Raw genomic sequence first — 144,179 nt, forward strand, 5'->3', positions numbered from 1 at the left:
TGAATTAATCTACTACAGCTTCTATAATAAAATGCCACACACTGAGTAGCTTAAGCAACAGAAATGTATTTTCTTATAGCTTTGGAGGTGAGGAGTCCAAGATAAGGTGTCAGATGCTTGGTTTCTTCTGAACATCATCTCTTGGGCTCAGGGCTCCACCTTTTCCCTGCTTCCTCACATGGCCATTCTGCTGTGCACAGGAACCTCTGGCATCTCTTTTGTCTATCATAATCTCCTTTTCTTATAAAGACACCAGAAAGACTGGGTTAGATGTTAGGCTCAGGCTTAGTGGCCTAATTTTAACTTATCGTGTTAAGGCTCCATATCTAAAAATAGTCACATTCTGAGGTACTGGGGGTTAGACTTCACATCTGAATTTTAAGGGGATACAATTCAGCCCATAATAATCCCCTTATCTGAAATATGATCATCACCCAAACATCTTATGAACTCTATATTCCAAAAAGTAGAAAATTTCTCTTTTCCTGAACAAGCCAGAATTTTATTGCTTTCTCACTCCTGTAAAATATATTCTTTCTCTATTTTCCTGCCATGATTTTACTTATCCTTTAAAACTCTATTACTTCTTCTGGGGACATTTTTAATTAACCTGTTTAGAAGTGATCTCTGCCCTTTGGTTCTGTTAGTCTTTTGTTTGTTGAGCTTTTATCAGATGAATCTTTTATCAAAGTTGATGTGTACCTTATTTCCTCTTTTACACTATTTTATAGAAGTTTTATTTATTTGTAAATCCCTATAGTACATGGTACAATGCCTTGAGAACAGTGAATACTAAATAGATTACTGATTGGGTAAGACTGAATGAGATAAGAGATTGGTTATATTTTCTTTAGTCTGTTAGCATTTCTTCTAATGTTTCAGCTTTATCCATGCAGGGTTTGCCATAAAAATTCCCCATAACTCACACTGCACTTTTAAAGATTGCCTTGTTTAGCATGCTTTGTGCATATCTGAGCATAATTCTCTCAGTATTTGATGGATCAAAAGAGCACAGATAGAGAAGATTTAAAGAATCAACTAATAAGACTGGTCTAATTAGTTTATATAGAACAAATAATTACTTACTGCAAATAAGTGTTTTGATGGCATTCTTAGAGTGGGAAGAGAATACCATAGAGTAAATCTATAGGGAAAAGGAATATTTAATAAATATTAATTAAAATTAAATAAATATTAAAATAAATAATTAAATATTAAATATTTAATAAATCCAGTTCAGGAGGGTTAAAAGTGATGCATGAAATACTCCAAGGTTTCCATTTTCTGTTTTAGAGAAAGGAAGAAGTTATTAGGCCGAAACCATGTAAAATGTGTAGCATTTATATTTAATCTCCTATTCCTCTCTAAAGCTTTGTAGCAAAATCATTATAAAAGTATGTCTCTGTGTTTGGGAATAGCAATAAAGGAGCTAGAGTGTGATGGTGAGTATTTTGGAAAGTACAACAATTTCCCCAGGCAGGTTTTGGGGGAAACGAATGATCTTACTTCTCAAGAAGTAAAAAGAAGATGGTTTGGGGGGTTCATTCTGAGATACAAAGAAGATAAAAGGAGTTTCTGGAGTGCTATCATATTTTATAATGCCACATGTGGGGTTCCCACAAATGGGTCTTTTTGTTCTGTTACTTTTTTTTCTCCTTATTGTGTATAAGAGAAGGAGGTTTTCTATATTTCCTAGTTTTTGACAATTCCTCCAGGAGGCCAGTCTTTGAACCCTTACACATCCATTCCCACAGACACTAAATTTATCTGGAGCACACTTTGGCTCTAAATTCAGAACAGACGGAGAAGGATGTTGTCTAAGAAAAGCAGAAATGACAGAATTACATTTGGCTTGAATGCTCTTCATTAAGGTAATTTACTGAGTGAATGGTGTGACTGCATCATCCTACTCCAAGGGTGAGAGACTGCTGGCCTAAGCCTGGCCAGGATAGAATACTGTTATTGCCCCCCCCCCTTTTTTTTTTCCTGTTCAGCAATAAAGTAAAAGATAAAAATGGAAAGAAGAGAAAAGGCAGAGGAAAGAAAGAGAGATCTTGGTCTGGAGAGTAAGTGAGGCAAAAGGTCTGGGGAGTACATTTAGGAATCCATTTAGGAATCTGTGTATTTAAATTCAGGCAGGCCTTATGAACAGGCAATTGGGAAGAACATTGCCAAAATTCTCTTATCTTCTCTTTGAGGTCATAGTGATTAAAATACAAAAATATACCAAAAACATAGGGGTAGGTGTAGAAATGATAAATTTACCTATACTGAATTAAAAAAAAAAGATAGGAATGTTATAAGGAAATACTCACATGTGTCCCATGAAATTCCTCTTTGTATTTATGGACATACTATGCTGAGTTAGTAAAATCTAAGGGCACATTTTTTATTTACATTATAGTAAATACAGTGGAATTCTGCTTTCCTGTGTTTTCTACCATGCATGAAACATTTGCGTCGTATGATGAAACTGGACACAGCCACTCCAGTTTTGATCTTAGGTCAGGGACTGCTTCTCAAACTTCAGTGTGATACTCATCACCTAGGGAATACTGACAAAATCTGGATTCTGACTCACTAACTCTGGGATGAAATTCTCAATTTCTAACAAGCTTCCTGATGGTATTATAACTGATTTAAAAAAACAAAACTAAACTAAACACACTTCAAAGATAAAGGCCTTAGGTGACAAAAGATGCACCTCCATGTATCAAATGCTTTATTAATGAATTTCTAAATAGTTAAAAATTTTAATTTATTTTTGAAGAAGATTTGAAAAATGTGAAGTCCTTAAGTTGGGGGAGAGACAACAGGTACAAAATGATATTTTACTTTATATTTGTATAAATTTTGCCATGGAACATCAGAGAAGAAAAACCATATATTCACCAAGTATATGTATAAATAAAATTGAATTCTATATTTAAAGCATATAATTTAATGTTAATGATTTAGGTCAGTCTTGGCACTCTTATCACATATCAATTTGAGTATTTGAGTATATAGCAGAGTTTCTGCCGTTTTGGCATTTAATAACTATATTCTATATTAATGAATGAGACAGTAAGGAATATGCTTTGTTTTATTCTTGATGGCAATTATATATAATAAATAATTCTTATAAATATCTAGAACTTATATGCTTATCCCTGGGAAGAGGACATATCAACTCCTGGTTCTTTGCCCAGGATTCATTTTATACTTACATACATTTATACATTTTATACATTATTATGATTTGAGTAAAGGTATTCTTTCTTATTCTTTGTCCCCAGTACTGCTTTATAACCCATTATATAGAGATTAATTGAGACTAAAAAGTCAGAAATGTTTTAGGAGAAGCTGATATCTCTATGGCTAAAATATGCTGTGTTGATTTTATGTGGAAGTGGGGACAACTCTGAAAAGTGTAAGACATAATAAGGAGGGACAGGGAGATATTAAAAGATGGTAGCAAATGTGTTAATGAGAGATCACAGGATATGAGAACAAGAGATGTGAGATAAGAAATGATTTTAAGAGGTGAATTATACTTATTTTTAAACATTGCCTAGAGCCAGTCCTACGTTTTTCCTTTTTCAGAATGTGGACACTTAGACATGACTCTTCTATCTCAAAGTTTAATGTCTCTTGCCCTCAGGATTCCAGAGAACACTCAGATTTTGTCTACTTCCTGAAACCATGTGACCATAGTGAGCTGGTTAATTTTAGTTCTAGCGTTATGATTTGGACTATATTTACCACATTGCATATAAGTTGTCTCATCAGTAAAATTCATCAGTGAATTATACTTATTTTTAAACATTGCCTAGAGCCAGTCCTACGTTTTTCCTTTTTCAGAATGTGGACACTTAGACATGACTCTTCTATCTCAAAGTTTAATGTCTCTTGCCCTCAGGATTCCAGAGAACACTCAGATTTTGTCTACTTCCTGAAACCATGTGACCATAGTGAGCTGGTTAATTTTAGTTCTAGCGTTATGATTTGGACTATATTTACCACATTGCATATAAGTTGTCTCATCAGTAAAATGTATGGGTTAATAAGATAATTTATGTGTTAAAAAGGACAGCTGATTGTAAGCCTGAAAACTCCAATTCTGTTCTTGGCATTTCTATCTTTTCTCTATGTGACCTTGAGAAAACCACTTAATGTTTTTTAGTTTCAGAACGACAGTGGGCGGGCTTCATCAATTGGTCTAATTCCGAACTTCTAAATTTCAATCCCATGAAACAATTTTGATGAAGTTATCTCATTTAAAGTAACCAAAATTACTGCAGAATGCAAATCACAAACATTTGGCATCTCTGATTTCTGTTAAAAAAAATCTTTATAGAACCTTTCATTAGGTGATGTGAATATATACTTGACTTAATTACAAACTATGTTTAAATATTCTGTTCTTGGAAACAGTGGAAGTTTCTAATGAAATGGAAACTATCATGTTTTAATATAAGCATTTTTTAAAAAAGAACCATGAAATTATATGAATGATATGTTTTCATTAAATTCTTGAGCTTTTGAAGTACTATTAAATCAGAGGTTAATTTTATAGACAGATGTCAACATTTTCTGCAATGGAAATATCTTAGACATAATTTTAAAACTCCATAAGGAATAAATTCCATATATATATGTATATATATGTCATTTGTTTCACTATAAATACTTAAGCCATAAGAGAAGATTCAAACTCAGATGATTTAGTTATATGATTTTTCAATATTTGACTGCCAATTGGTTGAATGAGGGCTAATTTCTAGTTCACATGTATGCTATAGAATTATCTCTCTGAATAAAAAAGCCAAAACAAGTTCCATGAAATTTAAAATAGTGCCAAAAAGACCGTATTTTTTCCCACTTAGGAAATGTTACCCTACAAACTCTAAAAAAAAAGTCCTACTATCAAGTACAATGAGATAAGAGAGACATAAACTCACCCTTACTAGAATTGCCTTGAACTATCCTCAGTTCTGCATTTATCTGAAAAATTCAGATGAATGTTTATAAATGTTTAAAATAGGGGTTATAATCTTCTTTAAAAAGGTTGATTGATTGATTGATTGATTGATTGATGAGAGAGAGACATAGGCAGAGAGAGAAGCAGGCTCCCTGCAGGGAACCTGATGTGGGAATGGATCCCAGGACCCTGGACAAGCCCTGAGCCGAAGGCAGACTCTCAACTGCTGAGCCACCCAGGCATCCCTAAAATAGAGATTATAAAAGTTTTTTGTAAATGTCAATTGAAGGAATCATCTTATTTAATAAACTGAATCACAGGATGCTTTATTTATTTTTATTATTTTTTTAAAGATATATATTTTTTTAATGAGAAACAGAGAGAGAGAGAGAGAGAAAGCGGCAGAGAGAGAAGCAGGCTCCATGCAGGGAGCCTGACGTGGGACTAGATCCTGAGTCTCCAGGATCAGGCCCTGGGGTGAAGGCGGCACTAAACCGCTGAGCCACAGGATGCTTTAATGCAATAATTGTAATTAAATTCTAGATAGGTCTTAGAAATAAAAGAAATCTTAGGTAATATTAAATATGAGTGATCACGTGTGTTTATATATTCAATATAAGTGTACATAAATAATATTTCAAGTGTCTCAACAGAAATTAAAGAAGTTGGTTAGATAAAAGCACATGTTGTTTTGTCAAGGGTATTTTAAAGACATGATACAATATGTAATTTCTATTGATAAATGGTTATTTTCTTAAACATGAAGAATAACTTTTATTAAAATTGACTACCAACCTAAAATGTTAGTACATTTATAATATATTATCAGTGTAATATTTTAATATTTCACATTACATTATTCCTCAGCAGCCAAACTCCATAATTGTGGAAACTCATTGTAACTTATATTTATGGTAGCTTATTCCAAGTTCTACAATTTGAATACATTTCTCTCTAGTTCCCAATCATCTTTAAATTCCAGAAGTGCTTTTATTTTGTTCACTAATCTTCTATCCAGTTCTGCTTTGGCTCTTTCTCTAAAGAAGTTCCCCAGAGTCCTAGAAATTTAGTGATTTGTCGTTTAATTTAGTTGACTATTTCCGATGTCCAGTGTTTAGCAGAAATTTAATAACAATGCACTCACAGAATTAGGTATAAAAGTGTGCCTAGTGGTTCTCATAATAGACAATTAAAAATCTTCAGAAAATCAAGATTAATAAGGTTTGCAGGAACATAAGGTGGATTATCTTAAACATTTCAAGAATAAATAAGAATTTTAGGTGTTGTTCATAAATACTTTCACCATCTGTTTAACTAAGTCATTCTGTTCCTAATTTCATTTTTGCTGTGTTACACCTTGAGGATAATGCAATTTTAGTAATGGGATTTTACTTATCAAAATATGAGTTCAAAATTCCTTTGGGACTTAATCTACAGATAGAAAATGGAAGAATTATTTATGGTGCTTAATGGCTAAATATTCATTTTCTTGTGTACATTGGGAGCATGAATATTTGGATTATGAAAATTAAATAATGTTTTTTATTTTTCTATTTCTAAATCAGAGAAAATCATTGTAAACTTAAAGTCTTTTACAATGAACTTCTAGGTCATTCATTTATTAAATACTCCTCTGTCTCTAAGAGAATTGTTAATTTATATTCTTCTCTTCTGGAAGGAAGGAATTTCCCAAGGGGAGAAAAGACAGGGAGCTGAACTTCCCTTTCAAAACAATGAGGATCACAAAAACTTTAGTCATTGAGAAATGAAGGTGAGAGTGAAATGGGGGTTTGAATTCCAAAATTCTAGCACAACTAGCCTTGTTGGGAGGTCAGAGCATGAAGGATATTAGAAGGTTGCAGGATGACTGGTGTCCATACTGAAAATCTACTCTCAGTCAATGCAGATCGCCTCTTGGTGATGGGTCTAGTAAACTTCACATGCGGTTCTCAGTTCCAGGAGCTTACTGCAAGTCCAAACCCCTCCTTCCAAATAGCATCAATTGTTTATCTTCTTATCATCAAAATACTGAAAGAATATGTTGAATTAGTACCAGTTTGATAATTAGTTGTAATATTTTTTAATAGAATAGATAAGCTTTACTGATTTCTGATTCGAAGTAGGTGATTTTGTCCAAAGAGTTGCCTATCATTGATACTTGGAATCATGTCAACTAGGTAGGAGTACATTTTTTATTTTATGATTCAAGTAACATTTTAAGTGACACTATGTAAAAGAGATCACACTATATTTAATTAAAATGTAGTTGACTAATAGATTCATTCTTTAGAGCAGCTTTGACAGAAAGAGGAGGAAGAGAGAAAGACTGTTTTGTGTAAGGGAATAGGAGGAGCAGGGAAGCATCATTCAAGTGTTTTGCTGAGCAGAACTATTGTCCCTGTGTATAATGTGGCAGGTCTCTCGCTGATATTCTCTTCTTCACTCCAAACCACCTGGATACTCTAATCAGCACCCTAATAATAGGCTCAAATTGTGATGCATTAGCAAGTGATGATATTTTAATGAGATTTCACATAGAAACAGAATAGTGAGAACTCACCCCGTATCCAACAGCAAAACTTAATATGCTCTCTCGGAATAATGGATCTCTGTTCTTTGTTCTAAGTTTACTGGCCACCTCATCTCTCCTTTATTTACTTTGCACAGAGTCTAAGAAAAATAATTTCCCTGGTCCTGAGTCATTCTGTTCTGCCCTCACTTTATATTATTCATTCAGCAAGTCATAGGCCATTAGAATCCTTGCCTCACTCAAGAATCAATCATCAAAAAAAAAAAAATCAGTCATCAATTATCACTTCACTAGGGAGCATTAATTATCATTAAGAATGCCTTTTGGATCTCTGATATCCTATTTTATGTTGCTTATCAAAATTTGTGTTACAGAAAAGGCTTCTTCCTCCACAGAGGGTGGAGGTTGGGTTGAGTGAGAGAAGACAATAGCTAAAAATAAAAAAAAATAAAAAAGTTTTATATGCCTACATTTATTCTTATTGTTAAGCCTTCCCATCACTCTTTTCTAGTCTCGTGAGAGGGATTGGATGAGGAAAGAAATTCCAAAGGATCCCTTTGTCTCAACCATTGGGCATAGGCTAAATACTTGCTAGTCTGCTTCTTTATGTTGCACCTCCCCCCACCACATGAAAAGAATTGCCCGAATTCAAAGTCTCATCATAGAATGTCCCCAATACCACGTCCTTTTGGCTTTTTATAATTTTTATTTCCTTTTCCTCAGGGTTTCATCCCTGGTCTAAAAATGACTGCTTCTGTGCTCCTACATCACCAGAATGGAAAGGCATTCCACAGTCTCCGAATCTTTGTGCTCAGTGTTCAAATACATAGTACTTTGTGGTAGTAGTTCTCTTCATGACCTAGAATGCTGAGATTTTGGTTTTGTTTTTATTTTCAGTCATGTAAAAAAATGTGATGCTATACTGTTTCTGGGGGAAAAAAAACAAAGGTCCGAAAAGATTTCAGAATTCTTTTCTTCCCCCCGCTTTGGGTCTTCAGAATGTGAGGGTGGGGGACACATTTTAATAGACGTATGGCAAATTTTTACCCAGAGTCCTTCTTTCATTGTAACACTTAAACCAATAATCAAATGAAAGAAAATGCTATTTAACACCTAACTCCCTACAGCCAGTTCTGCTTCTGAGGTAATAGCATAATTTCATGGTCTACTAAATTTCTTGGGGTTACAAAACTGTTTCTCTGAGATGTTTTAATATTACATAAGGTCATTAGGCATTATAACACAGGGAAATATAAGGACAAGATCCCCAGCCAAGACTATATTTGCCTACATTTATTATTGATCAACTGCTCTTCTGAGTAAACTTCCGTAAAACAAATAGTGCATATCAGTGAAGGCCATGTCTCCATGTGCCACTTCACTCTGCAACTCTGACACTAACTGGAAAAACTTGAGTAAGTCACACTTCTAGGTGAAGTAGCATGTCAGCAACAGCCACTTCATCACTAAGTAGCTCCTTCAACATTTGTTCATCACACTGTTCAGCTAATAACTCCATCACACAAAATTTAATCTATCCTTTATCCTTTACCTTCTTACCTTCATTTCTTTTTCTTGAAATTGGTATTGTTGAAGTAATAGATAGTTTAAATGATACAAAAGCATTTAACATGAAGAATAAAGGTAAATGTTCCAGTTCCCCTCAACCAAGTTTCACTGCCACAGATACATACCCTCAGCAGTTTCCTATAGATCTTCCCAGAAATGTAACATAAACAGATCTACAACTTATGTATATTGTTCCATACCTAGGTTTTTATTTTATGTGATTTTCATTACAGCTCTACTTTGTTCTTCTATGCCTATAGTAATCTATCCTCTGGAGGAGCTATGCTACAAAGAAGATTCCCTCTTTGTAATAGTTCTAGTGTGAGTAGAGTTTCCAAGTAATGTTACTTCAAACACTGTATTCCTTATATAGATATCCTGTATCTTAACACAATTGTTCAGTAAAAAATTTGACTTTTAAATTTATACACACACACACCATTTAAAAGGAAAATTTGGGGGTCATTGGGTCCGAGCAATAAAGGAAATATTTTGGTTGATATTTCCCTCCAAAAACGTGGCACTAAAATTCCAAAATAATGTACAAGGCTGTTAAGAATTGTATATCCTTAGCACACTGAATTCTGTCAAATATTTCTACTAATCTTTGCCAACTTAAGAGTGAAAAATTACCTTTTCCTTGCATTCTTGAATTTGTGATTTTTAATTTGAGGTTAAGCTTATTTGAAAATATGTGTTAGTCACTAAGTTGTAGTTTTTCTTGTGGACTCCACTTGTTTGTCATATTATTATATGTGCTGGTACTGCTTCTCCAATTTTGTTTTAAAAATTTTTTTGTGGAATCTTTATGCAAAACATTTTAATCTTTGTGCAATTAACTTATTTTTTTCCTTTGTGGGTATTTCATTTTGTATTGTATAGTAGTCTGCCTAATTTAAAAATTGAATGGTTCACCAATGATTTATCAGTTTTTCCTATAAGAACAAGATTTTAGATTTATTTACTGTTTCTGTAAATTATTTCTAATTTTGTCAGTTTCTTCCAACTTCTTCAATATTATAATTACTTTTCTGTATTCGAAATTCTTGATTGTTTTCATTAATTCCCATTTTTGAATTTTCTTCTATAAATCTAGTCATATCTATAAAAGTACTTATATCCTATGAACTTTTTAATTTCATTGATTTTATTTTCAATGCATTCATGCTTCGAATGCTTTTCTCCCTTTTCCAAAGAATCGAGAAGTTTCTTAGAAAAATGATTATTGAAGTTTTTTTTTTTTACTATTTGATTTCTAGATTTAATGTATTGTAATAGAAATGTGGTTAATGTTTTTAAATAAGCACTGATTCTTTTCATTTGGCTTAATGTGTATGGCTAAAGTTTAATTAGCTTAATTATGTAATAAGTATTTTTTATGTTATGAAGTTGAATTTTTTCTCCACTGTCTGATTTACAAAGGATTAATTTTTATCTTTAAATGAAAATAGGTTTATAATAGTATATGATGTTAAATATTCCTTCCAAAGCATGTTTTATATCTCCTAGATTTGTCTAGATGTTATGGCTTCAATACAATACAGGCTCTTTGCATTTCTTTTTAAGTTTTACATTTTTAACTAATGTGATGAAAATGATTATTTATGCGTGTAATTATAATATACATTTATTTACTTATGCTTGCCCACAAATTTATCTTTCTACTCATCTTTATTCTTTCTTGTATTCTGATTTTCTATTTGAGATAATTTTTCTTTGTCCATAATAACTCCTTTTAGTATTTTTGTGAAGATCTGATGATAATGAATTCTCTCAAGTTTTTATCTAAAAAGATCTTTATTTTGAAGGATATTTTCTCTTCAACATATTTAGAGAGTTCAGATATTTTCTGTTGATCTGTAGCTCAGCTTACTAATCCTGTCTTCTACAGTAAAGGTTCTATAAATTTTCAATTTGAAATGCATTTTTAAATTTGTATTTGGAATTCTATTTCGTTTTTTAAAAATCGTAATTCACTAGTGATAATCTACTCATTTCATCTATTTCACACAATTTACTTAGCTATTTTAAAGTTTTTGTCTACTAATTTCAATGTGTAGATCATCTGATGCCACATTTTTCTTTTATTCCTTCTAATTCTTTACTCATACAGCACTCTCTCAACATGTCTAATGAATTTTGAATGCAAGATATAGTGTCAAATTACAGCAGGTCCAGACGGTGTTATTTTCTTCTAGAAAATGTTTTACCTTTTTTTATCCTAGACAGAATGGAGGCTGAGTAACTCAAATCTATAGGTGATCTGAATTGGTGGTGAGTTGCAATTTTGACAAGGCTCAGTCAAATTCTGGTTGGCCTTTGTTTCTGAGATACAAACTACTTCTTCAAGTTTTCAGTGGAAAGCTTGTGTGTTCTTTAGGGCTTCTTCCCATGGAAGATCCTATTTATCTTTATCTCCTTAGCAGAAAACTCTGTTCTGATTTCCAGAGGTTATGGTAGGCATAATAATGTTTGTTAAAAGATGTCTACATTCTAATAACCAGAATTCAGGAATCTGGTATGTTATATGGGAAGGAGGAAGTCAAATTGCAGATGGCATTAAGATTATAATTATTATTATTTTAAGATTTTATTCATTTTTTCATGAGCGACACAGAGAGAGGTGCAGACATAGGCAGAGAGAGAGCCCAATGCAAGACTGGATCCCAGGACCCCAGGGTCAGGCCCTGAGCTGAAGGCAGACACTCAACCGCTGAGCCACTTAGGTGTCCTAGCATTAAGTTTATTAATCAGCTGAATTTAAGATCGGAAAATTTTCCTGGGTTATCTAAGTGAACCCAATCTAATCACAAGGGTTTTTAATTGGGGAAGAGGGAAGCAAAAGAACCAAAGTGATAACATCCTGAGAAAGATTCAACTGGACATTGCTGGGTTTGAAGATGGAAAGAGGCTATGAGCCATGGAATACAGACAGCCTGTAGAAGCACAGAAATGGGTTCCCACCTACAACTTTTCAGAAGTGTCAGCCCTACCTTGATTTTTAGTTCAGTGAGATCCACTGCAGATTTCTGACCTCCGGAATTGTCAAATAATGAATTTGTGTTGTTTCAAGCTACTAGATTTGTGATGTCTTATTAAAGCAGCAAAAGAAAACAAAGATTTTGGTTATTTCTTTAGCCTCCTGTCCATATAGCTTCAGAATTAGAAAGTGTAGTGAGGAAAATGCCATGAGTATGAGGCCCCTGATGTCCAACTTCAACAATTTATTTCCAAAAGTCTCTACACTTTTGCTTGTTTCTCTCTCCCTTATGAGGAACCTTCTGTCTATTAAAAGCCCACATTCTTAGTGCCTTGGTAGCCTCCCAAATTAGAAGATGTCCCCAGGAAAAGCAGATACAAAAAGTCATCCTCCTTCTGGAATCAGCCCTGTTTTCAATGCTCATCAGCTGTCTAGTACCATATGTAGATAGTATTTGTATTGTACTGGCTTCAAAGTTGTTTAGAGTTCAGCTGGTGTCTGTGACAATTGCTGCTCCGTTTACTGTCAGGGGCAGATGTACTTTCCTGAGCCTCTTTTTTGTCTTAGATCTCGTTTTGCCTTAAATGTGTTATCTTATATCTTTGAATATACTTCTATTTATTATAGTTGTTTCCTCAAGAACATTTATTTAAGATATTCTTATCATTTGCATTCATAATACCGTATTTCCTCTTTTTTTTAATGCTGGAAGAATTCTCTAAGTTGTTCCTTCACAACAGTAATGCTATTTTCTTCTAACATATTTACTCTTGTTTCAAGTACAAACTTTAAATCCTTTATTGTGTTAGTAAATTTTTCTATAAAAGTATGAAATTCAAATTAAAGTACAGATCCCTCGGTGTGAGGCTGGGAATTAGAAGATTGCTAGATTATGAACATGACTAGAGTCACTCCCATGTATAGGTACGAATTTAGATTGGATGTACATATCTACATATATTTCATATATTTTAATTTTATCTCACTATTTTATTTCCAAGGCTCCATCTTTACTTTGCATGATGAAATTCTTTTAAGAATTTATCAGTGTTTAGCATCAGTTTATTTAAGTACTGATTATTGTAAAATCATAAACTAATATTTTAAAATCTTATGAATTTACTTACCAAATATTTCTTAAAAAGCTAGAAACAAGCAAACAATTCCCAACTCATTTGTCAGATCCAGTTGAACATAATATCCCACATGACCCCACTCTGTAATTTACTTTTCCAGGATTTATTTAGAATTTTAGGTAGAGAGACATGTCCCAGGAGGTATTTCAGCAAGCACAAACATTTTGAGAAAATCAGAGTGCAAGTAACATTCTTTTAAGAGATTGTATAATATATCTTAGGCAAACTTTTAGGTCTTTACATTAAATAAGACATAACCTATGTGAGTAAATATGCTTCGAGGGGTACCACATACTTACGTTAATTGAAAATGATTAAAGGAATTACATGAAGAAATAACACCAAATAGCAAAGTAGCTAAAATTTCCATTAGAAGTCTTCTAATTTAGCTACAACAGCTTTTAAACCAACCTTGGCAAGTACCTTTTTTTCTTTTTCTCTCTCTCTTTCTTCCTTCCTTCCTTCCTTCCTTCCTTCCTTCCTTCCTTCCTTCCCTCCTTCCTTCCTTTTTCTTTCTTTCTTTCTTTCTTTCTTTCTTTCTTTCTTTCTTTCTTTCTTTCTTTCTTCTTTCTTTTTCTTATTATTTTTTGTAGTTCAGAATCCTTCTTTATAAGCTTTTGGTGTTTGCTTTTATAAGCCTTTAGTGTGATTTGTAAAGTTTAATTATTCCTCACAACAGGGGATCAGTGTTACCACCAATCTGTAGCAGGATTTAGTGTTCCTTGCCACGTTATATGAGTCAGGAGAGAGGATTATACATTTTTTCATTTAAGGTGAACACAGCACAAGTTGATTTAATTATTGTGACCATCACTTTATGGAATTTCATTGCCTATAATATCTTGTTTTTTTTTCTGAAATTATAAAATTTCTTTGTGTGATTAAATTATCTGATTTACTTAGTTTGTAAGTACATACCACTCTTCTGGCACTAAATTATGAAGAAAACATCATGGTCACTTAGCTGCACCATAGATTTTATATTGGAGAAGATAAAAGATCAATAGAATCCAGCTGAGACCTGTTGCCTTTTACCATTCTACTTGTGACAAACTCTCTGCCCTATGGAGATGTAACCCCAGTGTCTCCCTATCTCTCCCAAAGATACCTTTGGTTCTAGAAATTTCCATTCAAACTTGTCTTTAATAATGCTTTACATTTTTTGCAGTCAGTTCAGAGGTGGCTAATATCAAAAAGCTACCAGCTATAATATATTTTTTCTAAATATTACAGTATTAAAACTCATAACAAATTTTTAAAGTTATAGATATTCAGTTCTTGCAATAATGGTATTATAATAATATATACATTATTGTTATTACATATAATAATAAGAGTTTATAAACTCTTTAAGTAAAAACATTATTTCTTGAGACTTCATTAAAAACATGCATTTTTTTAATTTGCAAGGTTTTATGATAACTTTTCAAAACTTGTTTTCTTTCTTATCCTCCTCTGGTGAATGACTTAAACTTTCAGCTATGTTAAGATTTAATAACACATTTTATTCCTTCAAGTTATTTTGATCAATTCTGTTATTTGTATATTTTACTTCAACTTCATAGAGCTATTTAAATTCCAAAGTGAAAAAGAAAAGCCTAGAGAATTAAAATTCCTTCAACAGAGGAAGAAATAATGATGGGCAGATTTGAGTCTAAATATTTCTATCTCCATTACAAGTACAGTAGGGGCAGCCAGTACACACTGGACCAGGTAGTGACTAATCACAGCATTTTAGGGTAATGAAGGAAAGAAAGTCTTCAAGGGTGGTCAGAACCAAATTTATCTCCTCTACTTCAAAAACATATTTCTAATTACTTACAAAGCAAGAAGATTCCAAAAGAACATCAGTTTAACATGCGCAAGATCAAGATTATTATTTCCATCACCCTTACATTTTCTCATCCTTTAAAGAGTCTTTAATCCTTCTATTTATTTCAGTACCACTACCAACCAAGAAATCTGGGTGTCCTTTCTTCATGACGCCTCTCTCTCATACTTTCTATATAATCAACCACACCTGCATAGTTTAGTTTCTAAATTTCTTTGCAATACATTCCTTCCTTTCCTCATGCAAATAGCCTCTTGTTGAGTCTTATTAAATTTTCCCAACATTTTAAAATCATAGGTTTTATAAGATATGGACTCTCAATTTAGATTCTGCTAATGCTTGCTCTTAGTAAAATCAGTGACAATCTGTAACTTATAATAATTACTTCTTGGGAAAGGAGAGTCCTTTGCTGGGGAGGGCACATTCTCTGGGATTGATTCCAAGAGATGCTTGCTCCCAGGTTTCTAAAAAACAAAGAAAAAACAAAAACAGAATTTGATGTATGATTTCTTCATTCAACTGAATACAGATGTTATAAATCAGTCTTTACAGAGTAATAAGAACTGATTCTCTTTAAAAGTGTTTTCCAATGTCAGGGGATACTTCTATCCCTACAGTTCATTTAAGTATAAGTATGGGCTCCCTAAATCCCTCACTCTAGGCACTACTCACCAGTAACTCTGAACAAACTACTTCCCTGGGGCAGGTTTGGTTAACTCAGTCTGATGTCCTTCAGGTTGTACCATACCGCATAAATAGACAAAGCCATAGAAAATTAAATGGAAGGATAGAGACTTTTCCTAACTTTTTGTAAAGGCATGACATAGTAGAGGAAGCAGCGACCTTCTTGACTAAAAAATAATTATCATTAACCATGGATAACTCACTTTGATATCATTGTGCCCTTTTGTCTAATCTCATTAAATATATATATTTTTAAAGAAAGTTGAGCGGTTTTCCTTTTCAGAATTCCTAAGGTGAGAATTGGAACTACTTGCTTTAGTGGAAAGGGTTGAAACCCCAGTCCTCAGCAAACATAAGCAGGGGTAGAGGAGCTTGTGATCACTCAGATTTACTGTCTTGGCCATAACTAAGAGGTTGGAGTCCATAATTCACATTGAGTAGTTATGGAATGGCCAGCCCTGTGCCTCCTTGAGAAAGACCTCTGAGGTGCTTTAGGGCTAAATTGGTCTCCCTCAAGTTAGGACTTACTTATTTTCTTTTAGAATTATGGTAGAATACCACGCTTCTATCTAGCAGGGACCTCAGAGCAGAGCCATGTTGAATATTTCCAGCACAGACACTACTATTAGAATCTGCTCTGTAGGGGTCACAAAGGGTCTCCTCCATCTAGTAGGAATACTATAAGTGTGGTGTCCTGTGCACAAATGACAGCAAACAAGTACTGACAAGTCTTCTATAGAAGCCCACAGTAACCATCTTATCTACAGACCTATTATTCATAAAATTGGTGCTCCTCTTGGCATCTGCTTGACAGAACTGAAGTGAAGATTATATGGAACTTGAGAAACTTAAGAAATCATTTAGTGCTAGGCAGCTAGTAACTGAAGACAAAATCTTCTGAGTCTGGTGCTTCCTATGTAATAAATGTTTATAAACTATTATGTGGCAGTTGGTGGTATTTTCTTGTACACAAGTTGTGGAAATATATTCTCCATTTCCCTAGGATAGCTTCCTTCCCAGAATCTTCATTGATTTTTTTTTAATGGAAATAGATGACTGGATATTCCATTCACTAGATACCTGAATTTTGGTATGAAATGAACTTACTTTCTCAAACTGAAATACCTGCTAGCTTAGCCAGCTTCTCAGTGCCTCCATTTCCTCTTTGAAAAATGGGAATTAAAAATCATTACCTTTTTGCAGAATGTTGGACCAGAAAAATCACTTGTTTTTCCATTTATTCTTTTGTATGAATTCAATATACATTTTCTGAATGAATATAATGTGCCATATTATTGGCTGGGTGATGAGAATAACAAGAACTAGATTCAGTGCTTGTCCTCAAATGGACAACAGACATGAAAACAACCTGAAATTCATAATACTCTGCAAATGTGAGGGAAAGTAATGTTATAGTAAGATGGGTAATTTAATAGTGATAACCTCAAATATCTTGAATATGGTGGTTAATTTTAATTAAAAAATGGGTTAATAGGTTATGTAGAATTATCTGAATTGAACAATTGTTCATGTCTATGAACATTTATCACTTTAAGCATATGGAAAGGGTTTTACCCTTAAAATTAAGTGAATTTCCCACACATTTCTTCTCCCTTCCCTTATATTCCCTTTCACTATTATTTATATTCCCCAAATGAATGAGAACATATAATGTTTGTCCTCCGATTGACTTACTTCACTCAGCATAATACCCTCCAGTTCCATCCACGTTGAAGCAAATGGTGGGTATTTGTCGTTTCTAATGGCTGAGGAATATTCCATTGTATACATAAACCACATCTTCTTTATCCATTCATCTTTCGATGGACACCGAGGCTCCTTCCAGGAAATATCAGAAAGGGAGACAGAACATAAAGACTCCTAACTCTGGGAAACGAACTAGGGGTGGTGGAAGGGGAGGAGGGCGGGGGGATGGGATGACTGGGTGATGGGCACTGAGGGGGGCACTTGACGGGATGAGCACTGGGTGTTATTCTGTATGTTGGTAAATTGAACACCAATAAAAACTAAATTTATTTAAAAAATTAAGTGAATTTGTATAATTTATATATTTTAATAAAATAAAATTCATGTCACAAAATAATTTAAATTCGGTATAATGTGTATTTAAGTAAGCTATTGTTATGGATATTTTAAATTTTTTAGTAACATATTGACTAATTGGTATTTTCTTCATGAGAAAGCATGGTCATTTAAAGATACCAAGTTATCACTAAAATTTAGTTAGGATTCCATACTTGCTGTCAGTCTTCTTTAGAATGAATCACAAACTAAATATTTAGAATTCCTAATGCCATACAAATCTTCTACTGAAGAAAAGTATAGGATGTTATGCTTAATTATACAGCCCTGTTAGTTAACGCCCATAACATACATTTTGCTAATCTACAAAACAGGTGCTTTTTTTTAATTTACAAAGTAAATCTAAAAATCAAGAAAGCTACTTAATTCTTTAACATGTTTAGGGGGCATATTTCTGGGCTACCTGACCTGACATCATTATCATGCAGTTACATAGCAGCCTAGACAAAATGCCTCTCAATAAAATTATGAACTTTAAAGCCTACTATTTTAAGATTAGTATTACAATGATCTCTAACATAACCTATAAGCAAAAATTGAATCAATTATCACAAGCTCTATTATCCATTGCCATTAATATAAAGAAGTGTATGACATCCCTTGAAATTGTCACACCCTCCTTCCTATAAGCAATAACTGCTTAAAGAACCCAGTCAAGACACTCTTGTTTGTGCATCTTCGAATGTTATATAAAGAGGAAAGAAGAATCTGTGTTCAGACTGAGTGGTTTTAAAGATAGTGTTTTGGAAAGGATATTAAGAACACAGGCTATATAAACATTAATAAATAATCATCAACTTCAATTTTGAGTAATAATAATTTGGTGACTTGATTTACTTTTAAATTCTAAGGTGGATAATGTTGATCTGGAGTAGTTGATGTTACTACTTCTGCTAAGATGTAAAGCATAATACCATACACCTAAAATGTGACAGAAGGAAGAGTCAAGAATGGTTTCCAACATTAGCAACCATCAACTCAATATAGACTACTAAATGCATAAAGATATTATACCAATGGTAATGGTAACCACAAACCAAAAACCAGTAATAGACATGCAAAAAATAAAGAGAAAGGAATCCAAGTACATCCCTAAAGAAAGCCAGTAACCCATGAGAGAAAAGAGCAAGAGAAGAAACAATCAAAGAACCACAAAAACAACCACAAAACAAGTAACAAATAGCAATAAATACATACCTATCAATAATTAATGTAAATGGACTAAACACTCCAATCAAATGACATAGGGTGATGGAAAAGATTTAAAAAAATGGCCCATCTTTATGCTGTCTCAAGAATCTCATTTCAGACCTAAAGACACATGCAGACTGAAAGTGAGGGGAGGAAGAAATATTTATCATGCAAATGGAAGTGAAAAGAAAGCCAGGGTAATGATACTTTTACTGGATAAAATAGACTATAAATAAAAAACTAACAGGAAACAAAGGACAGTATATAATAATAAAAAGAACAATCCAACAAGAAGATATAACAATAGTAAATATTTATGCACGCAACATAGGAACACTCAAGTAAAGCTAGTAACAATGATAAAAATCAATAGTAATACAATAATAGGGAACTTTAACACCTACTTACCTCACTAGATAGACCGTCCAAACAGAAAATCAACAAGGAAACGGTGACATGAATGATACACTGGACCAGATGGACTTAAACATATTTAGAACATTTCATTGAAAACCAGCAGAATATACATTCTTTTCAAATGCACATGAAACATTCTCTAGAAGAGATCAAATATTAGGCCACCAAAAAACCTCAACGAATTCAAAAAATCAAAATCATATAATGAAACTTTTCTGACCACAACACTATGAAACTAGAAATCAACTACAACAAAAAATCTAAAAAGACCACAAGTATATGGAGGTTAAATAACATGCTACTGAACAATGAGTGAGTCAACCAAGAAATCAAAGAAAAAATTAAAAATTACATGAAAAGAAATAAAAATGAAAACACAACAGTTCAAAACTTCGGAATGCAGTAAAAGCTGTTCTAGCAGGGTAGGTACAGGCCTACCTCAAGAAAACAAAAGTCAAATAAACTCTCAGCAAAGTAGGCTTAAAGGGAACATATTTCAACATAATAAAAGCCGTATATAAAAAATCTACACCTAACATCATACTCAATGGAGGAAGAGTGAGAGCTTTCCCTTTAAGTTAAGGAACAAGACATGAGGATCTTCTCTCACCACTTTCATTCAACAGAGTACTGGAAATCCTGGCCACAGCAAAAAGAACAAAACAAATAAAAGGCATCCAAACTAGTATGGAAGAAGTAAAACTTTAATCAATTTCAGATGACATGATACTTTATATAAAAAAACCCTAAGGACTCCAAAAAAAAGCACTAGAATTGATGAATACAGTAAGGTCATAGGATACAAAATCTATGTACAGAAACCTATTACATTTCTATACTCCAATAACGAAGCAGCAGCAGAAAGAGAAATTAAGAAAACAATCCCATTTACAATTGCCCCCAAATGATAAAATACCTAACATAACTAAATAATAAATACCTAACATAACTAAAGAGGTGAAAGATCTGTACTCAAAAATCATAAAACATTGATGAAAAAAACTGAGGAGGACACAAACAAATGAAAAGACTTTCCATGCTCAACGAGGGCTAGAAGAACAAATATTGTTAAAATGTCTGTACTACTGGGAACCTTGGATGGCTCAGTGGTTGAGTATCTACCTTTGGCTCAGGTTGTGATCCCAGAGTCCTGGGATCGAGTCCCATATCAGGGTCTTCACAGGGAGGCTGCTTCTCCCTCTGCCTGCCTATGTCTCTGCCTCTCTGTCTCTCATGAATAAATAAATAAGATCTTTAAAAAAAATGTCTATAGTACCCAAAGCAATCCACACATTTAAGGCAATCCCTATCAAAACACCAACAGCATTTTTCACAGAACTAGAACAAACAATCCTAAAATTTGTATGGAACCACAAAAGACGCCATATAGTCAAATAAATCTTGAAAAAGAAAAACGAAACAGAAGAATCACAATTCCAGACTTCATGTTAGGATTCAAAACAGCATGATACAAAAATAGACACATAGGTCAATGGAACAGAATAGAAAGCTCAGAAATAAACCCATAATTATATGGCCAATTAATCTTTGACAAAACAGTAAAGTATATGCAATGGGGAAAAGATAGTCTCTTCAACAAATGGTACTGGGATAACTGGACAGCAACATGCAAAAAAAAAAAAAAAAGAGAGAGAGAGAGAGAGAGAGAGAAGAAAAAAGGAAAGAAACTAGAAAACTTTCTTCCACCATACAAAAAAAATACACTTAAAATGTACTAAAGACCTAAATGTGAGAACCTGAAATCATAAAAACCCTAGAAGAGAACATAGGCAGTAACTTCTTTGACATTGGCTATAGCAACTTCATTCTAGACATGTCTCCTGAGGCAAGGGAAACAAAAGCAAAAATAGACTATTGGGACTATATTAAAATAAAAGGCTTCTGCAGAGCAAAGAAGACAATCAATAAAACAAAAAGACAACCTACAGAATGGGAGAAGATATTTGCAAATGACCTATCTGATAAAGCTTAGGTTCAAATATATAAAGAACTTCTACAACTGACACCAAAACCACAAATAATACAATTAAAAAATGAGCAGAAGATATGAACATACATTTCTCCAAAGACATCTCCCAGATGGCCAACAGGCATGTGAAAACATGCTCTACATCGCTTGTCAGCAGACAAATGCAAATCAAAACTACAATATCACCTCACACTTGTCAAAATTGCTAAACTCAAAAACATAAGCAAGTGTTGATAAGGATGTGGAGAAAAAAGAGCCCTGTTGCACCATTGGTGGAAGTGCAAACTGATGAAACCACTGTGGAAAAAACTGTATGGAGGTTCCTCAAAAAGTTAAAAACAGAATTGCCCTACAATCGGTAATCATGCTAGGGTATTTACTCAAAGAATATGAAAACAGAATTCAAAGGAATATATGCACTTCTATGTTTATTACAGCATTATTTACAATAGCCAAATTATGGAAGCAACCCAGGTGTCCATCAACAGGTGAATGGATAAAGAAGAAGTGATAAATATCATACATATATGCATATATATACATACATATATATGATGGAATATTATTCAGCCATAAAAAAGAATGGGATCTTGTCATTTGTAACACTGATGGAGCTAGAGAGGATAATGCTAAGCAAAATAAACTAGTCAGAGAAAGACAATTACCATATGATTTCACTCATGTGGAATTTAATAAATAAATGAACAAAGAAAAGAGAGAGAGAAAGAGCAAGACAAACAAACAAACAAACAAACAAACAAAAAACCCAGACTCTTAACTATAGAGAACTGATGGTTACCAGAGTGGAATTGGGTGGAGGGATGAGTGAAATAAGTGAAGGGGATTAAGAATACACTTTTCTTTTTTTTTTTTTTAAAGAAAAATATTTTATTTATTCATTCGACAGAGAGAGAGAGAGCACGAGCTGGGTGAGGGGAAGAAGGAGAAGCAGGCTCCCTGCTGAGCAGGGAGCTCTATGTGGGTTTCAATCCCAGAACTCTGGGATCATGACCTGAGCCAAAATGCTTAGCCGACTGAGCCACCCAGATGCCCCAAGAGTACACTTATCTTGATGAGCACTGAGTAATATATGGAACAGATGAAACAGTTATATTGTATACCTGCATAATATAACACTGTATGTTAATTACACTGGAATTGAAATTTTAAAAATAAATTAATTTATATTTAAAATAAAACAAAAATAAAATTGTGTGAGTATCATAAGCATGTAAATGTAGAAATTAAAATCCTAACTTAATTACTACATTTTTCCACATTGTGGGAATGCAGTACAATAAACATCTTCACTAAAATCTTGCCATACTTAGGAATTCATATACACAAAATTAGAGAGCTAATTATTGGTAAGTAATTATTCTAAAGCAGAATAGTATATTCTTTAAATCATTATATGTAATATGTATATATATATATGTCAATATCTTTATTTCTTTTCGAAAGAAAGGGAGAGCACGCATCACAGGAGAGGGACGATGAGAAAGAGAGACAGAGAAAATCTTAAATATGCTTCACCCCCAGCATGGAGCCCAATGTAGGGCTTGATCTCATGATCAAGCTGAAATCAAGAGTCAGATGATTAACTGACCGAGCCACCCAAGCACCCCTGTCAAAATCTTTATAAAGTAAAAATGAAGATTTCCCTTAAAAATACTGAAATGGCAGAGTGCCTGGGTGGCTCAGTTCATTGAGCATCTGCCTTCAGTTTAGATCATGATTCTGGGATCCTAGAATCAAGTCCCACATGGGCTTTCTGTTCAGCAGGAAGCCTGCTTCTTCCTCTGCCTCCTCCAGCTGTCCTCCCTACTTGTGATCTCTCTCTCTGTCAAATAAATAAATAAAATATTTTTTAAAGATACTGAAATGGCTAATTGGATTGCTAAATAAATGTAAAATATATTATCAATAAATGTGTGGTTATATTTTAATATAGTATTTTTTTGCACCGTGACAAAGCCAATAGATTATTTTGTAGATGCATTCACAAAATCCTTAATAAAGTGTTCAAAAATAAAATAGAAAACAAAATGTGATCAAAATAAGAGTTAAAACCATAAACCTGTTGTCTTACTTAAGAAATGACCAAAAGTAACAATTTAAATTGTAACAGTATCTTACTAACAGATATCTGTCTCCCTGAGTAATATTCTAAAACAAGCATTTTAGGGCTAAGTCAGCTCTGCTCCCTCAGTCTCCTTCCAGTTCAAGCTTCCCCAACCATAGGTGTGGCCCTAGTTTCTGTGACCCAAGATGGTAGTTTCTGAATTCTTCCAAGCAAGATAGAATAAGGGAACAAAAAATTGTCATGGTTATATCTAGCTTCCTTTTATTTTTTATTTTTTAAAAGATTTTATTTATTTATTCATGAGATACACAGAGAGAGAGGCAGAGACACAGGCAGAGGGAGAAGCAGGCTCCATGCAGGGAGCCTGATGTGGGACTCAATCCTGGGTCTTCAGCATCATGCTCTGGGCTGAAGGCAACGCTAAACCGCTGAGCCACCCAGGCTGCCTTCTAGCTTCTTTTTAAAAAAAGGTTTCTTAAAGCTACCACATGAAAGTTTTCTTTGATCCCATTTGCTAGAAATTAGTTACTTGACTTGATGTAGAGGCAAAGGTAGTTAGAAATGTTATTTAAACTGAATGTCCACGAGCTTGGCTATAAGCCTGAGTGTCTAGTATGAGCGAAAAATAAAAGGACACTGCACACAACTTTTAAATTCATACTTATAGAATCTACCATCATACAATATTTAATATTTCATGTTTCAGAAGTTATGAAGCTAATAATACATTTTATCAAAATAATTAAGCAATTTTTTACTATGAATTTTTTGAATACATAATTATTTCTGGCGGGGCAAATACCATGTTGTTCATTATTTGGTGAATTTATTGCCTTATATGTATTATGAAGTAAACTAATGGATAATCAACTTGAATGTTAATTAATGTTGCTATCATCATTACAACATCTTGGGAGAGACGCCTTTGGGGAAACATGAGAATTACATCAGATTGTGCCCTACTTTTATGATGTTAAGTAAAGTTGCTAAAGGAGAATAAATTCTTTATGTTCCATAGGGCTTTGTGGAGTGGGATCAGTAAGAGATTGTCTCATAATCATTGGAGGATACCGCAGCTTTATTTACTGTGAGTTCCGTGCAATGTGAATTTTACTGTGTTCATTTTTATGCTTCCTGAGACAGTTTTGCTCAAGAGAAAAATGAGGATTTTCATCGATTTCACAATAATACTGCCCCTCATTTTTTCATGATTAAATTTGTTGTGCCCTAACAGCCCCTATTCAGGAACTATATTCATTTTACAGAGAGGAATCTGAGACTCAGATCTGTTAAATCATCTAAGTAATAAATTGTGAAACCTAACTTGATGTTTTTACCAGATTGTTGCTTTCAGAAGACATGAGGTTCTTCCACACTTTCTAAAATCTCATTCACATTAAAGCCAGTATAAATTTTAACTCCAAGTAATATTTTAACAGTCTTACCTAACTCAGTGCTTGTGTAATGAGGATGTTGAAATATCCTTACATTACATACACATTTCAAAGATTTTCTCATTCACATTTCTGACAATTTATTGAGGTATAATTGGCAGGCAAATAATTACACAAATTAATGTGTACAATTTGATGAGCTTGGATATATGCAAACCCCTGCAATACATCACCACATTTAAGGTATAGATGTGTTCAACACCTCCCAAGGTTTCCTTCTGTACCTCTGAGTTTTGCTTTGTTTTGTTTTTTTGTGGCCAAGATATTTAACCTAAGATCTATTCTCTTAAATTTTGAAGTTCATGATATCATTTTGTTAGCAGTAAGCACTACATTGTATTGATCTCTAGAACTTACCTAGCATAACTGAAACTTTATATTCACAGAACAACAAATCATCATTCTCACTCCCACAGCTGGTCTCTGGCAACCACTATTGTATTCTCTGCCTCTATAAATTTGACTATTTTAGATATCTCATATAAATGGATCATGCAGTGTTCTTCTGTGACTGGCTTATTTCACTTAGCATAACGTTCTCCAGGTTCATTCATGTTTTTACATATGGCAGGATTCCATCTTTTTAAAGGCTGGATAATATTCCATTATTTGTAAGTGACACATTTTCTTTATCCATTCATTTACCAATGGACATTTGGTTTGTTTCCATATCTTTATGCACCAACAAATTGGACAAACTAGAAGAAATGGATAAATTCCTAGATAAATACAACCTACTAAGATTGAATCATGAGGAAACAGAAAATCTGACAAATTACTAGTAAGGATATTGAATCAGTAATAAAAAAAAAAAATCCCCAAAAATAAAAGTCCAGGACCAGATCACTTCACTATAGAATTCTACCAAAATTTAAAGGATTAATGTCAATCCTTCTCAAATTCTTCCAAAAAATTGAAAAGGAGGGAACATTCCCAACTTATTTCATGAGGCCAGCATTATACTGAAATCAAAGCCAAAGAAAATAATATTATAGGCCAATATTCTTGCTGAGAATAGATATAAACACTCCCAAGAAAATACTAGCAAACTGAATTCAACAGCAAATTTAGAAGATTATACACCATGTCCATGTGAGATTTATCCCTCAATGCAAGGATGGTTCAACATATACAAGTCAAGAAAGATGACACATCACAATAACAAAATGAAGGATAAAAGTTACATGATCATCTCAATATTTGCAGATAAAGCATTTGACAAAATCCAAAACCCTTTCATGATAAAAGCACTCAACAAATTAGGTATAGAAGTAATGTTTGTGGCTTTCAGTGATGAGTGCTAATCTAGAAAGATGGCCCTGACTGAATATCCCTCCCACATGTGCTCCTATAGGGTTCCAGAAATTCTTTAATGCCCTGGTGCAGTATTATATAGAACAAACAAATGAGCTGATGGGCAAAAGTCCTAGGGAAGATTGCCAAGGGCAGAGGTTTCAAGATCGAAAACAATGGCTGTGTCCATTAGCCAGGTCAGAGCAGCAAATGTAGCCTCACAGTTCAAAGGCCACAATGAGACTTACATCACCACTAAATTCAGCAAGTACAGAGGCTGATTGCAGAGATAAACAGGCAGAGCCCACTGGAGGCCAGCATGGATCCTGTATGTCTAGATGTAAGCTCTTTATCCATGAGATACATCAGCTAACTCATTAACTAAAGGTAATGATACTATTCTGGTTTGGTCAAGATCCTCAAAGCAACTATTTTTAAATTCATGTACATATATAGAATTCAAACGTTAATGTCTCTTCCAAGAGAAATAACCTCCATTTTATTTTAATTTATAACTTTTAATGTGTACTTTTTACTTGAATTATATCAATTTCTTTGATACCTAGATTTTTAAGAAAAATCAGAATAGCAATTTCAGAGTTTTAGTATAATTTCTCTTTTAAGTGACACTTTATTGTACTGACATCTAGTCATAAATTTCCAAGATTAGACCTTGTATTGTCCACTGACTTATAAATTGTGATAAACTCCATGATCACTAAATTTATGTTAAAATTCTTGTTTAAAATTTTATTCTCTAGTATACTGGAAATACTATTTAATTATATGAGAATGATTATATTAATGAAATAGTATAATACTTGCAGTCAAATTTCAAGTATTGATTTGTATTTTGATGATTCCCACAAACAAGTTAATCATTTTATTACTAGAAAGATCTTTAAGATAGTGATATTTTCCATACCACACAAATTTCTAATTTGTATCTGTACATTTTTTAAAGATCATATGATAAAGTGATTTGGGGCAATTAACAGGCATTACATAAGATAAAATAGAGTTGTAGTCTGATATCTACTAAAGAATATAATCTCTAAGTGTTGTTTTTGAACAATGATATCATTGTTTTACAAATATATTGAAAAAGTCTAAAAAATAAAAATTAAATATATTTTAATTACTACCAATTTTGTCTTTATGTAAATTTTATTTATTTATTTATTGGTGCAAAAAGGTGGTTTTATTAAAGCACAGGGACAGGACCCCTGGGCACAAGGAGCTCTGCCCTAGAATTGTGCAGAGCAACTAATTATATACTACAGAGTTGTGGGAGGTAAAGACATGGGAAGTTTACAAAAGAACTTTCATATGCCAAAAAAGACCCACAGGATACTAGGGGTTGTTTTTCCTTCTAGGGAAGCATCAACACTAAGACAGCTGGGAGTTTCCTGGAGAAGTTCATACTCTGACTGCCTCAAATATTTGTCAACGGGCTGCAGGTTATAAGGAAATTTTATTTTATCTACATTTCCTTGTCTTTGTTCCCTACATCACAATGAATTCAGTTTATCATCCAAGCAAACTTTAGTTTCAGGTTACCAAAGACTTTGAAAACTATCTTAATCTCTCATGACAGGGATGCGGGTGGCTCAGGGGTTGTGCGTCTGCCTTTTGCTCAGGGTGTGATCCTGGGGTTTGGGATCGAGTCCCACATTGGGGTTCTTGCAAGCAGCCTACTTCTCCCTCTGCCTATGTCTCTGCCTCTCTCTCTGTGTCTCTTATGAATAAATAAGTACAATCTTTAAAAGAAAAATTGCTCATGAGAAATTTGTGAGACAGACAAAATCAGCCATCATTTTAAGCCATTTTTTTTTTCCTTTGGTGACAAATTGCAACAGAGATCATAATGATGTAGTTTTGGAATATAGGTGAGGTTTGATGGGATGAGGTCTGGCGCCGATGATCAAGAAAGAATTCTTGACGGCAGCCTGGGTGGCTCAGCGGTTTAGCACCTGCTTTCAGCCCAGGGCGTGATCCTGGAGACCTGGGATCGAGTCCTACATGGGGCTCCTTGCATGGAGCCTACTTCTCCCTCTGCCTGTGCCTGTGCCTGTGCCTCTCTCTGTGTCTCATGAATAAATAAATAAAATTAAAAAAAAAAGAAAGAATTCTTGAGATGTCTTTGATGCAAAATGGTGGTTTTATTAAAGCATGGAGACAGGACCCATGTGTAGAAACAGCTGCACTGGAGTTGTGAGCAGGAATTGATTATATACTTTTAAGTTAGGAGGGCAGAGAGAAAGGAAGTTTCCAAAAGGATTTTCATATGTGAAAGACATACAGGATCCTAGAGGTCTGGCTATTGTCAGGCTAAGGTTGCTTTTTGCCTCTAGGAAGGCATTAACCTTAACGCAGTTTTGAGTTCCTGGAAGAGTGTCATACTCTGCCTTTTGCAAGTATTTGTTAATTGGCTGCAAATTGTAAGGAAATTTAATTTTACTTGCATTTCTTTTTACCTTTGTTCTCATCATGTCTACTCGTGGAATGTATTCTTCACCATTGTGGTGAAGAGTCCAGTCTCTGCAGGTAGACACACTTGGCTTTAGGAATAAGGCACCTTACCTCACTGTACCACTCTTCCTCAACTGTAAAATGGACACACCAACTACATAGAGTAGTTGCCAAAATAAATATTGCTAAATTATTTTTTAAAACAGACAATTGTGATCCAGCCACTTTTGAAGGTAGTTCGGCAGTTTTGTTTCAAAACTGAATGTGGTCTTTTTTTGTTTCTTTTTGTTTGTTTGTTTTGTTTTTCAAAACTGAATGTGGTCTTAAGATTCAATCCAATAATGACACTTTGGGTAACTTATGTGAATACTAAATATATACACAAAACCTGCTGTGAATATTTAGAGCAACTTTATTCATAATTGCTAAAATTTAAAAGGAACCAAGATAATCTTCAATAGGTGAATGGATAAACACACTATCCATAAAGAAATGAGTTATCAAGCCATGAAAAGAGTGGATAAATCTTAAATGCACATTGCTAAGTGAAAGAAGCTAGTCAGCAAAACCTACATATTTTAAAATTTCAATTTTAATGCATTCTGGAAAAGGAAAACTACAGACAATTAAAAGACCAGTTAGACAGTTAAAAAAAAATTGATGGTTGATAGAAGTTCAGTGGTGGGGGGAGAGAGGGTTGACTAGATGAAGCACATGGAGTTTTTTAGGGTGGTGAAACTATGCTGTGTGATACTGTACTGGAGGGGTATGTCACCATGCATTTGTCAAAACCCACAGTATGGTAGAACACAAAGAGTGAATCTTAATGTGTGCAAATTAACACAAAAAGAATTACTTAGGAGGTCAGTGGAATCCCAGGATGGAATGCAGATTGTGATAAAACAATCTTAACAGTTCAATAAATGTATGAAACAGCCTTGCTGAAGAGGATGGGAGGTAAAGATGATGAGAGAAGTAACATGTCAAAAAATCAATTGACCATATGTGCGAGGGTTTACTTTTGGTCTCTTGGTTCTAGTTCATTGGTCTGTATGTATATCCTAGTGCCAAACTGATGAGGAAGCAGAGAGAGTTGAGGACAAAGCCCAAACTGACCCCCCAACCCCCTACTAGGATATAGGATTCAGGATTGGTGTGACTCCCTCAGGCACTCCTGGCTGCCCTAAAACTAAAAGAAGGGAAAACAATTAGTTAATAGAGATCACAGTCCTGCAAGACAAGATTCTCCATCAGTTTGCAAATGACTTAGTGATTTACAAGGGAAAAGCATTCTTATTAATAAATAACCTAACTTCCAGAAGGAAACTCCCAGCTATCCTAAGTTAATGCTTTACTAGAGGGAAAAACAACAGCAACTTGACTAAGGCAAAACCTCCAGTATCCTGTAGATCCTTCTTAGCACATAAAAATTCTTTTGAGGGACACTAGGGAGGCTCAGTCTGTTAAGAGTCTGCTTTCGGTTCAGGTCATGATTCTGGGATCCTAGGATTAAGCCCCATATTGGGCTCCCTGCTCAATGGGGTGCCTGCTTCTCCCTCTCTCTCTGTCTCTCTGCCCACTTGAGCTTTTTCTCTCTCAAGTTAATAAATAAAATCTTAAAAAGAAAAAGAAAAAGAAAACAGAGAAGTTAGTGGAATAAATTACAACCCCCATTGCTTCAGCTGTTTTCTGGCTGCAACTGGTACTCCTCCTGTCCCTCTTCTATGTAAATTTTAAATGAGTCTAAAGATATAAACTAAAATAATTCAGAAAGCTCTGGGTAAAAGTTCATACAATTGATAAAACAAGTGCCAAAGATATGAATAATATGAATTATTATTCAGGAGATAGTGATTTTGTTTTGCTTAAAGTTTCAGGGGGAAAATGAGAGTCTGAACTGAATCAAAGTCATTTCCTGGTAGATTATTTTGGCATGTGTTCATGCAAATGTATTCTGCATTGTTTTGGCATGGAATAAAATTTCTTAATGCCTTAGGCAAGGGATTATATTACTTGTTATTCCCTATATCTCTTCCATTGAACTCCTAGTAGAACATTTAAGATAAATTTTGTATGATCATGGGAGTAGCACTTGTTTAAACCTTGAAAACTGCATAAAGACTCTGAAATCAATAATGAAGCTTCCCAGAACTGAAGTTCTATAAAAATAAAAATTTTATGATAGCAAAAATAACTTCTGTTGTAGTTGATTAAAATATTGTTTTTAGTGAATAAGTGGGATTGTCAAAGTACTGTCACAGGAATTGTTCTAAGCGCTAAAAAGAGTGAGTGTTGTCATATTTTCAGTCCTCAAATCCTAAACTTTGAGAGCAAAAGCAAGGACTTAACTTTTCAGCTTTAGAAGCTATGACTACATGAATATCATTTAAATTAATTTTAAAGTACTCTATTCTGGGATCCCTGGGTGGCACAGCGGTTTGGCGCCTGCCTTTGGCCCAGGGCGCGATTCTGGAGACCCGGGATCGAATCCCACGTCGGGCTCCCGGTGCATGGAGCCTGCTTCTCCCTCTGCCTATGTCTCTGCCTCTCTCTCTCTCTGTGACTATCATAAATAAAAAAAATAAAAATAAAGTACTCTATTCTTACTATCCACCAACAAAGGAACATTTGAAATAGTTTCAGGAAAGTTTTTCTATCCCAATATATGTTGATATAAAGTAAATAAACTTTGGAAAAACAGCACATTAAATTATTCCAAACAAAAAATTGTACAGTAGACAGAATCCAGCATATGGCTTCAAAAAACAAAGTTTTGAGTTTTTTAAATTGAGAGATAATTGACATGTAACATTGTATAAGTGTAAGGCATACAACATTATGCTTTCATACATTTGTATATCACAATATAATTATCACTGTAGCTTAGTTAACCCCTCTATTGTTTCACATAACTATTACCTCTTTTTTTGTGTGGTGGGAACAATTAAGATCTAGTCTTTTAGCAACTCTAAAGTATATAATATAGTAGTGTTGTCCATAATCATTATTCCGTGCATTAGATCTCCAGAACTTATTTATCTACTAGTTGCAAGTTTGTACCTTGAGAGCTTTTTGAAATGTGTGATGATCTTGGGCATTTGCTGAACTTCTCTAAACCTAGATTCCTTCTGTGTGAAATTAAAGCAACAGTTCCTACCCAACCTGCTTCAATTTGTTGTGAAATACAAATAAGGAAGTAAATGGACAATTTTGCAAATTGCATATTGAACTAATGTTTGGTCATCATTGAATGATGAACTTATACTGCTCTCACAAGTTGTCACTCTAACCGGGATCTCTCAAAGAATCTCTGGAGGACTAAAAACAGACATTGCATTGGCCTAGACCATGGTATATATCAGTATATTTTTCCTTTTTCTCTTTCCTGCACTTCTCTTGCCTCTCACTTTTCAGAGAGGACACAGATCATGAGCAAAATCAACAGCAGAAGGGGTTTTCCTATATTGAAGCCATAACCTGAAGAAATAAAGATTATAAAAAGAAATTAAATAGAAGGTTGAATATTTAGGAAAGGTACAGATGAAGAAATAAATATGAGATTCAGTTCAAGAGGAGGAAATAAATTTCATATAGAAAAAGGACTGGGGCAGCCCAAGAGGCTCAATGGTTTGGCGCCGCCTTCTGTCCAGGGCCTGATCCTGGAGACACTCTGCTCAACATACCCATCACAATGCCATGGGTTGGTTTTTCTTTAACATATTTGAATAGAGCTTGTACTGCCTTATGCTTGGATTATACTGTACCTTGATGCTAACTACATTCCACATCCTCATTTTTCATTTCTCCAAATTCCTGACCACCATTACCAAATTATTATACACAAATCAGTTTTTTACCCCACTCTCTCACTTGAGGAACTTCACAATCTTATTTCCCATAAGATGGAACTTCAGCTCCATAACTCCATCCTTTACAATTATGATAATGATAGAACTTTCTCCTTTCCATCAAGATTCCAGTACACATTTTTCCATTTCCATCCATTGTGGGTTTTTTTAATAATAAATTTATTTTTTATTCGTGTTCAATTTGCCAACATACAGAATAACACCCAGCGCTCATCCCGTCAAGTGTTTTCTTTACAATAGTACTACAAACTCATCTGGCACTTTTCTATTTCCATCTTTTTAATTTTGCCTAGTCCTCTGCCTTTTCTTACCCCTTTCCTTTTCTTCATTTACTTAAACAATACCTGTTAGTCAATGTGTGCCATTAAGAGCACTGGCCCCAGAGTCAATGCTCTTTGTTTATATTAATCTATGAATTGGATTCTCCTATATGAACTTTTCCTTGAATACTGCAGAATCGATGCTATCCTTACCAAATTAAAATTTGAAAATCACATTTAAATTCTCATCATACTGCTCTAGGTCCCTGTTCTATCTACTTATTTAATGCTTATCCTTTATTTCCTTGAATAACTATGCCTTAAGTTTGCTGAGAACTGGCATAATGACTACTAATGGCATATTTAAACCACATACAACCTAGAACTATACTCTGTGTGGAACTGACATACAAAAACATATTTTTCTTTTCTAGTATAAGTATTGGAGAAAAGGGGGCCACTGATACTTTTCAAAATTATTTCTATAGTATTTAGGACAGCCAAGAGGTCAAGAGGTCAGTGACAGTGTTGAAAATCATTTTATAGGGTTTAAAGAAGCATTGGAAAAGCTAGGCTGGCCTGCACTACAACTTCACTTTCTTGATCTATGTCTTAGCATCCTATTAATACAGAAAAGCCAAGATTGGTACACGGGAATTTGTATGGGAAATAGTGATGCCTTTTTCTAAACTCAGAGAGGCCACGTGGAAAACTTTGGTATATATGTTGCATTGTATTAACCTCTGTGAATTTTAGGGCTCGCCTTGCAAGGTTGCCATCAAGAGTAGCAACATAAAATAAATGATATTGGGCAGCCTGGGTGGCTCAGCGGTTTAGTGCCGCCTTCAGCCCAGGGCATGATCCTGGAGACCCGGGATCATGTCCCGCGTCGGGCTCCCTGCATGGAGCCTGCTTCTCCTTCTGCCTGTGTCTCTCTCTCTCTCTCTCTGTGTCTCTAATGAATAAAAGCATTTTGAAAAGAAAGAATAAATGATATTACCCAAGCAGCAGGTGATCAATGATTTGTAAATATAAAGTTAAAAATTAGCTGGGAAGAGGTTCATGGTTAATGAACATTTTAAATTTCTGTTTTACTTTTCAACTTATAATGTTGGTATATTTAATATGTTAACATTCATTCTGTATTACTCTACTATGAGTGAAAAATATCTCAAATGTACAAAAAAAGTAACTTAATTATTTGTCATCAACAATTAAGATTTCACAATTTAATTTTGTTAGATAACTTGCTCACTTTATCGGAGCTCATTTTCTAGAAAGTAAAGTATTGGAGAGGCTATAATACACATATGAGAAACCATTTTTAACATTAATAAATGTTGATACAGTTTCATTTTTACAAGCCATAGTGTCTAAAAAGAATTAATAACAATAGCTACTCTGCAGGGTGCCTGGGTGTCTCACTTGGTTAAGTGTCCAACTTTTTTTGTTTGTTTTTTTTTTTAAAGATTTTGTTTATTTATTCGTGAGAGACACAGAGTGAGAGAGGCAGAGACACAGGCAGAGGGAGAAGCAGGCTCCATGCAAGGAGCTCTATGTGGGAATCGATCCCTGGTCTCCAGGATCACGCCCTGGGCTGAAGGCAGTGATAAACCCAGGCTGCCCCCATGAGAGACACACAGAGAGACAGAGACAGAGACAGGCAGAAGGAGAAGCAGGCTCCACACAGGGAGCCCGACGTGGGATCGATTCTGGGTCTCTAGGATCAGGCCCTGGGCCAAAGGCGGCGCTAAACCGTGGAGCCCCTCGGGCTGCCCAGTGTCCAACTTTTGATTTCAGCTCAGGTCTTGATCTCAGCATTTGAGTTCAAGCCTTGCATTGGGCTCCATGCTGGGTGTGGAGCTTTAAAAAAGAAAAAGAAAAAAATAATAACAGCCTTTCTGCATCCTATGTTTTTTAATTTTAGGAATATTCATATCCATTGAGGTCAATTTCAAACTGAGGCAGAAGAAAATCCAAATGCATGATTGCTAGATGGAACTTATTTCAATGATTACATTTTGAAACTTTTAGTTGCAGTTCTTTAAAACAAATATTTAATTTAGTATTTCCTGATTCTTTTCCTTTGTGATTTGAAAAAAGATCATATGATTCATAAAGAAAAGTGATTTAGTAATATTTTCATTTTTTCTTTTCAGTAGTGTAAGCACAAAATGCAAAGTATACATTATACTTTGGGGAATTTTTGTTATTATGAAACTCTATCTAAAAGTCTAACCCATCAAAAGTGATAGGAGAATAGGCTTTCTTCTATATATTTTTGAAATAATATGTTTCTCCTCTTTCCAAATTAGCCTGGTTTTAAAAGTAAAATATCTATTAAACAAAGTAGGAGAAACAAAATATATAAGATCATCAGGACCTACAAATATGAAGTCAATACCAGTGATTCCAGTAATGACTATCGGATTGAAGGCTGAGAGGAAGATTGAGTCACTTAATGAGATAGTTCAAGGCCAAAAGAGAGAGTGGTTCAAAACTATCTACTAGTGTGGAAATTGCAAGGATATAAAGGAGTGATTGTTCCCTGTTATTACAGCCTTATTTCATACAACATTTTGCCCTTACAACAGCCAATGCAGTACTAAGAATAAAGCATATTCTCAACAAATACCTACTGAGTTGGATTTAACAAGAAACAAGCATTAAAAACATCAAGTAAAATTTTTCAGAGGAATGAAATCCTCAGGGAAAAAAAATAAGTTGGTAGTTTTCAAATGATTTAAAATTATGGGTAATTATTGCTTAGTTTTCTCTCAACACAAACTCAACTTATCCTGCACTGAAAGGATCTGAGGTTGAAGAAACATTCAACAATGGAACTTGAACAAGATGACTATTCAAATACCTAAAAATGCTTTATGAACATACCTGAGAAAAATCATTGATTTACATCCTTTTATTTTGTGAGTCTCTTGATTGATTTTCACAGATACACTTTTTTTTTTTAACTGATTTTGTGTTTCTTGCTTTTCTCACTCTTACTTACAATCTTTGCTTTCCATCAAAGAGTGCCCTTTCAGCTGATTGAATGGTCCTGAACTTTAGCTTTTGCTCCTCTAGGAAACTCTTTCTTTTCTGAATGGTAGCCCTACTGGATAGAGTGTTCTTGGCTTCATATATTTTTTCTTTTCAGCACTTTGATTATATTCTTCCACTCCCTTCTGGCCTGCAAAGTTTTTGCTGAAAAGTTCCACTGATAGCCTTATAGGGTTTCCCGTGTATGTAATTGTCTTCTTTTCTTTTGCTGTTTTTAGAATTCTTTATCACTACTTTTTGCCATTTTAATTACCATGTGTCTTGGTGTGGATATATTTGGGTTGATTTCGTTGGGGGATCTCTGTGTTGCCTGGCTCTGGATCTCTGTTTCCTTTCCCAGATTTGGGAAGTTTTCTGATATTATTTCTTCAAATAAATTTCCTGTCCCCCTCTCTCTGTCTCTCTCTCTTCTTCTGGAATCTATATAAATGTAAATGTTACTATGCTTGATGGAGTTGCTGAGTTGCCTAGGGTATTCTCATTTTGTGGATTTTTTTTTTTCTTTCACCTGCTCAGCTTCTTACTTTCCATGACTCTGTCCTCCGGGTCACTATATTGTTCTTCTGTTTCCTCTAACCTGGTATTTATTCCATCTAGTGCAATTTTAATTTCATTTCCTGTGTTCTTCGTCTCTGATTATTTTTTTTTTTACCTCTTTGTTAAGAGTCGCACTGATGTCTTCCACTCTTTTCTGAAGTCCAGTGGTTATCTTTGTGATCATTACTTTAAATTCTTGATCAGGCATATTACTTATATTCATTTTGCTTAGGTCTCTTGATGTGGTTTGCTCTATTTTATTTGGGACATATTACTCTGTCTTTTCATTTTGACTAACTCTATGTTTTTGTGTTAGGAAAGTCCGCTTCATCTCCTGCTTTTAAAAATAATGGCCTTATGAAAAATAAATCCAATAGTGCTCTGCAGTGTAGTGTCTCCTGTTCCCTAGAACCTGGCACTTCACGGGTTTCCTATGTGTGTCGTGTGCACCCTCCTATTGTGTCTTGGCCGCTTTTCCCTTCAGCCTTGTCATCTGCTCTCTTTGCCTGTTGTGGGCAGTATTTGATCCCCTTGGTGTTAGTGGATCAGTCTGGGCCCTCCTTGGGTTTCAGCTTAATCAGACCAGGCATTTTGCCAGAGATACACTAGCACCAAGCCACTGGGTGCTTTCTCTGTGTTGGCCCCTGAGAGATTTTTGTTGGCAGGCAGAGCCTGCAACCGGACCAACTGTCTGCATCCAGACCACTGCTGGGGCCATCCTTGGACTGATGTATGTGATTATCTTCTCCTCTCCCCGGGGCAGGGATTACTTTGGAGTGGTGCTGGCCCCTGTTGGGGCTGCTGGCACATTGCCAGGCTTGTACTCCTGGTTTGAATTGGTTCTAGCCAAGACCTTATTGGAGGTGGCAGAGGATGCAGTGCTGGCAAGGTCTGCACACTGACAAAGGGGATATACCACAACTGCCAGTCCAGCTGGCCAGGGTGGAGCTGCAGTTTTAACAAGATTCTTGCCAGTTTTCTTGTGAAATGAGACCTGCCGCCACTGCCACTGGCCAGGGCAGAACCCACAAAGTGTGAATGGGTGGGGTGTGCAATTTTAACAAGGTACATGCTGGTCTTCCAAGGGAGGGGGCCTCCTGCTGCCAGGACCAGGGCCCTGCAAAGCAGACAGGTGGGGAGATGCAGTGCTGGCAAGGTTGGCCCTGCACTGGCTGTCGGGGGGAGAGGCCTTGCTGCAATGGGACTGAGGGTGGCCTGCCTGGAAGGGGTGGGTCTGTAGAAGCCCTGTGGGATGTGGGGCCAGGTAGGGCTTGGTGTAAGTAAGGTAGTCATGAGTTTATGCTGGGGGATGGGAAAGGGACATGGTGCCTGCCAGCTCCTTTGTTCCTGGATAGGTCCCACAGCACACCCTGCACCTTTGGACAAGCTCTGTATGCCATAGGCATTTTTCAGACTGTTCCTTCTATGTTGTGTCTTTGCAGGCTGTCCTGTTGTCTCTTTAAGGGCATGAGCTTGGCTTCCTTTCATCCTCTGGGCTCTCCCAGAACTGAGCCCACTGATTTTTAACTTCCAAGCTTGAAGTCTCACTGATTTTAACAACAAAATTCGGCCTCTCTGGTTTTCAAAGACAAATATTCTGGGGATTTGTCTTCCCCTTTTCCTCTCCCCTCTCCATGCCCATGGCTCCCTCCCTCCTAGTAGTCTTGGAGGTCTATTTAACTACCTATTACATTTCTGTCTTTTTTACCCTTCTTGATGTGGCCTTCTCTACCTTTAGTTGTGGAGTTTTTTTCTGCCAGTCTTGCAGTCATTTTCTGTGTCATTTACACGGATGTGTTATCTTGTACCTGTGGGAGGGCGTGAGCTTAGTATACTCCTACTTTGCCCTCTTCCCACCTCTCCAGACAAATACTTTTAATTAATTAAAAAAATTGAAACAATTAAAGAATAACCACTTACATCAAGTCAAAAGAAAAACAGGCTCTTCTTATTTAGATCATTAATTAATCATTGTTGGAGTGAAAACAGGAGAAAGTCTGCAAGGAAGATATTTAGGAAATGTTTAATCTCAGGCCTGCGCAGGTAACATTTTTAAATGGGGATAATGAAAGTCAAAGAAGAGAGAGAGCAACACAATGATTCCAGTGGTTTGGTAAATGGGGCTTGAAGAACTTAACATTTTTGAGTTGCTTTTTTTTTTCACTTTGACATTTTATAACTACCACTGAGTGGGAGTATAGAAAGGCATCTTTCCAGACTACATTTTCTGGCTACCTTGTAAAATTATGAAATACTCTGTTAGGACAGAGTGGCAGCTCCATCTGTTAGCTCCCCTCATAAAATAAAACCTGAACACACAGTACTGTGTTGTCTGAGTAGTGCTAATATTATTTGAGTATGCTATCTAGAAGAAACTTGTATAGAACATTTCTTAATATTATTCTTAGATTTTCATGAGAAAGATGTCATCTTATAAATATTTCATCTTATAAATATTACTCTCAAAATACTCTTTTTTCTAAGAAAATATTTCTCTTCTTTGTCAAAGAAATATGCTGTCCCGTGCTTTGGATAGGTTTTGAATGTGTAGAAGGTATAAATTCTCATAACTACAGAGAAGATAGCAATTGCCTGAATGTATTTATCAATATGCTGTAAATAAAATCATTGTCTGAAGAATTTATTATCCAATCTTACACTCTTTGCTAAACAAATATTTAGATGTGTAGTTCACTGTAGCTGGCTTACAAAAGAAGTAATAATATTAACCTAGTATTGGGATGGAGGGCTCAGATGAGTTATGGATATAATTGCCATTGAAATATAAATTACTAAATAAGAGACCTACAAAGAAAATAGGACTCTTTAATCACTGTTTTAAAAGAAAGGAAGAGCTACTAATAGTTACCAGAGTGAAAATAGATAGACAAAGCATAGACACAGGGCCAAGAGGAATGAAAGTACCTGAAACAAACAACAACAACAAAAAATGTGTCCTTTTCTTCTTGCACTCTATCTCATATTTTTTGAGGTCCTTGTACAGAAAAATGAAAACTGGCAATTGTTAATAGTCATGAAAAGACCTATAAAATGTTCCTGAACTTCTCCAGAAACAAAGGCACTGGTTGGCATGGGGGCAGAATTTTCAAAATGTTTTTTAATCTTTGGAAGAGAGTAAAATTTGGTAGCTAGAAAAAGAAATCTACCATCAAAGTAAATGCATGTGTGGTGAAATACTTTATAAAATTAAAGACTATAGACTTGGACCCCTCTGCCATTAATGAGAACAGATTTCATTCTAATTTCTTCATTACCTCTATACCTACTGTTCCCTTCACCTGCTGCCTCATTGTTACCTATAGGCTAACTGAAGTTAATGGAATGGGAGGCATGGCTACCACCAGATAAATTTCTGGCTTCAGTGGAGTTCTAGTGCATTTTTTCCCCTTAAAACACACATGAAAAATTGTTAATAAAGTTCCTCAGAGGAAGGAATTAGAATTCCTAAAGATGTATGTGTAAGGAGGCAGTGAGGTGAAGCAGAAATAGGTGAGCTGTCAATGACAAGATGGTTCAGTTCAGTTAGTGCTTTCTGAATTCCTGGACTGGGAATGACCTTGTTCTAAGCACTACTTACTCTAAGGATTTCTTCCTTCAGGGAGCTAGCAGTCTATCAGAAAGGAGAGACAGATAGATAAAATGCTAAATGTGAGAAGGTTAAGTATAATGAGAGTGGAACGAATAAATAGAAATTATGTGCACAGGATTTCCTAAGAACACACAAAGGTGATTCAGGAAGTTTTCCCTGAGAATGACATCTGAGCTGAATCTTAATGGAAGAGTAGTAATGAATGAAAAGAATTGGGAAAGAATGAATAAAAGGATATTTGAGGGAGAGGCAATTGAATAATCAAAGAATATATAGGGGAGAAGAAATTCTGGGATTGGGAAGTATGGTGAGGAGGTTTTGGAGTAATTTTAAGCAAGATAAAGACTGAGAATCAGAACTAAAGTCTTCTCACTATGGATAGAGAAGACATATTAGTTTTAAAAAATGTTTTGGAAGTAAAATTACAAGGCCTTGATTGAAGGAATTGGTTGATGTAAATAAAAAATAGGTATCCAGGATGACTTGTTTATTTTGCATCATCCACAGTGTGGATGATGTGCCAATATGCGAAATGAGATTCAGATGGTTAAGATGAGGTGAACTTGTTGATCAGGAGTTATCTAGAGAAAATACAAAGATCTATGTCCATCAGGCACTTTTATAGGAAAATATGAAATCCAGAAAGCAGCTAGAAAATTTATACAAGGAGACCAGAGATTTTTAGGGATTTGGTAAGTAAGGTTTAAAGAAATGAGCATTTTTTTAAACCACTTTTCTATGTTGTTGTCATTACACGGCATTTATTACCTGTAGAAAGCATCTTTCCAGGCTGTATTTTTCAGTCATCATTTAAAAATTTAATCCCATTGGCCTTAAAACAAATCTGTGGTTTTCCCTGAGTCTCTTAAGTTATAGAAAACCAGTAATCTTCCATTTAGTTTGAACAAACTTCTTGAACAAAGTTCTTTACAGTTACATTTTTTTAAATAAATAATCTCACTGCCCTAAAAATACAGCTATAATATCCTAAGCAGTGTTTTAGAGATTTTATTTATTTATTCATGAGAGACAGAGAGAGGCAGAGACATAGGCAGAGGGAGAAGCAGGCTCCCCGGGGGGTGGGGGGCGGTGCAATGCAGGACTCCATCCCAGGACCCTGGGGATCACGCCCTGAGCCGAAGGCAGGTGCTCAACCATTGAAACATCCAGGCACCCCTGTCATAAGCATTTTTTAAAAAAGATTTTATTTATTTATTCATGAGAAACACACACACACACAGAGGCGCAGAGACACAGGCAGAGGGAGAAGCAAGCTCCATGAAGGGAGCCTGACATGGGACTCTATCCCGGGTCTCCAGGATCAGGCCCTGAGCTGAAGGCGGTGCTAAACAGCTGAGCCACCCGGGCTGCCCTGTCCTAAGCATTTTAAAGGTTCTCCAGAGTCCAGTTTTCCTCCCTTTCTATGCACAAAAAGGTAGCACTTCTCAGCTCCCCCAGTAGATGGATGAGGCCTTATGGCTAACTCAGAGCCACAAAATGAGTGCAAATCTAATGTTTGTCACTTCTTTGAGGTTTTGGAGACCTCATGAGCAATTTTCCTGTCTCTTCCCCTGCGGTGGCAGTTGTTGAGGAGATAAATTATTAAGATAGTGGGTCTGAAAAGTGGAAGCAACCTGAATCACTGAACTGTTGCCTGGGGACTGCTGTCATGAGGTTGTCCAGAACTGTAGCCAACTTTGTGTAAATAAGAGATAAACATAACATGTAGGAGTCACTAAGTTTTAGAAAGTATTTGTTATTACTGCATCGATATATCTTTACCCAAGATATCCTTATTGTATCTGAAGCAAAACCTGCCACTTGATTACCTTCTTTCTTGGGTATCTATAGAGTTGAAAAAAAAAAGGAGGGAGAAAATTGGGTAGAGTCAAATGAGATATTAGTAAAATCCCCAAGACCATTTAACAGACTACAAATATCCATCATGAATTTTTTTATAGTTAGAGTAAATTTAAATATATTTCTCCTTCTTGCCCTCTCCAAGTCAGTGGAGAAATGACTCGCAATAGTTGTTAGAGAAAATGTCTTACTCAGGTCTAATTGCTTACTCAGATCTGCTCAGTTATCTGACATTTTAGCTCTCTCGTTGTTTGTATTCTTTTGTTCACTTGTGCATGTTCAAAAAAAAAATAAATTACTGCATTCCCTTTTACTTGCAAATTCTGCTATGTGATATTTGCTGTACGTGAAGATGTTTCTCACTATTACATTATCCTCTTCCTATATCTTGCCCTGAATGTTTCATCTTGGTATTTCACCAAGTATTCCAACTCTCATTATATCCCTTCAGTTGCTTATAATTACAGAATGGATCACAAAGACTGTCTTTGGATATAAGATGACTCTACCCTCTATGAACTACAACCTTTCCCTGAAGGTTCACAATAATCTTAGACTTTCTTTCCAGACTGTTCTAGGATATATTGCATGTGTGTGTGCATTTGCTTCTACATATGGTTAGCCCTGGGTATGTCAGTGAGTGGAAATATAGATTTTCTGTAAGGATTTAGGAGATCCAATGATCCACATTCCTAGACATTAAAGAGTGAAATTTCATTTTATATAAATACTAACAGGTAACAAAAATGAGATGAGAAACATATATATAAAGAAGAAAGCAGTCTGATGATTCTGTCATAATATGGTCTTTGTCTATTTGGAGGGTGTTGAGTAGTGAGACGAATAGTAGTATTCACTAATTAGGTAGGCAATACAATCTAGAGAAGAACATATCTCCTCAAAGATAAGATTAAGCTAAAGTGATTCCTTAGAATGACTAATTTTACCTGATGGTTTTATTATTACTAATAGAAATGTCATTCCAGTTTTTAAAAGTATACTTGGGCATATTGACATCATCTCTGTGTTAACTCAGGTGCACATTTCTGACTGTTCCAAGAATTTTTGGCACTATGCTTTTGGCTCTCCCTATAGTGGTTCAGCCCAGCAATCTGTTCACCCTTCTAGTACTGCTGCCTTTCTTTGTGTCTATTATACTAGACTCCATCAGTAGGTCCTTGGGATGCTGGCTGCATACTATTATCATATGCATGCTTAGTCTTTGATTGCTATTTATATTTAAGTGGTATTACCTAATGGATGGGGTTCCACTTGCTGTTCATTGTTTGTGTTTTGCTCTTCATCCATTAGTAGGTGTTATGGCAAACATTCCTTCACTCAGAGTTGTAGATGTGCCAAGCTCCATCATACTCTCCTTGTTTTATAAAGCATGTTGGGACCAGATGGTATTCTAAATAGAGCTTTTAAAGAGAGCTTTTCAGCACATCATGTTTTAGGAGGTATTTTCTCCTTTTCTGATGAATAGGTGATTTCTAATGAGCCACTTGCTCTTTATTTTTCTTTTTCTAGACTCTTGAGGCATCTTTATGAGTGAAAGAAAATGGAAAGTATATCTACTGCAAACCTCAAAGCATAATGAGTAAATAATAGTTATGTTCAAAGGGCTTTTATGTAAAATTATCTCTTTTTAGTTTTATGACAACCCTTAAGATATGGTTAAAAAAATACTCCATTTTAAGATGGAAAATGTAAGAATTAGAAAGGTTAAATTCTTTGACTGCTTTCAGAAAGGAAGTCTATCACAGAACTAATGTGACAGTCTTAATATTCATTATCTTATTTCTTACTCTTTCCAAAGTACTTATTAAATAGCTTCTATGTCGAGATCCAAACCATCAGTACTTGTCAGAAATGAAAGAGCAGTGAGGGAGTATATGTTAATCCAGTTTTTTTACTTCAATTTTATTTTTCCAAACCAGAACACACATCTAAGAATTTGTAATTTATTGATGATGAGAAAATAATGAATGATATGGACATCAGTTCCCAATACTTGATGAAGATTAGGAAATAAAAAGAATACATAGAAAAACATTTCTGCCATAACTACGTTTAGTTTGCACTATACATCTAGCTGAAAATACTTTTACCCAACCATGTTGAGTTGATGCATTCTCTTTTCAAAACAAGTATAAAACTATTTAACCATTGAATGACTTGATCAAGATTCAATTGATGGTGTTTGGTAGATTTAGTTATTTGCCTCTCCTAGACTACTTCATGCTACCATTTTTATTTTTGATCTCTTATAAAGAATCTATACTTATTCAAATGGCCACAGACAATAAAAAGGCTTAGACCAGGGACGCCTGAGTGGCTCAGTGGTTGAGTGTCTGCCTTCAGCTCAGATCATGATCCTGGGGTTCTGGGATCAAGTCCCACATGGAGCTCCCCACAGGAAGCCTGCTTCTCTCTCTGCCTATGTCTCTGCCTCTGTCTCTCTGTCTCTCTCATGAATAAATAAATAAAGTCTTTTAAAAAAAGGGTTTACAACAATGCCTCTAAACCCCAAAAATTCTCTTCCTGCTTTCACTGGATTGATTTAACTTAAATGATTAAAATGGTTTCTTTTCCTGGGGTGCCTGTGTGGCTCAGTTGGTTAAGCATCTGTCTTTGACTCAGGTCGTGATCTCAGGTCCTGGGATCCATCCCCATGTTGTGCTCTCTGGTCAGCAAGGAGTCTGCTTCTCTCTCTGTTTCCCTCTCTGCTCCTGTGCTTCCTCTCTCTCTCTCTCTTTCTCTCTCTCTCTGTATACATGCTTCCTCTCTCAAATAAATAAATGAAATCTTTAAAAATAAAATAAAATGGGTTATTTTCCAATTTGCCACATGAAGAACAAATAAAATCTGTTATTAAAACCCTAGGTGCAATACAAAAATGCAATATTATATTTTTAAAATTTTAATCTCAACTAACTGAAATGTAATAAAATATCACAAAAGATAATTATTTACTAATAGAAGCTTAAAATTCAATTGAAATCTCCTAAAATTACAGAGATTAAGAGTGAATGAAAATTTCTAGTCAATATTTTACATTTTTTCAGTGAGTTTATACTGTCATTATATTCCATTTAACAAAAGGCTGCCTTCCAACTATATATCTGAGCATGTCTTGAAATGTTCCAATTTGAAGGAATATGTAAAAGATTCCTTTAAGTTAAATGGTTGGAAATGCACCTGAAGAGTTTGGTATTTTTTAAATTTAAAATAGAATTTTTATTTTGAAGGATCTAAGTTGGGCCATATTGACAAATTATTATGTAGAATTCAGGTTGCTTTCATCATTCAAAGTTTACTTTTTTTCTCCCACATTTTAAAGACCATCCTAATGATAAATATCAGAACTCTCAATCCCTCAAATCCCCTTTAGGTACACACTACCAGGGATAAAATAGACCATCTAGGCAGCGACTCTATGCTTCACTTCTATACTTCCTTTCCACCAAAAATTAATATAAATTTTTGTTATTTTTTTAATTAAATAAGAAAGCTACATTTCAAATCTATGGCTACAAGACACAGCTAGGTGTTTAAACCCACAATAGATACTTTAATGGGGCAAAATCTTAACTAAAACTCAATTCTAAAACACAGTTGCATCAAAGTTGTGACATGGGCACTTTCTCCTTGAATCATATTTTTCTAGAATTGCTTTATCCTCACATATCTCCCAGTAACAATATTTTTTTCTTTAAATTTTATTTATTTATTCACTAGAGACACACAGAGAGAGGCAGAGACACAGGCAGAGGGAGAAGCAGGCTTCCTGTGGGGAGCCTGATGCGGGACTTGATCGCAGGACCCCAGGATCACGCCTTGAGCTGCTCAACTGCTGAGCCACCCAGGTGTCCCTTCCAGTAACAATCTTAAATAAGGGTCATTCTACAATAACTTGGAGGCAGAGACAAATGTAATTCCTTCTATTATGGATTGATATATATTTACTTTCCTAAGACAACTACATAAATATTTGGCTTTAGTTCAATGGATTTGTACAATTAATCAGCAAAAGTTTATTGTGGACTGGCAGCATTCTAGTCTCAGTGTGGCCTACAAGTTAATTCCCACATTTCACTTATATTTCATATGATGTAAGTATATTTCTCAGGTATTGGCCAAATACACATATTCCTTGTCTAGGAGGGAGTCTTCCATATGGCATGTATAATTTGTGGCTCTGTCAGCCTCTATTTCTAGGGAGTCCTCTGCATGTAGGCAGGTAGATAGAAAAAAATAGAACATGGAAAATCCCCACTAGCTCCATATAAGTCCTACCGTGGAAGTGATACACTCTATTTTGTTCATATTTACTGAAAACAACAGCATGCCAAGTACTCTGGGAAATGAGAAATCAACTTCCAATGACAGCTTAGCACAGAAAAATGGAAAGTTATCAACAGACATCAATGTTGTGGTCAATATTAGTAGATGATTTGAGAATGAAAACAGTCATGAAATGAGATGATTTGAGAATGGAAACAGTACAGCATATTAGAAATTATGGTGTGTACAAATGGGATAATCTTGAGACGTGAAATTTATGTATTTTACAAAATTTTCAATGTCTTCTTCATCTTTAATTTCTAATTAGGGTATGAGTCTGTGAAAATTTTAGGGTTACCAGCAAGAGAAATCATCTAAAACTTGCTTCAAAACAAAAAAGACTTATTTTGAGAACTAATTTAGGAATGTGTTAAAACCCAAGAGCAGAAAGACCCTGGGGAAGACCCTGGAACAAGGAACAGATAAACTCTGAGGGCTTTAATGGTCACTTGTCTCTAATGCTTTTGGTACATTCCTATCATCTCATCTCTCTGAAGACCAACTTTCAATTTCTCAGTCCACAGTAGTTAGTTGCAAGTTCTTATTCTGTAGTTCTGATATTTGTGCCTCCTATAATCTGGAGTACTGACTGAGTTAGGCACTTTTATTCCCAATTCAGAATTCTAGAAGGAAGCATCTGATTGGTCCCATTTGGATCACTTTTCTACCTCTAGACTAATCCATTGTAGAAAGACATATAGTATAAATCAAAGCTCAGTTATTTATATCTGAAATGTGCCTTGATGATCTGTGTCTTATGGGATACAGCTCAAGTAAGCATCTAAAAAACTTGCAGCTATCAGATATAAGAACCAGGTCAACGTGTTTGAATTAGAAGATGTATAGATGCTAGCGGGAATAGAAGGAAATGACATAGATGGGTTTGAGGTGATTATAAAGAAACTTGGATGCCACACTAAGCAAAGGCACAATAGTATGAACAGTATGATGATTTGCAAAGATCATTCTGAAGGCACTGCAGGAACTGAATTGGAATGAAAAAGTATTCTCAAGTTCCTGTCAGTGATTGGCCTGATTGGAATTGTTTAGGGAGAAGTACGACTATTTCAAATGTAATAACCATAATATGACAACTCAATGCAATTTCACTTTTATTTACGCTTTGTAGTCATAAGCTAAAGAACAGTCAATTGGGGGTGGTAGTTAAGACATTTACATTAATTACAATATTTAAAAGATACACCCACAATCAATAGTATTGCAACATACTTGCTAGTTATTTTAGTGGATATTTTCTGTAGCACATTTTCACAACACAAGAGGTACCTTGTTAAGTGGATACTTCTCTATGTAAACTTTCATTATTTTACTTTTTGACATTTCTAGGACATTCAGGACTCATTTCATACTTTTATATTTAAACATTTAGGAGCCATAGGAATATGTAAATAAGTGATGTGTTCTTAAGTCAAAATTTATAAAATGCATATACATTTCTGGTGTATTTCTGGTTGAGGTAGAGTGCCCCTTTCCCCTTTTTTTCTCAAGAGAAATGCTGAAACTACAACAGAAATAACATTTTAAAAATATTTAACCTATATGCTTTTAACTTTTCTATAAACTATGTTTCTCTTCAGCTCTTCCACCATTAAGGCTAAACCACAATATTTCTCAGTTCAGGGAAGTAAAAGGCAGATGCCATTTAAGAAAAAGGAGTTATAGGATCCCTGGGTGGCACAGCGGTTTAGCGCCTGCCTTTGGCCCAGGGCGCGATCCTGGAGACCCAGGATCGAGTCCCACATTGGGCTCCTGGTGCATGGAGCCTGCTTCTCCCTCTGCCTGTGTCTCTGCCTCTCTCTCTCTCTGTGTGACTATCATAAATAAATAAAAAAAAATTAAAAAAAAAGGAGTTATAGATCAGTTCTGTTTCAAAACTCACTTTCATGAATTTACCACGTGCATTTTTTTCCTAAAGTTTAAAATATCCCTTTATGTGTTAAGATTAGAGCTTGTCAACTCTTCATATTAGATCATACATAGGTCAAACAGGAGAGATGAAGAAAGTCAAGACATGATTTAGAGTAATCAAAATCAGAGGAAGTTGAAGGGCACCATGGCCTCTGTCCTGGAAGGGAGAGTCTAGAGAGTTAACTGTAGAGTAAAGGAAAAGACACAGGGGGAGGGGGAGAGATTAATTTTACTCTGCCATCACCTGGATTAAATGCAGTAGTGAAAAGCAGAAAATAAAATAGAAACTCTAGATACATAAAGCTAAAAGCAAGAGTTCTTTTGTTTTCTGTTTCGAACTTTGAGGGGGACAGACTCATGACAGTGGTGACAGATATGCCATTTGGGGAGAACTTCAGCTGAATAGGAATGGGTATGGGGTGGGTGGGTTCAGGCAAAAAGATGATATGGGACAGTATCATTGAGTTTTCCTTAGGTGTGCATGTAAGCCAGAAGTTCCCTTGTGCTCTCTGTAGGAGAAGTGAAAGGAAACAAACAAAAGCCAGTGTGCCTGCCTTGGGGTGACTGTGGTAAATAAAGTAAAGGCATGATGGTGGTTAGCATAAACTTGGGGAGAGCTGAAGGGCATAGTTGAGACTTAGAAGTCCTAAGGTAGTGGTGTACTTGAAAATGATTACCCAAACTGGCTCTCCAGAAAATGACAATCACAATTTAAGGAGGGACATTGAGAGCTGCAAATTTTCTATGGGTTTTGTGATTGGGATGAGGCCCAAGTCACAGAATCAAAGTTTATTCAAGAGAATGGGGAATAGTCATCACAGGTGGGATCTGCAGTTCTTCAGTTATGGAACTTCCTAACTAATGACTCCTTAGTTGATTACAGGTACAGCAAGACATTGATTACCTGAATCTTTGGGAGCAACAAGTAGGGCTGGAGTGGCCAGAAGCCCAGTTTATTATCTATACTTCTGAATGCTCTAGGGCCTTGAGATATTATCTCTTTGTCACCATGTGAGGAAGGGTTTGCACTGTAATTGTTTCCTTCATATCCCCAAATTCATGGAGTTCCTGATTTCCAGGCACTGGTGTGGTTCAGGGAGTAATGGCTAAAGGTTCTCTGCAGGCTATAGTTGCTAGCAGGGTCCTAACAACCCAGTGGAACTCAACTGAGTTCTTTGGGGCCTTGGGCGGCTTGCTGGTGGCTGCAGTGTTTTGGGTCTCTTTGGGCTTGGAGACAATGAGTCAAAGAGTAGCAGTGCTGACAGTGGATCTTAGTCCAGGCCTAGATCCTCATGTATTGTTATAAGAGATGATATTTTTAGTTCTAGCAAAATGTAAAAATTTTAATCATTAGCATTTTACTTGATGCAGCTAAAGACAACTGGCCACTGGAGTTTCTGTCCTTTGACAGAAAACCACCTTTATCTTTAAGATGCTTTTACTCATACCAAATTATTCTGATGCCTAGAATCAATGTTAATGGAAGCCAAACTTAAGAAGATATCAGAAATACAAAAACCAGAAGCAATAAAGACCTGGAAAGCTCTTTACCTAGATTTGAAATAGAGACTTTTAGGAAAAAGATTAAAAGAGGAGAAATCAAAATTATTAAAACAAATTTTGCTGATAGTAAATCTAACAAAAAATATTCATTCTTTAAAAGATGCATCAAACACTTCCAGTTTCAAACAGCTGTAATAAAACAGTCTTTAAAATACATCAGAATAATGAAAAGTTTCAGACTTCATCCAAAAAAAAGACGAGATGAAAATTCTGATCTTCAGGAAAGGATAAGACTGCTTTCAAAAGAAGAAGGTGGAAAACAAGAGTGAATGAACTTAAAGTGGTAGGGGAAAAGTTCTAAAAGGGCCAGATCAAGTCAGCTGTTCTTGGAGAAAACATCCTGGGTGGTAGGAACATGGAATCCAAAGTAACAAATAAATCCAAACATGGACACTTTTTAGAAGGTATTTTGAAGTAACCAGTGGATGAGGCTGAATAAAATACTGTGGTAGGCAGAACAATGACCTCTCAAAGAAGTCTGTCCTCATCCCTGGAATCCATGAATATGTTATCTTATATGACAAAAGCAACTTTGGAAATATGATTAAATCAAGGAACTTGAGACAGAGAGATTATCTTGGATTAGCCAGACAGAGCCAATATAATCACAAGAGAGGAGGCAAGAGAGTAAGAATCAGAGAAGAAAATGTGACAGCAGAAGAAGTTAGTGATGTGCCTACAAGTCAAGGAATGTGGGCAAAGCCTAAAAGTAAGAAAAAATCAGAGGTGAATTCTTTCTTAAGGCCTGCTGATTTCTGTTGATATTAATCTAAACTGATTTGGGACATCTGATGTTCAGAACCACAAGATAAGAAGAATAGATACAAGCGAAGTACAGAGAAATGGAGTTGAGCTATTAGGTTAAGTTGGTCCTAAATCCCACTCTTTATTTATAGTTCAGGTGATGCAAGCAAATACATATCCTTACTTTTGAGCCCATTTGATTTGGGTATTTTTTTGCTTGCAGTCAATTTCATACTAACTGCTATTCTCTCCTAGAGTATGAATAGTCTAGGTCCTATTATTAAGGTATAATATCTAATCAAACACATCCTCACTAAAAAGTTATAGTCTTGATTTATTCTCTACCCATCATAAATCCAGTCTTTGAAGGGGCACAGCTTAGAAAAGAAATGACCTAAGAACTTAAGCACTAGTAGTAAAATCATCAATATCAATAGAGTATTTATATTCGTCTGGAGAGGTGTTAAAATCCCCATCAACTCTAAATTGGCGTTATTTTGCTTGGTAATGTAATGCTCTTAGAGATTCCCCAAGTAAAGATGGTCTTGTGCCTTCCAGATTTGTCTATGATTCAGAGATAAATTCAGAAATTTTAGCCAGTACTGAACAATAAACAAGAGATGAATCAGTTAATCTAACATCACTGAGATGGAGTGTGAAAAGTTGTCAATCTGTATAAGCTAATGTTGGCTTTGAGTGCATATAAATTTCAGTGAAAGATGACTAAAAGTATAATTTCTCTAGATGAAACTCCTATCTTATGGCTCCCAGAGCAGATGTAATAACATTGGAAATGAAAGTTCATGAAAACTTAATAAAACATACATTAAAATATTAGTGAGAAGAGTGACATATTAGCGTAATGCACAAAAATGTGCAGGGTCTTTACCAGAGAATGTACTGAAGGGATACAAATTTCCTGAGGATATTTATATCTATTAGAAACTGAAACAAAGAAGTGAGAACACTGCATAATAGCAGACAGGTGAGTGATGAACTAATGCTTACAGTTAGCCCTTCTTGTTGCTGCAACTGGGGCTTTATAATCACGTCATAATATTCAAGGCCCAGGAGTGGTACCATCAGATGGTTACCATGATTATGGGACTGGTATTAACAAGGCACTATTAATAATCTCCGTGCTGATAAAGGAACCTTCCCATGAATACTTGATGGGGGAACAATTTGCTATCAAAGAAATTATACAATGTCTTTCAGGACAGATTAATAAATTTATCTCAACATGAATTAAACTAATGAAGCACAATGGAAGATCATTATGGAAAAAAATAACTTCTTCCAAAATTTAATTGGATGTATGGCTTTGAAACTCATCATGAACAATCAATATACATAGAGCATTTTCATAGCTCTAGTTAGATTAATGACAAAACAATGGTGAAAAGTGTCTTTCACTGTTGAAGGAAAAGGGGGATTTCAAGGTGCCTTATGTGGACTTAATTTTATAAATGATGAATATAAGACAGTTATACATATTTACTGAAGGAAATTTGATATAAAAAGCTAGGTTTATGTTAAGAGCATTTTAATCATTAGCTTTATCTACTCTAAAGGCTTGTCATGGAAATAATGTCACTTTTGTGCTAAAAATGATCCCAATACTCTATAGAAAGAAGGAAAGAGGGAAAGTAGGTAAAAAATGCTCTTTGTTTACATATTCTATGGAAAGTACTTTCAGAATTACTAATCCACTGAAAGTAATGCATCAGTTTAATTCATTATGATTATATAGTGTTAAGTGCATCAGGTTAACTTTATTTCTCCAGCTTTGAGATATCATTGACATATGACATTGTGTGAGTGTAAGGCTTATAACATGTTGACTTGATACACTTACATATTGCAATGTGATCACCACCATAGCAGTGTTATCTAACACCTCCATGACCTCACATAATTGCTACTTCTTTCCTGTGGTGAGAACATTTAAGATCTACTCTCCTAGCAACGTTCAAGTATACAATACAGTATTAATTATAATCACAATGCTGTGCATTGGATCCCCAGTTTACTCATCTTCTAACTGGATATTTGTATTCTTTGACAAACATCTGCCCATTTCCCCCCTTCTCCACCCCCTGGTAACCATTATTCTACTCTCTATGCACTATCGGTGGGAATGTAAATTAGTACAACCACTACGACACCAGTATAGAGTTTCCTCAACTAGAAATTCCACGTGTGTGTGTGTGTGTGTATTTGTGTGTAGGAAATAAAAACAGTATGTCAAAGAGATATCTGTACTCCCATATATATTGCAGCATTATTTATAGTAGTCAAGAAATAGAAACAACCTAACTGTCCATCAATGGACAAACAGAAAAAGACGTGGCATATACATACAATGGAATGTTGCCATGAGAAAGAAGGAAATTCTACCATTTGCAAAAACATTGATGGGCTTTGAGGGTATCTTACATGCTAAGCAAAATAAGTCAGAGAAAGACAAATTCTGTAGGAATATACATGAAAATTGAGAAAGCTTAACTTTTGTCCTCAGGTTAAGTTCACTAAAAATAAAGAAATGCATAAACCTAAACCAGCTTAGGAAAGTTGACTTACTGATTTATTAGTATCATTTGACTTACTAGTATCATTTTTAAATTAACATCTGATTTTTTTAGTTTTATGGACAAAACCATTTTGGACAAATCTTTAAAATGTATATGATTCATAAATTTGCAGAGTTCTTTCCTTCCCCCCTCCAAGGGATTAAAGAATATCTGTAATCTAGAGGAAGGTAATAGATAGGCTTGGTATTACTTCTATGCTCTTTCTTTTTCTCTCTCAAGAAGGAGAGCTCACTCCTAGATTCATGGGTCTTTCTTAAGGACTTCTGGTTTTCTTGATCATCACAAGGAGTTTCAAGACAGACTACACACTAAATGGAACCCCTGAAGCCTGGCTATCCTCTCCCTTGCCAGAATTAACACTGCCTCTACTAGGCATACACATTTTTTTACTGAAGACATAGGATAGTTTCAGAATGTAAAGAAAATGTTAAACATTCAGCTACCAGAACATTCCCTTTGATCTCAGAAGATTATCTCCAAGGAGAGTGGACTTTTTTAAAAGTCATTTTTAAGTTGAAGTTTAGTTGACACACAGCATGATACTGGTTTTAGACGTACAACATAGCAATTTGACAATTCTATACATTATGCTGTGCTCACCATAATTGTGGCTACATCTGTTATCATACAACACAATTACAATACCATTCACTGTATTTCCTACACTATACTTTTTCTCCTCGTGATTTCTTCATTCCACAACCGGAGATCTGTACCTCCCACTTCCTTTCACCCATTTTGCCCATCCTCCTACTGTCTCCCCCTGGCAATCATCAGTTTCTTCTTTGTGCTTCTGGTTCTGTTTCTGCTTTTTGTTTGTTGTTCCTTTGTTTTTATATTCCACACATAAGTGGAATCTAAGTGCCTTCATTGTGTATACACAATGTGTACATTGTGTATTGTGTACAACTTTTTTATCCATTCACCTATATCAGTGGATACTTAGGTTGCTTCCATACCTTGGCTATTGCAAATAATGCCACACTGAACAAACAGGTACATATATCTTTTTGAATTAGTGTTTTGATTTTCTTTGGGTAAATACCCAACAGTGGAATTACTAGACCGTAAGTTTTTTCTCTTGGGGTGCTATAACAAAATACTATAGACTAGATGGCTTAAAAAACCTAAATTAATTTTCTCATAGTTCTGAAGATTGGAAGTTCAATTTCAAGTTTTCTAGCATGGTCAGTTTCTTGTGAAGTATCTCTTCCTGGCTTATAGTTGGCTACTTTCTTACTATGCCATCCCATGGTGTTTTTCTCTGTGTGTGCAGAGAGATTAAGAGAATTCTCTGGCATCTCCTACTTCTCTTACAAGGATGCCAATCTCATCAGAGGAGGCTTCCACCCTTATTTAACCTTAATTTAACCTTAATTTAACCGTAATTATTTTCCTAAGGGCCTAATCTTCAAATATCATCACATTGGGGGCTAGGGCTTCAACATGGATTTGGGAGAGGAATAGAATTCAGATGATTACAACTACAGACCAAGAGGATGAATGTGGAAAGAGAAGAGCTCCAATACTGAGCATTGGGGTACTTTGTATAGAAGTTGAGAAAGTAAATAGGAACTTTCAAAAGGTGTCAAAGGCTGACCTTTTCATGTTCTGATTGCCAACTAAATTATTGGTCCTTAAATATTACAAAAGATTGATTTAGGTCTCTAAAAATTTGCAAATGGTTTATGTTGGTCAGTGTTGAATTCCTTTGTCCTGAGATCCATATACATTCAGTAACATTCTATTTGAATGCTTCAAATGAAGATAACATATGTAGAAAAAAATGTAATTTACTTAGGAATAATTATGAGGGAGAGGGACAGTCAACTTAGGAAATCAAAGTGGATTGGCAAATTAGTTAACAGATTGGTAAATTCTATCTGGAGTTTTCTTTACTGGGGTTATGTGGATTTAGCTATTTAGTTAATTTGGAGTTATAGCAGGCAAAATTAAATTTTACTCCAGCTCTGTTTGTCTTCAGAGTACTAATGAGGGAAAGAAAAATGTTCATTCAAGGGAAAAAAGAAATGTAACTCTGCTAAATCTGTTACTTATGGAAGAAAATGGATATTTTATTTCAGAATATTTCTTGAATTTTTCATGTGCTTTATAATGCTTTAACATGTACCAGGGAAGACAATCCACTGTAAAATTAAACCCTTTGAAAGATATTCATTTACTTTTGGTGATCCCTTTGCATATGTTGCTCCATGGCTATCATTAAGTATTACCAAATGTAAAATGTCTTCTTCCTTGTCTCTCTCTCATGTTTTCTTTTGTTTAACTAGGCACTTGGATTTAACTTGGTGCAAATGCAAAAAGGAGCTGTCACAGAAACAGCCAGTATACCAGTCAGCTAATTCTTTACTTTTAGTATCAAAATCACAGTCCACATGTAAGGAAGAAAATTTGGGACAAATGGAAACTTTTCTCTGAGTGAGAAAGAGAGCAAGTAAGAGAGAGAACATGCACCTTCAGGGTAAAATTGAAAAAAGAACTCAGAGTATTAGGTGCTTGTAAATGTTTCTAAGAAAGAACTGGAGAGAGCTATCATCCAATTAACTATCCTTAGCTTCAAGGGAAGAAGATATCAAGTTGGGTTTCTGAGCATAGATCTTTGGAGCTCTAACCCTAACCCTAACTTCAATTACCTCCATGAACAAAAATAGCTACATTGTGAGTTTAGGCAGAAAGTCCTGAAGAAAATCCCAAAAATTTCTATGTCCTCAGTGTGTTGAGGAAGAGCATCATATTATTTCTGAGATAATGAGGAGTCAGTAAAGGGTCTCATAGTTGTGGTAAGGCAATGCGATGGCAGACAGCATTGAACATTCTATTGGGAGAACAGGTAACATTCAGATGCCTCTGTAGACACCAGTGTGGAGAGGTGATGAGAACCAAGAATCAGTCCGGGAAATACTAGTAAGAAGAGGTATTAACCAAACAACAAACATCTCCCCCTAATGCCTTGACTATGTATAAGAAGCCCCACTTCATTAGGGATTTAGATGATCCATGGGGGGAGGAAGTAGAGAAGACACTTAAGAGTTGAGAATTGGGCACGCCTGGATGGCTCAGCAGTTGAGTGTTTGCCTTCGGCTCAGAACATGATCCTAAAGTCCCAGGATCGAGTCCCACATTGGGCTCCCTGCAGGGAGCCTATGTCTCTGCCTCTCTTTCTCTTTGTGTCTCTCATGAATAAATAAATAAAATCTTCAAAAAAATCTAGGTCTTAGTCATGTTTATATTTAACATGATGTTGGATGAAACCTTCCTTTGGCTGTTAATTTTAGTCAAAATGCTCACATATCTTGAAGGAAGGTATAGACTTAGCAAAATCATTCCAGCAATGACAACCTTGTATGCTATATAAGAAAATATCAGGAATGGAAAAGTACCCTTTGAAGAGACTTTTAGTAGAGAGGACATTGTTTTTTCTTCTCCCTCCCTGTGAATGTTAGAGACTGGTATCCTGCAGTGTAAATTGCTGGTTTGCATCCTTTAGAAATCAGCTTATTCAATAATAAATGGATCACATATATTGATAATGCATTCATGACCTACAAGGAAATATTAGAGTTTTAAACTAAAACTATTCACTCTAGAGAAATTCAGAAAATTGTGCAAGATTTCCTTAATTCTCTTAGGATCTGAAGAGGACATTTGGAGATTAATTGAAGTTACTGAAAATCCTCAGACTGTATGTAACCTATTTGTCAAACGATTTGACTAAGAAAGGTAAACCATTTTTCCAGCTGTTTTATTTGTTTAACTCATTTCTACCTCCTGAAAATTCACAAGTTATCCAGATTTCAAGGATAATGCTATTTCTCTGATACAATTAAACATACTTGAGTGCCTATACAAAGCACTACTGGAGACTCACCCTTTTATTTTTTTTAAGATTTTATTTATTTATTCATAAGAGACAGAGAGAGAGAGAGAGAGAGAGAGAGAGAGGCAGAGACATAGGCAGAGGGAGAAGCAGGTTCCATGCAGGGAGCCTGATGTGGGACTCGAGCCTGAGACTCCAGGATCACACCCTGGGCAGAAGGCATGCTCCAAACCTCTGAGCCACCCAGGCGTCCCAGACTCACCCTTTCTTAGTATATCCAAGGAGGCTTGGTGGAGGTGGGCTCTGACTACGTTTTTCCTGGTCCTCTCTAGCCACAATTTCCTGCCTCATTTGACACCATACCTTTCCTCTGCTCCTACAAATTTTTTTAGTGTGCCGAATTTTTATTGAAGTCATATACCAGTAACTTAAAATAGAATATGAGGCATTCCTTAAAGACCTCATCTATGTACTCCTCATGGGGATCTCATTCCTCAGAGCTCTATCTGCTTTCTTGTTGCCTACTCTTACTATCTTTCACCATAGTCTCCCATTCTGAACCCTATCTCTATCTGAAACTCACTATTCAGACAATAGGTAAGCCTAAATTAATTTTTAACTTTTAATTTGTCTATGTGATATGATGTAAACATACTAATAACATTTATTTATCTAAAAGAATTGGAACTCAACTAATATTGCAAATTTAGTTTGTACAATTCACGTATTTTAAATTAAAAAAATTTGACCTACTTGTTTAAGTAACTTTACCAAAATTTGAATCTAACCAGTCCTGGGGAAACATAATTAGTAGTCATTAATTTTAAATAACTATTTTTTTTCTCATGGGCTTAAATATATATATATTTTAACATATATATATATAACATATATATATAAAACATAGCATAGAGAGATTAGTTTATTTATCTGCTCTAAAATATTTCTATTTTCATTATTTATTTCTGAGGGTTAAATTCTGAAGTATAAAATCCTGGTACCATCTTTTTGCATCTGCTTTTATAGCAACTTACAAACTCCTATATTCTTCACTCCCTGTTCATCTACAAGAAAGCTCTTCTTCAAAGCTCATGCCTCCATATAACTGCTGAAACATAAAACCAAGACTATAATAGACACTCAGTAAATTTTTTTCTAGGTTTCATTGAATATTACTTATACTGCTGGCACTTCACCAGTATTTAAAAACTAAAACTTCAACCTATAAAAAGATGTACAATTTATGCAGTGTAAGTTTGATGAGTTTTGATGCATATCATTTGGTCATTATATGAGCAAAGGCATATGCTCATATATCCCATGCCCCTGTCCCTATAAAGATGCATGTATTCACTCCAGTTTGATTCCCTTATGTGCCATCTTCCCCCAGGCAACTACTATTCTTCTTATCACCATAGATTAGTTTTGACTGTTCTAAAACTTCAAATGCACAAAATTATATAGCATGTGCTGTTTTGTCTCTGCCTTCTCTCAGCATAATGTGTTTGAGATTCATCCTGCTGTTGTGCGTAACAGTAATTTGCTTTATTTTATTGATGAGAAATACTGTTTCATGTAAATGTATACTAAAATTTGCTTATTTATTTTCTTACTGATGTTCATTTGGGTTTTCCAGTTTGGGGCTATTAAGAACGAAGCTGCTACAGATATTTTTGTACAAGTCATTTGGGGACCCACGGTTTTATTTGTCTAAGACATCCTAGATATACCTACAGAGCAATCACTGGGTCATAGCATGGGTATGAATATAACATTATAAGAAGCTGTCAAATAATTTGTAAAGTGGTTACCACTTGGCATTTTTAAAGCGATGTTAGGGATCAGAACTGTTGGGCATCCTTGCTAACATTCATTATTGTTAGTCCTTCTAATTTAGCCATTCTTGTGAGTGTATACCAGTATCTCATTGTGGTTTGAATTCGCCTTTTCATAATGACTAATACTAGGTATTTTCATGTGTTTACTGGCCATTTTCACATTTTCAAGTGCTCATTTCATATGCGTATGATATTATAGATGTATTATTTTATAAAATGTGTTCAAGTCTTTTGCTATCAACCCATTGAGTTTCTCTTATTTACTGTCATATATGGATGTTTGCAATTTCTAGAGACAAATCTTTCCTTGGATAGATGTTTTGCAAATGTTTTGTCACACTCTGTGAGTTGTGTTTTCACTCTGTTAATGTGTTTTTTGAACAGAACTTCTTAATTTTAATATTAAATTTATTCTGGTTTTTGATGATTTGTGCTTTTTGTCTCCTGTTCAAGAAATCTTTGATGGTTATGACGAACTTCTACTGCTTATTCTAAAAAAGTTTTTGTTTGTGCTTAGACTCTACTTAGATCTGTAATCCACCTGGAATTTATTATTATTTTTTTATAAATGGTAATACTGGAGTCAAGATGAATTGTTTTAAATATGGCTATCCAATTGTCCCAGCACAATTTGTTGAAAGCTTATCATTTTCCCTCTAATCTTCATTGACACCTTGTCATAAATTATATGACGGTCCATATGTAGATCTATTTCTGGGCTTGCCTTTCTATCCTTTTGGTCATTTGTTTATTCTTTTACTTTACTTTTTAAAAATATATTATTTATTTATTTGACGGAATGAGCATGAGCAGAGGGAAGTGGTAAGGGGAGAGGGAGCAAGGAACCCTTCAAGGGGTTCGATTCCAGGACTCTGACATCATGACCATGAGATCATGGTCTGAGCTGAAGGCAGATGTTTAATCAACTGAATTGTACAGTGTCCCTATTCTTTTGCTGTTTTAATCATCAAAGCTTTCTCATAGGTCTTGTTTTCTGGTAGTAGAATTTCATCCTGGCTATGTTCTTTTTCTTTTTCAAAACACCTTGAGTATTCTTACCTTTTACATTTCTTTGTGAATTTTTTAGAATCAGTTAAGAAGACAAAAACCAAAATATTTGTTAAAACCTTCATTGGCATTGCATTGAACCTAGAGATGAATCTAGAGACAATAGACATCTTTACAATATTGAGTCTTTCAATCCATGAACAAAATCAGCTAACTATAGTTACAAATAATATTGTGTTACAATACTCTCAAAATTCTGTGATTTAAAAAACAAAACAGTAATTTATTCTCATAGATGTACTGGTTTGTTGAGGAGGCTATGATCACAGGAGTGGCTCATCACATTAGTCTGCTCCCTATGCGTCTTCATCCTCCTGAGACTGCTCCACATGCCTCTCATTCTCTGGGGACCAGTAGGTAGACAGGGGTATGGCCTTCTCATATCATAGCAGAATTGCAAAAGCACAAGACCAGTTGCACAAGTATATCTCATGCTAGTACTTGAACTCCATCTCCTAATATCATATTGACCCAAATAAATAATTTGGCTGAGCCCAGACTTTGGGGTCAAGAAGTGTGCTCCAACATGCAAAGGAATTTGGCATCAGGGTGGGTGAGTAATCGGGTATCATCTAGGATATGCATCACTCCAGGCAAGCTGAGAATCCTGTCTTTCTGACAAGTATTTGATGTTGTCAAAGCTGCAAAATTCTTGGCATACCAAATGTTTCAACCTTTCTGAATCTTGGTTTCACAAATAGAGAGGAAGAGTTCATGTTTCCTCAGCTCTGTTCTACTGTATCACAAGAATCCTAAAAATTGTAGAGTGAATGTACCAAATTTTCCACATTTCCAACCCACTTTGTTTCTGCCTGCTGGCCTTATTCTCCTAGTTAAAGTCAAACTTGAGTTTTTAAATTATTAAATGGGACAAGGGAACTGGCATCCTTAGGTCTTTGTCATTTCCTGTCTACTTCCTCTCCAATTTCAATGCTCATTCACAAAACTTTGTCCTTAAAATACTCTTGTCCCTATTCAAGTCACTCATGTAAAGATATTAAAGATCTCCGTGCAGTATTCTCTGTGATAGTCAAATCATGGAATGTATGCGAATGTATGTATCTTTTATTTTCTCATGCTACAAAATGTTCTTTACTAACTGAAATGAAATATCTACATAGATTAACATGTATAAATGTCAAAAACAATGTTGAATAAAATAAAAATTAACTGTAAAATATACATTTTAGCATGATGCCATTTAACAGACTGAATGATGGAAGCACGAAGCATTGGCTGTTTCTTTTTTTTTTTTTTTTTTTTTGCATTGGCTGTTTCCTAATGGTTTAGTTTTTGAATGACATGAATAAGAAACAAGACAAAATAAATATCTCTTAGATGTTGGGGATAAGTACATACATTGGTATTTTTCATAAATTGACATTTTTTCTCTATATTTGGAACAGTTAAATATTTAAAGTAATGAAACTAAGCACTTAAGGTGTGATTCTACAACTGTGCTTCACTTCCTTTCAAATTCTTATCCTCAGTTTGGTTAACATAATTACCTAGAGAGTCATTGGGGCTTAGATTATATATGTTTAACTTGGATCTCCCCTAATAACCAGAAGGTAGTGGTAAGCAAGTATTCTGCATGGAGAGCCCAGTAGTATCACATTAAAAACTCAAATACTCTGTTGATGTACATCTCTCATAAATAGACATCTAAGAACAATATAGCCATTGATAGTCCTCTTTGAATAAGACATAAAATGTTTTTTTCTGGCTGACACTTGATTTGACAGTGAATTTTTTTATGATTATTTAAATTCCAGTTAGGTAACATACAGTGTTATATTAGTTTCAGGTGTATAATACAGTATTTCAACACTTATGCAATACCCAGTGCTCATCACAAATACCCTCCTTAATCCTCATCACCTATTTAACCCATCTCTCCACCCACCTCACTGCTGGTAACCATTATTTTGTTTTCTATAATTAAGAGTCTGTTTCTTTTTCTCTCTCTTATTCTTTCCCTTTGTTTTCTTCTTAAATTCCACATATAAGTGAAATCATATAGTACTTTTCTTTGACTTATTTCACTTACTATTATACTCTCTAGTTCTATCCATGTCATTGCAAATGGCAAGATTTCATTCTTTTTTACTGCAGAATATTATTCCATTATATATATATATTTATTTTTATATTATATAAGTGTATATATATATCAGATATATAGAAAGATAATATATATCATATATACACATATATATTCTCTCTATATATAGAAGTTGTGGTAAATATATGTAAATATAATGGGATATTATTACATATTTTACATGTATATAATAACTTCTTTATCCATTCATCAATTGACGGACACTTGGATTGCTTCTGTATCTTGCATATAGTAAATGCTGCTATTAATATTGGGGAGCATATATCTTTTTGAAGTGATGTTTTAGTGTTCTTTGGGTAAATTCCCAGTAGTATGATTACTAAACACTACTGGCCAATTTTAATTGCATGGTTATGCCAAAATAAAGCTCATAAGTCATCTCTGCTTATCTACATTAGACTTTTTAAAAAAGATTTTATTTATTTATTCATGAGAGACACAGAGAGAGAGAAAGAGAGAGGCAGAGACACAGGCAGAGGGAGAAGCATGCTCCATGCAGGGAGCCCAATGTGGGACAGTAAGGTATACCTATTTTTAATTTTTTGAGGAACCTTCATACTCTTTTCCAGAGTGGTTGCACCAATATGCATTCCTACCGACAATACAAGAGGGTTTCTTTATTTTTACATCCTCACCAACACCTGTTATGTTTTGTATTGTTGATTTTAGCAATTCTTACATGTGTGATGTGATCTCTCATTGTAGATCCCTGATGATTTGCATTTGCATTTCCCTGATGATGAGTGATGATGAGCATCTTTTCATGTGACTATTGGGCATCTGGATATCTTCTTTGGAGAAATGTCTGTTCATGTCTTCTGCCTATTTTTAATCAGATTTTTTTGGGGGGGAGGTGTTGAGTTGTAGAAGTTCCTTATATATTTTGGATACTAACCCTTTATTGGATATGTCATTGGCAAATATCTTCTCCCACTGCATAGGTTGCCTTTTAGTTTCGTTGATTGTTCCCTTTGCTCTTCAGGAGCTTTTAATTTTGATGAAATCACAATAGTTTATTTTTGTTTTCTTTTATTTTCCTCAGGAGACACTTTGTAAGAAGTTGCTATATCTGATATCAAAGAAGTTACTGCCTATGTTCTCTTCTTTTATGGCTTCAGATTTCACATTGGGTCTTTAATCCATTTTGTGTTTATTTTTGCCTATTGTGAAACAAAGTGGTCTAGTTTCATTCTTCTACATGTAGCTGTCCAGTTTTCCCAGTACCATTTGTTGAAGAGACTATCTTCTACCCATTTAATATTGTTTCCTGCTTTGTCAAAAATTAATTGACCACATAATTGTGGATTTATTTCTGAGCTTGCTATTCTGTTCTATTGATCTATGTCTCTATTTTTGTGCCAGTACCAATCTGTTTTGATTATGATGGTTTTGTAATATCACATGAAGTCTGGAATTGTGATTCCTCCAATTTGTTTTTCTTTTTCAAGATGCTTTGGCTATTTGGGGTCTTTTGTGGTTCCATATAAATTTTAGGATTGTTTGTTCTAGCTCTGTGAAAAATGCTGTTGATATATTTTTAAATATTTTATTTATTTATTCATGAGAGACAAAGAGAGGCAGAGATACAGGCAAAGGGAGAAGCAGGCTCCATGTAGGGAGCCCAGTGTGGTGGGACTTGATCCTGGAATCCCAGGATCAGGCCCTGAGCCGAAGGCAGACACTCAACCACTGAGCCGATAGACACTCACACCCTGGTGTCCCAAAATGCTGTTGATATTTTGATAGGGATTGCATTAAATATGTAGATTGCTTTGGGTACTATAGACATTTTAACAATATTTATTCTTCCAATTCATGAGCATGGATGTCTTTTATTTGTGTCCTCTTCAATTTTTTTCATCAATTTTTTGTTGTTGTTGTCTTTAGGGTATAGACCTTTTCACCTCTTTAGTTATGTTTATATCTAGGTATTTGTTATTTTGGTGCAAATGTAAATAGGACTGTTTTCTTAATTTCTCCTTCTGCTGTTTCATTATCGATGTATAGAAATACAATGGATTTCTGTAAATTGATTTTGTATTCTTTGATCTTACTGAATTTATTTATCAATTCTAGTTTTTTGGCAGAGTCCTTGGGGTTTTTTAAATATATAGAATCATGTCATCTGCAAACAGTGTAAGTTTTCCTTTTTCCTTATTGATTTGGATGCCTTTATTTCTTTTTGTTGTCTGATTGCTGTGGCTGGGACTTTTAGTACTATGCTGAGTAAAGTGAGAGTAGACATCCTTGTTTTGTTCCTAAACTTAAGGGGGAAAAGCTCTCAGTTTTTCCTCATTAAAGATATGTTAGCTGTGGATTTTTTGTATACAGCTTTTATGATGTTGAGGTATGTTCTCTCTAACCCTACTTTGTTGAGGGTTTTTAACATGAATAGATGTCCTAACTTGTCAAATGTGTTTTCTATATATGTTTTTTTGTTTTTTTTATTACTGATGTGATATATTGCATTGATTTGCAAATATTGAACACTTGCAACCCAGGAATAATCTCATTTGATCATGAAGAATGATTTTTTAAAGTATTGTTAAATTCAGCTTCCTAGTATTTTTTGAGAATTTTTGCATTTATGTTCATCAGGGATATTGGCCTGTACTTCTCTTTTGGTTTTGACATCAGGGTAATGCTGATGTCATAGAATGGATTTGGAAGTTTTCTTTCCTACTGTAAGTTTTCTTTCCTACTGTATTTTTTGGAATAGTTTAAGAAAAATAGGTATTAACTCTTCTTTAAATGTTTGGTGGAATTCGCCTGCAAAACCATTTATCTGGTCTTGGACTTTTGCTGGTGATTTTTTGATTATTGATTCAATTTCTTTGCTGGTTTTGGTTTGTTCAAATTTTCTATTTTTTCCTATTTCAGTTTTGGTGTAGTTTATATTTTTCTAGAAATTTATCCTTTTCTTCTAGGTTGTTCAATTTGTTGGCATATAGTTTTTCATAATATTCTCATGATTGTTTGTATTCCTGTGGGGTCAGGAATTGTTATTTCTCCTCATTTGTGATTTTGTTGAGTCTTTTGTCTTTTTTTTTTTTTCTTGATAAGTCTGGCTATAGGTTTATAAATTTTATTGATTTTTTTCCCCAAATTCCAGCTCCTGGTTTTATTGATGTTTTCTATTCTTCTTTTCTATTTCCTTGACTGATTTTTTACAGAAATATTAATTTTTACCACTTTTATGTTTCCTAACTCTACATTGTCACTTTTGGTCCCTCCTTTCCACTCAAAGTCCCTTTTTACATCTCTTGCAGAACTAGTTTAGTGGTCATGAACTCCTTTAGTTTTTGTTCATCTGGGAAACTATCTCACCTCTAGTATGAATAATAGCCTTGCTGGATGGAATATTCTTGGCTGCAGATTTTTCCTATTCAACACTTTGCCTATATCATGCCACTTTCTTCTGGCTTGCTAATTTTCTGCTGAAAAATTTCTCACTAGCCTTATGGGTTTTCCCTTGTAAGTTATGGGCTTGTTGCTTTAATTTTTTTTCTTTATCACTACATTTTGCAAATTTAGTTACAATATATCTTGGTATGGGTCTGCTTTTTTGATTTTGTTGGGGGTTTTCTGTGCCTTATGGATCTGAATGTTTCCTTCTACAGATTAGAGAAGCTTTCAGCTATTATTTCTTCAAATAAATTGCTCTCTTTTCTCTCTCTTCTTCTTTTGGGACTCCTATAATATGAATGTTATGTTTGATGGAGTCACTGAAGCCTCCAAGTCTATTCTTGGTTTGCATAATTCTTTTCTTTCTCTTTTGTTCATCTTGATTACTTTCCATTGTCCTGTCTTCTATGTCACTGATTCATTCCTCTGCTCTTCCATGCTGCTGTTCTCTCCTTCAAGCATGTTTATTATTTTGTTTACTGTGCCCTTTACCTCTACTATTTTATTCCTTATCTTTCTGTTAAGGGTCTCATTCATGTCTTATACTCTTTTTCTCAAGTCTGGGAATATCCTTATAATCATGTTTTAAATTCTCTAATAGGCATGTTACCTCCGTCTGTCTCACTTAGATATCTGGCTGTGGCTTTGTCCTGTTCCTTCATTTGGGATAAATTTTTCTGACTTCTCATTTTTTCTGCCTCTCTGTGTAAATTTCTTTGTGCTATGAAAGTCACCCGTGTCTTCTGCTCTTGAAAGTAGTGACTTTATGAAGAAGAGTTCCTTAAGTGACCTGTAGTGCAGTGCCCCCACTTCACCAGATTCTGGAACTTCAGTAGAGTATCTGGTGTGTGTATTGCTTGAGCTGCCACTTTTCCTTTTAATGCAGTTGTCTGCACTGACTCTGCCTGTTGTGGGCTGTGCTTGCTCTCTGTGGGTTAGTGGGACCCAGGCAGAGCAGCTCTGAGGGAGCATGCCCACTGGGGAACTTGGGAATGGGTTGGTTGTGTTAGCAAAATTTGCACTGGGCCACAAGTTCTATGTCAGATCCTCTGAGGCACTGCAGTGATTAAGGGCTGCATGCCAAGGTGGCGGGGGCTGCCAAGCTGGATACAGCTAGGCCCAGTACACAATAGTGGCTGAGCGTGTGAGGGCAGCTGGGAGGTAAGCAGTGGCAACTGTGTAGCTGGTGGCTGGGCCTGGTGCATGCATTTGTCCTGAGCCCAGGACCAAGACTAGTAGGCTTGGAGTGGACAAGTCCTCAGGGGAACTCATGGGCATGGCACACTACTAGCGGGTTAGGTAACAAGTGTCTATGCGGCACTGCCTCCTACAAGTAGCTGTGTTTATGCTGTGGTGCAGGGGAGGAAAATGTCTCCTGGAAGCTCCCTCATTTTCACAGTAGTCCAAACACTCCAAAATCAGTATTGACAGATGTGTCTCCCATGTGTTCCAGTATTGTGTAAACTCCTATTTTTATAATGTCTTTCTGTGAAGGCTGCTGTCTCTTTAAAGGCAGCAATACAAGTATGACTTGCCCTTTCAGCTTGCTCAGTGACTTTTAAAGCTCCAGGTTCCAAATTCCACTGGTTTTACAAACTCATGGAATTCAGCCACTCTGATTTTTTTAAAGACCAATATTATAGGGTGTATTCTTCCTCATGTGAACTTCCTCATGTGAGAGTCTGTTTCTCTGCCCTCTCCATGCATGTAGCTCCCTCCCTCCTGCAGGTAGCCTTGCTCCACCTTTCTGATCTTCTTAACCTTTCAGATACCTCTTCTTTTCTATATTTAGTTGTGGCATTTGTCCTGCCACTCTTCAGATAGCTCTTTAGTTTATTGACTTGAATGCTGATGATACCTAATTGAAAACATGGGATGGGGAGAGCTCAGGGTCCTTCTAGTCCACTGTCTTTCCCCAAACTCTGACAGTGAATTTTACAGGGGGATGAACAGTACATTTTTTTCTCAATAATTTGCTAGTGAAACTTAATCATATCACACATAGTTAAACAGATGTAGGGCTTGAATTTTCAGTAGATTTTGGAAAATCTTTTCATGAATGGATGGAAACTTGATTCAGTATTTTGTCTATATAAGAATGTGCTTTCCATGGAAAGTTCCTCTTACACTGCTGTCTTCCTTCTGTCAGATTTTGAAATCTCTTCTTAAAAACAAGGTAATTGTTGGTGGAGACTAGAAAAGTTTTAAATCATTTCCATTTATTTTTGGTACGTTTTAATAAAATTGAAATAGAGTCTTTCAAAAATGTTATGGAATAAATGAATATTTAAATTAATAAATTAAAATACTCTCTGTATTATTAATGTTGAATGCTATTTGTATGTATTGGAGAAAGGTTATATTGACAATATGAGATGAATATTTAAGAGAAAAATTTATCTATTATTACCATAGCACCACAAGTATACGTACTTGTGGGTCTCACTCACACACATACATTATGTAGAGCCATAATTTTAGTGAACATTTCATACTTTTGTAACATTTATGGATTCACATATTGTAGATTCTTGAAGTTTATTTAATCTTTTTTCTCTGACACTTCTTTTTCTTAGGCTCTACCCTAGCCAAGTCTGTTGATTATTAAAATTCCAAACTTCAGAGACCTAGTGTGGGGGGGGACCTGCAGTGGTCCTTTAGGAAAGGGTCTCACTGTGCTGGGACCCATGCAGATTTGACCCAGAGGGCAGTCATGCCAGATAATGGGGGCATGAGATTTGAAGTAATCAGGCAAGATAACCAGTATCCCTGTTAGCCCTCTCAGCAGATCTCTTTGCATCTATACTGAAGGGTGAGGGAGAGAAAAATGGTGCCCACTGGTTCTTTTGTCCCCAGAGAGGCTATGCCACCTCTTACAGATGCACTGCAAAAAGTAGGAACACTCTCTTCTTGGGCTCCTACGCAATCCTCAGATTGCACAGTCTGCCCCAGGCTTATTTACCTATATTCTCCTTGTGTGTATCCCTGTGCATTCTACTCTCTCTCATCCTTCTTCATGACCAGGGCTCTCTAACCTCTGCAGTACCCACAATCTGATTCTCACCCCCTAAACCACATCTCTGCGCTTCCTACCTTCCTTGATGTGGTTTCTTCTCTACCTCTAGTTGTGTAGTTTGAATTCTTGGGTATTTAGAATAATTTTATAATTATCTAGCTGTGTTCAAGGGTCAGAGCAAACCTAGGGTCCTATTACTTTGCTGCCATCTTAGCTCCCCTTCCTCTCCTGAGATATATATTTCAATCTCAATTTTATATTTTATTGAATTCTAGATTGGCTAAAATATGATTTAATTAATCTCCAACTTTTAATTTTCTTTTTTAAATTGGATGCATTTTGGGACACCTGGGTGACTCAGCAGTTGAGCATCTGCCTTTGACTCAGGGCATGATCCTGGGGTCTAATCGAGTCCCACATTGGGCTCCTATGGAGAGCCTGCTTCTCCCTCTACCTGTGTCTCTGCCTCTTTCTCTCTCTGTCTTTCATGAATAAATAAAAAAAATCTTTAAAAAAATAAATTGGATGTATTTTTTATTTTTAAATACAATAGGATTTCATGAATATGAAATTCTTGGGTATCTGTATAAGTGAAATTTTCTAAATACCTGAGGTATATGCACCCTAGTGTCCACATTTTTTTGTGTTTTATCTGTGTTAATTTAGTTTTAAAATGTTTTGTGCTCTTTGATGCATCCTTAAAGTGAGTATACTGAATATATTTTTCTTGGTAACTTCACACCTTTTAAGCAGCCATAAAATTGTATTGTATAGATTAGCAATTCTGTTTTTTAATTTTTTCCCTCATTTCTGCCTGTGGCAGGTTGTTATTTGTCGCTTTGGATGTGATTTTGATAATCCTACCCAGGGCAACCCACTTCCTTTCTCCTTGCTTCTTCTTCTTTCTTTCTTTTTTCTTTTTTTTAAGATTTTATTTATTTATATGAGAGGGAGAGAGAGTGCCCAGGCATGGGCAAGAGCAGGGGGAGGGAAAAGCAGACTCCCCACTGAGCAGGGAGCCCAATGGATGGATGCAGGACTGGGTCCCAAGTTCCCCCCTTTCTTTCTGCTTCTAATTTACTTTGAGCTAAAGGAATGGATAGAAAATCTGATTATGGTTGTACATTGGTAAGTGTCCATATGGCACTGACTGAGGAGAACTTAAGGGGAAAATATCACAATATATTTGTCACTATTTTTCAGATGACCCTTTTGACTCATGTTCAGAGAATGCTCTGAAAAAGCCTTGCAGAAGTGAGTTTCTATACTGATAGAAGTTTTTGAAATGGCTTCTTTTAAAAAAAATTGCATGGATTCTTGATTCAGTTTGCCCTTTAATAATCATTATACATCTGCCTGTAGTGTGCAGAGCTAAATTGTAACATTTCTTTTGTTAGCACAATGTCTTTATAGGAAAATTAACAAGATGTTCTTTGCTAAGATTCTTGATTCTGTGGATATTAAAAATCTAATTGCTATTCTTACATAGTCATGGGCTAAACAATTTTCAAGGAAATCCATGGTACACTCCGACTCTTCAAATTGACTGCAGCTCACATTTGATGCATTTTCTTCTGTCCTTTGCACAACAATTCCAGAAGTGAGATCACGACAAAAATATTTCCACCATGTTAGCCTATGAGCCTAATGATACCTTGGCTTTAACAAGAAAAAAAGGTATTCTTTAAACATTTAATACAATAAATATTTAGGTTTTATTTTTATTTTTAATTTTTAACAATATTTTATTCATTTATTCGTGAGAGATACAGAGAGAGAGGCAGAGACACAGGCAGAGGGAGAAGCAGGCTCCATGCAGGAAGCCCGATGTGGGACTTGATCCCGGGACTGCAGGATCACGACCTGAGCCCAAGGCAGATGCTCAACCACTGAGCCACCCAGGCGTCCCGATATTTAGGTTCTAAAAATAGTCTTATATATATATATATATATATATATATATATATATATATATATATATATACATCCATTATAAACATCTGAAAACAAATTAGAAACATATATTTTCTATATTCAGTCAATGATTTCATGTAGTTCCTTTTGTTTGCTATTAAGCAGAATAGATAGATTGCTATTTTCTGACTCCAAAAGTCAGACTGATTCATTTACCAAACTATGATACTTTATATTTCTTTGAACTTGAAAGTATTTGTGAATAACTATTTAGAATGTTTCAAAAATTTTGCAAATTAAAAAAAAAAAAACGAGAAGGAAATATGTGAGCAGAAAATCCTGAATACATTAGCATCTCTGACATAAGGAAGTCATTATTCTAGATGTAGCTATGTAAGGTCTCTCACCAAAAAAAGGCTTTTGCTTGGATTGAGGCTGGAGGAGGAGAGAAGAATGAAGTTTACTTTCCTAGGTGATCCAAAGTGAATACCACAACCTAAAAATTATAGGTATTTTTAAACACCTGTCCTATGACTGAGAACTGGAGAATCGAGAAAAGTAGAGTGAAAAATAGCCTCACACCAATTAGTTTTGTCTCTAAATCTAGGGTAAGACTAAATATAAGGGTCTATGGTTATTTTTGGTGACCCTTCTTCCTCTCTAGCTGTCCTGGCTTCCACCAGGAAGTCCAGGAAATTCCTCAACTTATCAGTCTTCATATCCCCAGTGCTGAGCCCCACCTGATCTCTTCCTCTCTCCAGGCACCTTAAAGCTTCAGATCTTTCCTTTTATCTTCTCCTTTACTTGTAACTTACTCATAGCCCATCCTCTTTGGTTAAGTTGTTAAAATGATGGACATGATGTAATCCATGCATTTCCTGAAATTATATTAAATTATATGTGTGTGCATGCAGGCATGTGCATATGGTGTGTGCCTGTGCATATGTCTATTATTCTAAGAAACTTCTTAAGAATGGTCAGATTTCAAAGAAAACCATAGTGATGAAATGATTGAAATACCCTCTTTGGTGGCAGTCAAGTATCATGTGATATGTTAGAGATCAACAAACTGGCATTTTAATGAGGGCCTTGAGCAAGAAATCTCTTAATTGTGAGATGTCTAATAAGCTGTAAATGTGCAGATGTTCTTCCAACTTGAAGACATTTACTTATCCACTGCTTTCATTCAACTAATGTAAAATACAAAAAATCCATTAAAAATGGTAGAGTGCAATTGTAAAAAAAAAGAGACAGTGAAATTTTGTTTATGCCTGGAGGCAATTCCATTTGAATGACAACATGGCAGTGCACTCAAAGGGCTCAAAACAAAGTTTATACCCTATGGACCTTTCTACTTATGAAAATGCCTTTTGAAGAAAAACTTAGATACATAAAAGGAAATACAAGAATTTGTTAATTTAGGCATTAGTCATAGAATAAATAGAATTTAAGTATGCAATAAGAGGGAAATGTTTAATTATATTAAGGTCTATAAATTTTGAGATGTTAAAATAATAATTATGAAACCTTCATAGTAATATGAAGATTGTAAGTAAGATTGTAAGTAAAATCTGGATTTTGAAGTTGAGCTTACCATTCTCTTCTGTTAACATATATCCATTGCCATTAGACCCAACTGATTCACAACCAATAGTCCTTGAATTCTCCTTGTATTTCTCACTGTGTCTTGGTGGTAGTCAATTCGATTCCCCAAACCTGGACTTCAAAAGGGCACTTTATGTCAGCTAACCCTAGATGTCAATTTCATTACTCAAGTTGTTTTTGTTTTTGTTTTTAATATTAGCTGGATTTTAAAAAGATCAGATATTCTTCACATTTGAACAAAAATAAAAGGAAAAATCTTACTCATACAGCCTCAACAAACATTTTAATTTGCTTATATCTGAGAATGAGAATGATAAACATGAATCAAAATATAAACCAGTAAATTTTATCAGTACTGAAAACCTAAAAGGAAAAAATTCATTAGAGGATGCATGGAGAATTTCTTAAAGTTGCCTTTGCATTTTTAATGCTTCCTGAAGGAAGAGAAGCCAACAAGGCTTTTTGTTTATGAACTGCATTTACCATGATAAGAAAACACTGCTCATCTGACAGCTAGATGGAATCGTTTAGCTCTTGGTTGCTTGTCTCAGAGGCAAGACAAATTAGGTGAGCAATAATAATTAGAATCCTGTTCCTAATGGATGTGTCTTAAAGATAGCAGAAAAAAACACATTAAAAAAAGTCTCTAATAGTGTTCACTTTAATAGACCTAGGGGGATGGACCAAGGTGTTACAGACCTCATGCTGCAAGTGGGAAAGATAAGGGGAAAGTGGGAAACTGATGAGTAGGAACTTTCTGCTAAATTAGATATTACACTTGGACCTCACTTAGCATTTTGCCCTTCGCTTGCCCAAGTAGACATAAATAAGTCATAGTGGAGGTAAAAGTTAAATTGCATCTGTCACTAGCCACCCTGTCTGGTGCAGAGAATTATGTGTAAGGATAAACTCTTGCTGCTGCAACCTCCTCAGCCCACTATAACTGATAGACTTGCCTTCTTACCTGTTTGAGTGACATTTTAGAGTGTTCCAAAAATGGGAATGCTAAGTGAGTTAAGTATTTTTCTCTGCCCTCAATCTTGTGTCCAAAATAGCTTTACCTTTGCTCTATCATATCCCTAATTAAATTGTAATTTTCTTTCCTATAAGTTGAAGTTAGACATAACGTAAGAACAGCTGCTCCTCAGAAACCATACATCACCATCTGGGCTCAGGTGAACAGTTCAACCTTATTCAAGATTTTCTTGTGTTAGTGTGCAGATTTATTGAGCTGAAGGACATCCTACCTCTAGACATTGGTTTAAATATGAAAAACAACCTCCATTTAATTAAGCCACTTAGACATACTTACTATTACTTACATTCAAATCAGATAAACTCTATTCTAAAAAGACATTTCAAAAAAAGCTTCTTTATAATTTCCAGATCTTACATTGGAAAGATTTTGCCATTCAAAGAACCCAACACCTGCCATGATACCCACTGGAAGAGATCTATCAAGGAGAAAATGGACTTTTCTAAAGCCAAATATTTTAGATACCATCAATAAATGTGTATGAAGAAAGCACTGAGATTGTGGCAATACTTAGTCATAACAAAACACAAGGCCATCACCGTCAGCATTTATAACTAAATTAAAGCCTGAGGGAACACAAAGCAAATTGTGTATTTTATGTTTAAGATTGCAGACAGTCACAGAGCCTGTAAATATGGATGGAAGCAGGGAAATCTGGATGCAATCAAGTTAGTATAAAAGGTACTGGTTAGAATTCTTATTGGGGGAAAGAAACGTATATGTATAAGATAAAAGCGTTTTCTTGGAGGAGGTTCATTATTATATGTCAATTTCATAATAAGGCTTTTGGATAACACAAGCTGGAGAAGATATTGCTTAGAATTAAAATTTAAAAATAAAAAAAATATGTAGTTTGGATTCTTTACACATTCATTCATGCCAAAATGTGAAATTCTGAGACTTCTACAAGAGTCTTTAAAAGAATTTATTTTATTATTATTTATTATTTTATTTCTTATTATTTATTTTTTCAAAAGAAAAGAGTCTTTAAAAGAATTTATTATTTATTTTTTCAAAATAAAGATAATTAAAACTCTTCGTTAGTATATGTAGATACAGATGCAGTGTTTAAACTACCGTATTTTTAATCTACTAATCATCTTTTATTAAAGACCTTGATTTCTTGCCCCAACAAATAAGAAACACAGCTAAAGTGTCACATAGTCTGATCAAAAGGAAAACTGATATATACAGATGTCAGTAACACCTGTATTTTCATGTATTTTCATGTCAGCAAGATGGAATCCTGTATGGAGATGGCATAGTGACAGAAATAATCACATCTTAAAATTTCTTCTCCTAATACTGAATAACTTACCATCCTTTTAATTGAATTGGATAGTAAGGTTACCTGATTTCATGATTGTTGTGGTATCAAAAACTTAAGAATATTCTTTTAAAAAAAAGATTTCATGAAGTTAATCAAAGAGGTAATAGACCTGTACTCTGAGACTATAAAATATTAATGAAAGACAATGAGTTGGAAGAACAAGTATTGTTAAAATGTCTATACTGCCTAAACCAATCTATACATTGAATGCAATTCCTATCAAAACATTAACAGTATTTTTCACAAAACTAGATTAAATAATCCTAAAATTTGTATGAAACCATGAAATATCCTATATAGCCAAAGCAGTCTTGAAAAAGATAAAACAAAACTGGAGAAATCACAATTCCTGAGTTCAAGTCATGTTACAAAGCTGTGGTAATCAAAACAGTATGTCACTGGCACAAAAATAGACACATAGATCAACAGGATATAATACCCAGAAATCTACAGTTATATGGTCAATTAATTTTTGACAAAAAAGGAAAGAATATGCCATGAGAAAAACATAGTCTCTTCAATAAATGCTGTGGGAAACTGGATAGCTACATGAAAAAGAATGAAAGTAGGATCACCTTCGTACACCACACACAAGAATAAATTCAAAATGGATTAAAGGCCTAAATGTGAGACCTGAAACCATAAAAATCCTAGATTGAGTACAGGCAGTAATTTCTTTGACATCAGCTGCATCAGTATTTTTCTAGATATGTTTCTTGAAGCAAAGAAAATAAAAGCCAGTTACACTATTGGAATTTCATCAAAATAAAAAGCTTCTGTATAATGAAGGAAACAATAAATAAAACTAAAAGACAACCTCCTGAATGGGAGGGGATATTTGCAGATGGCCAAGAGACTCATGAAAAAATGCTCAACATCACTTATCATCAGGGAAATACAAATCAAAACTACAATGATACAAGTGGCTAAAATCAATGCCTAAATCAAAAAACATGACAAACAACAAGTGTTGGTGAGGCTATGGAGAAAAACTAATCCTCATGCACTAGTTGGTGGGATTTCAAACTGGTGCAGCCATTCTGGAAAACATTATGGAGATTCCACAAAAAGTTTAAAACAAAACTTCCCTACAATCCAGTAATCACATTACTGGGTATTTATCCAAAGAATATGAAAACACGAATCCAAAGGAATACATACATCTCTGTGTTTATTACAGCATTACTTACAATAGCCAAATTATGGAAGCAGCCCAAGAGTCCATCAATGGATAACAAATGGTTAATATATATTCTATAATATGAATATTATTCAGTTATAAAAAAGAATTAAATCTTGCCATTTGCAATAACATGGTTGTAACTAGAGAATATAGTGGTAAGTGAGATAAGTCAGAGAAACACAAATATTATTTCATTCATATGTGGAACTTAAGAAACAACACAAAGGAAAAAAGAGACATCGAGATAAACCAAAAAATAAACTCTTAACTATGGAGAACAAACTGGTGGTTATCAGAGGGGAGGAAGGTGGGGGAATGGGTGAAATAGGTGAACAGGATTAAGAATACATTTATCAGGGCCTCCTAGGTGGCTTAGTCAGTTAAGCATCTGCCTTTGGCTCAGATCGTGATCCCAAAGTCTTGGGATTTAGCCCCATGTCAGGCTCCCTGCTCCATGGGGAGTCTGTTTCTTGCTCTTCCTCTGTTCCTCCAACCCGTTTGTGTTCTTTCACATACACTGTCTCTCAAAATAAACATCGTTTAAAAAATACATTTGTTATGATGAACGCTGAGTAATGTATAGAATTGCTGAATCACTATACTAATATACTAATATAGTATATTATACTATGTTATACATCTATACTAACATAGGTATACTATCTTGTACACCTGAAACTAATCTAGCACCAGATGTTAATCATAATTAAAATAAAAATAGGGGGATCCCTGGGTGGCTCAGCAGTTTGATGCTTGCTTCTGCCCAGGGTGTGATCCTGGAGTCCGGGATCGAGTCCAGCATCGGGCTACTTGCTTAGAGTCTGCTTCTCCCTGTGCCTGTGTCTCTGCCTCTCTCTCTGTGTCTCTCATGAATAAATTAACAAAATCTTAAAAAAAATAAAAATAATAAGAAAAGATTGCAAGAAAGAGGTTGAAAGAATGGCAATTCAATAATAGCATGGAGATACTGTGATTTAGACAGGGTATTGTGTATAATTGCACAGTATAATTTGGTCAATTAGTAGCTTTTGTGCCATTGTCTGACCCAAGGCATTAGAAAACTTTCTGTGATTATATTTTGAAAAAGTCAATAGTAAAACAATATTAAAATTAATCATATCCTTTATTTTTTCATTTTTTAAAATCATATCCTTTAAAAGACTCTTAACTCTATGTAAATTTAAACTGAGTGATGGATACAAAGCTTCTATTAGAACTACTTAAAATGACTCTGTGGGCAATGAAATTTAGAAATGATATACTCTGAATATTGTTAGACATTGTTGGATATTTAATCATAGACTCCATGGCAAATGTATCATCATTAAGAAATGGCAGCAGTGGAAAATTTCTGTAGATTAGAATTGAAATCTATAATGAATTGAGTTGATGAATGAGAGCTATAAGAAAACATAATCTTGAAGACAATTTAAATATACAGCAACAGAGAATCCCTTTTTTTGTAGAGAAAATTTTTTAATGCTTTTATATGGTGAATTAGTAATAAAACCTATTTGTTTTTTTCTCTAGCATTAATTTTGATTACCAAATAAAGTTCATCAATAATAGGGAAATATATAGGCATAAGTTGAAGGTAAAAAAAAGCCATCTCATCATTCAGAAAGAACAACTATTGATATCAATATTGATATTTGCTCTATTTTCTATTTTATTTGTATTATTTTAATAAAAGTGCTTTAAACGATTAAAAACCTATTTTTTTCTTTTCAGTATATGCTTTGAAAGAACTTTTTCTCTGACATAATCACTCATAAGACCTTTTACTACTGTTGTGGGATTTTTTTAAAAATCTGAATATTAATTTCATTATAAATGTATTTATATGAGATAGTGATGTAATACTTTATTCCAAATACTTAAGTTAGTTTCCATAATGTCATTTATGTTAGCATATTATTGATTAGTGTATATAAATACACTTGAGTTTATTTCAGGATTTTCTATCATTTCTACTGATCAGAGATTAGTATCACACTGCATTAATTATTATGATTTTGTAGTACACTTAGTATTTGGTAGTATGTGCTAGGAGGGATTTCTTCATTCTCTTTAAACAAAAGAAAAATTTAAAAAAAAGAAAAAAGAAAAAAAAGAAAAATTTCAGGTTTCTTCACACATCTTGGTAGAAATGCCTCTTGTGAACAATTTCAAATCACAAAACTGGAGGATTTGACAGAAGACAAAGAGAAGCTATATCTTAGGGGCATTGCTGTTAAAAACAAAGAATATTTGGTATTAAGTCTTCATCAAGTTCAAAATTGAAGATCCATCAAAACACTTATGGAACTTGATACAATACCTTATCAGCTGAATATGTGTGCTTCTTTTTTCTTTTAAGATTTTATTTTTATTTATTCATGAGAGACACAGAGAGAGAGGCAGAGACACAGGCAGAGAGGGAGAAGCCCGCTCCCTGCGGGGAGCCTGATGTGGGACTTGATCGCAGGACCCGGAGATCACACCCTAAGCTAAAGGCAGATACTCAACCGCTAAGCCACCCAGAATATGAGCCACCCAAAATATTCAGGTGTCCCAAAATATGTGCTTTTTTCTTTTAGTGACAGAACATTCTCAGTATCCAGTAGCATAGTGTGACTTTTAGCATAAGGTATCTATAGTATGGAGTTTTTCAGGAAAATATTGAGGGATGTGTGAAGAGGGGTGCTGAAGAGGAACTGTTCCATTGAGGAGTTCTAGTATTAAGATATGGAAGCACTGTCCAAGGAGAATCAGAATACACATCAACACCAGTCCAGGCTCTTTGGGTCTCAATTCTGATGGAATGTTGGACCATCATTAGGGTAGCTGTTGCCGTAACACATACATCTAATGAAGGATCATAACCCCAAATTTGTAGACATGCATAATATTGTATCTAAGTTCCTCAGGTGAATAAGTCAAAATTGATGTATATTTTCTGTATTTTGCCCAGAATTCCTAAAAGTAAAATAGAGGTCAATAGAGCATTGATATTATGCTTGTTTGGGCAGAATTCCATTCTGTCACCAAATTTCCTGTAACCATGTTATCATGTACCCAGGTGATTCATCAGAACTTCAATAATTTAGAGTATTTGGCTGTTGAGAAACCTCAAACTTAATTCTTACTGTCCCAAGTGTTTTCTCTATATAATTTTTAAAAATAATTTCTACTCTTTCAGCAACTGAAAAATAAAACTGTTTTTATATAAATTTCAATTTAAACTCCAGTTATTTAACATAGAGTGTAATATTGGGCAGCCCCGGTGGCTCAGCGGTTTAGAGCCGCCTGCAGCCTGGAGTGTGATCCTGGAGACCCGGAATCGAGTCCCACGTCGGGCTCCCTGCGTGGAGCCTGCTTCTCCCTCTGCCTGTGTCTCTGCCTCTCTCTCTCTCTCTCTCTCTCTGAATAAATAAATTAAAAAAAAACATATAGTGTAATATTAGTTTCAGGTGTACAGTTTAGTGATTCAACACTTAAATACAACACCCAGTGCTCATCACAACAAGTGCACTTTTTAATCCCCATCACCTACTTAACCCGTTTTAATCCCCATCACCTACTTAACCCATGACCCCACCTGCCTCCCCTCTGGTAACCATCAGTTTAGTCTCTGAGTTAAGAGTCTGTTTCTTGGTTTTCCTCTTCCTTTTGTTCCCCTATGATCATTTGTTTTGTTTTTTAACTTCCACATATGAGTGAAATCATGGTATGTCTTTCTCTGATTTGTTTCATTTAGTGTAATGCTCTCTAGTTCCATCCATGTCATTGCAAATATCAAGATTTCATTTTTTTGTGTGTGTGGCTGAGTAGTATTCCATTGTATATACCACCCATTCTTTATCCATTCATCAGTAGATGGACACTGGGCTCTTTCCATACTTTGGCTATTGTTGATAATGCTGCTATAAACATCGGGGTGCATGTATCCCTTTGAATTAAGTTTAATTCTTTTATGACCCTAAAGTTTTCTGGTAAAAGAAAGGGAGAATATGAATAAAATTAAGTATTTTATAACCTATGCTTAATGTTAGCAAAGAATCATAGAAGATATTAATTAACAGAATAGGAAGAGACGGGCAAAATAGATAATAGAAAGTTCTGAGAATTCAGGAGAAAATGATAAATATATGCTTACAAATGTTTAATATTTATTATAAAATTAAATGATTTTCATTTAGTTTTTTATATAAATTTCAATGTGAGATCAAATATCTGTTCTTTCTTTTTAAAGCTGGCTGCACTTCCATTACTCTATTTTCACTCAACCTCAGCCACAATTTATGTCTGTCCACCCTAAATGATGTCTCCATGGTGTGTAAAACATTGTGATTCTTGCCCCAACCAAGCTTATATTAATGAGTTAGCTCTGGAAAGCTGGAAAACCATACTTTTCTCAGGCATGTTTAACTAAAATAAGAATGGGCAATTGTTGGAGGGTAGCAAATAGAATTCTCACTTTCAGAATTTAGCAGAAGGGAGTAAGGTCTGGGTTTATGGCAGCAATAGTTGAAGCTGGAAGAATGCAGTTTCCATAGACTTTATGAGAATGTGTGAGTTAGTTAGCTCAAGTTATGAGAGTTCATGAGCTAGACCAGTTTATGAGAATTGATGAGTTAGATCAAATTATAAGAGTTCGTGGCTAAGTAAACTTGAAAAAGAAGAAGAAATTATGTTATATACAATAGAAGATGAGGAAGCCATCAATTCATTGTGGGGAAATGAGAATCATAGAAAACAGTACATTGAAGAATTGTCGTAATCTGGAATAATCACATAGTTCCAATGTCAGAACTCTATTTCAATCCCTGGTTTTGTTGCTCTTGAGATAATTTCTTCTTCCAACTAAATTATATAAATGAGATTTGATTGGTTATCATGGGGCAGCTGCTTACTCAACTAATACTGTGATAATAGAACCTTTTGATCTAAGTAAGAAAATCTTTCTCTTGCAAACAAAAAGTTTTTAAATAACTGGAAAGAAAACCTACAAACTCAAATGGAGATCCTGTATGTTTTTAAAATGAAATTTGCCTTAGGAACCATTTTTTTCCTTGCTGTTGCACAAAGAAAATAACACACAGTCAAAATGTCAAGTCACTACAGAAGGAGCCAATCAGAATGTTAAAAATTCCATTTTAGCCACCTTCAGCTTCACATGATAGCATGTGAAGAATCTGAGAGTTTCTTCTACTAGAAGAGAGAATGAGAGAATCTGCTACTAGAAAAGGAAATTTTGAGTCTATTTTGAAGAAGCATGTTTGTGATTACTTTCATATTGATGAAAAGAAGTATTTTTTGACCTACCCAAGAGTTGTGATCCATTTTTTCCAAAGTTTTATTTGTTCACAGAATTATCTTCATTGGTTCACTAATAACTTACACTAAGGCTAGGCCTTTATCTTATTGATTATATTGTTAATATTTATGACCATCACCTGTTATTAAAGACTAGCCAACCAATGCTGTGGATGAATAAATTGGTTTCTGAACATCCTTCAAGGTGTTATGTGGGTCCATACTTTGCGTGGGTCTTCCCTGACTACCCTACTTTTCCTCCTCTAGACTCTTATTAGTCTGAACCATATATGTAATCATAAATATATCTTTTGTTTACATATTTTGTTCTAATTATGTTTCTATTTTCTACCAATTAAATTGTTAGATCCTTAAGAAAAGAGACCACATCTTATAGTTTTCTTGATTGTTAGTTGATTGATTGAAACTCTAGTTGGGAACATTCAGTAAATTCTACCTCTTTGATCCAAACTTTCCTAGTTTTCCCAGGCTAAGCAGAATAAAATGATTGCCTACTTACTAGCTACCAAAGAAGTTCTGTTACAATTGCATTTCTTTCTTTTGGGCTTTCTTCTTATCTCCTCAAAGGTGAATGTTTTAGAGAGCACCTCATTGGTTGTAATGGAGAAAAACAAACTAGAAATAGTTTCAGGAAAAAAAAAAGAAAGAATGTATTCTAGGATGCTTAAATGTCTCACAGGGCCCAAGGGAAGAAATGAACTTGGACTTTAGGAACTGGAATTAAAGCTGTTAAAATCTACAAAAAAGAGATGTCCTAATGTTAATTTATCTTATCCTGCATTCCCTCTGGATATCTTTCCCCCTTTCAATTGTTTTTTTCTCATACTCTAATCTACATGGTAAAGCTTTGGTTCTGGACATCTCTGGAGCTTTAAATATCATGATCCCAGTAACGCAAAAGTTGAGTTAGGGTGCCTTACCTAGTATCCAATCCAAAATTCCTAAAGAAGGGGTTCACTCACCCCCATCAATTTTGTCAGGGAGCAAGAATTCCTGTCCCCTTCAAGCGACCTTCTAGCTGAACTAAGAATCAAATTGACAAGAGACAGATAAACAGGAGAAAACCAAATTTAAAAGCAAATTTAAAAGCATATGTATAGGGAATCCACACAGACATGGAAATGCCATGCAGATGGGTCACTCAGATAAAATTTCTCTCTGTTAATAACCTTATTCTGGGAAAGATCCCCAATTTAGAGTCTTCTATGTAGCTAAGGGAGGGAGAAAAAATTCTCTTGAGTTGGTAGAGTCTTGATTGCCTTCAGCTTAGAATAGTCTTTATGTCCAAGTGACCATCTCAGGGCAGCCTGCCTTGGCCCCTACCATCTCATTGACTCAATATGTTATGGACTAGGGGCAGGATTATACTGTGACATGACTGTTTCCTCCAGAAGATGTTCTCAGAATCAGGGGGGCAATAGGGAGCTTGAGAGACAAAAAAAAAAAAAAATAGGATACATTTTTTCCTTAACTGGATTGTCTATAAAGCCCAGTACATTGTCTTGCTGGCACTGATCAAAATCAGTAGTCCAAAAGAATGGTCTTTGTTCTTTCTGATTTGCCTAAATGTATTTATCTGAATTCTTCCAATTTTTTCCCTTTGTTATGTGTATCAGTTTCAGGCATACAATATAATGTTTCAATAATTCTATTAATGACTGCAAAATGTGTAGTAAGATTTTTACAGTGAAAGTATTTGTAGGTCTGTGCACAGAAATTACTCAACAGCATTTATACCAACTTCAAAATTTGAAAAAAGTGACATTACTTTTTAAAGACTAAAAATATCCCTCAAGATTTCCACAACACTATCAGCAGTTAACATATTTAGTATAATTCTATTTACAAGGACTTCTTTCTGTAAAGTGAAAATTCTGTACTAGTTCAAATGGGCTCTAATCTCAGATAACCCCAAAAACAAAAACTAGGACTTCTCACTTTTATAGTTGTGTTTTCTTATATACCTATATGTGTGTTTAGAGTAATTGAACTATTTGTGTTCAATATGAATTTTAGAAGGAATAAAAAAGGAGTCAAATTAAAGCGACATAGAAGAAAAAAGAGGGGGGCTTTCTTGAAAAAAAAATGCATCATGAAAATAATCAGCAGCTGAAGGAAGTGAGAGACATGCTGAGGTGGCAAAATCAATCCCTGGCACAATCCATGGATTTTTATTTTGTCCTTGCCTTTTTAACTTATTATTTGGTTCTGACTTAACTTCCCACCTGAGACTGCATGGAAGCAAATCGAAAATTTATACTTCTTTTATAAACCCAAATTTCATTGTTGAGGTGGAGGAGGAAATACATTTTGACCTATTGAGAAGCTTAATTAATTTTGAAGAACAGTAATCACAGTGGTGCAAACATGAAGGAAAAGTATCAGACACTTCCTCCCATGCTCAGATAATGACTTTGCTTCCTATTTCACTGAGAAAATAGAAGTAATCGGAAGAGGATATACACAATTTCCCCTCAAATACTCACTTAATCTAGTGTCACCATGTATTTTTTACCTTCCCTCCTGGGACATTAAATTGGATGCAACCTCTTCACTTAACAACTAGATGCTACCCTTTCCAGCCCACTTTAAGGAAGTGCTCTAGCAACTCTCTCCTCTCTTCTGCATCAGTGATTCCTTGTTAGCAAACCATTCCCCTCAGCATTCAAACAGATGTTTAAATACTCTTCCTGTTTTCCACATCCTCCTTCAGCTTCTTCCCTTTCTCTGGTCCTATTATGCAGGCAGTTCAAAATTACATAGCATTAGCTCTGTGTCAGACATAGCCACAAAAGCATCACGTATTTTAACTCTGTTAGCTCATTTAGTTCCCTGATATTCTTATTAGAAAAGTTCATTTTACCAATGAGAAAACCAAGGGAAGGATGGAATGAATGATTTATGCAACATCACACAACTAGCAGGTAGTGGACACAGGATTTAAATCCTCGTATCCTGGGTCCAAGTTTATTCTCATTTCTAGATTATATTACTTTCAAGCAAAACTCCTAGAAAAAACTATCTACACTGGCAATCTCCAATATCTCTCTTAAGCAACTCCAATCAAGCTTTGTCTCCATTATTCCATTGAAATTGTTTTTTGTTTGTTTTTATCACCAATGACTTAAATGCTGAAATGCCCAGTGGTCAATACTCAGTCCTCATCTTTTGTGATCTCTCAACACTATTTAACACATCTGGTCAGCTTTTCCTTTGGAAACTTCATTTGGCCTCTCACATTTCCCACTAACTTAGCCTTATTCCTATCACTACCTGTCCCCCTCATCTCTAGACATCTGAAGGTCAAGTGCTTTGGTTCCTGAATCACTTCTCTATCCTCAGTGGCCAAATTCTGTGTCATGGCTTTAAATACTGTTTACAGCTGATGATGCCCAAATTTGTATTCCCAGCTCATTTTTTTACCAAGGTTATTTAGTAGTATATGTACTAAATTCCATGCTTCATGTTTTTGAAGACTTTACAAAATAATTATTTGGTGAAATTATCTTATAAGCAAATGTCAGAATTATTTATTTGTGTTACTTTGTGAAAACACATACCAGTGCAACATAGAGTTAGACTTTGAAATGTAATTCTTTAATGGACAATCAAAACCACTTTGACTTATATACTCAGAATTATCAAGAAATCTTATCCTTAGTCAAAACAAATTAGAAAACTAAGATACTTTGGAAAGAACTATTTTGAATAATAAATATGTATATATTTAATTACCTATATGTAGCATAGGAGACACAAATAAATGATTATTATAGATCATAAAATCTATTACTAAACCCCAGAAAACCAAAAAACAAGCAACTATAACTAAAAGGTAACAAAGATTGGAAAATAAAATATAAATTTATTCAAATAAAAATCATATCTTCACATCTGCATAGAATATAGATATGGAAATATACTATTTTATTTTTATTAAATAATTTTTATTTGTATTTATTTTAAATTCTAGTATAATTGACTTGCAGTGTTATATTACACTCAAGTGCACAATGTAATGATTCAACAATTCTACACATTACTTAGTAGTTCTCATGATAAGTACACCTATTTCAGCCATCCTCCTACCCACCTCCCCTCTGCCAACACCAGTTTGTTCTCCATAGTTAAGAGTCTGTTTTTCAGTTGTCTCTTTTCTTTTCGTTCATTTGTTTTGTTTCTTAAATTCCACATATGGATGAAATCATACCATATTTATCTTTCTCTGACTTATTTCACTTAATATTATACCCTCTAGATTCATCCATGCTGTAAGATATACACACATATACATATGTGTGTATATATATACATCTTCTTTATATATATTTATTGTATGTGTATTGTATGTATATGGATATATATTATATGTATAAGATATAGACATATATATGTGTATATATACACATCTTCTTTATATATATACACACATTCTTTATATATATACATATCTTCTTTATATATATCTTATATATATTCATATATATATATATATATATATATATATACACATATATCTTCTTTATCCATTCATCAATTGATGGACACTTGGTCTGCTTCCATAATTTCGCTATTGTAAATAATGCTGCAATAAATATAAGGGTGCATATATCTTTTTAAATTTATGTTTTCACATTCTTTGGGCAAATACTCAGGAGTGGAAATACTGGATCATATGGTAACTCTAATTTTTTGAGGAACCTCTATACTGTTTTCCACAGTGGCTGCACCAGTTTGCATTCCCACCAACAGTGCACTAGGGTTCCATTTTGTCCATATCCTTGTCAACATTTGTTTTGTGTTTTTTATTTTAATCATCCTGACAGGTATGAGGGATATCTCATTATGGTTTTGATATGCCTTCCCCTGATGATGAGTGATGTTGAGCATCCTTTCATGTGTCTGTTGACCATATGTGTGTTTTCTTTGGAGAAATGTTTATTCATATCTTCTGCCCATTTTTAAACTGGATTATATGGTTTAATGTTGAGTTGTATACAATCTTTATATATTTTAGATACTAATCCTTTATCAGATATGTCATTTTCATGTATCTTCTCTTAATCAGTACATTGTCTTTTAGTTTTGCTGTGTGTTTCCTCAGTGTACAAAAGTTTGTTGTTGTTTTTTTAAGAATCTTATTTATTTATTTTTTAGAGAGAGAGAGTAAGCACATGCAAGGGGTTGGAGGGGCAGACTATAAAAGAGAGAGAGAATACCAAACAGGCTCCATGTCCAGTGTTGGAGCCTGATGCAAGGCTCAATCTCATAACCCTGAGAACCTGAGCTGAAATCAAGAGATGAACATTCAATCAACTGAGCTACCCAGGTGCTCCCATACAGAAACTTTTTATTTTGATATAGTCCCAATAGTTTATTCTTGCTTTTGTTTCTATTACCTCAGGAAACTTATGTAGATAAGTGTTACTATAGTCAATGTCAAAGAAATTACTGTCTGTGGTCTATTCTAGGCTTTTTATTGTTTCAGGTCTTTAATCCATTTTGAGTTTATTTTTGTATATGGTAAAAGAAAGTGGTCCAATTTCATTCCTTTGTGTGTAAATGTCCAGTTTTCCCAATTCCATTCCTTAAAGAGACTTTTCCCCAGGTTATATGCTTACCTCCATTTTGTTGAAAATTAATTGACCATAAAAGTGTGGATTTATTTTTGGGCTCTCTATTCTGTTCTATTATTCTGTGTGTCTATTTTGTGATAGTACCATATGTTTTGATTACTACAGCTTTGTAGTATATCTTGAAACCTGGGATTGTGATAGCTCCAGCTCTATTCTTTTTCAAGATTGTTTTCTCCGTTTGGGTCTTTTGTGATTCCATACAAATTTTAGGATTATTTGTACTAGTTCTATGAAAATGCAGTTGGTATTTTGATAGGAATTTCATTAAATCTATTGTTTGCTTTGAGTAGCATTGATGTTTTAATAATATTTGTTCTCTAAACCCATGCTTTCCATTTGTTTCTTTAATCTTCAGTTTCTTTCATCAGTGTTTTGTAGCTTTCATGGTACAAGTCTTTCACCTCCTTGGTTAAGTTTATTCCTAAGTATTTTATTATTTTTGGTGCAATTATAAATGGGACTGTTTTCCAAATTTCTCTTTCTGCTGCTTCATTATTAGTGTATAGAAACATAATGAATTCCTATACATTGATTTTGTATCCTCAGACTTTACTGAATTCATTTATCAGTTCAAGTAGTTTTTTGGTGGAGTCCTTAGGGTTTTTTTTATATATAGTATCATGTAATCTGCAAAGAGTGAGAGTTTACTTCTTCCTTACCAAATTCGACTGTCTTTTATTTCTTTTTGTTTTCTGACTGCTGTGACTAAGATTTCTAGTACTATGTAACAGTATTGAGAGTAAACATCTTTTTTTTGTTCATGATCTTAAGGGAAAAGCTCTGTTTTTTATGATTGAATATGATACTAGCTGTGAGTTTTTTATGTAAGGCCTTTATTGTATTCAGGTATATTCCCTCTAATCCTACTTTGCTCAAAGTTTTTTATCATGAATGCATATTATATTTTATTAAACTTTGTCAAATACCCTTTCTGCATCTTGAAATGATCATATGGTTTTTATGCTTTCTCTTATTAACATGATGTATCATGTTGATTGATTCATGAATATAGAATGACCCTTGCATCCCAGAAATAAATCCCACTTGATTGTGATGAATGACTCTTTTAAAATATATATTTATTTATTTATTTTAAGAGAGAAAGAGGGAGAGAGTAGGGAGTGGGGAGGGGCAGAGGGAGAGAGAGAGAGGGAGTCTTAAGCAGATCCTGTGCTTCCCTTATATATAACTGCTTTCTTTTCTCTTGTTGTACCTGAACTTCTCTAAACTTCTAAACTTCTCTCTTTATCATGTTGCTGAGTTTCCTTAAACTGTCTTATTTTGTCTAACTCTTTGGGCCTGTTTCTACATGTTAGGAAAATAACCTACATCCCCTGCTCTTGCAAGTAAAGGCCTTGTGAAAAAGAGGTCCTGTAGTGCCCTGTAATGCCATGTTCTTTATTCACCAGAACGTGGAGCATCAAGGGTGTCTCCTATGTGTGTTGTGTGTGCCCTGCCTTTGTGGTTGAGCTATATTTGCCTTCAGTTCAGTTGTCTGCAATGGCTCTCTTTGTCTACCGTAGGTAGGGTTTAGTTTCTGTGTCATTAATGGGCCAGTCCTGGGCTGCCTTAAGCTTGAATTGGGTCAGACCAGGAGTTTGCCAGAGAGGTGGTCCTACTGACCTTAAGGGCACCCTTCCTACATTGTCCTCTGGGAGGCTTTCATCGGTGGGTGGGTGGGTCCTGCAGTCAGACCACACATGTCTGCCCCCAGTCTACAGTTAGGACCCCAGTCAAGCTAATGTAAGTGGTTATCTTCCCTATTCCTGGAGCAGGAATTACTTTAGAGTGATGCTGGCCCCTGTCAAGGCTGCTTGTACAATGCCATGCTTGTGGCGCCACTTTGGATAGATTCTTACTGAGGGCAGGTTGGAGAGGGCAGGTCACTCTTATCAGGGAAGGCTGAGTGTCCTGTGCTGGTTGCCACGAGTATCCATGTATCTAGGCCAGGGTCAGGGGATGGAAATGGTGCCTGCCAGCTTTTTTGTTCTTGGAGAAGCCTCCTAAAGATACCTGCCCCTCCAGTACAGTCTGAAATTGCAAAATAAATCTCCTTCCCATACACCCCAGGTGTTTTTCAATATGTCTTCTATGCCATATTGCAGTGGGATTGTTTGTTGTGCAGACTCCATTTCCTGTTGCCCTCTGGCTCTCCCAGAGCCAGGCCTATTGATTTTTAAGTCCCAGGTATTAAATTCCAGTGATTGTAAAAACTGGTTTTCAAAGTCAGATGTGGAATTTGTTTCCCAGTGTGGGTCCCCTGTGCCTGGGTTGCCCAGTGGGGTCTGCTCTTCTCCCTTCTCTGTGTTTGTGGTGACCATCTCTCCCTTGAACAGTCTCCCAGGTCAGCTTGGTTTCCAACTGCACCTCCATCCTTCCTACCATTTTTGATGTGGCCTCTTCTCTATGTTTAGCCACAAGCTATAAACCTGATTTTCAGGTCATTTTCTAGGTTGTCTGCACTGATGTGGGTTATCTAGGTCATCTAGGTGTATCTGTGGGACAAGTTGAGTTTAGAATCTTCCTACTCTGCCATCTTCCCCACAAGCCTAAGAATACTATTTTAAATATCAATATAGAAATTACCCTAACAAAGAATTTCCAAGGCCATTTAGGGGAAAAATACAAAAATTTTTAATGCACTAATTTTAGAATATGTACAAGAAGAACATAATTTCTGAGTGTCAAAACCATATTTAAAAGTAGAGAAATATGAGATAAATATAAAATTTAAAATATTTTAGGACAACCACAGGATAGCTAATAGAATGGAAACTGATTCTAGAATCTAGAAACAGTGCATAAATGTGGTAGGATGTCATTACCAATCAATGGAAAAAGGATGTGTTGCTTAGTAAGTGATATTAAGAGGCTTGGCTCAGTATGTGAAAAAAAAAGTGAGTTAGATCCAAAACACACACCAAAATAAATACATAAATTTGAAGTGAATTAAAGATCTACATGTTATTTTATATGTTATTTTAAAATGTAGATCTTTAATAACATATATATATTTATATATAAATGTTTTTGTGACCTTGCAAAATAGTTGATTTCTTAACACTGAAAAAGTGCAAACATTACATGAAAAGTATTGATGTTTATGGCTACATTAAAATTATTGATTTGTTTTAGTGAAAGACCACAGGGAAAAAGTTGACAAGTGGGAAACATGGAAGATGTTTGTAATAACATTGCTGATAAAGGATTATAAAAAGGAATCCTGCAATTCAGAAAAAAAGAGAAATATCAGAAACCCAGTAGAAAATAGGCCACTATTTATAAGCTATTCACAAAAGGAAAAAATTAAATATCAAATAAATATATGAATAGATACTCAACACGAGGGAAATGTAACTCTCAACAATAGGTACCACTCAGAACCTATAATTACAGAAAAAAATCAGGCTCTGCTTGAAGAAGCAACACCATTTTTTTAAAAGATTTTATTTATTGGAACGCCTGGGTTGCTTAGAGGTTGAGCATCTGCCTTCAGCCCAGGGCCTGATCCTGGGGTCGGAGGATCGAGTACCACATCCGGCTCCCTGCATGGAGCCTGCTTCTCCCTCTGTCTGTGTTTCTGCCTGTGTCTCTGTCTGTCTCTCTCTCTCTGTGTCTTTCATGAATAAATAGATAAGATATTTAAAAAAATTTTTTTTTACTTATTGATTTGAGAGAGAGGGAGAGAGAAAGAGTGAGCATGAAGGGCAGGGTGGTAGAAGGAGAAGCAAACTCCACACTGAACAGGGAGCCTGTCACAGAGCTCAATCCTCGGATCCTGAGCTCCTGACCTGAGCCAAAGGTTGACACTTAACTGACTGAACCACCCAGATGCCCCAGAAGCAAAAACTATTATAACTTTTCGGCAAACTTTCAGAATTTAGTGAAATTAAGTACTTACATACTTTACAACCCGACCGTGTCTTCCTTGGATGTATGCACTAAAGAATTGCTCATAGCTTTCAAGTAAACACATTAGGATATTTATTGCAATTTATTTTACAACCTAAGTGACTGTAAGTGGGAATTAAGACTAAGTGTTTATTATTAGCGGGATGAATAATCCTCTTAATATTGAATATTATAGTATCACAATATTATCATTCATCAGCTAACAGTAGGCTGCCTAATTTACAAAGGGTATAAAAAACTCAATGGTGGACTCCTGAAGTTTCAAAATACCAACTCCTGATATTTTTAATCTCTCTTGCCCATATTTTCAAATGCTTTTCCAGATTCTCATAACAGATTCTAAGAAACCATACAATTATCTTCAAACTCATAACTGCTATTATTGGTAAAATTGAAAACAATCTTATATTTATAATGAGAAGTTTTTCACTTTCAAAAGTTAAAACAAATGTAGAAGAAAATGGTAGAATCTGTTGTTTTCATTTTTGTTCAATAATCAAAATAGCACATTCATTAAATTTTATTAACAAGGACCATTACATAAGGAATTATTGACACAAACTTTTTTTTAAATGAAACTTACTCTAAATATCCTTGTAACTCTTAGTAATGTCCTACTTGAAATTTATACTAGGTAACATCACTTGCCTACCAAAACCAGACAGATAATACAAGCAATGACAATAAGAGATCCTCAGTATTTTCCTTCAATATTTTCTATGAGCAAAGAAGAAGAAATTCTTGGGCAAAAGTTAGTAAATTGAATTCCAAAGTATTTTATAAGATAAATACAAGATCACATAGGATTTATCTCAAGAAATGTAAGGTCAGTTCATTGTTCAAAAACAATGAGTTTAGTCAGGATGGCTGTATGATCATTTTATTTGATGCAGAACAAGAATTTGACAAAACTCAACATCTATTCATGATTTTTTAAAAAAAGACAACTCCCAGCAAACTAGAAATAACAGGTAAAGTGTATTCACCATCCCCACCAAACAAAAACCTCAAAACCAGTGCTTACAGCTAACAGCATACTTTTCATATACACTGTCTTGGTAACATCAGCTCTGCTCTGTATGGAATATTGCTAGGATAACCACTCTAAACTTTTAAAATACTCTCTGGAATCTGGGTTGTTTTCCTGGGCATTACATGTTATTTTTCCCAATACAAATTACTGACCTATTATGGTCCTCTTTATCAAAGTTACATAGTTTTAGAGAGGTATGTTCTATCTTTATTTTTTCCATTCATCCTGTTATGTTTATTGCACAATTTTGTAGAACTTGAGGTTTTTCACCAATGCAGATACCATGCTACATTAGCTACACCTCTAGTTACATAGCTCTGCACTGCCTAAAAGGATAACCATTAATTATAGATAGCTCTTAAACTTTTGAAATTACTCAGTTGCCCTGTAAGGGTAAAGAAAATGCACCAGATTTAAAACACAGAAGATGAAAAAAATATCTAAACAATTTTTGTATTGATTACATGTTGAAATGACAATGTTGTTAATATACTGGGCTAAATACAACTATCATTACATTTAATATCATCTGTTTCTCTTATTTGTCTTAATATGGCTATTGGAAAATAAAAACTTATAAACACATATCTTTTGGACAACGTTGATATAGATTGTCAAAGTAACAACCAATAATTTCTTTCCTGCATTTTTGAAATCTAAAAATTCTTTTAAAATGTTTTAAAAAGCCTGGTACAAACTTGTTTGCAAAATATTACCTGAAGAGAATCTATTTATGGAGCTACTGGTTACAGGCTGCCGACCCAGAACCCTCTGGGGAGGTGATATCATGCAGGCCCACATTCTGTTTACAATACCCTGGGGACAAATACCTTTTCAAAAGTCAGAATTTTTAAAAAAGATTTTATTTATCTTTAAATTTATTTCAAATCTATTTGAGTGAAATAGAGAGAGCCAGAGAACCATAGCAGGGGGAATGGCAAAGGGAGAGAGAGAAGCAGACTCCCCTTTGAGCAGGGAGCCCAAAGAGGGGCTCCATCCCAGGACTCTGGGATCATTACCTGAGCTGAAGGCAGACGTTTAGCCGGCAGAGGCACCCAAGTGCCCCAAAAGTCAGAAATTTTTAAGTGCTATATGCATAACAGTTTATTGTATAAAAACCACAATCTGCAGAAGCACCCTAAAATCATCGGAATTGCTGAAGCACAATATGTGAATATTTGCTCCAAATGGAATAATTAAAAGACCATCTCAGTTTATATAGTAATGAAGCAGTAAATTAAATAGTGGTGTAAATATAATCTGTAAATGATTGTGTATTGATTTTTTTTCTAATGAAAACAAACTTCAAGCATATGCAATTTTAAGATAAGCTGAATTTCTTGGTCTCTGTATGCAATAAATCTTGATTAAATCTGAGAATCTTGGAGACCTGTGTATACTACTTTCATTATCATTTTGAACATGGCTAAAAAGTGATTCTTCAGAGATGGACTACGGCTTAGCCTTTCTTTTTAACGGCTTTGTTGAAATATTCACATGCTGTTCGGTTCACACATTCAGAATGTTCAATTTAGTGTGGTTTGGGGTATATTCACAGAGATGTTCAACCATCACCAATTTTTGAACATTTTCATCATGTTACAAAGAAACGGATTATTTTATCTATCACCCCTCTCTCCCCATCTCACCTAAACCCTAAGCAACCATGAACCTACCTTTAGATTTTCTTATTCTGGACTTTCAAGTGAATGGAATAATGTAGTTTTGTGGCCTTTTGGGACAGATGTCTTTCACAGTGCAAGGTTTTCAAGGAAGATAGTCTTATAAAGCTTTTTTCAATGTTACCTGAGCTATTAACATGGGGTTTTACCCAAGCAGATTTTCTTTTTAATTGTTTCAACTGCTCTGACCTCATGTTTTGTTCAAGGCCAGCAATTACAGTTGATTACAGTTTCACCATATCATCCAGAGAATTTTTTTTCCCACAGTCAGCATCATCCTCACAATTATCCACCTGCCTCACTATATTTTAAACTATTTCAGTAATATTCTCATCTCCTAATTTTCCCTTGAAGGAATGCACAACAGGCACATCATTGTTCATGTTCAGCATTTCTTCAATGTGAGCCTTTTTCTAGCTTAAGTGCACTTCCACTGATACAGTCTTTTCATTAGTAACAGTAACACGAAACAAACAAGTCTTCAACTGAATGCTTGTTTTGAAGCCTCTGTAATATCCTGACTTGGTGCTCCCTAGGTATTGGCAGATACCTCTTTTCCTATTTCTGTTACCTACAGGGACATCTTTAGCTATTTCAAACTGTTCATGGTATAGTTAATTACAAAACTATAAAATAAGACAAACATTGAAATGTCAGTGAATTGCAGCATCACTTACAGCTGAGAGGAAGCTGAGACATAACCCATGCTTCATGGCAGGTCAAATTCTGCTTCCAAAAAATCTTTGTCTCCAAGCTGATGAAAATTTAGTTTTCAGAGCTTTTGGGGTAATTATGAGTAAGAGAGCATGGACCTGCATATTATGTGTACCAAGTAATCTTTCTCAAAATGCAAATAATTTTGGATTCCAAAATGCATCTGTCTCCAAGAGATTAAAATAATCGAGTAGTTTGGTGTTCTATTCTATAAATGTCAGTGAGGTTAAGTTGTTGATAGCTTGTATCTGTCTTCCATCTCTTTACTGGCTGTTCTATTCATTACCAAAAAAGGATATTAAAAATCTTCAAATATATTTGCATATTTTTCTGTTATTAGGTATATATACATTTAGAATTCTAATATCTTCCTCATTGATTTTTAAAATCAGGATCTCATTTATATTTAACATTGTGTAAATCTAATGTAGAGCCTGTTGCCTTGATACATTTATGTATTGCAATATGATTACCACTGTAGCTTTAGCTAACACATCTATCATATCACATAATTATCGTGTGTGTGTGTGTGTGTGTGTGTGCGTGCGCACGGTGAGAACATTTAAGATCTAGTCTGTTAGCAATTTTGAAGTATATAATATAGTATTATTGATTTTAGTTACTATGCTGTGCCATTTTTATCATTATGAAATGACTTTATTTCTGGTAAACCTGAAATGGTGTCCGATATTAACATAACTTACAAGCTTTACTATGTCTGGTGTTTGCCTGATATATCTTCTGGAGAGTATATCATGAACCTGTTTGTGTCTTTTTTTTTTTGTTTTGTTTTTTTGTTTGTGTCTTAATGTATGAAATATCCCCTGTCAACAGCATAGAGTTGTATCTTTTTTAATTTTTATTTATTAATTTTTTCATTAAAAATTTATTTCCAGTGTAATTAACATACAATGTTATATTAGTTTCAGGTGTAAATTAATAGTGATTCAACAATTCTATTCATTGCTCGTCATGATAAGTATACTTGAAATTCCCTGCACCATTGCCCCACACATTTACCCTCTGTAACTATCAGTTCTTTACAATTAAGAGTGTGGGGTTTTTTTTGTCTTCTTTTTTCTTTGTTCATTTGTTTTGTTTCTTAAGTGCCTGCCCTCTGTTTTTGTTTCTTTGTTTCTCCTTTCCTGTCTTCTTATGGAATGACTTAATATTCTAGTATTCTACCCCCTGAATTCATGTTTTTATTTTATTTTATTCATGTATTTTATTACTTTTAAGGAAATTTCTCTAGGGATTGCAGTATTCTTATTTAATACAATATAATCTACTTCAAATTAATATTACACTATTCTATGTTTAATATTATGCATTTTCAAAAATATAATTCTATTTAAACTTACTTCCACCCTTTGGCTATTGCTATTATTTTTTCTTCTATTTATGTTATAAACCTCATAAACATTGCTATAATTTTTCTTTAAGCAATCAATTGCCTTTGAGAAATTTAAGAAAAGAAAGAGGACCTTTTATATTCACTCATCTTTACCATTTCCAAGGCTTTTTCTGACTTCTTATAAATCTGAGTTTCTATCTGGTATCATTTCCCTTCAGCCTAAATAACTTCCTTTACTGGTAACACAATCTCCCAATTTTATCGGGAAATGTTTTACTTCACCTTCATTTTATCAAGATATTTTTGTGTCATAGAGAATTTTAGGTCGGCAGGTGTTTTCTTTTTCACCAAGCACTTTAAAGTTGTTATTATTGTCTTGACCCCAATTTTTTCTAATAAGAAGTCAGTTGCTGTTCTTTTATTCTTTTTCTATGTAATGTTTTTTTTTTTTTTTCTGTAGCTGCTTTAAAGATTATCTTTACCTCTGGATTTCAACAATTTGATTGATGGGCCTACTTATTGGTTTTCTCTGTGTTTTTCCCTTCTGGAGTTGACTAATCTTTCTGCTTTTGTAGGTTGCTATTCGTAAACAAATTTGGAAAATTTGTAACCATGTCTTTCAGGCAGTCTTTTCTGTCTCATTCTCTTTCCTGTCCTGTGACTCTGATTATATGTGTGTTTGATTGCTTGACATATTCTCACGAGTCATTTGAAACTCTTTATAATTTTTTATAAACTTTTTCCCCTCAGTGCTATGTGAAATGGATTTACATGTGTCTTCAGGACAATTGGTCTTTTTTATTATGTCCAATGTGCTATCAAAATTATCCAATAAAATATTTTATTTTGTATATTTTTAGTCCTATTTCCATTTAGTTCTTTTTTATAATTCCCAAAGATCCTGAAATTATTCATCTTGTGACCCATTATATCCAATTTGTCTTTCATAATTTTTAAATATTTATCATAGTTATTTTTTGTTAACTATAAATTTGGGGGAGTAACTATCATATCCAGTAGTACAGGGGTATGTTTGATTGATGCCCCTCCCTAGTATATACTGAAAATCATTACCTTGTTCACACTAAAGGCACAGGTTATAAGGGATAGTTCATATAGTAACAACTAAAGAGGAGAATCGATACAAGGCCAGGGGATCCACTGATTATAATACATATAGCACCATTCAGAGGCATTGATCTTCATAGAATGCTGGAACACTTTTCTAAAGGTACAAAGGTACAATATGAAAAGACAGGGTGTACTTTAGAATGTATTAAATCTGAGACCTGGGAAGCCCCGGTGGCTCCGCGGTTTAGCGCCACCTACAGTCCAGGGCCTGGTCCTGGGGACCCAGGATGGGGTCCCACGTCGGGCTCCCTGCATGGAGCCTGCTTCTCCCTCTGCATGTGTCTCTGCCTCTCTCTCTCTCTCTCTCTCTTTCTCCCTCTCTCTCTGTTTCTCATGAATAAATAAATAAAATCTTAAAAAAAAAATCTGAGACCTTACTGCAACATTGTGTCCCTAATAAAATAATGCATGATTTCAGATATAACTACAAGATGAAAAGCGTAGTCTTCTTACCAATATCCTCAGTGCTTCACTGGGGAATATGTGCTTCCTACCCTGATTGTTCTGGGCTCTGTAAGGATTAGAGGCTTTGTCTCCAAAAGAATAATACTCTTGCCAAAGGACACAGCGAGGATCAAAGTGAGGCTGCCAATCCGGCACCTTGCATTTCTCTGAAGAATCACTTTTTAGCCATGTTCAAAATGATAATGAAAGTATACACAGTTCTCCCAAGATTCTCAGATTTAATCAAGATTTATTGCATACAGAGACCAAGAAATTCAGCTTATCTTAAAATTGCATATGCTTGAAGTTTGTTTTCATTAGAAAAAAAATCAATACAAAATCATTTACAGATTATATTTACACCACTATTTAATTTACTGCTTCATTACTATATAAACTGAGATAGTCTTTATTCCATTTGGAGTAAATATTCACATATAGTGCTTCAGCAATTCTGATGATTTTAGGGTGCTTCTGCAGATCGTGGTTTTTATATAATAAAAACTTCTCCACATCCTCTCCAACATTTGTTGTTTCATGTATTGTTAATTTTCCCCATTCTCACTTGTGTGAGGTGGTATCTCATTGTGGTTTTGATGTGTATTTATCCCTGATGGTCAGTGGTGCTGAATATTTTTTTAAGTAGTTGTTAGACATCTGTATGTCTTTTTTGGAAAATGTCTATTCATATCTTTTGCCCATTTCTTAACTGGATTATTTGTTTTTGTGTTTGGGTACTGATAAGTTCTTTATATATTTTGGATACTAACTTTCTATTAGATATGTTATTTGCAAATATCTTCCCCCATCTGTAGGCTGCCTTTTAGTTTTGTTGATCATTTCACTATGCAGAAGCTTTTTATTTTGATGAAGTTCCAATAGTTCATTTTTGCTTTTATTTCCCTTGCCTCAAGAGATATATCATAAGTTGCTACAATTAATGTCAAAGAAGTTACTGCCTCTCCTTTCCTCCAGGATTTTGATGGTTTCCTGTCTCACATTTAGGTTCTCCATCCATTTTGAATTTATTTTTGTGTCTGGTATAAGAGAGTGGTCCAGTTTCATTGTTTTACATATAGCTCTCCAGTTTTCCCAACACCATTTATTTAATAGACTGTCTTTATCATTCGGTATTCTTTCCTGCTTTAGCAAACATTGATTGACCATATTGTTGTGCGTTCATTTATGGATTTTCTATTTTGTTGCATGGATCTATGTGTCTATTTTTGTGCAAGTACTAGACTGTGTTGATCACTACAGCTCTGTAATGTAACTTGAAGTCTGAAATCATAATGCTTCCAGCCTGCTTTCCTTTTTCAATATTGCTTTGGTTGTTGGGGGTATTGGTGGTTCCATATAAATTTTAGGATTGTTTGTTCTAACTCTGTGAAAAATGCTGGTGGTATTTTCATAAGGATTGCATTAAGTATGTAGATTGCTTTGGGTAGTAGCGGCATTTTAACTATGTCTGTTATTCCAATCCATGGGCATGGAATGTCTTTCCATTTCTTTGTGTAATCTTCAATTTTTCATCAAGGTTTTAGAGTTTTCAGAGTACAGGTCCTTTACCTCTTTGGTTAGGTTTATTCGTAGGTATCTTATGGTTTTTGGTGCAATTGTAAATTGGATCAATTCCTTCATTTTTCTTTCTACTGCTTCATTATTGGTAGATAGAAATGCAACAGGTTTCTGTATGTTGATTTTGCATCCTGTGACTGTACTGAATCCATGTATCAGTTCTAGCAATATTTTGGAGGAGTCTTTTGGGTTTTCTATATATAATATCATGTCATCTGCAAATAATGAAGGTTTTCCTTCTTCCTTAGCCATTTGGATGCCTTTTCTTTCTTTCTTTTTTCTTTTTATTCCTTTTTTCCTTTTTTTTTTTTTTTTTTTTTTTTTGTCTGATTGCTGAGGCTAGGACTTCTAGTACTTGTTAAGTAGCAGTGGTGAGAGTGGACATTCCTGTCATGTTCCTGACTATAGAGGAAAAGCTCTCAGTTTTTCCCCATTAAGGATGATATTAACTGAGAGTTTCTCACGTATGGCCTTTATGACATTGAGATATATTCCTTCTAACTCTACTTTGTTGAGGGTTTTTAACATGAATGGATATTGTACTTTATCAAATGCTTTTTCTGCATTTTTGAGAGGATTATATGATTCTTACCTTTTCTGTCATTAATATGGTGTTTCACATTGGTTGATTTGCAATTATCCAACCACCCTTGTAGCCCAGAAATAAATGCCACTTAATAGTGGTGAATGATTCTTTAACATGTGGTTGAATTCAGTTTGCTACTATTTTATTGAGGATTTTTGCATTCATATTCATCAGGGATATTGGCCTGTAGTTATCACTTTTAATGGAGTTGTTGTCTGGTTTTGGTATCAGGGTAATGCTGTCCTCATAGAATAAGTTTGGAAGTTTTCCTTCCTTTTCTGTTTTTGGGAATAGTTTGAGAAGAATAGGTATTAACTCTTCTTTAAATTTTTGTAAGATTCACCTATGAAGCCACTCAGCCCTGGACTTTTGTTTGTTGTTTAAAATTTTTTAAAATTTCTAATTCAATTTTTTTGTTGTTTATTGGTTTATTCAAATTTTCTATTTCTTCCTCTTTCAGTTTTGGTAGTTTATATGTTTCTAGGAATTTATCCATTTCTTTTAGGTTGTCCAATTTGTTGGCATATTGTTTTTCACAGTATTCTTTTATAATTTCTGTGGTGTTGTTTGCTATTCCTGCTCTCTCATTTGTGATTTTATTTATTTGGGTCCTTTTTCCTTTCTTTTTAATAAGTCTGGTTAGGGGTTTTGTTTTTGTTTTTGTTTTCAAAGAATCAGCTCCTGGTTTCATTGATCTGTTCTATTATGTTTTTAGTTTCTATATTATTTATTTCTGCTCTAACTTTATTCTTTATTTCCTTTTGCTGGCTTTAGGCTTCATTTTTGTTGTTGTTGTTCTAGCTCCTTTAAGTATATTGTTAAGTTGTTTATTTCAAATTTTTCTTGGTTCTTAAGGTAGCCCAATATTGCTACATACTTCCCTCTTAGGACCATTTTTGCCATATGGTTTCGGACCATTGTATTTTTGTTTCCATGTATTTTTAAATTTCTTCTTTGATTTCCTGGGTCCCTCATTCATTCTTTAGTAGCATGTTGTTTAACCTCAATGTATTTATGGTCTCCAAATTTTTTCTTGTGGTTGATCTCAAATTTAATAGCATTGTGGTCAGAAAATATGCATGATATGATCTCATTCTTTTTGTACTTGTTAAGCTCTGATTTGTGACCTCATGTGTGATCAACTCTGGAGAATGTCCCATTTGCACTTGAAAAGATGTGTATTCTGCTGTTTTAGGATGGGATATTCTGAATATATTTGTTAAGTCTGTCTGGTCCAGTGTGTCATTTAAAGCCAGCGTTTCCTTGCTCATTTTCTCTTTAGGTGATCTATACATTGATGTAAGTGGGGTGTTAAAGTCCCCTACTATTATTGTATTATAATAATGAGTTCCTTTAGGTTTGTTAGTAATTGTTTTGTATATTTGGGTGCTCCCATGTTGGGGGCATGAATGCTTACAACTGTTAGATCTTGATGTTAGATTGTCATCTTTCTTATGATATATTTCTTGTTACAGTGTTTGTTTTAAAGTCTAATTAGTCTGATGAGAGTATTGCTACTCTGGCTTTCTTTTGACATCTACTTGCTGATAAATGTTTCTCTATCCTTTCACTTTTAAACTGCAGGTGTTTTTAGGTATGAAATAAGTCTCTTGTAGGCAGCATATAGATGGATCTTGTTGTTTTTACCCATTCAAACACCTTATGTCTCTTGATTAGAGCATTTAGTCCATTTACATCCAGAGTAATTATTGATAGAAAAGTATTTATTACCATTTATTACTTGTTTTGTCATTGTTTCTGGAGATTTTCTCTGTTCCTTTCTAGTCTTTGTCACTTTTGGACTTTTTCCCCACTCAGAGTCCCCTTTAATATTTCTTGCAGAGCTGGTCTGTTGGTCATAAACTCCTTTAGTTTTGTTTATCTGGGAATATCTTTCTTTCTTCTTCTATTATGAATGATACCCTTGCTGGATAGACTATTCTTGGCTGCAGATTTTTCCTATTAAGTATTTTGAATATATCATGTCACTCTCTTCTAGCTTGCCAGTTTTCTGTTGAGAAATCTCCAGCTAGTCTTATGGATCTTCGCTTGTAAGTTAAGGACTTCTTTTGTCTTACTGTTTTTAAGATGTTTTTCTTTATCACTATATTTTGCAAATTTATTTTAGTATGTCTTGGTATTGACCTACTTTTTTTTATTTTGATGGGAATTCTCTGTGCCTCCTGGATCTGGATGTCTGTTTCCTTCTCCAGATTAGGGACATTTTCAGCTATTATTTGTTCATAAACATTTTCTGTACCTTTTCTCTCTTTTTTTTTCTATGACGCCTATAATGTGAGTGGTATTTGATGGAGTCACTGAATTCCCCGAGTTTATTCTCATGTTCCATAATTCTTCTTCTTGTCTTTTGTTTGGCTTCATTATTTTGTCTTCTATGTCACTGATTCATTCCTCTACTTACAGCCTGCTGTTCACTGCATCAGGCCTATTTCTCATCTCCATTACTGCATTCCTCATCTCTGACTGATTTTTTTTAACTCTTTTATCTCTGTGGCAAGAAGTTTCCATTCTTTTCTCAAGCCCAGTGAATATTATTATGGTCGTTGCTTTAAAGTCTCTGTCAAGCACGTTACTTCTATTTGTTTCATTCAGATCTTTGGCCGTGCCCTTATCTTGTTTCATTTGGAATACATTCCTGCATCTTGGCTTTTGTCTAAGTCTCTGCCTTCTGCCTGTTGGGAAAGCCTGCCCATGTCCTGCTCCTGAGAGTAACATCTTCATGAAGAGGAGGTTACACAAGGTCGGGTGTGTGCTGCGAGCCCTTGGCTGCTGCGTTGGGCTGCTCCTTTCCTTGAGTCAGTCCTCTGAGAGTTTCTCGGGGCCTGCAGGGCACAGCGTCTGGTCCTTGGCCAGATGGTGGTGAGTTTCACCCAGGTGGGCTTGGCCTGCCTGTGAGATGAGACCTGGCACTACTTCCAGGAGAGCTGAAGCCCTGCACAACTCTCTGGCTGGGAAATGTGGTGGGCGGGGGCTTCTGCTGCTCTTCTGGGGATGGAGGGCCCATGGCACTGGGACTGAGACTACCTAGACTGAGAAGGACGATCCCACCAGAGCCTTGGGGTGTATGACTTGGTGTGAACAAGTTAGGCAGCCTGTGTTGGTGCTGTGCTGCTTCCCACAGGTGGCTCTGTGTTTGTGCAGAAGGACTGGGGAGGGAATGGTGCCAGCCAGCTCCCTCGTTCCCAGAGAGGGTCACTGTGAGCGCTGCCCTCAGTGGAGTACTCCCAGAAGAGTGCATACTCTCCCCACTGTGTGTCCCAGGCATTCTTTAAGTTGCACTTTCCAAACCACCTGTCCCTGGGCTGTTTGCCTGCCTTCTCTACAGTAGCAGGGCAGTGCCCTGAGGTCTCTGTCCCAGTCAAGCCCACTGACCTTTAAAACTCCAGGCTTTAAGTCCTGTTGGTTGTAAGAACTCCAAAAATCAGTACTTCTCATTTTCCTAGCCAGCGGCTTTGGGGAAATGTTCTCCTTGTGCATTCTCCTGCGTGCTCCTCTCTCATGCTCTCTCTCTCTTGCTCTTTCTCCCTCTCTTCTTCAGGACCATGGCTCCCTCCCTCTAAACCAACCACAATGTCTGTTTCTCCCCTGAACCACATCTCCACACCTCCTATGTTCTTCCATGTGTTTTCTTCTCTCCCTTTAGTTGTGGAGTTTGTTTTGTCCATCTTCAGGCTAGTGTTCATGGGAAAAGATGACCCTAGAGTCCTCCTATTCTGCCAACAACTTTTGCTCAAAATGGAGGTTCCTGCTTTAATCATTGGAGTGAAATTATTTTCAATATAGAATTCTATACCATGAAGATAGATGAAAGAATTGAGACATGTGATGCCTCAAAAAGATTTATTTTTAAATGTTCCCTCTATTGGGAACCTGTTGAACAGTGTGAACCATAAAATGAGGATATAAAATTTAGGATTTGGCAAGAAAACAATCTGTCATAGAGGCAAAGATAATATTCAGATGATAGCAGTTGAAGAAGCCTAAAGAGTAACCAGTCTAGATTGGAACTGAAGAAAAAGGCCTAGGAATGGTGACTCCAAGAAAAGAAAATGGAATTGGAAGACAGCATACAGAAAATATTTTAGATAGGCAGGTGGCAGAATGTTTGAGGACTTGAAAATTTATAGTAGGTACATTAAAAAGTCAAGAAAATGAAATAATTGTTAACCTCAGGGGGGAAAAGGGTGCATAAAAAGGAGGCAGATCATAATTTATTCCTTGACTCAAAAGTAGAAAAAAAATATATTGAGGAAGAGAAGAGAGTGAAGTCATCACTTACAAGATGGGAAATCAAGAAGTAGTGCCTAAAATACTTTTGTCAACATGTACCAATATAAACATTATTTAGGAAAATGTTTGTAAATGAGAAGTAGCCATATGAGTTGAGGAAGGTTTATGCTGGTAAGCAATATTTTGGATGAAATAGAAAAATGTAAGAGATTGCTGTTTTCACATTTTATGTTCTTCAGCAATATTTTTTTAAAGATTTTATTTATTTATTTATTTGTTTGTTTGTTTATTTATTTATTTATTTATTTATTTATTTATTTATTTATTTATGAGAGAGACAGAGACAGAGACAGAGACAGAGGGAGAAGCAGGCTCCATGCAGGGAGCCTGACATGGAACTCAATCCCTGGTCTCCAGGATCACGCCCTGAGCCCAAAGCGGTGCTAAACCGCTAAGCCACTGGGGCTGCCCCTTCGGCAATATTTTTAAGTATGTTGCTTTGATAAAAATTTTGTATTTAAAAATTTTGTTTAATTTAAAGAATTGGAGAAAAGGAGTAAATGCTAAGTGCCAAGGACTTGGATATGGAAAAAACACCTTAAAATGCAATGAAGTTACAAGCCTGATAGAAGTAGTAGAATTTTGTGGGTGTGTAATAGTTGGACATCATGTTGGAAAAGATACCAAGGTTCCCCTTGACAAGATGAACTTCATCCTGTAGCTTATGGCAGCCAGTGACCATTTCTGATCAGATAAGTTTTCAGTGAATTTAAATTGGCATCGCTGTGAAATAATAATGAACTCGGGGCAACCAGCTGTAACGTCGTAGGTAAGGACTAAATTTGGGTTTGGAAAGGAAGAAGTGGGTCTCAGAAAGTTGAAGAAATAATTATCAGACAGGACTTGGATGACTATTCAATCTAAAGAAAGCATGAGCAAAGAAGATCCAGAAATCTGTTTGAATCAAAAATACAAATACACATGCATATATCAAACATACATACAAAAAAGCAGCTGGTCTTGGATGTAGCAGATTTTGTTTGGATTTTTAGAGTGGACTGGCATTTGTTTGGATAGCTTAATATGTACTTAAAGCAATGAGATGACTTAATAAAACAACTTCACTGAGTATTTTAAAATAGAAAAAAAGCAATGGATTCAGTTATTTCTACTTCTAACCTTCTCTGTCTTTATATTTACTGATGTAAAATCTTTTTTATTTTCTCATTAAAAATATGGAGAATAGTTCTACACAAATATAAAAAGTATCACCTTGAAAGAAAAGAGCATCCTAAAAAGTGTTTTTATTGCTAAGAGAAACAGTCTACCTTTAAGCCAATAAAAAAATGAGAAATTTAGTCACTAAGTGAATTTGTAAACATGAGCTATTCTTAAATGGAGTAGCTAATGCTCCATAACTATCACAGATCATCAAGTGCTACAGTCTCAGATAAACCTAGAGTTATCAGAGCACAGAAAAGATCTATTTCTTTCCTTTTCTTTTTCAAAGTGAGATAAGAGAGTATCTGATTGTTTATGAGTAGGTCAGGAGACAGTGAAATCTGATATGCCTTTTTATTTAGACAGATTAGTCTACTTAAATTCCAAGAGGATGCTCTAAAACAAAATGGCAAAGCATGGAGTCAGGCAACTATTAGCTGTTTGTTCTCTTAAAGTGAAAGCACTTCTGAAAAGTGAGAGATGCATGACAGCAAATGAAAGTATAAAAAAAAATAAAGGAAATTGAAAGTGAATTTTTCAATAATTGCCTGAGAGAATACTGAGGATGGAAACAACATGTAATGGTGAAGTCAGACTTGATGAAAGAAAAGGATAAAATTGTCCTGCCTCCCTGGGTTACTTGAATATATACAACAATTTTCAGAAGGAAAACAAAAACAATAGCTGTGCAAGGGCTCTCAGTACTACTGTGAGTCTTTATATAAAAACAAAAGACAATTTCTGAAAGAAAAAGAAAAGGCTATAAACAAAATATAAAGGAATATCTTCCACTGGTTGCTAAAGCTTTTCACAGAACAGTCTTTCCATAACTTTCATTGTGTCTGCTGTCTGCTAAGTTCTACATCATTTTTAAGGGCATTATTATTGCTAAGATCAAATTTTTTCTGCTCAAAATGCCATTCCTGGTCATGTTACCATTTGTGAGAACATGGATCTCAGACAAAGGAGTCTTATGTTAAAGAATTAAACTTGAATCTCCCATTAAATTTCTTAGAATTTCATACTAACCATATATCTGGAACTCAATAAAATATTTTTTGACATTTTTCAAATAGGAAATGAGACAATATTTTTAAAAGGGGGAGAATAATAAAGTACTTACACTAGAAATTTCTAGAAAGGAAGGAACACACATGTATTTTTTTTTAATGTTGACTGTATTTTCTAAAACATAGCTATTTAACTGTTAGTAACATCCAAGACAATAAATAATTCTTTGGAAGAGTTTTAAATTATAAAGCACCATTCAAATAGAAGGTGTTAATAATCTGCCGACCTCTAAATAACTTGATTTGGAAAAATATTTGATTTGAAGCCTACGATTTTCTATATAAATAATCAGTAAATATTCAATCAATTTTAAATGCTATGAGATAGGAAGAGAGCTAGTGAGCCTATTTTGAAGGAATCTTCTACAAATTATTACACAGAATAATGACCAGCATTTAGGAGATATGTCAAAAGGAAATCTTTTACTTGAAGAGATCCAGTTCTTTTTTATTGAGCTACCTTTAAAGAAACTGTCCATTACCAATACATATGCGGGACCAAGAAGCAGAAAGTCTGAATTTAGCAAGTCATGCTAAAGTATGGAAGATCAGAATCAGGAGGGCCAAAATGCAACTCCAGGGGAAAGGACAGTCTCTTCAACGAATGGTGCTGGGAAAACTGGACAGCCATATGCAAAACAATGAAACTGGATCACGATCATAAACCATAAGCAAAAAACTCAAAATAGATTGAAGACTTAAATGTAACACCTGAAATCATAAAACTCCCAGAAGAAAAAATAGGTGGTAAGCACCTAGATATAGGTCTTAGAGATGATTTTTTTTTTTGGATTTGACACCATGATCAAAGGTAACTAAAGCAAAACTAAAAAAGTGAAACTACGTGAAACTAAAAAAACCTCTATAGCAAAGGAAACCACCAACAAAATGAAAAAGTAACCTACTGAAGGGAAGAAAATATTTGCAAATCCTATCTGCAAGGGGTTAATATCCAAAGTATTTAAAGAACTCATACAACTAAATAGCAAAAGCAAAACAAAACAATATGATTAAAAAATGAGCAGAGACTCTGAATAGACATTTTACTGAAGAAGACATACAGATGGCCAGCAGACACATGAAAATACCCATAAGATCCTCCTATGCAATCCGACCTTCCACTGAGCTGTATACAGTTGAAGATCAAATGCCATACGCTTCATTCTCTGATGATTTTTAATATTGGTTAGTATTAGTGATCTGTTGCTACATAATAAAGTAACCAAAATTTAGTAGATTTAAACATTGAATATTATCTCATAGTTTCTGTCTGTCGGGGATCTGTAGGCTGCTTAGCTGGGACATTCTGGCTGGAAACTTTTCCTGGGGTGGTTGTTAAGCTGTCAGCTCTGGCTTTGGACTCATCTGAAGACCCAGATGAAAAAGGATCCATTTCCAAGATCACAGATGTCTTGGTTGGGAGGGCTTCAATTCCTTGCTAGTTGTTGGTCAGAGTTTTCATTTCCTTACCACATGAATGTCTTGATAGGCTTCCATAAATGCCTTTGTAAGGTAGTATGTGGCTTCCCAAGGGTAAGTGACTGAAGAGAGGGGGAACATGCAAGAATTCCCAAGACAGAAGCTTCAGTCTTTTTATAGTGTACTTTTGGAAATGACATAACATAAATTCTTTTGTATTCCATATTAGAAGCAAGCCAGCTAAAACCAGTTCACATTGAAGGAGAAGGGAATTAAGCACCATTCCCCAAAGGGAAGAGTACCAAATTAGCTAGGTGGTAGTCTCAAACTTAATAGAATCATTGTCTTTTTCCCTTGGTGGAAGTATTCCTCCTTTTACAATTGTGATTTCGAAACCAGAGGAGTCTGAAGTAGTAGGGGCAGGAAATAAAATTGTTGACAGTGACTGGAATCCGTCCCATTGCCACATTTTGACCTCTGAAGCTATGATTGCTGGCTATGGAAATAGGTCTTAGTGAATTCCTAACCAAAGGAAACAAAATTGCCACAAAGCTTCCCATCGTGAGCTAGGTGTTTATCTTTCCCATCAAACTATAAATTTGGTTGTATGCAGCAGCAATCCTTCACCAAAATGAAGTGGTATATACAAGACATGCTCAAACAGGTCTTCAAGGAACAAGTTGCATGAGGAAATAGCTCATGTAAATACCATTAGCCCCTTCTTTAGCTACCCACATTACCTTACCTCTCCAATGCTCTCCTATTACTTTATGAGGGATTCTTGACAAGCAATGACTGAGGAAGCAACAAATCAGGCTTGGTTTACAGATGGTTATATACAGTGTGCCAAAACCCTCCAATAGTGGACAGCTACAGCATGACAGTCCCACTTTGAATTGGCCCTGAAGGACAAGGAGATAGTCCCTGGGAAGAACTTTGAGCAGACTATCTGATGGTTTATTTTGCTGGGAAGGAGACATGACCAGACATATGACTCTACATTGGACTATGAACTGTGGCTAATAATTTAGATGGATAGTCAGGGACTTAGAAGGAACATGATTGGAAAATTAGCAACAAGTAGGTTTAGGGAAGAGACATGTAGATAAATATCTCAAAATAGTACAGAATATGAAGATTTTGTGTCCCTAATGTTCACCAGAGGGTGACCTCAACAGAGGAGGATTTTAATAAGGTAGATAGGATGGAAATCAATCTGCCACCTTTCTCACCTACTCCTGTCACTGACCAATAGTCTTATGAAGAAACTGACCATAATGGTAGTGATGGAGGTTATGCATGAGCCCAGTAACCTGAACTTCCACTCACCAGGGCTTGTCTGGCTATAGCCACTGCTGAATATCTAATCTGCTAATGGCAGAGGCTAACACTGAATTCCTCGTAATGCACCATTACCCAGATGGATCAGCCTGCTACCTGACGTCAGGTTGATTCATATTGATTACCTTCCATCATGGAAGGGGAAACACCTTTTTTCCTACTTGAATAGATTGCAAAACCTCAGCTTCCTGCCACCAGGAGCCCATCTGTAGCTACAACTTCTTGTTTCCCTTGAAAATAATGATCTCATATAAAAAATAGCTCATGTTTTCAAGGTATATAAAGATAAAAGGACATATTTAAGGTAATATGAAGGAAAAACAGAGTGGCACAATAGATCAGACACTAGGAGACCTGTGTTCCAAAATGTTTTCTCCTTTAATCTCACTGAGCACCCCTCCACACTTTTTCTTCATCTTTTAAGAGATAAAATACAATCTTCATTTTTTGAAATTTTCCTTCTGATGAAATATTGTGGCTAGGGAAGTATGAGAAAGTAAATTAGTAATGAATTGTATTCAGATATTATTGCTGAAATTTACAAAGTACCACAAATTTAGTGATCCTAAATAGCATAAATATCTTATTTCCACAAGACAGAATTCTAACACAGGTCTCACTGAAAGAGAGTGTTAGCAGGGCTACATCTCTTTCTGTAAGCAGTTCTAGGGGAGGCATTTCTATGGTATTTACACATAACCCCCTACTTTTCAGAAGCAGCAATGAGATATCAAATCCTTCACATGCTAACAGCCCTTGACCACCGCTGCAAAAGGTTATTTACTTCTAAGCACTCATGTGATTAAACTGGATCTACCTACCCAGGTAATCCAGGATGGTCTCCATATCTTGAGGTTCTTAATCTTAATCATATTGGCAAAGTCTCTTTGGCCATGTAACATAAATCATTCACAGGTTGCAAGGATTAAGGTGTGGCTATCTTTGGGGCCATTATCTCCCATCATAGACATCTTAAAAACAAACATTTCAATTTGGGGGTCAATTAATAAATATGTAAAGAAATACAATACATTTAAAAATAACTCATCCCAGAATTTATAGTACTTATCATAGGTTAACAACAGCTCTTCAAATAAGTCTACTCCTAATGTCAGCTCCAATTTGGCCATGCAGCACTCCATGTGTCCCTAGCAATGGATTAGTACCACATGCCAAAATACGCATTTCTAACAGTCCTCTGATATGATATGTCCAAATAGAAGCAAACAAAGGTAATATTAATGTTTATCAATTTTTAAGTAAATATGAGAAGTATTAATTATTTAGATTGGCTGTCTGTAACACTCTGTCCCTGAAAGCTGCCAAATCTACCACTTAATTCTAACTTTTGACAGGAGTGGTGGCATACATAAATTAGTTATTTTCTCTTAATTTTCTAAATCACAAGGTATATGGTACTTTTATTTTTTTAATAAAGTATTTAAAACTGAAACTTAATTTATCTGGTAATGGAATTTAAATAAGTCAAATTAGCAAATGTCTATTGAAGCTCTACTACAAAGGAAAAGGCACTTACCTGACAATTAATTTTAAAAAGACAACTATATTATGTGTCACACTTAGAACCCATAATTAATATGTGCATATAGTACATGTTTTATTAATAATAAACTGCTTTATCAAACTGTTTAGTCACCTTCATTCCATGAGATGAATGTAGAAAACATGGTAATAGTTGACTATGAGGAAAAACTTGTTTGTATTTGATGCATGGCTGTCTCTAATGCTGAGGACGAATGGATGCCATATGCAAGGTCAATTTAAGTAAGCAAACCACAGATGAATGACCTGGATTTTCTTTGTTTTTGAATGTGAAGAAAACAGAAGTTCAAATTCCTTTCATCTTCTTTCAGCCACCTAGACCTACTCCTTGGTAGAGTTCCATATCTTGTATATTTTGGTCAGAAACAAAATGTCTATGTGAAATAAAATCTAGCTTTGCATAAGCAATATGGCCACCAAATGATTTTCCATATGGTTGCTGGTTCCATGGTAAGTCTGCTTTGTCCTAGAATAAGTAAAATTCGTACAAGTCTACCACCAGGAGGCTCATCAAGCTGTGATCACTGTAACTTTTGGTCTTTTAAGGTCTGTACATTGGACATATTCCCTCTAAAGTTTTTATTTTTTAAAGATTTTTAAAAAAAATTTTCTTCATTTATTCATAGAGACACAGAGAGAGAGAGAGGCAGAGACACAGGCAGAGGGAGAAGCAGGCTCCATGCAGGGAGCGCAACGTGGGACTCGATCCCAGGTCTCCAGGATCACACCCCAGGCTGCAGGTGGTACTAAACCGCTGTGCCACTGGGGCTGCCCCCCTCTAAAGTTTTTAAATCAATGCTTATACAGTTGCCAACTAAGAAAAGGAGATTTGACAGTAGATGAGACAATTGGAGCTATGATTATTCCTAAAATTCTGACTACTCTAATTGGTTGTCTCAGGAAATGAAAATAAGTGAACATATTAAATTGTAAAGCATTAATGTTTGATGGCTTTAATTTTTCCATTTGGCCAGTAAATCAATTGCCCAAGATTAGAGGTTTAATTATAAAAACAGTATTTGATCAAGGAACTATCCTGAAGACATGTAACAAGTTGCTAAAGCTAAAAATCCTTTGGCCAGCCAAAGGGACATGAGAAAGAATAGTTAAATGATATAATTAAGAAGTACACTTACTTAAAAAGATATTCACAACTTCACTCAACTTGATATTTTGAAACCCTAACTTCTAATGTTTCAGTAGAAGTGCAGTGAATTTGGAATCTAAAGATCTACATTTTTTAATTGAATGTGTTCAGTTGTCCTTTTGATTTTGAGAGCAACTTACACTTAGTGAACTTTCCATTAAATGGACAGTGACTTAACTTTCTAATTTTGGATCTCCATTACATATATAAATATTTTTCCTCTTGATCTCTTTAATATTATAGCATGAGGCATATAGATCATGTTATGCCATGTGCTAAAATAAGCCAATGATTCTGCATTGCTTAATGCAAAGATTTTCCACATTAACTGTATTCAAACTGAAGAGAGGTGGGACATGTGTGGCTCAGTTCTCTACTGGTGCTGGGCCTATTTGTCCCTGGAACCATTCCTCATGTTTTTCCTGCTATGCTTCCACATGTCATAGGACGCATTTCCTAGACTCAAGTCAGCTGCCTTCTGGAAATGTTTAGCCTATTGGAAGCACTGGCAGGAACTCCTGGCAAAGGCAGTCTACTGTAAAGACTCCTTTCTTTCTTTCTTTCTTTCTTTCTTTCTTTCTTTCTTTCTTTCTTTCTTTCTTTCTTTCTTTCTTTCTTTCTTTCTTCTTTCTTTCTCTTTCTTTCTTTCTTTCTTTCTTTCTTTCTTTCTTTCTTTCTTTCTTTCTTTCTTTCTTTTTTTCTTTCTTTCTTTCTTTCTTTCTTTTTTTTTTTTTCAGTTCCGGGCACACAGAACAGATTCATCTGGTTTCACATTCTCTTTATACTGCTGGTGCCTTGGTGCCAACTAACACCACTTTCTCCCCCCTCCCCAGTTCTTTGTCCTAAATATGATTATGGTTTCCAGATAGCTTCCAGGTGTTTCTCCATCCCCTCTCTGATTCTCAGATTTTCAGCACCTGTGCATCAAATGCATGTCCCATGTTCACTCTGTTACAAATACCAGCAATGTATTCACTTTTCCTGGGTGGCCTTTGACTGAAACAGGACCCTCACATGCTTTGTAACTAGATCTGCTCCTTGTTCATACATTGTGATGCTGGATTTCAAAGGAATCCTTTGGATGAGGAGGGGGCTCTACATCCACATAAAAAGTTTGAAACTCCGCTTGGATGTGAAATCCAAGTTCCCCAAGAATTCAACACTTCTTGTCTGTATTCCTATCCTGATTTGCCATTCTTATTCCTAGTTTCTGCCTGAAATATACTCCAGGAATTCTAGCCATAAAGTTGCCCATGATCATAATTTTGTTGAGATCATTGTCTCTTACCAAATACCCTTCCTTCTCAACTATCCATGTTAAAAGCCTACCCAAAATTCATAGGCATGAACTAAAACGATAGTTTCTCATTATTTAAAGATTTCATATTTGCAAATTTTCCTACCCACTGAAATTTATTTATAACCCCCAGGTCAATACTCCTGGCACTCTCATGGTCATTTGCAGACATAGGTGGAATGAGGATAATTTTCCCACTGTTTCCCAAAGATGATGTTTCTGTCCGAGGGAAAACAAAGATGGTGCTCTGCCTTCTTCAGCTCTCAACAAAGTCCTTTTCATCATAGTCCACTTAGTACTGGGCTTTTCATAATTTTTGTGCTTTTTGTTGGTGATTTTACTGTTTACAATGGTCCCCTAGGCGTAGGGCTGAAGTGCTGTCTGGTGTGTCTAAGTGCAAGAAGGCTGTGATACGACTTAGCTTATAAAGCTCTGTTCAGGCACATCAGTTATATGCTGTTGACCATGAATTCAATGTTGATGAATCAAGATATATATTAAATAAGGCATCTTTACTTTTTTAACAAAAAGATTTCTTTATTTTAGGAGGGGAGGGGCAGAGGAAGAGGGACAGAAACTCAGACTTCTTGCTGAGCATGGAACTGATGCAGGGCTTGCTCTTGGAACCCTCACCCAGAATCACGAGTCAGATGCTTAACTGACTGAGCCACCCAGGTGCACCATATTAAATAAGGTGTCTTTTAAAAAAGGAAATACACATACAACAAGATTATGTATTGATTGGTTGACAAAAATTCCATAATTAGATGCTCAAGGTAAACTAACGCCTTATTCTCCTAGAAGCAATAGTTTAATATTTGCAAATTCATTGCTCATGGTGACTTTATAGTACATAACCAAACAAGAATAATATGGATTATTGTACACACACCCGTGTCTAAGAAGCTTCCTCTGATCTCTCTTCCTTCCAGTTTTCTCTGCTTTAATTTCCTATACCCCCTTTTCTGACATTACCTTCCCTCTTCTAAGTCGTCGTTAAATATTCAGAGTGAGCAATAGAAACATCTCTTAACAGAGCAAATTCAAAGGTGAAAAGCAAGCCAAGAATAAGTGAGTAACTGAAGTCAGTAAGCCAGAAGAAGGATAAGTACTGTGTCAAATCTTAGAGGCACGATGGAAGATTGAACTTAAATCTGCAGCCAGAATTAAGGAAAGCTTAGAGCAAAGAGCAAATGAGGATTCTAGAAAAAAAGCCTCCAGCTGGTGGTGTTGTATATGACCAGATTTTATGTACTCACCATAAAATGGTTTTGAGAAAAAAATGGCTGCAGTGAAAGTGCTAGAAATGAGGCAGACACCTGTCATCACTGTGTGCCTCCTATTATGGCTCTTTATGGCCATGTTGTATTCTAACTAGGCTGTCAGCTCAGGATCTGAGTATGATTAATTTGTGTTACTGTCTAACAATCTCCCACACATATTCACTGTAAATATTTCTTTTTTAATTTATTTTTTATTGGTGTTCTATTTGCCAACATATAGAATAACACCCAGTGCTCATCCCATCAAGTGCCCCCCTCAGTGCCCATCACCCAGTCACCCCCACCCCCCACCCACCTCCCTTTCTACCACCCCTTGTTCGTTTCCCAGACTTAGGAGTCTCTCATGTTCTGTCTCACTTTCACAAGACATGAACAGAAATCTCACAGAGGAAGACATAGACATGGCCAACAAGCACATGAGAAAATGCTCCGCATCACTGGCCATCAGGGAAATCACTGTAAATATTTCTTGAATAAGTACATGCAAGAATAGATCCTATTCAATTAATGTAAAAAACTGCAACTTTAGCTAATTAATAATAATCTGATTCATGGGCAAACTTTATATACCTTAAGTGTCAGTCACATGGCTCATTATTATTTTTGCTTTAATTTTTGAAAGACTAAACAAACTTCTTGTGTAACCAGTATAAATCAAGTGTAATACCACCAGTATGAGTATTAGATAACTTGCGGTTGTTGTGTTTTCAGTTTTATATGATTTTTTGCAAGAAGTTTAGTAAATATGAAACCTGTTAGTTGTTGTTAGTAGATAATACTTCTTATAGAAAGTATGAGTTTAAAGTTTATGAAACAGACTTCAAATATGTTCATAAGGAAATGATACTGTGTTAGCCAGTGCTATTACTTCATATTTTCTGAAAATATTTTTGGCTTTAAAGAATATAAAATTTTGAAAAAATTTTCTGAAAAGTATTTTTGGCTTTAAAAATATAAAATACTAGATATAGATAAAATTTTAGCCCAAAGGTGATCCTTGTTTCTTAGTCATTGTACACGTCTCATGTAATATAGTGATAATTTAGCATAAGCTAAGTTTGTTCTTCATAATTTTTTTTTAATTATAAAGAACCTTTCTTAAATGTTTGGGCCAATTTACTATTTATTATCTCAGACATTTCCTAGGGAAAAGGATGCCAAATTGATTTGAAAACAATAATTCTCATAGAAATATATGGAATTGACATAGTAAAATATTATTTTCTCATTCATTCTTTACTTTGAATAATGAACTCAAGTAAAAAGCTGTTATGTAACTCCATATGCTTATTTTCATTCTAATCATATTTGTAGCAACTAAAAGTTGAAAATTAGCCATCTTACAAGTCTGTATCTTTATTATCTTACCATTATTTTCTTGGTCTAAATGATAAGGTTTTCCACAGCAGAAAAGCCATAAGCCATGCTCAAAAAGCTCTTTTTTAGCATTCTTCTAGTTTCAAAATTATGATTGGATCTTTTTTTCAATTCCAACTTCAATGGACCCTTTCCATGAAATTGCTGTGCTCAATAGCATAGAAAGAAAAAGCTTCATCAAGGAGATCTTTTGATGTTCATTCACTGAAAAGCTACGTTGTGTCTTATTGCTACTTAGATTTGCTGAGGAACTAAATGGATTGTAAGGTGATGATCTGGAGAGATGACAGAACTAAAAATAGTTCTTTCCTATTTCAGAATAGCAGAACATGAATTTATTTGGCAGTTCTACTGAGGCAAATTACATGTAGTTTTACTTCTAGGAGACATAGGTGGTTTTGCAATTTTAACTATATTCTGCTCCACTGTGCAGTATTGTCAAATGTCTCACTGAATCATAATCCTTAATTCTGAAAATGAATCAAAATGTTCTATGCAAAGGCCTCTGTTCATTGCAAAGCACAGATTAAATAAATTAGAGTACTTCATCCGAACATTTAATATTAGAGATCCAAAACTCATTTTATGACAGATTCAACTATCATTGCCCCTAAATCTCTTTCACACACGTGCACACACACACACACACACGCCACACACATGCTCATTGTTCTTAATCTCTCTTTAATGATTCCAGCAAATAAGTGTTTGTGGAATGTGGAGCTAACAATGACTTGTCTGCTTTTACCCTCATTTCCCACCCAAGAACCTAGAAGTAAGAGGAACATAGCTGACTTTTGAGGAATGAACCATAAATTTTTAACTCATAACCATAGAAGAATCAAACCATAGAATTGTAACATTCATCTAACCCTGGATCGGTCAGTGCTATGTTAAAAGATAGGGAACCAGAAAGAAACAGTAGGGTTGGCAAGATAAAATGTGATGATGTAGATCAAGCCCTGGCCACAGTGGCCCTGAGCTTATGAGAACACAATGAGCTACATCACAAGAAAGGAATTCCATGTGGAGAAACAGGATATTTTATCAAGTTTTATTCTGGCCTTGATAAGTAACCTATAATAAAACCCATTTACCTTTGCTTTAATTCTAGGCATATTCTGATTAAACAAATTTCTGATCAGTAAGGCAGATTGTCAGGAATCTTAGAAAAAGGAGAAATGTGCTCTAGAAAATGGATGTGAACAGCCCACTGACTAGAAAGCTTTAGTCCTGTTATAAATTAATAAAGACATCAGTGGGTATTAATTCCACACTGGCATCAGGTGAATATAATTATTATTGGTTTGTCTCCCTAATAACCAAATTATTTCTAGCCATATTAATAAAAGTTCTATTTTCCACTTACAAGGATGAAGACCACATATTAAACCTTGATAAACTTAGCACGATAAATTTAGCCATTCTTTGAGGTCTGCTGACTTACATAAGTCATAGCATAGCTACGTGACTGTCTGCCAGACACTAATGACAAAAATAATATGTAATGGTAAATTATATCCGTTGTTTCCTAATGTTTGCAATAATTTTATATTTTCTTTACATTATATGAGAAAACTGCTTAGTTTTAACTCTACAACCTTGTAATATTAGATATTTTTAACCTACAAATAGACAATTTCACATGATTTAATTTAAAACTTAGTGTCATTTTGTTTGTTAGCCTCACAACGTGTTTTACAATGATATATCTTTTCTTTATTCCTTAAACGTCACCTCTCTATTCATTTGTCCTTTTTCTCAACTTATACCAAAGAGGTAATTTTATACTTGTGGGTGGCTGGGCCTTGTTTGCTCTAAGCTGCATTTTTTTTACCTAATTACACTCTCGTGCAAAAGAAATGATTTCTGAACCCTAATTTCCCCAGGCTCTTTTCTCACCTGGTTGCCTGATGGGTTTGTCAGTGGGAGGAGCACTGATGGAAGGGTGGAGAAACAAGAAGGGAGAAACTAAAGCTATTCTTCTTCTCTGTCTCCGTGTTTTGGGGTGCCTCTGGCAGCAGCTGCATCTCTTCCTACTCCCACTGGACAGCCTTGCTCTATTTCTAGCTTCCATGGGATCTCACGTCAGCCTGGAATCAGTAGAACCTCCTCTTCTCCATGACCTTCCCATTTAGGGCTAGAACAATGATTAAAGGAAACCTTACTTAACATAAAAACAGGAAGCCCTGAAGGGGGTTCTCTCACACCGGACTGGGACCAGGCGCTGCAGTTCACAGCGTCCAACAGGAAGGAGTACACCACACATTCCCCAACAGGAAGGAGCTTGGCCCACCACACTGAGTTGGTGAGAAGCCAACACCACCCTGAATGCTCATTCTCCTCAGTGAACTTTCATTCCAAACAGCCCCTGCCAACTCCTCCCCCCTCCACCCCCGTTTTCTCCTTGAAAGGAAGGTTCCTTCCCTTTGGTTTTCAGACTTGCCTGTGGTTGCCCAGAGTTTGCTTGTCCTGACTTGCAATGCCTCTGCTATTCCCACTATCTCAGAATCTACATGCAGGTGCTCTGCTCAGGTTCATCACCTGCATCATTCTCTGCATTGTGTTTTTTCTGTTGGAAAACCTATGAAGTGATTTCTCTTTGCTAGACCCCACCTGATAAAATACCTAAAAGATACAAACTGACAGATTTGGATTTCATTTTATTCTGATCTCCAGGGGCAGCAGCGGTGGTGCAGCGACTACCTGCAACCCGGGGTGTGACCCTGAAGACCCAGGATCCAGTCCCACGTCCGGCTCCCTGCATGGAGCCTGTTTCTCCCTCTGCCTCTCTCTCCGTGTATCCCATGAATAAATAAATAAAATATTTTAAAATATATATTTCTCATCTCCAAATCTACAAAATAGAAGTCTGAACTCATCTGCATTCCTATTAAAATAATGAAAGTGCCCCCCATCAATGTCAAACTCCTCCACACACCCTTTGTATCCTGTCTCCTCTGCTTTTCTCAATTTTTTATTTCTAGTTTAAAATATTTAACTATGAATACAGTTCATAAATGTCATCAGTTTCTAGTACAATCATTTCTCAAAGAGCCCTTACTTGGCTGCAAATTCCTATCCAGTTGCAAATTAAGCAACTGCCTCAATTTCTCTTTCTTTCCCAGCAAGTCTAACCAAAAAGTTGTCTAGACTGATTTTGTCTACTTCCTTCATTTTTCAGTCTATTTCATACTGATACCCATCCTTATTACTGTACCTGAAACCTGGTGTCAAGCTGGACCAGACTTGTTTTATTTTTTAATTAAAAAGTTTTTATAACCTCCAAGGTGGATCAACCGTAGGTTTTTTTTAAAAGTTTTTCATTTATTTTTATAATCTCCAAGTTGGATCAACCTTTAAATGAAGAAAAGTGAACATTTTTTTTGTCCTCATTTCAATTGTCTACATAGTAGCTTTTAACAAATGGCCAGTCTCTTTTTCCTGAACACTTTAGTCTCTCACAGATCCTCCAGTTCCATATTCTTCTGAGTTCTTGTTTGCTTGCTTACTGATCTCATTATTTCTGTTTCATTTGCCAGCTCTAGCTTCTTGATTTAACCTCAAAGTTCAGGATTTCCTAAAGGCTTACAACAGGTACCCTAAACTTCCCTGACCTCATCCTCTCACTGGGTGATTTAATCTCTTTTTAAGGTTTTAAGAGTCATCTCTCCAGTGATGGCTCTGAAAATTTTAACTCAGTTAAGTCCACTTTTCTGAGACTCATATCCAATTCCTAATTGAAATCTCTACTGAGATATCTCATGGACATCTTACATTTAACCTGTAAGAATTTAAGTTTCCATTTTCCCAGTCTTACCCTGTCTTACTTGTTCCATGAAATAAGATCAATATATATCTAGTAAGCCTAAACAGAATTTTAGGAGACATATTTGAGACCCTTGTAATTTCAATGCATTAGCCATAAAAGTAATATTTACAAAATGTGCATAATGTGCTAGGCATCATAATAGATTAATTACAAACATTATTTAATTCTAATAAACTACAAATTACTCCCCTTTAATGGATGAAGATATTATAGCAGAGAAAGCATAGGTGATGTACCAAAAGACATGTGGCTAGTAAGTGATATAGCCAGGATTTCAAGACAGACCATTCAGTTTTAAAACTCATGTTTATAAATATTACACTATGTCTCAAATTATAGTAAGCTGTAGTTAATACATTCATAGCACTTACTATGGCATAATTCTAAGTACTTTAGATATGTTAAGTCATTTATGAGGAGCATGTTGTTTTTGTGCCTATTTTGGAGACCAAGAAATACACAGAGAGGTTTAATAAATCTCTCTCTCTCTGTGTCTTTCATGAATAAATAAAATCTTTAAAAAAAAAATAAGGCAAGAAATGAGGCAGTAGATTTGAGAGCAGTGAAAATACATTAAAAAAAGCAAGGCCCGGTGTCAAGAAACAAGGGAATTTAGATCTGGTGAACGTCCTATCAGGGAGGAAATTTTAAATTTTAAAGGTTAATGTCAGTAGTCATGGATTTTATGAGATACATTTTGAAATAAGTTCATATAATTTGGGAGGAAAGAAGAAAGGAGTAGTGACAGAATTACCTTCAAAAAATTCTATCTTGGGACCGCCTGGGTGGCTCAGCGGTTGAGCTTCTGCCTTTAGCCCAGGGCGTGATCCCGGACACCTGGGATCGGGATGGAGTCCCACATCGGCCCCCTGCAAGGAGCCTGCTTCTGCCTCTGCTTGTGTCTCTGCCTCTATCTCTGTCTCTCTCATGAATAAATAAACAATATATATTTTTAAATAAAATTTAAAAAAATTCTATCTTTATGTCCTATTTAGCTGAAATATTTTAAACCAGGATACTGATAAGAGCTACCAAGGATATTGCTACAATTATAAAAATGCATAATATGTGGGACCAGCTCATTTACATATTATTTTAATATGTCATGAGAGAGATGAACAACAGAAGACTTTAAATAGAAATATCATACTAGTACCTAATTACAAAATCAAGATTTAAGAAGAAAAACTTAAATCTCTTTGTATATAGACCACATTTTGTAACCAGTTAAAGTTTAGCAAAAGGTACATATGTTCTCAAAGTTTAATTTTTCCTTGCCATATATTGTGAATGTTAAAAGAGTAAAGTTTTTGGCACCAGAGTTAGATGCAGCTGCCCTATGCAAAGATGGAAGGTATTGGAGCTATCAGAGCTCTACAGAGCATAATTTAATGCATTCTTACAGTACAAGAATCATTTATCCAGATAATTGGAACAAGACAGAGAAATGCAAATACTGTATGGCATCACATATATGTGGCATCTAAAAAAAAAAAAAGTTGTTTTCATAGAAACAGAGAATTGAATGGTAGTTGCCAGGGATTGGGGGGAGGAGGAAATAGGAAAATAAAAGTCAAAGTATGCCAATTTTCAATTATAAGACGAATAAGGTCTGAGGTGGCCCAGGCAGTTGAGCCTCTGACTCTTGGTTTCTCCTCAAGTCGTGATCTTGGGGTAGTGGGATTGAGCTCCATGGGGCTCTGTGCTCAGTGCAGAGTCGGCTTGAGATTTTCCCTCTCCCTCTCCCTCTCCCTCTCCCTCTGCCCCACCCCACCTTTGTGCACATGCGTTCTCTTTCTCTCTAAAATAAGTAAATCTTAAAAAAAAAGATGAATATGTTTTGAGGATCTGGTGTGCAGCATAACATGATGAAGATAGTTAATAATACAGAAATTTACTGAGAGTAAATCTTAAAAAAAAAAAAGATTTTATTTATTTGAGAGAGCAAGAGGGAAAGAATGAGTGGAAGGAGGGGCAGAGGAAGAAGCAGACTCCCCAAAGAGCAGGAAGCCCAACACAAGACTTGATTCCAGGACTCTAGGATCATGACCTGAGCAAAAGGCGACACTTAACCGAGTCACCCAGGTGCCCTTACTGAAATAAATATTAAGTGTTCTCACTGCAGACACACAGAGGTACCTATGTGAGGTCATGGATGTGCTAATTATCTTGAACATGGTAGTCCTTCCACAATGTACTTGTATATAAAATCAACATGTATACAATTATATTTGTATACATGTATATAAAATCAACATGTATATAAATCAACATGTATATAAAATCAACATGTATATAAAATCAACATGTATACAATTATATTTGTCAATTATTTCTCAATAAAGTAGAGGAAAATATAAGTCTTAAAAAATTATTAGGCCAGGTGTTTTCCAAAATCATAACCTGTTGTGTTTGAGACATGTGATGTGAAGCATATTTCAAATATTACAAATATTACATAACCATCCCCAAGGAGTTTGGGTAGCATTCTGTAATCATACCCAAACATTGATACCCAAACATTGATAAGGGGAAAAATCAGACTACAGTCTCTTGTCAGATCAAGTCCAATTTTGTCATAAAATAAGTTCAAGCCAGGTCAGGTTTTGCCCTTCCAGAATAATTTAAGGTAATTCTTGGTTTTCTGAGATTTTTTATTTCAAAATTACACATGAGGTTTGTGGGTTTAGCTGAGTATTATGGTGAGTAAGAGCGACATCTAGTGTCGAATACACTGATCTCCATTAAATAAATATTTGCTATTAATTATAACGCTGGTAAAACTTAAATTTAATCAAGCCAATAATCAAATATTTTGTGTTTAGGCATATAAAAATACATAAGAAATTTTCCTTATATGATCAGTGTGATGGAAGAGGATCACAGATAACACACCTTAGATGTTAGTGGTCAAAGAAGACTTTCTGGAAGAGCAGACACCTAAGTAAGATCTTAAAAGAAGAAAAGGGATAAGATTGTTTCTATAAAGAAAATGCACAAAGGAAAGCAAAAACAAGAAATTGAAATTGGTACAGGTCCTGAGATAAGATGAAGTTAAATAGGCCAAGGGGAATGATTCATGATTCATCCTGAATACCAAATGGTAAACATTATTGTTGATTTCTATTTTTGAGTATTCTATTTAGCCTAATTTCATTGATTTTTTTATGTTAACCTTTAACAGAAAATAAAATTAAAATCATGTAAGTCCTATATCTATAAGACAACCTCAAATTTTTTAGATATAGAAAGCTATTATTTAGAGGTAATAAAGGATGTAAAGTAATATTTTAAACATAATACACACTTTAAAATGTGGTCAATAATCCAGGCATGAGGGGGGAGGGGCAAGACGGCGAAAGTGTACGGTCCCCAAGTCCCCTGTCCCCACCAAATTACCGAGATAACCTTCAAATCATCCTGAAAATCTACGAATTCGGCCTGAGATTTAAAGAGAGACCAGCTGGAATGCTGCAGTGAGAAGAGTTCGCGCTTCCATCAAGGTAGGAAGACGGGGAAAAAGAGATAAAGAAACAAAAGGCCTCCAAGGGGGAGGGGCCCGCGAGGAGCCGGGCTGAGGCCGGGGCGAGTGTCCCCAGGACAGGAGAGCCCCGTCCCGGAGGAGCAGGAGCTGCACCGACCTTCCCGGGGGAAAGGGGCTCGCGGGGAGGTGGAGCAGGACCCGGGAGGGCGGGGATGCCCTCGGGCTCTCGGGGACACTAACAGGCACCTGCGCCCCGGGAGAGTGCGCCGAGCTCCCTAAGGGCTGCAGCGCGCACGGGGGACCCGGAGCAGCTCGGGGGGCTCGGGGGCGGCTCCGCGGAGGGGGCTGCAGGGCCGGAGCGCGAATCCACCAGCGCAGGCTCGGAGCACAGGGCGCCGGGACACAGCCCAGGATCCGGCCTCCCCGGGACAGGCAGAGGCCGGGAGGGCCCAGGACAGCGAGGACGCTCCTGCCCCAGCTGAGCAGATCAGCGGCCCCGCCCGGAGCCTCCAGGCCCTGCAGACGGAAAGCTGCGGAGCTACTGCCGGGGCTGACTCCAGGGCTGCAGAGCTGGCCCCGCCACTGCGGTTGTTCCTTCTGGGGCCTCACGGGGTGAACAACCCCACTGAGCCCTGCACCAGGCAGGGGCAGAGCAGCTCCCCCAAGTGCTCACACCTGAGAAACAGCACAGCAGGCCCCTCCCCCAGAAGACCAGCTAGACGGACAAGTTCCAGGGGAAGTCAAGGGACTGAAAGTACACAGAATCAGAAGATACTCCCCCGTGGTTTTTCTTATTATTATTATGTGATTTCTGTTTGCTTCCCCCAGCCTTTTTTCTTTCTCTTCTCTTTTTTTCTTTTTTTCTTCTTCTCTTTTCTTTCCTTCTTTCTCTTCTCCCTTTTTCTCATTTTCCCAATACAACTTGTTTTTGGCCACTCTGCACTGAGCAAAATGACTAGAAGGAAAACTTCACCTCAAAAGAAAGAATCAGAAACAGTCCTCTCTCCCACACACTTACAAAATCTGGATTACAATTCAATGTCACAAAGCCAATTCAGAAGCACTATTATACAGCTACTAGTAGCTCTAGAAAAAAGCATAAAAGACTCAAGAGACTTCATGACTGCAGAATTTAGATCTAATCAGGCAGAAATTAAAAATCAATTGAATGAGATGCAATCCAAACTAGAAGTCCTAACGAGGAGGGTTAACAAGGTGTAAGAACGAGTGAGTGACATAGAACACAAGTTACTGGCAAAGAGGTAAACTGAGGAAAAAAGAGACAAACAATTAAAAGACCATGAGGATACATTAAGGGAAATAAATGACCCTGAGGAAGAAAAATCTACGTTTAATTGGGGTTCCCTAGGGCGCCGAAAGGGACAGAGGGCCAGAATATGTATTTGAACAAATCATAGCTGAAAACTTTCCTAATCTGGGAAGGGAAACAGGTATTCAGGTCCAGGAAATAGAGAGATCCCCCCCCCCCCAAAATCAATAAAAACTGTTCAACACCTCGACACTTAATAGTGATGCTTGCAAATTCCAAAGATAAAGAGAAGATCCTTAAAGCAGCAAGAGACAAGAAATCCCTGACTTTTATGGGGAGGAGTATTAGGGTAACAGCAGACCTCTCCACAGAGACCTGGCAGGCCAGAAAGGGCTGGCAGGATATATTCAGGGTCCTAAAAGAGAAAAACATGCAGCCAAGAATACTTTTTCCAGCAAGGCTCTCATTCAAAATGGAAGGAGAGATAAAGAGCTTCCAAGACAGGCAGGAACTGAAAGAATATGTGACCTCCAAACCAGCTCTGCAAGAAAATTTAAGGGGGACTCTTAAAATTCCCCTTTAAGAAGAAGTTCAGTGAAACAATCCACAAAAACAAGGACTGAATAGATATCATGATGCCACTAAACTCATATCTGTCGATAGTAACTCTGAACGTGAACAGGCTTAGTGACCCCATCAATAGGCGCAGGGTTTCAGACTGGATAAAAAAGCAGGACCCATCTATTTGCTGTCTACAAGAGACTCATTTTAGACAGAAGGACACCTACAGCCTGAAAATAAAAGGTTGGAGAACCATTTACCATTCGAATGGTCCTCAAAAGAAAGCAGGGGTAGCCATCCTTATATCAGATAAACTAAAATTTACCCCGAAGACTGTAGTGAGAGATGAAGAGGGACGCTATCTCATACTTAAAGGATCTATCCAACAAGAGGACTTAACAATCCTCAATATATATGCCCCGAATGTGGGAGCTGCCAAATATTTAAACCAATTAATAACCAAAGTGAAGAAATACTTAGATAATAATACACTTATACTTGGTGACTTCAATCTAGCGCTTTCTACACTCGATAGGTCTTCTAAGCACAACATCTCCAAAGAAACGAGAGCTTTAAATGATACACTGGACACAGATATCTACAGAACTTTACATCCAAACTCAACTGAATACACATTCTTCTCAAGTGCACATGGAACTTTCTCCAGAATAGACCACATAAGGGTCACAAGTCGGATCTGAACTGATACCAAAAGATTGGGAGCGTCCCCTGCATATTCTCAGACCATAATGCGTTGAAATTAGAACTAAATCACAACAAGAAGTTTGGAAGCACCTCAAACACGTGGAGGTTAAAGACCTTCCTGCTAAAAGATGAAAGGGTCAACCAGGGAATTAAGGAAGAATTAAAAAGATTCATGGAAACTAATGAGAATGAAGATACAACCGTTCAAAATTTTGGGGATGCAGCAAAATCAGTCCTAAGGGGGAAATATGTCGCAATACAAGCATCCATCCAAAAACTGAAAAGAACTCAAATACAAAAGCTAACCTTATACCTAAAGGAGCTAGAGAAAAAACAGCAAATAGATCCTACATCCAGCAGAAGAAGAGAGTTAATAAAGATTCGAGCAGAACTCAATTAAATAGAGACCAGAAGAACTGTGGAACAGATCAACAAAACTAGGAGTTGGTTCTTTGAAAGAATTAGTAAGATAGATAAACCATTAACCAGCCTTATTAAAAAGAAGAGAGAGAAGACTCAAATTAATAAAATTATGAATGAGAAAGGAGAGATCACTACCAACTCCAAGGAAATGCAAACGATTTTATAAACACATTATGAACAGCTATACGCCAATAAATTAGGCAATTTAGAAGAAATGGACGCATTCCTGGAAAGCCACAAACTACCCAAACTGGAACAGGAATAAATAGAAAACCTGAAAAGGCCGATAACCAGGGAGGAATATGAAGCAGTCATCAAAAACCTCCCAAGACACAAAAGTCCAGGGCCAGATGGCTTCCCAGGGGAATTCTATCAAACGTTTAAAGAAGAAACCATACCTATTCTACTAAAGCTGTTTGGAAAGATAGAAAGAGATGGAGTACTTCCAAACTCGTTCTATGAGGCCAGCATCACTTTAATTCCAAAACCAAAGACCCCACCAAAAGAGAGAATTATAGACCAATATCCCTGATGAACATGGATGCAAAAATTCTCAACAAGATACTAGCCAATAAAATCCAACAGTACATTAATAAAATTATTCACCATTTCCAGTAGGATTTATCCCCGGGACACAAGGCTGGTTCAACACTCGTAAAACAATCAATGTGATTCATCATATCAGCAAGAGAAAAACCAAGAACCATATGATCCTCTCATTAGATGCAGAGAAAGCATTTGACAAAATACAGCATCCATTCCTGATCAAAACTCTTCAGAGTGTAGGGATAGAGGGAACATTCCTCAACATCCTAAAAGCCATCTACGAAAAGCCCACAGCAAATATCATTCTCAATGGGGAAGCACTGGGAGCCTTTCCCCTAAGATCAGGAACAAGACAGGAATGTCCACTCTCACCACTGCTATTCAACATAGTACTGGAAGTCTGAGCCTCAGCAATCAGACAACAAAAAGACATTAAAGGCATTCAAATCGGCAAAGAAGTCAAACTCTCCCTCTTCACCGATGACATGATACTCTACGTAGAAAACCCAAAAGTCTCCACCCCAAGATTGCTAGAACTCATACAGCAATTTGGTAGCGTGGCAGGATACACAATCAATGCCCAGAAATCAGTGGCATTTCTATACACTAACAATGAGACTGAAGAAAGAGAAATTAAGGAGTCAATCCCATTTACAATTGCACCCAAAAGCATAAGATACCTAGGAATAAACCTAACCAAAGAGGGAAAGGATCTCTACTTTAAAAACTTTAGAACACTTCTGAAAGAAATTGAGGAAGACACAAAGAGATGGAAAAATATTCTACGCTCATGGATTGGAAGAATTAATATTGAGAAAATGTCAATGTTCCCCAGGGCAATTTACACGTTTAATGCAATCCCTATCAAAATACCATGGACTTTCTTCAGAGATTTGGAACAAATTATTTTAAGATTTGTGTGGAATCAGAAAAGACCCCGAAGAGCCAGGGGAATTTTAAAAAAGAAAACCATATCTGGGGGCATCACAATGCCAGATTTCAGGTTGTACTACAAAGCTGTGGTCATCAAGACAGTGTGGTACTGGCACAAAAACAGACACATAGATCAATGGAACAGAATAGAGAATCCAGAAGTGGACCCTCAACTTTATGATCAACTAGTATTCGATAAAGGAAGAAAGACTATCCACTGGAAGAAAGACAGTCTCTTCAATAGATGGTGCTGGGAAAATTGGACAAACACATGCAGAAGAATGAAACTAGACCACTCTCTTGCACCATACACAAAGATAAACCCAAAATTGGATGAAAGATCTAAATGTGAGACAAGATTCCATCAAAATCCTAGAGAAGAACACAGGCAACACCCTTTCTGAACTCGGCCACAGTAACTTCTTGCAAGATACATCCACGAAGGCAAAAGAAACAAAAGCAAAAATGAACTATTGGGACTTCATCAAGATAAGAAGCTTTTGCACAGCAAAGGATACAGTCAACAAAACTCAAAGACAACCTACAGAATGGGAGAAGATATTTGCAAATGACGTATCAGATAAAGAGCTAGTTTCCAAGATCTATAAAGAACTTATTAAACTCAACAGCAAAGAAACAAACAATCCAATCATGAAATGGACAAAAGACATGAACAGAAATCTCACAGAGGAAGACATAGACATGGCCAACACGCACATGAGAAAATGCTCTGCATCACTTGCCATCAGGGAAATACAAATCAAAACCACAATGAGATTCCACCTCACACCAGTGAGAATGGGGAACATTAACAAGGCAGGAAACAACAAATGCTGGAGAGGATGTGGAGAAGGGGGAACCCTCTTACACTGTTGGTGGGAATTTGAACTGGTGCAGCCACTCTGGAAAACTGTGCGGAGGTTCCTCAAAGAGTTAAAAATAGACCCGCCCTACGACCCAGCAATTGCACTGTTGGGGATTTGCCCCAAAGATACAGATGCAATGAAACGCCGAGACACCTGCACCCGGATGTTTCTAGCAGCAATGGCCACGATAGCCAAACTGTGGGAGGAGCCACGGTGTCCATCGACAGATGAATGGATAAAGAAGATGTGGTTTATGTATACAATGGAATATTCCTCAGCCATTAGAAACGACAAATACCCACCATTTGCTTCAACGTGGATGGAACTGGAGGGTATTATGCTGAGTGAAATGAGTCAATCGGAGAAGGACAAACATTATATGGTCTCATTTATTTGGGGAATATAAATAATAGTGAAAGGGAATATAATGGAAGGGAGAAGAAATGTGTGGGAAACATCAGAAAGGGAGACAGAACATAAAGACTCCTAACTCTGGGAAACGAACTAGGGGTGGTGGAAGGGGAGGAGGGCGGGGGGTGGGGTTGAATGGGCACTAAGGGGGGCACTTGACGGGATGAGCACTGGGTGTTATTCTGTATGTTGGTAAATTGAACACCAATAAAAAATATATTTATTATTAAAAGAAATCCAGGCATGAGGGTAAAATGGCCCTCACTAAAAGAGGTAGCCAGATTATTGTATCATAACAAATTACCATTAATCTAATGACATTACTGATAAAATACTATAAATTCTTATTTTATAATTTGTCTTATAGCTAGACTTCTTTTTTTTTCCATTTTATTTCCTACCCCTTTTATTGAAACCCATTTTACTCTCAATTATTTTGAGATGTTATGATATATAGACATTCTGGCCTGTATTTCCCAAATTAATAGCTTTATTTTCAATTTTTAATATAATCAGAATATTCTATTTTCTATTTGGTTGAGAATCTCTCAGGTTATTTGCTCATGGAACTTTGGTTCCTTTAACTATGCATCTCTGTGGCTTAAACCAGAATGATTCAGTCATTGCAATTCCATGGACCCTTATTAAGATAGAAAAGCAATTGTCCACCCTACCTGTTTGCAGACATTTACACATACACATTTGCAAATGCAACTTTAGTTTGATCAAACAGTATTCACAGTTACTAGATGTATTACAGTTTGATATTTTGGAACCCATTTTTCCTTTTTTTCTTTTATTTTTACTTGGTTGCTTAACACATGTCACAATTCTCTCTGTTGATTTCATGATCCACTAATAGAATTTGATTGGAAAATATTGCTCCAGAATAAATATTAATTAACTTTAAAAAATTATATATACGTATAAAATATTTGAATAATAGAAAAAACTATGTTTGATAAGTAGAAAATTGTGGTTTGGGGTTCAAAAGAGAGAGGTCAGAAAAGGATTTTATTCGAGAAAATAAGTCTTGACGTTATTGAAGGATGGCTGAAAATTGGATGTACGGAAAGTAGGGTAGCATTGCAGGAGGGATCAACCTCTTCTGAGTGAAGAATCAATTGGGTTGAATTGGTATGTTTAGAGGACAAAAAGCAGATCACACATGTGAAGAAATCTAGCAGGACTGGATATGGCTGATTACAACTATTCTTTTTGACTGCTTCTCTAGTGATTGGGATTTTGAAACATACATAGATTTATCTTTGCATCCACCTGTGTGGTAGGTGTTCTTGGCCTCATTTCATATATAGGAAGAATAGGGCATTTTGAGGTTAAGTAACTTGAACTCAGACCTAGTAAGTGATAGACTGCTGTTTAAGGTCATTCTCTGATCCTAATGCCTATAATCCCAACTACTGAAATAAAGGCAGATTAATTAGGAAAAATGAGCTACTTTGTAGAATATCTAAAATTCTGAGATGAATAGATTTTTATTTTAATAGTCAGTTGAGTATTATTACTAGCATTTAATTACAGAGTGATGTAAGAATATTTTTAAACTATGCATTTTCCAGAATGACGAACTAGGGTATGAGTCTAATGTTATTAAAGCGTTATTAGATATTCTAAGGTTATAATTATAAGGATTCGATTGTAGTTCCTAAGAAGTCATGGATGGGGAAAGCATTATCAAGAGCATCACCAAACCAGAACTGGCTACAGGAAGAAAGGAGATGTATTAGAGCTCTTTAGTCTCATTTAGGGCTAAAAACAGATGTCAGGGTCTGGAATTTGAAGACTTAAGTTTCTAGTACTTCACTCTTTGAAGTACGGTATATCATAGTCAAAACAAGAAAAAAGAGATTCAGACTTCCAGTTTTTGCATGAGTCTTACAATGGCAGCAAATTTAAAAGACAAGGGGGTTACTTATTAATATTAAACAGATAATATTATTTAACATATTGTAGGTTCTTAGTAAATACTTGAATGAATAACCAGATATTCAATTTTTTAATTTTAACTTGTAAGAATTAAAGTGATAGAAAAAATTCAAATATATGCACTCCCACAAAATTCCAAATGTAGATCATGCAGTTCAATTAAATATCTATATATATTTACCTATCTCTGGCCTAACTACAATCTGTATGTGTGTGTTTTATAAAATGTGAAATCAGTAAAAAGAAAGAATTGGAAAGAAGCATAAATCCTAAAATAAAAAATTCAAAGAGAAAAACAGATTTTACTTGACTTAATTCTTGATTAGGAAGAATGAAGATACTCCAAAAGAGAAAAAGAAATCAATTGCATCTCACGCCACTTATTGACACACCATAAAAATCTTAATAAGATGAAGCCTTCCCAATGGCCTTGGGGAAAGGGTTCTTCCAAAATATGAGTCTTTTTGTCTCTTGGCATAAGAATCTTGTGGATTCTCAGAATTTCAATAAAAATGCTGCTGCTGAGGAGCACCTGGGTGGCTGTCTGTTAAGCCTCTGCTTTCAGCTCTGGTCATGATTCCAGAGTCCTGGGATGGAGCCCTACATGGGCGGGGAGTGTCCCTGCTCAGTGGAGAGCCTGCTTCTCCCTCTGCTGCTCCCCCTGCTTGTGCTAGCAATAAATAAATAAAATCGTTAAAAATAAATAAACAAAATGCTGCTTTGGTTATTAGTTTTCATTGCCTTTATTAACAATGAATCCAAGATGACATTAACTTCTGGAATTTGACTGATTAAATTTCCCCTATGGATTCTTGGCAAACTTTTTTTCTGGTGATATCATGATTTCAAATTTTAAATGACCAATAAGTTTCTAAAAATTCAGGTCTAGATCTCATATATGTTTTGCTTTATTTCTGCCCATAGTCAAGTTAAACAGTGATTCTTTGAATTGAAACATTACCTCCATTTTATTAGCACATTTCCCCCATTTTCTATCTGTCGAAATTATAATTATACTTCAAGATCCACTTTAATGACAATCATGAAGCTCTTCTTGCAGACTTTTACAACCGCTTTCAAAATGATCTCCTTTCCATATTCTTTTTCCACTCTATCTTCCTCAAGACCACTATAATGTGATATCTAGAGGATAAGAGTTTGGGAATGAGCTTTGAGGAATATCCGGGTAAAAGACAAAAAGAGGAGGAGCAGCCAGGGTAGGAGGATCTACAAGGAAACCAAAAACTGATAAATAATCCAGGGAGGGAAGTAATTTCTTAAAGCCTGTGATACCGAGACTGCCATGCACCTTGAATCAGCAAAGAATGTTAAGTTTAGTAGAAAAGTGGGAACAGAGCCAGACTGCAAATAAATGAGAAATGCCTCTTCATTTCCACCATACTTCTTTAGTAGAGATCTTCTTGCTCCTCCATGTTCTATCATAGTTGTCTGTTCACAGATCTTTCTTCATGAGCCTATAAGGCTTTATGAAAAGTTCACCTCCTATTTACCTTTATGTCTCTAGTGTTTGGCATAGTACAAATGCATTTCATTTTTTTTGGATTTATGTTAATTTGAAGTCATCTCTTTATTATTTTGCTCAGACACTCACTCACTTTGCCTCATTAATGACTCTCACACACAAGAAGCTTGAATAAGTCTGCTGTGCATAGTAGGGCAAGAAGGGTGTTTAGCACAGCCCAGAGCTTGTAGCAGTTCTACTAGAGGTCTCTGATTCCTTTTTTTTCATCACTGAGGCTATGCACCTCATATAGGGCAGTACAATATCAGAGAGTATTTTTATTATATCTGATACTACTACTTAGGTTTTATTAAAAATTATTTCATTTGTGGAACTGTCAAAACTACAAATTCATCCAATATTTTAAAACCTTATCAACTTTTCTTCTGAAATTCCACTTCGCAGTGAAACTATGCAATGCTATTCAGTTCTTTCATAACTGAGATAATCCTTTATAATAATTTTAATTGAAAAATGTAAGTTGGTTATCAGCATAATAAAGAAAGCAGTAGAATATTTTACTAAATATTTACTTTGGAGTTGAAGAAATAAAGCATAGTTATCCAAAGGCATGAGTTAAGAAAGCAAAGAAAATTAAAATTAGATAGCCAGACTAAGAGTGAAATAATTTTAGATGAAAGGGTCTTGCCTGTTCCTTGAGCATATAATTTTTAAAAAGTATGAGACAGGCCTTATGGATTTTCTTTCTCTAATGTTTTACAACTTTAGAGAAGTTCTTAAAATATTTTCTGAGTGCCAGAATTTTCTTATACTTCCTTCACAAATGAGCTGCTTTGAAAGTGCTGACTAATAAGTCCTCTGTCTTATTATTATTATACAATTTTATTAGTCTTTTGATATCTCATTTTCATGACAAGTGGGATATGATTCACTCCCTAATCGGCTTCCCTTACTACCCTTAGTGTTCAGCATCACGTTGTTCCCTTGGCTCTTGGGTCATGTTGTCCTCATGCTTTTAATTTCCTCTGCTTTTTCCTTTAGGCAAGGCTTCAGTGTAACTATAGCTTGCCATTTTTTATATTCTTTGTCAAGTGGAAATCATATAGGTTACATCTAGCCTTTTCATTTTCTTTGAACTGGCACCTTTTCATCTACCCTTTCATCCTACTTTATATTGATTTTATAGCATCTTTTATCTCTGTTTTCCTTACAGCTTTTATTTTTGTTTTTATACATGCAAGCATATAGTGGGCCTCACTTTCCATCAGTCTTGTGAAATCCATTCAATAATTCAACAGATCCTCTGATGACTTCTTGAATGTGGCTCTTATAAATTAACAAATCTCATATCTTCTGAATATGGCTTTTTTGTCAATTCCTTTTAGGTCCTATGAATTTGCTTTTCATTGATTTTGTCACTTCTTAAAAATATTTTAAAGAAATAGTCATTGTTTTACCAGTATTAGAGTCTGTGTGCATTCAATTAATCTTTCCTAAATTCTTGTCCTTTTCTGCCATGTTCTTATTAGGTTATAAAACAGAAAAATTATATATTCATATAAAAATCATGGTCTTTCCTCCTCTAGTGAAAGATATATTAGATATGTTTGTCTTATAACATGATAAAAAAACTCTAAAATTGCACAATCTAAGGAAATCAAATAACTAATATATAGAAACATAATTCAAATCATTTTTACATTAAAAATGTAGAAATTCTAAAAAAGTAAATATTTACCCATACTCTTAGCCCTTTTAAAAATTATGTAAGGAAATTAAATCTCTCCTTTTTGGCCCTTCAGTGCCATTTTGCAAGTTAACAACTCTTAAGCCTTGTACCTCCCCATTTTCTCCCCTATTTACACAGATACAGCAATATGCATATCAATGTGTATATCTATTTTTACAAATTTCTCTGTATATACATATGTGCGTATATATGTGTACACATTTTCATTACATATCAGTATGCAACCTACTTTTTTACTTAAAATTAATTTATTACATATCATATATTTCCTTTAAAAAGATGTGTAACCTTGGGGCACCAGGCTGGCTCAGTCAGTTAAGCATCCAACTCTTGGTTTCGATTTAGGTCCTGGTCCAGCAGTGATAGGATTGAGCCCTTCATCAGACTCTGCTTTCTTTCTCTCTCACTTGCTCTCAAATGAATAAATAAAATCTTTTTTAAAAAGATGCATAGGGGATCCCTGGGTGGCGCAACGGTTTGGCGCCTGCCTTTGGCCCGGGGCACGATCCTGGAGTCCCGGGATCGAATCCCACGTCGGGCTCCCAGTGCATGGAGCCTGCTTCTCCCTCTGCCTGTGTCTCTGCCTCTGTCTCTCTCTCTCTCTCTGTGACTATCATAAATAAATAAAAATTAAAAAATAAAAAAGTATCCTTTTAAAAAAATGCATAAAAAATTTAAAAAAATAAAAAATAAAAATAAAAAGATGCATAATATTGATGATACTTTGGATCATTTCAAGTTTTGGTTAATACAAATAATACCGCAATGAAATTCAGATATATATGTAACATAAGTGTGTATATGTATATATATTTATATACATTATGCACATCTACCTCTGTATATATATGTGTATACATACATTTATACCTATTGTTCATGTGGATAGAAAATTACAAGAAGAATTGTTGGGCCATGTATATGTATTTTTTATACTTCTATTTCTATTTTCAGTGTTTTCTGACTTTACAAATAAATGATTTAAGTTTGCTTTTCTTATATTATTGTTTCTCAATTCCTTTCTTACTCTCTAAACTCAAACACAAAGAATTCTCACCAACTTTGTCCCCATATCGATTGGTCCTACTTCTTTTCTTTTTATAAGAATTTTAATATCATGCCATACTTTATTGATTTTTGTGGCAATTGCCTTAGCAGAGTCCCTGCGTATTAAAATTTAATCCCTGTCTCTCCTCACTTTCTATTACTGTCAATGTGATATTGTCAGTGAAGTCCATACCTCACCTCAGTTCATCTACCCATCTTTGTATTGCCCTCCTTTCACGTTTATCCCTCATTTTTACTCTCACATATTTTCTCAAGGATGACTCCTACAGCTAAGAATTACATAAGCAGACTTGTTCTTTAATTTCATTCATCTGTCTTCACATAGACCACAATCATTCCCAGCAGCCTGCTTCTATGTTTGATCAGCCATTTAGGGAAGAAGCATTTGGAAAATGAGGATTATAATTAAACGTTTCACTTTACCTGCAGTAGCCATGATTATACTGGGCCTTTGTCCAAATCACTTCCGTGATCTTGAATTTTGGCAATAATAGGAAGATAATGTCTGTGGAACAGAAATGAAACTATTGCTTTTCCTTAGTGCCCTTGAAAGTTCAGCCCTATAATAAGGCACTCAAATGGAGCTTAATGTCCTGCTTAAGGCGAAAATAGCAACTGTGTATGGGGCTGGCTAAGATTCAGGTTAATATATAACATTCTTTTTTTCACTGGACATATGTCCTTGCAAAGAAATTTTCCACTGCTTTGGTTTTTATATCTTATCAACAAACCCAAAATGTTTCTCATGGGTTCATCTTGAAGAATTTTAGTTCTAATGCTTGGACAACATGGGATTTACTCTCCAAGTCTACAGTTGAGCTTTCTGGGTTATTATTTTTTTTCTTAACACATGCACCATTTTGTCCAAGTTGATAGATGGAAGTACCCTTTGCTTGGGCAAGGATGCAAGCAAGTTTCTTTCTTTTCCTTTTTAATTATGTGAATGTTACCTTACCGCTTGCACACCTGCCATTTAAAACATGTAACTCTCACTTTAATCAAGAACACAAAATGTTTGAACTCCAGATGCTCATAGAGAGATTAACTGTCTTATTTGATAATAGTAGGAGCCATCAATTCATGTTATAAGCTGAGTTTATTCTGAGCAAGGTGAAACAAAATGCAGGTCAAGCAACCATACCTTCGATTTTTCTGTTTTATGATTATATAAAGGTATAGCTACCTACAGACTGCTCACTTGTATAATCCTAGAAATGGCTTACATAAATCATGATTTAAATATTATAAAATAAAGAGGCAGTCATGTAATAAAATATTTCTGCTTCATTTACCAAATCTTATTTCTATCTGACCCAAGGCATATGGCTTTACCTTGTTAAGATACAAATTTCTAGGGGTCAAATTATACTCTTAGATGACATCTTTTTTACTTTTCTAATGTTCATTTTCTATACTTCTATAAGGGAATACATTAAAGCTCCATTAGTCTAAAAGATCAGGAGGAATATTGCCTCTTGTAAAGAATGGGGTGGGGTGCCTGGGTGGTTTGGTGGTTAAGCAACCAACTTTTGATTTTGCTCTAGTGCTGATCTCAGTGTCCTGAGAGCTAGCTTCCTCTTGGGGCTCTGCTCAGCAGGGAGTCTGCTGGAGATTCTCTCCCTCTCCCTCTTCCTCTTACCCTGCTCACACTCTTCCTTGCTCTCACCCTCAAATAAATAAATAAATATTTTTTAAATTTTTTTAGAAGATTTATTTATTTATTTATTTATTTATTTATTTATTTATTTGAGAGAGAGCACATGCGCACATATAGGGAGAAAAGGGAGAAGCAGACTCACTGCCAAGCTGAAAGTCCTTGAGGCTCCATCCCAGGACCCCAGGACCATGACCCCAGCTAAAGCCAGACACTTCACTGACTAAGCCAGCCACATGCTCCTAGATAAATCTTTAAAAAGAAAAGAATAGGGTGTTGTTTCAAATCAGAAAATGGTTAGAAAATCACTCTTGTGCTTTTTTTGCCCCCTTGAATGCTAGAAAACTAAAATTTTATGTTCAGTTGTTATGGTTTTCTTATTCTAGGTTCCTGGCATGATACCTACCGACTCTATAACTGGCTTAATTTTTATTTTTGAAATGAATTTTGGCTCCAGTAGACATATTTTACTATTTAAGCTACCTCAAATCTTTTGGGACTTAGATACATTGTAAATATGTATAATGCCTTTTTTACTTTGGCCACCCAACTATATTGCTTGATTTTTAGATTTTTTCTTGCATATTTCTTACTAATTTTAGGTGAAAATCATTTTGTTTGATTATATAAATTCTATATCTTTAATATAAAAATTTCGGATGATTCAAAAAAGTACACAACAGAAAATTAGAATTATTCAGGGTCTCTTTGTGAATTGTTGGTTATAAGAAACCTAAGTTTACCTAAACAACCTGCCAGAAGGGGCACTGACTGGACAGATGCAGGAACTTTTATGAGACCCACAACTAAAAAAGAAGATGCTTACAAGGGAAGAGTCAGGAGCTATAGAGATCTTGTTTCTCCTTTTCCTCTTGCCAGCTTCATTTCCTTTCTCTGTCAATTTGTCTTTGCTGCTTTAGTATACAAGTAAATGTGTATAGTAGAAAATTACTGGCCCAGTCTTATTTTTATCATGAATTCCAGTTTCAAATTTCCAAGGACTGAGTTTTTGATTGGCTTAGCTTGGATTGGGTGCTGGCTGGCAGATACATCTAAAAGCCTAGCTCTTCAATAGCAGCTGTGGGTAATGAGTAGTTTTCAAAGAAGACACTGTGAGAGATTCATCTTCCTTTCCAAAAGATGACTACAACTACTATCTCCTTATTACATAAATCACTGTTTAGGTATATTTTTTATAAATTTCGTTTTAGATTTTTCTAAGGTCATGGACATAAATGATATGTAAGGTCTGGATCCTATAATTTCCACTTCACTATAGCATAAACATTTTCTTATCATTAAAAACTTTTCAAAAACACATGTGAGGCCACAAAGTTCTCTATTACTGCATAACAAATTACCATAAACATATTAAAGCAACATGAGCTTATTAATTGTTAGTCCTGTGGGTCAGATGCACATGCGGACTCAATTGGATTCTCTGCTTAGGGTCTCAGGAGGTTGAAAGCAAGGAATTGGCTGGGGTAGGTTCTTATCTGGGAACTAGATTCTTATCTACAGGATCCTTCCAAGCTTATTTAGGATGTTGGGAGAGTTGAGTTCATACAGTTGTGGGGTATTGTTCCCATTTCCTTTTTCACTGACAGCCAGGGGACCTCTTTCAGAATCTTAAGGCCACCCCTTTTCATACTGTCCTGCTCAATTGTCAAAGCCAAAGAGTTGAACCCTATGTTCTTGGGGTCTTTCTGGCTCTTCTACTCTAGTAGAAAATAGAAAGCTCTACTTTTAAGAGCGCATGTGATTAGTCTCACTTGGATAATTTCCCTATTTTAAGGTCAGTTGGGCCCGATAATGTAGCATAATCATGGGAATGATATTTCATTATAATCAGTTTCCAGAGATTAGGTATGAAATCTTGAGGGCACACTGCAAAGAGTGTGTAAATAGGTTTATTTCAACAAACAAATAATAATTAAAAAAACTAATCAGTTGCTTCAAAACCACTTATTGACGATTTCTTGGGTTCCTAGTGATGTGTAATTACACATTTATAAACTTTCATTTATATAAATATTAACAGAATAGGTTGTATTCTAAGCTCTATTTGTTCCATTATAGTCTTCTCATACTTGTTGATATATTTGATTTCTTTAGTAAATGTATCATCATAATGTAATACCTAGAAAGGCAAATTTTCCTCAAATTTTATTTGCCAAATTCATGTTGGCAATTTTTATTTTTCAAATTATCATAGCTATATATGCTTATGTATCATTCTAGATGATTTTATGTATTTTTTAATTTTCGCAAAATAATCTTGACCTTTGGTTGGCACTGTATTAAACTTGAAATTCAATCTAGGAACAGTAGTTAAAGTCCATACTTATCTTCCTATGTAATTATAGAAATGCCCTATTCTTTTACACATTATATTCTCAAAAGTATATACAGTCTTATCTCTGTAAGTGAACACCATACCCATAAGGTAAAAGAGAATTCTGAAAATCCCAAAGGAGACTCTCCAAAGATAAAATCTTAGTATATGAAATTTTATATAAAATTCTGTTTTGAGTTCAAAAACACCAAATTTCCTCAACATTAAAAATGATCACAGGATTATTTTAGAAAAGGGAACACATTATTCACATTTTGCCAAAGAAAAAAATGCAATAATTTTCAGAATAATGCTAATAGTTTAATTATAAATTTATATAGCTTAACTTTAGGATCTTATTTTATAATGAAGCCATAAAAATTAACACAGATTTGGTGTACAGTCAAGTACAACAATACAATATAAAACAGTAAAAAAATAGATAAAGAGAGGTATCAGGGTTAATAAAATAATTATTTCTAATCAGTGGGTAAAATCTGTGTTTTACAATTAACAGTTTTCTGATGACTGACTAGCTGTTTGAAATATTTAATGAGTGAAGCTCTGTCTTCACCTCACTGATTGCACCCAAATGAATCCTAAATCAATCCATTTATTTATTCAACACATGTTTCTGAGCACTTACTTTTTGCCCGGGCTCTATTCTAGGCACTTGCAATAGAGCAGCAAAGATTTAGAGAAAAAACTAAAGTAATAGAATAAAACATTGTTGGATCTTCATATACCTCAGGAGAGGAAAAAAACCTACAAACTTTCTAAGGCTGACATGAATTCGAAAGCCAGGAAGAAAAGAAGAGGAAGAAGGAGAAGGAGAAGAAGGAGGAGAAGGAGAAGAAAAAAAAAACAAACAGCACATTTAACTATACACATAGCTAAAATTTCTGTGGAAAAAATCTGAAGTATTTCAGGAATGTAATAACAAGACATTAAAAAATAGAATGACAAAAATGTTTCCAGTATTTATTGCAAAGCAGTAATTTCCTAAATACAAAAAATACTTTTAATTGTATATAAAGACTAACAAATAAAAATGCACAACACATTAAAGTCAGTTTCACTCACATTTAAGCTAATGCAAGTTTCTAAACTGAGATGCTGCTTTCGTCTGTTATATTGGCACAGACTAAAAAATCTTACTGTTAGTTTTCTGTTGATGCTGTAGCAAATTATCATATAATGAGTGGCTTAAAACAACACACGGTTATAGTGTTACTGTTAGGGAGGTTAGAAGTCCAAAGGGAGTGTCATGAGTCTAAAGTGACAGTCTTGGCAGTTTTCCTTTTGGAGCCTTTAGGGAAGAATCCATTCCTAGTTTCTAGAGACTGCCACATTCCTTGACCCATGGTCCCCAACCAGCATCTACATCTGTCCAAAGTCTTCCTCATTTCCTTCTCTACCTCTTTCTCCTGTAAGGCCCCTTGTGATGCATTGGACCCACGGAGGTAATCTAAAACAATCTCCATCTCAAGTTCCTTAACTCGATCATTCCTGCAAAGTCTCTTTTGCAACATACGGCAAGGTGTCCGCAGGTCGGGGATTAGGATGTGGGCATTTTTGGAGAGCTGTTATTCTGCCTACCACGCAAACAACCACAATTGTGATGAAAGATGCCATTGCTAACAGATCCTTTTCATAGCCTTCAGATTAAAGTCTCACATACTCTTTGACCCAATGGTAAATCATACATTCTCCTAGTTGTGAATCATACATCTATACTCAAGAAAGTATTCAAAATGTATATATGGGGAGGTTTAGTACAGCACTGTTTGTGCTAGCAAACACTTGTAAGAATTGAATATTTACTTATCAGGAATTGATTCAATAAATTATGATATACCCATATAATGGTTTTTTGCATGTGTATAAAAATATTCAGGTATTTCTGTATGTCCTAATGTAAACTGACATTTCACTCACATTTAAGCTAATGCAAGTTTCTAAACTGAGAATTAATTGCAAAGAACAAGTTGAAGGATTCTATGATGTCATTAGTGTGAAAATATCCTGTTTTATATATATTCCTAAGGTACTAATTTTTTTTGCCACAAGTAAGAATCACTTCTATTAAAAAAACTAATTCTAACACAGTATTATGAGTTTCTCACGTTTATTCACATCTTATAAGCAGAGGCACTGACAACTTTTTATACCAGACTATCAAGGATGTTTGTTTAGTGGACAGCCTTAGAAGACAGAGATAGTCTCCCTTTGGAGCGGAGGGCAAATTTTTTTACTACCAGTAAAATATGTGTCCTTCTGGTGAAGAGATTGGGCCAATTGAGTTGCAGTTTTCTTAGAAAAGACTGTGCTTTCCTAACTCTGGATTCTCTAGTTGTCGTACAAACTCACTGCATGTTCAGTAGCTGCCTGTGCCTACCTGAACCTCACTCCCATTAGGCTTGGTTGGCAGAGGATAGATAAGAGGGGCAAGCACTGGTGTAACATACAGCTCATATTGCTTGTTGTGCCTTGGGTAAAATAGTCTTTTGTCTCCAACCCAAGAGTCCTTTGCTTTCTGCCAGTGTCCATTAAAGTGTCTCTTTAAAGAGCCTAAATTAGGGATGCCTGGGTGGCTCAGTGGTTGAGCATCTGCCTTTGGCTCAGGGCGTGATCCTGGATCCCAGAATTGAGTCCTACATTGAGCTCCCAGCAGGGAGCCTGCTTCTCCCTCTGCTTGTGTCTCTACCTCTCTCTGTGTGTCTCTCATGAATAAATAAATAAAATATTTAAAAATTATAAAAATAATTAAAAGGCTAAATTATTAGTTTCCAAGTATGGTACAACATAGAGAGCTATGTTTCTTGACCTGTGACTTACACAAAAATCTATTTCAAATAAGATACACAAGATTATATTTAATTTACACAAAAATTTAATTTATAAATGAAACAAAATACAACATTTTGACACATAGTATTCTGGGTGATAAAATTTTCCATTAGAAGATAGAAAAAGAAGCATTCAGCATCCAAGTTATTGTTAATATTCCAAAAGAGGTTCACTTGCAATAGTATCTGCCATAGTGTACCACATTTTTGTTTAGGTGATATCAGAAACTAACATCCCTGGGGCGCTTGAATGGCTCAGTGGTTGAGCATCTGCCTTTGACTCAGTTCATGATTCCGGGGTCCTGGGATGGAGTCCTGCATCGGGCTCCCTGCAGGGAGCCTGCATCACCCTCTGCCTGTGTCTCTGTCTCTCTCTGTGTGTCTCTCATGAATAAATAAATAAAATCTTAAAAAAATAAAGAAACTAACATCCCTATCTTTTAGTCTTATAATGGAGAAAGAGCTCTATTGTAGTGGGATGCACTATATCAGTATAGAATTTGAAGGGTAACATAATAAGCATCAAGATTCCATGTATTCCTCCAAAAAAGGCAATTCAGGATATTTGGGGTTCTGGCAAAAGATTCTTAAAGAGTGGCCATGGGGAGCAGTCATTCTTTAGAAATTACTCCCAGAACTACCAAATAAAAAGCAAGTTTTTTGATATTAGCATAATTTTTTAATAATAAATTTATTTTTTATTGGTGTTCAATTTGCCAACATATAGAATAACACCCAGTGCTCATCCCGTCAAGTGCCCCCCTCAGTGCCCATTCACCCCAGCCCCCGCCCTCCTCCCCTTCCATCACCCCTAGTTCGTTTCCCAGAGTTAGGAGTCTTTATGTTCTGTCTCCCTTTCTGATATTTCCCACACATTTCTTCTCCCTTCCCTTATATTCCCTTTCACTGTTACTTATATTCCCCAAATGAATGAGAACATATAATGTTTGTCCTTCTCCGATTGACTTACTTCACTCAGCATAATACCCTCCAGTTCCATCCACGTTGAAGCAAATGGTGGGTATTTGTCGTTTCTAATGGCTGAGGAATATTCCATTGTATACATAAACCACATCTTCTTTATCCATTCATCTTTCGATGGACACCGAGGCTCCTTCCACAGTTTGGCTATTGTGGACATTGCTGCTAGAAACATCGGGGTGCAGGTGTCCCGGGTTTCATTGCATCTGTATCTTTGGGGTAAATCCCCAGCAGTGCAATGGCTGGGTCGTAGGGCAGGTCTATTTTTAACTCTTTGAGGAACCTCCACACAGTTTTCCAGAGTGGCTGCACCAGTTCACATTCCCACCAACAGTGCAAGAGGGTTCCCTTTTCTCCACATTCGCTCCAACATCTCCAACATTTGTGGTTTCCTGCCTTGTTAATTTTCCCCATTCTCACTGGTGTGAGGTGGGATCTCATTGTGGTTTTGATTTGTATTTCCCTGATGGCCAGTGATACAGAGCATTTTCTCATGTGCTTGTTTGCCATGCCTATGTCTTCCTTGGTGAAACTTCTGTTCATGTCTTTTGCCCATTTCATGATTGGATTGTTTGTTTTCTTTGCTGTTGAGTTTAATAAGTTCTTTACAGATCTTGGAAACTAGCCCTTTATCTGATAGGTCATTTGCAAATATCTTTCCCATTCTTTGAGTTTTGTTGACTGTATCCTTTGCTGTGCAAAAGCTTCTTATCTTGATGAAGTCCCAATAGTTCATTTTTGCTCTTGTTTCTTTTGCCTTCGTGGATGTATCTTGCAAGAAGTTACTGTGGCTGAGTTCAAAAAGGGTGTTGCCTGTGTTCTCCTCTAGGATTTTGATAATATTAACATAATTTTGTTGAATGAATTGCATTCTCTATGTAGTGAAAATGCTTTCTGCTTTTATGAATAGTAGTTACACGCAGGGGTTGAGAGAATTAAAATTAACTGGTCTCATTTACAGTCAGCTTAATTCCTCATCCACTTCCACAAACCCTCAAAAGCCTACTTAGGACTCTTTCCATTTGGCTCAGAATGTAAGGCTTGGACCAATCCGATGAGAAAGACACTTTTTTGAAACTTCTAAAGGCATCAAATGCAAATCTCTTATAGTTTAAATAGTTTTCTGATTATAAATACGTCTAGTTGATGAATATTCAAAGTAAAAAAAGATGACCACATAGTCCAATAACTGACAGGGGTAAGGCAACAGTATTATAAATTTTACATTGGAAAGATAGATACATCTATCTATCAACTATCATCTATCTATCTATCATCTATCTATCTATCTATCATCTATCATCTTTTTAAATGTCTTTTGAACTTATACCACCTTTGATACATGGTTATTTCATATTTTTATGATTTTGCCATTTTAAATGTCATACTTTAATATAGTTAATAAGAATTCTCTTTTTCTTCAGCTCATCTGAATTTTCTTTAACTTTCAATTAAAAATCACATAACACATAGAAGTTTACTCATTTCTCCTAATTTTGGATTTGTACATATGAGCTGGGATCTGATTTGCAAGTTATTGAATGAACTAAAATATGTACCAGATAACAATCTTATACAGAATAAAGAGACACCAAATTGAGTCTTTTGTATGTGAAGAGTACTTCATGAATATAATTTAATTTTTAATTTTTATAAGGTGGGTATATAAGAAAGCAATAGCAGAATGAGTATATGAAGGAATATTCATATATCATATTATTATTACAAGTGGATAAAATATTTTAGGGATTTTGAAGGGGAGAGTAATATGCATCTCGGAATGGATGAAATATAGCATGCCACTTGTCAGAGAGAGATAAGCGTCATAGGAATGCTACAACAGAAGCTTTTTGAGAGCTCAAGGTAGGAGAGGGAATTTTTGTTGGGATGATTGGGAAGGTATTTCCAAAGGAAGTGGTAGCTAAGATGAGCTTTGATAAATTGGGATTTGACAATCTGAGTGTCTATGGATGTGACATATAGATAGGGAAAATAGCAAGAATAAAACAAAGAACACAGGGATGTGCTCAGGAGATACCAAATACAAAGAGAAAAAACCTAGAGAAATGTAGTTATTGTTATGGCATAAATGATTTTTCCTCAGAATTAATATGTTGAAGCCATAACCCCCAATATGACTATATTTGGTGATAAGGCATTTAAGGAGGTAAAGTTAAATGAAGTCACAGTGGGGCCTAATTTGATAGGAGATTATTATTAAGAAGAAGAAGAGACACCAGACTTCTCTCTCTCCACATGCACAGAGGAAAAGACATGTGAGGACACAGTGAGA

The 144,179-nt window shown here is 35.4% G+C and overlaps 1 long non-coding RNA gene across 1 annotated transcript; it reads left to right on the top strand.

Moving 5' to 3' along the window:
* The first annotated feature begins 26,471 nt into the window (after nt 1-26,471).
* On the top strand, nt 26,472-117,627 carry LOC140621827 (uncharacterized). The gene is made up of 3 exons (XR_012021554.1): nt 26,472-26,614; nt 27,604-27,687; nt 117,468-117,627. It is a non-coding gene; the product is annotated as an uncharacterized lncRNA (long non-coding RNA).
* Nucleotides 117,628-144,179: the final 26,552 nt, after the last annotated feature.

The sequence above is a fragment of the Canis lupus genome, chromosome 30, assembly GCF_048164855.1.
Source record: "Canis lupus baileyi chromosome 30, mCanLup2.hap1, whole genome shotgun sequence".
Taxonomy (NCBI): Eukaryota; Metazoa; Chordata; class Mammalia; order Carnivora; family Canidae; genus Canis; species Canis lupus.